General features: G+C 46.6%; 1 protein-coding gene across 2 annotated transcripts; it reads right to left on the bottom strand.

The window, feature by feature from the left end:
• Positions 1-5,349: 5,349 nt before the first annotated feature.
• On the bottom strand, positions 5,350-106,847 carry GRIP2 (glutamate receptor interacting protein 2). 2 transcript variants are annotated; one of them, XM_047781723.1, is made up of 24 exons: positions 106,732-106,847; positions 82,809-82,889; positions 82,424-82,559; positions 81,525-81,670; positions 80,755-80,841; positions 80,211-80,286; positions 78,936-79,081; positions 78,241-78,388; positions 77,963-78,132; positions 76,933-77,058; positions 76,465-76,614; positions 73,847-74,033; positions 73,206-73,351; positions 72,423-72,503; positions 70,212-70,278; positions 69,986-70,131; positions 69,068-69,212; positions 66,101-66,240; positions 65,301-65,480; positions 64,202-64,367; positions 62,573-62,678; positions 9,492-9,635; positions 8,595-8,741; positions 5,350-7,742 (listed from the first exon to the last, which is right to left on the bottom strand). In XM_047781723.1, exons 1-24 carry the CDS (start codon positions 106,784-106,786, stop codon positions 7,584-7,586), a joined length of 3,135 nt encoding a protein of 1,044 aa, XP_047637679.1. In that variant the 5' UTR covers positions 106,787-106,847; the 3' UTR covers positions 5,350-7,583. The 2 variants fall into 2 exon arrangements, with proteins under 2 accessions (XP_047637679.1, XP_047637690.1); XM_047781734.1 differs by lacking the exon at positions 106,732-106,847 and adding an exon at positions 90,717-90,951.
• Between the last annotated feature and the right edge of the window lie 707 nt (positions 106,848-107,554).

Here is a 107,554-nt window from a genome sequence, read left to right as displayed (position 1 = left end):
CGGCCCGCACCAGGTGCGGTTAGTTAAAAACGCCAGATCCCGGTCTCAGACCTCCGCGACTGAGAGTGCGTGTGCTGCTGGGAGGCAGGTAAGTGACCAGCCGTGGAGAGAAGATGCCACGGACCCTGGGGCCTCAAAAGGGAGGGCAGTCAAGACCGCAGAGGTCAGAGGTTGACGCAGACGTGGTTGGCCTTGGGAATTATGAGCCTGCCCGCTGATACAGATGGGGAAACCGAGGCCAGGAGAGGGACCTGACCTCCCTGGGGTCACAGAGCAGGTCTACGTTTGGGGCAACCTTCCTGCTCGAAGGTGGCCACCTTTGTGAGTGGTTGAGGTCAGGGGGCTTGCAGAGTCTTTTCCCCAACTCCTAGACCAAAAAAACCCTTTCTCCATAATTCATTCCTCCTAAACAAGGCTAAAGTAAAATGGCCCTGCTCAGTCTTTCCGCCCACCCCTCACTCCCCACCTGAGTGTCTTGGCCACACGGCCTCACTCCATCCCTCACCGCTGGGTAAGTTACTTAGCCTCTTTGCTCCTTCCCTCTGATGTTGGCATGATAATACAGTCACCTCCCAGGCTGTTGGGAGGATATATAGGGAAATTTTTTTTAGTTGCCTTTTTAATTGAGGTATAGTTAATTTATAATGTTGTATTCAAGTGTCCAGGAAAGCGATTCAGATATATATATATCCGAATATATATATATACTTTTTCAGATTCTCTTTCATTTATAGGTTATCACAGGATGCTGAGTATAGTTCCCTGTGCTATGCAATAGGTCCTTGTTGTTTACCTGTTTTATATATAGCAGTGTGTGTATGTTAATCCCAAATTCCTAATGTAATCTTCCCCCATCCCGTTTGCTTTGGTAACTGTGATTTTGTTTCCTATGTCCCTGAGTCTGTTTCTGTTTTGTAAATGATTTCATTTGTATCGTTTTTTGTTTGTTTTTTTTTTTTTCAGATTCCTCATATCAGTGATGTCATGTGGTATTTGCCTTTCTCTTTCTGACTTCACTTAGTGTGATAATCTCTAGGTCGATGTTGCTGCAAATAGCATTATTTCATTCCTTTTTGTGGCTGAGTTATATTCCATTGTTTATATGTACCACATTTTCTTTATCCATTCACCTGTTGATGGACATTTAAATTGCTTCTGTGTCTTAGCTATTGTGAATTGTGCTGCAGTGAACATGGGGGGTATATGGATCTTTTCAAATTATGGTTTTCTTTGGATATATGCTCAGGAGTGGGATTGCTGGATCATATGGCAACTGTTTTTAGTTTTTTAAGGAATCTCTATAGTGGCTGCATCAATTTACATTCCCACCAACAGTTTAGGGAGGGTTCCCTTTTCTCCACACCCTTTCCAGCATTTATTATTTGTGGACTTTTTGAGGATGGCCATCCTGATCTCATTGTAGTTTTCATTGTTTTTCTATTAGCGATATTGAGCATCTTTTGATGTGCCTGCCAATCATCTGCATGTCGTCTTTGGAGAAATGACTAAAGTCTTTCGTGCGTGTGTTGATTGGGTTATTTGTTTTTTTGGATATTAATCTGTACGAGCTGTTTATATATTTTGGAAATTAATCCCTTGTTAGTCAAATCATTTGCACATCTTTTCATCTAGTCCATAGTTTATCTTTTTGTTTATGGTTTGCTTTGCTGTATGAAAGATTTTAAGTTTAATTAGGTCACATTTGTTTATTTCTATTGTTCTAGGAGACAGATCCAAAAAGATATTGCTGTGATTCATGTCAAAGAGTGTTCTGCCTATATTTTCCTCTAGGAGTTTTATAGTGTCTGGTCTTACACTTAGGTCTTTAATCCATTTTGAGTTTATTTTTGTGTATGGTGTTCTAATTTCATTCTTTCACATGTAGCTGTCAAGTTTTCCCAGCACCACTTATTGAAGAGACTGTTTTCTCCATTATATATTCTTGCCTCTTGTGTCATAGACTGGTTGACCATAAGTGTGTGGGTTTATTTCCGGGCTTCCTATCTTGTTCCATTCATCATTAATTATATCTATTTTTGAGCCAATGTCATGCTATTTTGATGGTTGTAGCTTTGCAGTAAACTCTGAAGTCAGGGAGCTTGATTGCTCCAGCTCCTTCTTTCTCAATAAAATCTTGGCTATTCAGGATATTTTGTGTTTCCATATAAACAAATTTTAAAAGTTTTTTTCTAGTTCTGTGAAAAATACCATTGGTAATTTGACATGGATTGCATTCAATCTGTGGATTGCCTTGAGGGGGTATGGTCATTTTGACAATATCGATTCTCCCAATCCAAGAATTGATATCTTTCCATCTGTTAGAGGAAATTCTTGCAAAGCACTCAGAATAGCACTTGGCTCGCAGTCAGGCTGTAGGGCCAGGGCTGCCTCTCCATCCTGGTCTTGCCTGCTCACACCTCCCTCCCATTTCTGAGGTGCCTGAGCCTGTCCTGCTTCCAGCACTGGGAAGAGCAGCAGCGCCCTGTGCATGGCTCTGGCCCAGCCACATAGACCCACCTGATGTGGCCCAGCCCTGCTTGCACCCCCTCTGAGACAGCATGCTCACTCCATCCTGCAGAGCTGACAGAGAGAAGCTCTTCCTGTGCCCACACAGAGCCGCCCTGCCCTCTGGGCTCATCCTGCCCTGGAGGCCCTATGGAGACTTAGGGGCATCGTTGGGCCCCTGCCCAGGCTAAAGGGGCTCCATACAGCAGACCCACCACTCACCTGCTGCAGTGGCTTCCCCTCCTCACAGAACAAAATCTGCAGTCGCTACCCAAACCTCACAACTGCCCTGTGACCTCTAGCCCCACACCCCTGCCAGACCTCCTCTCTCTGAGCCCACCAAGCTTATTCCACCCCAGGTCCTTTGCACTCGCTCTGCCCTCTGCCTGGGCACTCTTCCTCCAGGCCTCAGCACAAGTATCCTTTCCAGCCCTCTGAGCTAAGCCCCCCACCCTCTAACCCAGTTCCTCTATCCCGACTCTCTCCTCTCCACTGTGCTTTGTCCCTTCTGGAAAAATCCTATGATTCATTCACTGGTTCACCATCGCCCACAAGAATATAATCCCCCTGCACAGTGACAGGCCCTCGTCTGTCTTATTCATACTGTTTTCCTGGGGCTGCAATGATGCATGATGTGTAGTACTTTTTGAATTAATATATTAATCAAGAGCAGGTGGGCTGTGACAAGATGCAAACAGAAGCTATCTCTTGCCAGTCTGTGATTTTATTTATTTTTAATCAATGTATAGTTGATTTACAATATCGTGTTAGTTTTTGGTCCACAGCAAAGTGATTCACTTATTTTTTAGATTTTCTTATTCTTATATTTTAGGTTATTACCAGATACTGAGTATTGTTTTCTGTGCTATACAGTAGGTCCTTATTTACCTATTTTATGTATAGTAGTGTGTGTATGTATCCCAAACTCCTAACGTATCCCTCCCTTTTCCCCTTTGTAACCATATATTTATTTTGTCTGTTTTCTGTTATTTATAAATGAGTTCATTTGTATCTTTTTTTTTTTTTTAAGATTCCACATGTCAGTGATATCTTATGGTATTTGCCTTTCTCTGACTTCCTTCACGTAATATGATAATCTCTAACTGCATCCATGTTGCTATAAATGGCATTATTTCACTCTTTTTTATGGCTTAGGATTCCATTGTATGTATGTACACATCTTTTTTATCCATTCTTCTGTCGGTGGACATTTAGGTTGCTTCCATGTCTCAGTTATTGTGAATAGTGCTGCAGTGAACATCAGGGTGCATGGATCTTTTCAAATTATGGTTTTCTTCAGATACCCAGGAGTGAGATTGCTGGATCATATGCCCAATCTGTTTAGTTTTTTTTGGAGGAATTTTCATACTGTTTTCCATAGTGGCAACACCAGTTCCCACCAGCAGTGTAGGAAGTTTCCCTTTTCTCCACACCCTCTCCAGCATTTATTCTTTGTAGACTTTTTGAGAATGGCCATCTTGACAGACTATATTTTTGTATCATTGGAACTTTGATTGTATTTCTCTAATAATTAGTGATATTGAGCATCTTTTCATGTGCCTGTTGGCCATTTTTATGTCTTCTTTGGAGAAATGACTACTTAAGTTTTCTGCCCATTTTTTGATTGGGTTGTTTTTTGGATGTTAAATTGTAGGAGATGTTTATATATTTTGGCAATTAATCCCTTGTTAGTCACATCATTTGCAAATCTTTTCTTCCATTCTGCAGATTGTCTTTTTCTTTTGTTTATGGTTTCCTTTGCCATGTAAAAGCTTTTAATTTGATTAGGTTCCATTTGTTTGTTTTTGCTATTATTTCTGTTGCCTTGGGAGACTGACATAAGTATTGCTACAGTTTATGTCAAAGAATGTTTTGCCTATGTTCTCTTCTAGGAGTTTTATAGTGTCATGTCTTATATTTAAGTCTTTAAGTCATTTTGACTGTATTTTTCTCTCTGGTCTGAAGATATGTTTTAAATTCATTGATTTACATGCAGCTGTCTAGCTTCCCCAACACCACTTGCTGAAGAGACTATTTTTTTCTCCCCTGTATATTCTTGCCTTTTTTGTCAAAGATTGTGTATGGTTTATCTTTGGGCTTTTTTCCCTGCCCCACTGATCCATATGTCTGTTTTTGTACCAATACCACACTGCTTTGATTACTATAGTTTTGTAGTATTGTCTGAAATCTAGGAGGGTTATGCCTCCAGCTTTGTTCTTTTTCCTCAGGATTTCCTTAGCAGTACTGGGTCTTTTGTGGTTCATTATAAATTTTAGGTCTATTTGTTCTAGTCCTGTGAAAAATGTCATGGGTAATTTGATAGGGATCACCTTAAATTTGTAGATTGTTTTGGGCTGGAGGCCATGTTTTTTTTGTTTTTTTTTTGTCTTTTGTCTTTTGTTGTTGTTGTTACTATTTCTTGGGCCGCTCCCACGACATATGGAGGTTCCTAGGCTAGGGGTCCAATCGGAGCTGTAGCCACCGGCCTATGCCAGAGCCACAGCAATGCGGGATCCGAGCCGCGTCTGCAACCTACACCACAGCTCACGGCAATGCCGGATCGTTAATCCACTGAGCAAGGGCAGGGACCGAACCCGCAACCTCATGGTTCCTAGTCGGATTCGTTAACCACTGCGCCACGACGGGAACTCCTGGATGGCCATGTTAACAATATTAATTCTTCCAATCCAGGAGCATAGCATAGGATATTTTTCCATTCCTTGGAATCATCTTCAATTTCCTTTATTATGTTTTTTTAAAAGGCAGACACTTCACTCCAGGTGCATTTAAATAATTTTATTTAAAAAAATCATCCCCAAAGCACTCCCATCCCCACCCCCCAAGTCATTGCAACCACTGGTGGGGCAGAGTGAGGGCCCCAAACAGAATCCAAATGGCCTTTGCAATGCTGCTCCCCCCCGCCCCCGGCATGTTGTGCTTCCCGAGAGCCCTAAGAAAACCCCATGTAGAAAAATACTTTACAAGGAATATGCTCTCAACTCAGCCAGAGAAAAATACAGCTTTTACAGGGTGGAAGGGGCATGTTGCAGGGGCTGTACCCAAAATGCATAGGCAGGCTGGACGCTCACCGGGGACAGGTGTTAGGAAACATCACTTCTGGGATGGAAAATCCCCATGAGAAGCTGGGAGGAATATTGCATATGAGAAGGCTGGCCGTGGCCAGGAGATCCACCCACAGGCCTGGTTGCATACATCTGGGGGAACAGCCAAGGCCTCGGCCCGAGGAGGCAGGGAGCGCTGGTCAGGGTCGGGGTAAAGATGCATATTTCTTCTCCTGAAGGCGAGCACACTTTCCTGAGCCAAGAGGCCCAAGGAGTGTGTCCTGTCTAGCCCTGTCACTTGACAGAGGCCCAGAGAGGCAGGGCCACTTGCCTAAGGTCACACAGGTGAATCCACCCTGTCCATGTCTCTGCTATACTGTCCCCTCCTCCCCCAAGCAGAGGGCTCTTGGCTTTTTCTTGGTGCCCCTTGTGACAGGGGGCAGCGCCCTTTCACCCTGGGGCAGACATTTACACAGGAATCCAAGACAGCAGAGGCATTGGGCGGACCAGCCATGGCATAAAGGGAGGGTGCAGAGGGGTAGGGGGTGGGGAATGGGGCAGGGTGCCAAGTGGACCTCAGCAGGCAGAGATGGTTCTGCCTTCTCAGGCTGTCCACCCCTTGCATGTCCAGAGGGGGTCAGTCCAGAGGGGTGTACTCAGCAACTGAGCACTGATCCAGAGGAAAGGAACAGACCTCTCAACTCCCCATCCAGTCCCGCAAATGGAAGAGCATTTTTCCGGGATACAGGGGTGGAGGGGATGCAGGTGGGAATGGGCGCCCCCTGTTTTCCTGAGACCTTGTTAAGAGCTAGACAGGGCAAAGCAAGTCCCCACACTGGGCTGAATCCCGCCTGCCCACCTCCATCCCAGGGGCCACAGCCCAGACCACCAGGTGGAGGCCCATGCCCTTCTCAAAACCAAAAGGGTTTCTGGGCACAGAAAATAAAGACGATTTTAAGGGATGCTGGTGCTTCCAGATTTCAGGTGGGAATCAGCTTCCTTGAATGACCACTTTGGACACTAGCTGCTGGGCGTGAGAGAGAATGGCCTTCCATCTCTCCACCTCTGCTTCTCTCTCCCCCTTTCGCTGATCAGGGCACTGGCGAGGAGCTATACCATCTCACATGTCATATTTCTATGGTTTTCCCATTTTTCACCGTAATGGCACATGAGTGGAAACCCCTGGATCTTTTGTCCCAAAATGACTCCCTCCCACATCGAGGGTCCTGGGCTGAGACAGGGGTTCTCATACGGGTCAGTGACCACATGTCCTACAATAGCAGCAGGTGGGGCCAACAGCCCAGAACCTGACACTGAGCCTGCCCGATGGCCCAGAACTGCAAGCTCAGACCACAGAGGCTTCAAACCTCAAAGGGCCAATGCTTCCTGGGATTCCAGACACCCCCTGCTCCGAGTTGCCGAAGTGGGGATGCTGGCAAGTACTGAATACCAGAATCTGGAGATGGGAAGGGGCTGGGTTCCTACCCTGAGCAGGTCCTTCCTGGCGAGGCCATTGAGATGAAGTAGCCCCCAGTGTAACCCTAAATACTCCCTCAGGAAGAAGGTAAACTGAGCCGGGGTGACCAATCAACAGGATGCCACACCCCTCTGCCCATGACTGCCCAGGGATGTTGACTTCTAGATGCTCTCCTCCTGGGTCAGGGGCTTATCTCCCTGGCAGCTCACTCCAGCTCCACAGCTCTGCTGGGAGAAGGCTCTCCACACCAGACATGCTTTCCAGGAGGCCCTGGGGACCGCCCCTCTACTTCCACCTAAGCGGCCTGTCTTCACCCTCAGTGGGCAGCTCCCCAGGCATCTTGGGGGCCCCACAGAAAAAGACCTCATTGTCACTCCTCCTGGGCCCAGCCCCCCGTTACCAAAGAACTGGAGAGGAAGGTCCGGGCCATGCTCAGAGGCTGCTGGACAGGCAGGTGGATGAGCAGGTGGCCACTTGTCCAGCCTGGCTACAGGTCTTGGAGCCAAGATCGACTGGGGTATCCACACCACGTGCTGACTTCAGAGCATCCGTGCACTGCTGGGGCCTGGCACTCGAGGGGTCCGGCTGCTCTGGGCCAGTGGGTTGCGGCTGATGACCAGCTCTAGGACGTCGCCTGCCTCGGCCAGGAGTGGCACTGTCAGGCAGCAGTCAAAGTCCCGCGTGCGAACGTGGTTGACCTGCACACACACACAGCCAAGGGACAGAGACGGCATCAGGTCAGCCTAAACACAGGGTAAATCTGGAAGGCTCACACACAGGAAAGCACTCTCATTTAACTCCTTCAACCCTTCTGGGCATCCTTCACCAACACGTGCTTCTTGCCAGTTTTTAACAGGCAGACCTCACGCTCAGCCTCCTGCCTAGAGGCGGCTGACATTGTCTTGTGTCTAGGTTTCTTTGTATTTAACCTTGACTTTCTATTTCAAGCAAGGGTTGCATTTTCATTCCTAATGGAGATGAAAAGTTTCCTTTTAAATTTAAGTGGAAAAAACTCCATCAGTTTAGAGATAACTTACATTCAGTAAAGTTAGCACAAATAGGGTGGATATCACACTGAGGGAACAAAAACCTGGGACAAGCTGGGACAGGGATGTCCACAGCTTCTATCTGCCCTCCCACCTCCCAGCTCCCTTGGGTCAGTAAGGTCAGCTGACTTGGTTCTGGCCAATAGGCTGTGAAGGGATGTGACAGGTGTTACTTCTCGGGGAAGGCAGGAAAAAGCCCACCCTTGATTTTTCAGTGTCCTTTCCTCTGCCGTACAGTCTGTGGCATTTACAAGAGTGGGGAGCCTCCCACAGCCTGGATGGAACAAGGCACACACTGGACATACAGTGTAAGTGATAAGTAAATGTTCATGTGTATTAAACCATCGAGATTTAGGGTTGTACGTTATTGCAGTGCAACTCAGCCTAACCTGACCAGTACAACTGTGTGGTCATTCCCTTCTCCCAGATGAGGAAGCTGGGGCTCAGAGAAGGGAGGAAGCCTACCCAAGGCCACTCGTCAGTGTGCCCCCACCCCAGCATTACCTGGAGGACCCTGTCAAAAGGTCGGAGACCCCCGCGTTGGGCTGGCCCATCTGGGCGCACAGTGTGGACATAGACACCCTTCTCCAGAAGGCCGTCTGAGACGCTGAAACCAAAGTCACTCCTTACCGGGTCCTTGTGCAGCGTCACCTGGGAGCAGAAGTGGGAGGAGGCCCTGGAGCTCTGATCTCTGCCCTCAGCCTCCCACAGCTGCCTGGGCCTTGGTCTGGCATCTGATGCCTCCAGAACCCAGCCCCAGCCCACTGGCCCCAAGCTGCTTGCCCACACACATCATTGCCTCAGCATCCTGCCCCGAGCCTTGGCTCCTGGAGTGCCCCCTCTCCTCCACCTCTGCAGACCCTCAGTCTACAGCACTCCGTCACAGCAGAGACCTTGGGGATGGAGTTTCAGCTCTTTCTCAGTCTCTCACTTCCATCCAGGGAAGGTCTCAGCAGGATGGCCATGTGTTCTCGACCACCCCCCAACACTTCCCACCTCCCCATCCTCCCAAGAGCTGGCTGAAGGCAATTGGCCGAGAGGTCTTTTTTATCCTCTGCATTTTGTTTTTCTAGATAGTAACCTACAGATGGCAGAGGTGCTGGCTTCTCATTTAAGGTAGTGATATATATGCATCCCAATATACACATATATAATAAACCTTTGTATTATACACACACACACAGAATAAGTAGGAAAAAAGTGAGTCTACCAATTAAATGATCGCAGGTGTGTGTGTATGTGTGTATCACCCAGATGACTGTAGAAGACCCTTTCTAGTATAAAATCTGTTTTGTGGTGGAGAAGAATGAAGCCTGGAGGGGATGGAGCCCATGTGGAGCCACAGTGAGCCCCCCAGCACCAGGTCACACATCCAGGCCTCTGATGCCCCCCAGCCCTCACCTTGTGCATCTCCAAGGGTGTCGGCAGCAGCAGCTCCTGCATCTCTTCAGAGGAAGCTTGGACCTCCCGGCCCCTCCTCCAAGGCTGGGGGCCAGGTCTGCCCTCGAGGGCCACATTCTGCATGGTGCCCGTCATGATGGATGCCTGTGGGGACAGAGCTGTTTATACAGACGTTTCCCACTCTTTTTTGCAGTCAGCATTTATGAACACTGACTACACGCCCTCCTTCAAGGTCACAATGGGGAAGCAAACCAATGAGGTCTCTGACCTCCTGGGGCTCTCAGGCCAAGGATGAGCAACCAGAATAATCACTGGCGTTGAATTATTGGGACTTACTCTGCACTGGGCTCTGTTTCAAGTGCTTTACACAACTATTTTATGCTCTAAAATATTAAAAGGCCAATAACACCCCCCCCCATTTTACAGATGAGGAAACTGAGGCTTAGATTAATATCCGAACTCAGGGAGAGGGGATCAAGATGGTGGAGGAGGACATGGCACTCACCTTCTCCCACAAACACATAAAAAAAAAAAAAAGGATCTACATGTAGAACAATTGGCACAGAACATCTACTGGACAGTGGTAGAAGACCTCAGACTTCCAAAAAGGGCAAGAAACCATCCATATAACTGGGTAGAACAAAAGGAAAAAAAGAGAAGAGAAAAAAAAGGAATCTGGATGGGACCAGCACTCTGGAGAAGGAGCTGCAAGAGAGGAAAGGAATCCTCACCCTGGGAGGCCACCTAATAGACAGCTAGCTCAGCCAGGATGGAGGGGAACCCCAAAGCCTTGAAGAAAAGCACAGCAGCTGGACTGAGGAGGGCAAAGCAGAGAGATAGTTGCACAGACCATCAGTACCACCACCTGGGACACTACAGCCCGAGACACTCTGGTGGGGGCTGGGCACTGAGTCGGGTTGTGGAGGCCATTTCTGGGGAGAAGACTAGGATTGGCTGTTTAAGAAACATCCTGAGGGAGCTAGGGAGTGTTGTACCATAGTCGAGAAAGTGCAGGAGGAAGCCTTGTCCCACAGGAGAACAAGGCACCACTGCTGGGGAGCATGAGAGGAGGAGGGGCGAGACTGTCATATGAATATCTTTCTCTGCACATCCACAGGCTCTTGGGCAGCAGGGCACCTCTTGCAGAGGCTACAGGGGTGGATGCAAACCCCTCTGGCCATCTTGGACTCCAGAGGTGGGCACAGCCTGCCTCACTAAGTGTCCTGTGAACAGGCACTGCCTGAAGCTCCAATCATTCAGGCATCACTTCCATGGGGGACCATGCAACCAAGCAACACCCACTGCCCTCACCTCCTTGGGAACACAAATGTCCCACCCCTGCCACTGCCAAAGGCACTGGACACTGCCTCCATCTCCCTGAAAGTCACTGCCACTAACCAGCTTGCACAACCACCTCCCCACAGTTCCTCACAAAGCCAAGGGCTTGCTGACCAAGTGCTGTCTAGAGGAACTGCCTGTTTGCACCCACCTCCCTGAAACCATGTGCAGGCCATGCACCTGTGCACCCCCTAGCAAGAGGATAACAGCCTGCACACACTGAGGGAAAAAACAGCAAGCATCCAAACCAATATCAACCCTCATGCCAAAAAAATAGTAAGGTCTCACAAACTACCCAGGGATGCTCCTGCATATAAATAGCCGTCCAAGACTACAGTAGATAATCATTTTCCCTAAACTCACAGAGTAAGAAAAATATAAACTAAGAAGCACAGGAACCATTCCCAGGTAAAAGAACAGGAGAACTCTGCTGAAGGAGCAAACAAATAGACCTCCGCAGTCTAACAGACACCAAGTTCAAAAAGGAAGTAATGAAAATACTGACGGATTTATGAATAGCTATTAGCAGTAATACAGATTGCTTTAAAAAATGAACTACAAAGTATAAGGAGGAGCCAAGGAAAATTAGAAAATTCATTTGCCAAGACAAAAGTTGAATTAAATGCATGGAATGGCAGAAATGAATAATGCAGAGGAATGAATAAGTGACTTGGAAGACAGAATAATGGAAATCACCCCGTTAGACAGAAAACTAAGTGAAAAAAAATGAAAGCAATTTAAGAGATCTATAGGATAATATAAAGTGGGCCAATCAACACATAATAGGAATTCCAGACGGAGAAGAAAAAGAAAAGAGGACTGAAAATGTAATTGAAGAAATTATGCCTGAAAACTCTCCAAATCCAAGAAACCAATATCCAGATATAGGAAGCACAGAGGGTCTCAAATAAGTTGAATCCAAACCTACCCCAAGATATATTAATAGGAAAGAAAGAAGAAGATACAAGATGGAGGAAATCACAATTGGATCTATAGGATAATATAAAGTGGGCCAATCAACACATAATAGGAATTCCAGACGGAGAAGAAAAAGAAAAGAGGACTGAAAATGTAATTGAAGAAATTATGCCTGAAAACTCTCCAAATCCAAGAAACCAATATCCAGATATAGGAAGCACAGAGGGTCTCAAATAAGTTGAATCCAAACCTACCCCAAGATATATTAATAGGAAAGAAAGAAGAAGATACAAGATGGAGGAAATCACAATTGGAAAGTAATCACTTAAATAAGCCAGCCTACATATCAAAAGAAAAAAAAAACCCTATTTGTGAAAGTGATCATAAATACAAGGAAGAGCAAAATGGTAAACATGAAGATTGTAAAAAGGGATGTCAAAAACATAAAATGAGGGGGAGAAGAATATGAAAATCAAAACCTTTTTAGAATGTGTTTGAGCATATAGGACTCAGTCTAAAGCAAGCAGATATAGGAAGGGGTTAACATACTTGAAAAACAGGGCAACATACATAAAAAAAACACAACAGATTCACAAAAAAACAAAAAGGATACAAGCATAAAATAAAAGGAAATCAGCCAGCCCCCCCCAAAAAAGAAAAAGGAACAAAGGAGAAACATAAAATCAACTAGAAAACAACATTTAAAAAGGCAATAAACACATACTTATCAACAATTATTTTAAATGTCAAAGGATTGAACGCTCCAGGCAAAAGACACAGAGTGGTAGACAGGATATAAAAAAAAAATGAGTCTACAATATTCTGCCTAAAAGGGACCCACCATTACATGGGAAAAAGACACACGTAAATTGAAAGTGAGGGGATGAAAAAAGATATTTCATGTGAATGGAAACAACAGGAAAACAGGAGTCACAAAACATATCAGAAAAAACAGACTTTCAAACAAAGGCCATAAATAAAAATGAACATAACACTATTTAATGATAAAGGGACCAATTCAAGAAGAGGGTATTTCACTCATCAACATATATGCCCCTAATATAGTAGTACCAAAATACATAAAACAAATTCTAACAGACATAAAAGATTGGAATGAAATATTAGCAGGAGACTTAACACCCTACTCACATCAATGGAGATTCTCTAGACAGAAAATCAAAAAGGCAACAGAGATCCTAAATGACACACTAGAACAGTTAGACTTAACTGATATTTTCAGGACATTATATCAAAAAACCCCAGAATATACATTTATTTTTCAAATTCACATGGAACATTCTCTAGGAATGACCACATACTGGGGCACAAGACTAGCCTCAACACATTTAAGAGTATAGAAATTATTTCAAGCATCATCTCTGACCACAATGGCATGAAGCTAGAAATTAACCATAGGAAAAGAAATGAGAAAAAATTGACTGCATGATGACCAAAGAATGTTTGGTCATCAAACAAACATTTTGCTTGACCCACTAGCAAACCAATGGGTCAAGAAGGAACTCAGAAAGGAAATTTAAAAACACCTTGAGAGGTGAAAGACTTATATGCTGAGAACTATAAAACATTAGTCAAGGAAATTAAAGAGGATGCAAATAAATGGAAAAATATTCCATGCGCCTGGGTTGGAAAAATTAATATTGTAAAAATGGCCATACCATCCAAAGCAACCTACATATTCAATGCAATCCCTATCAAATTACCCATGATATTTTTCACAGAACTAGAACAATCCAAAAATTTATATGGAACCATAAAAGACCCAGAATTGCCAAAGCAATCCTGAGGGGGAAAAATCAAGCAGGAGGCAAAACTCTCCCAGACTTCAGGCAATATTACAAAGCCACAGTATTCAAGACAGTGTGGTACTGGTACCAAAACAAAAATACAAACCACTGGAACAGAATAGAGAACCCAGAAATAAACCCAGACACCTGTGGTAAATTAATCCTTGACAAAGGAGGCAAGAATATAAAATGGGAAAAAGACGGTCTTTCAGCAAGTGGTGCTTGGAAAACTGGACAGCTACATGTAAATCAATAAAACTGGAACACACCCTAAGACTTTTGAGTTTTAAGTCTTTCAACTCAAAACAGCTTAAAGACTTAAACATACACAAGACACCATCAAACTCCTAGAAGAGAACATAGGCAAAACATTCTCTGACATGAACCTTACAAATGTTTTCTTAGGTCAATCTCCCAAAGCAACAGAAATAAAGGCAAAAGTAAACCGTTGGGACCTAATCAAACTGACAAGCTTTTGCACAGCAGAGGAAAGGAGATATATATGACAACCGATGCAATAGAAAATAGCTTCAAATAATGCAACAAACAAGGGCTTAATCTCCAAAATATACAAACAACTTATACAACTCAGCAAAAAACCCAATAACCCAACTGAAAAATGGCCTGAATAGACATTTCTCCAAAGAAGATATACAGATGACCAACAGTCACATGAAAAAATACTCAACATCACTGATTATTAGAGAGATGCAAATCAAAGCTACATTGAGATACCACTTCATTCCAGTCAGAATGGCTATCATTAATAAGTCCACAAATAACAAATGCTGGAGAGGGTGTGGAGAAAAGGGAACCCTGCTATGATGTTTGTGGGATATAAATTGGTACAACCACTATGGAAAACAGTGTGGAGGTACCTCAGAAGACTAAATATAGAACTACCAGAGAGAGGATTAAGATGGTAGAATAGAAGGACTGACGCTCAACTTCTTTCCTAAAAACAAAATTCACAACTAAAAGCCGAGCAATCTCCAACCAAATGGATTGGAAACCTTAAAAAAAGATACCCTACTCCAGAAGAAAGAGGAGGCCACATCAAGAGGTAGGAGGGGCAATTTTGCAACATAAACAACCCCATACCTCCCGGGTGGGAAGCTCCACAGACTGAAAACTAACTGGTTCAAGAGACTCACCTACAGGAGTGAGAGTTCTGAGCCCCACATCAAACCCTCATGTGCTGGGATCTGGGACTGGGAGAAGAAGCCCTTGGAGTATCTGGCATTGAAGGCTACTGGGGCTTGTGTGCAGGACCTCCAAAGGACTGGGAGAAACGGATACCCCATTCTTAAAAGGTGCACACAGACTTTCACATGCACTGGGTCCCAGGGCAGAGCCAGGTCTCCATAGAAATCTGGGTCAAACCTGACTGCAGTTCTTGGAGGACATCCTGGGAAAACAGGGGTGAATGTGGCTTGTTGTGAGGGAGGGAAATTGAAGGCAAAACTCTTGGGATTATTCAGCAGCTGCCTTTCTTGGGAGGTGGCCATTTTGGGAAAATCTAGACCCACCCATCAGTCAGTGCTGAGAAGCCCCAGGGCAAACAACAATCCAGGTGGGATCACAGCCCTGCCCCTCAGTAAACAGGCTACCTAAAGACCCCTCAGGCACACAGCTGCCTCTAATCCCATCCAGAGACTAAGCCACACCCACCAAAGGGATTAGAATCAGCTCCACCTACCAGTGGGCAGGCATCAGCCCCCCCATCAGGAAGCCTACAGCAAGCTCCCATAGCACAAGGGGGGCAGACACCAGAAGTAAGAGAGGCTGCAACTCTATTATCTATAAAAAGGTCACCGCCCAAAAACCTATAAAAATGAAAAGACAGAGAACTATACTCAGATGATGGAGAAAGGAAAAACCCCACAAAATCAGCTAAGTGATGAGGAGATTCTTAGCCTCCAGGAAAAAGACTTTAGATTGTTGATGCTGAAGATGATGCAAGACATTGGAAATAAACTGGAGGCAAAGATGGATAACTTACAGGAAACACTGACCAAAGAGATACAAGATATAAAACTTACACAAGAAGAGATGCAAAATACAATAACTGAAATAAAAAATTCACTAGAAGCAGCTAACAGCACAATACAGGAGGCAGAAGAACGAATAAGCGAGGTGGAGGACAGATTAGTGGGAATTATGGATGCAGAACAGAAAAGAGAAAAAAGATTGAAATGAAGAGAGTCTCAGAGAACTCTGGGACAATGTTAAATGCACCAACATCCATATTACAGGGGTGCCAGAAGGAGAAGAGAGAGAGAAGGGGACAGAAAAAATATTCCAAGAAAAAACAGCCAAAAATTTCCCTAACATGGAAAGGAACCACTCACTCAAATCCAGGAAGCATAACGAGTACCATATAAAATAAACCCAAGGAGGAATACACTGACACATATTAATCAAAACTAACCAAAATTAAAGACAAAGAAAATCTTGAAAGCAGCTAGGGAAAAGAAACAAATAACACACAAGGGAACCCCGAAAAGGTTATCAGCAGATTTTCCAACAGAAACTCTGCAGGCCAGAAGGGAGTGGCATGATATACTTAACATGATGAAAGGGAAAAACCTCCAACCGAGATTACCCAGCAAGGCTCTCATTCAGATTTGAAGGAGACATCAAAACCTTCACAGGTAAGCAAAAGTTGAGAGAATTCAGCAACACTAAACCAGCCTTACAACAAATACTAAAGGAACTTCTCTAGGAAGAAAAGAAAAGACAGCAACAGAAAACAAAAATGCCACAAATGACAACGCTCACCAGTAAAGGTATATATACAGTAGAGATTTGAAATCATCCATGCACAATTATACCACCAAAATCAGAAATCATGAGAAGAGGTAGGTACAAATGGAGGACACTGGAGATGAACTTGCAATTAAGAGACCAACAACTTAAAACAATCTCATATACATATAGACTCATATCAAAACTTCAGAATAACTGCAAACCAAAAAATCTACAGCTGATACACAAACAAGGAATCTCTGAAGAAGAAATATATCTCATAGTAAATAAGTGCATAATCCACCATGAAGGGGGTCATTTGACATCATTCTTGGAATGCTGAAGTCTTCTTAGAACTGATTCTGATTTCCTCTCCATCAAAGAATTTATGATAACTATAATTAAATAATACAGTTCTACAATTGTATTATTAATACCCATTTCTCTCCATGGTACAATGTAAGGTCTATAATGTCTTGTTTACCACATCACCTAGAATGGTGTAATGCCTATATTGAAGAATCAATAAGATGTAACAAATTGTGAGGACATATTTATATAGTTACACTGTTTTTTAACCAATTTATGCATTTTATATTTTACTTATTTTCAGAGGGTGTATTATTTTTGTTATTTTTACCAGTTAAGTTATTCTTTTTATTATGCTATATAAAATATTTAATGGTATATAAGGCTTTCTTCTTTATAAATTTTAGTTGCATAATATACATAATTTTAACATAATGCTGATTTTTAAAGAAAAAATGGAATGTAATAGATAATACTAAATAGTAAAGATGAAAGCCATACAAAATGGGATAAAGTATAGAATAAATTTCCTATTTTTCTCAGCATATTTTCCATTCCACTTCTCCAGAGGGAGTCACAATCTGTTTCTTAAGATCCATGATATAATAATCTGTGCAAATGTAATTGTGTTTAAATATATGTATTTTATTCTGTAAAAAAAATGATTACCCATCTAAAAAAAAAAAAGAACTACCATATCATCCTGCAGTCCCACTCTTGGGCATATATCTGGACAAAACTTTCCTTGAAAAAGACACATGAACCCATATGTTCATTGCAACACTATTCAAGACATGGAAACACCCTAAATGCCCATCAACAGATGAATGGATTAAGAAGATGTGGTATATACACACAATGGAATACTACTCAGCCATAAAAAGGAACAAAATAATGCCATTTGCAGCAACATGGATGGAACTAGAGACTCTCATACTAAGTGAGGCCATCAGAAAGAGAAAGACAAATACCATATGATATCACTTATGGCCTTCTCTGGAATCTAATATATGACACAAATGAAACTTTCCACAGAAAAGAAAATCGTGGACTTGGAGAAGAGACTTGTGGTTGCCAAGGGGGAGGGAGTGGGATGGACTGGGAATCTGGGGTTAATAGATGCAATCTATTGCATTTGGAATGGATAAGCAATGAGATCCTGCTATATAGCCCTGGGAACCATATCTAGTTACTTGTGATGGAACATGATGGAGGATAATGTGAGAAAAAGAATGTATAGGTATGTGTGTGACTGGGTCACTTTGCTGTATAGGAGAAAACTGACAGAACACTGTAAACCAACTATAATAGAAAAAAATCACTATATATAAAAATATACCTTGGGACAAATGATAATGAAAATATAACCACATGAAATCTATGGGATGCTGCAAAAATAGTTCTAGGAGGGAAGTTTATAGCAATACAGGTGGAAGGAGGGAGGGATCTCAAATCAACAACCTAACCTACCACCTAAAAGAATAGAAAAAGAATAAACAAAACCTAAAGTCAGCAGAAGGAGGGAAATCATAAAAATCAGAGAGGAAATCAATAATATAGAGACTAAGAAATAATAGAAAAAAATTGATAAAATCAAGAGCTAGTTTTTGAAAGGGTAAACAAAGTTAATAAGCCTCTGGCCAGGCTCACCAAGAAAAACAGAGAACCCGAATGAACAAAATAAGAAATGAAAAAGGAGAAATCTCAGTTGATACTGCATAAAGACAAAAAAAAAACACAAGAAACACTATGAACAATTATATGCTAACAAATTTGAAAACCTAGAACAGACAACTTTCTAAAAAATTACAGCCTACTCAACCTGAACCAAGAAGAAATAGGTAATCTAATAGAACAGTCACTAGAAATGGAATTGAATATGTAAAACAAAACAAAAACCTCCCTAAAAATAAAAGTCCAGGACCAGATGGGCATCACAGTTGAATTCTATCAAACATACAAAGAAGAACTTATCCTGTACTTTTAAATTTTTTCCAAAAGGTTGAAGAGGAAAGAAGAATCCCAAAGACATTTTATGAAGCCACCATCACCCTAATACCAAAACCAGACAAAAATACTATAAAAAAAAGTCATAGGAGGAAAGGACAAGATGGCGGAGGAGTAGGGGGACACGCTCGCCCTCTCCCACAAACACAACAAAAAAAGCACATCTACAGAATAAATGATTCGCACAGAACAGCAACCAATTGCTGGCAGAGGAACCTAAACTCCAATAACGGCAAGAAGTTTGTGACATTACTGGGCAGAACGGGAGAAAATAGGAGAGTGAGAGAAGGTGAATCCGAACGGGACAGGCGCTCCCGAAAGGGAACTGAGAAGGAGAAAGGGATCCTGCACCCTGGAAAGTCACCTACACGGGGGAAAGATCAAACGAACCAGAAGAATCTCCAGATGCAGAGAAGAGTGTAGCAGTAAGTTGGAGTATGGAAAAGCCAATCAAGAACCGAACAGACCACCTGAACTACGGGCAGTCACCAAAAATTGAGACGCCTGGGTGGGGGCTGGGCACCGAATCCTCGGCTCCAGAGGTTAGTCCCCAGGAAAGGACCGGGGGACGCCTGGGTGGGGGCTGGGCACCGAGACCTCGCCTCCAAAGGTTAGTCCCCAAGAAAGGGCTGGGGGACGCCTGGGTGGGGGCTGGGCACCGAGACCTCGGCTCCAGAGGTTACTCCCCGGGAAAGGGACGGGGGACGCCTGGGTGAGGGCTGGGCACGGAGACCTCAGCTCCAGAGGTTAGTCCCCCAGAACAGGCTGGGGGGGCAGGACGGAGCGGAAACTGCTTGGGAGGTCTAGAAACCATTTGATGGGGCAGAGACTACCTGGGAGACTAGAAAACAAACCTGTCGCAGAGGAAGGGAGCAATACTCTAGGGGCAGGGAAGTGGAAAGCCACATCAGAGGGAACCTGGGAGAAGAGCCTGGTCTGCGCCCGGGCTGGGGAGGGGAGAGAAGAAGGGGTGGGTCCCCATAGAATACCCCCCACACCACAGCAAGCTTACAGGCCTGCTAGCTAGCTGAAAGCTGTGCTTCCCAGTGCATCCCCTCCCCCCACCCCCTACGCTCTCGCCAAACCTGGGGCTGCCTGCCATCCAGGAGGGCTGGCCTCAACAATTGCCTGAAGCCTACCACCGCAGGGGCTGTCCCTGCACAGGCCTGCTTGCCCTTTGGAGGGGCTACACTTCCGCAGAGCAGCACCAAACACCATCAGCCCCCGAGAAAAGGCCTGCAGCCCAGAAAAGCTAGAACAAGCCTAGCCAGGCTGGGAAGAGATCTGCCTAATTCTGAGACGGTTTTTCTGAGTCGGGCTGCCCCGGGGAGGAGCCTCTTGGATTTCCAGCGGCCCTGCTACCTGCCCAAGCCCCCAGGGGGTGCCAAGCTCTAGAGGATCAGCTGCATAGGACTGCCAGCTCCAGGCAGGACCCCCTGCAGCCCAGAAAAGCTGCAACAAGACTGGCCGAGTCAGAAAAAGATCTCAGACGGTTTTTCTGAGTCAGGCTGCCCCGGGGAGGAGCCTCTAGGGTTTCCAACGGCCCTGCTACCCGCCCAAGCCCCCAGGGGGTGCCCTAGTGGATCAGCTGCATAGGACTGCCAGCTCCAGGCAGGAACACCCTGCAGCCCAGAAAAGCTGCAACAAGCTTGGCCGAGCCAGGAAAAGATCTCAGACAGTCTTTCTGAGTCGGGCTGCTCTGGGGAGGAGCCTCTTGGGTTTCCAGCGGCCCTGCTACCCGCCCAAGCCCCCAGGGGGTGCCCCACTCCCACGGAATAGCTGCTCAGCACCACAAGCCCCCTGGAAAAGCCCCTGCAGCACAGAAAAGCTGCAACAAGCTTGGCCAGACTGTGAAAAGATCCACCTACATTCTCAGGCCGTCCTTCTGAGTTGGGCTGCCCTAGGCAAGAGCCTCTTAGGTTCTCAGTGACCCAGATAGCTGCTCCAGCCCCCAGGGGGTGCTGCACTCCTGAGGAACAGCTGCCCAACACTGCCAACCCCCTGCAAGAACCCCACAGCCTAAAAACACCAGAGCAAGCTCTGCATGACCAAGTGAAATCTGCTACCATCGTGGTGTGGACCTCCCAGTCCTGTCTGCCCTCAGGAAGTCCTCCTTTGCTTCAAAGAAACCCTGTTAGCCCCATCAACACTCCAGAAAAGCCACACTGCCTCAAAAAAGATTGACCAACAACGCCAGCCCTCAGGAAATATTCCACGGCAGTGACACGGCAAACACTGCCTGATAACGGAGAGTACAACTCCCTCAGGAGAAAGAAAACAACAAGAAAGATGAAGAAGCTGAGAAACCACCCCCAGTCAAACCAACAGGAGAACTCACCTAAAACAGTCAACAATGAAACAGATCTCTGCAGTCTGACAGACCTGGAGTTCAAAAGAGAAAGAGTGAAAATACTGAAGGAATTAAGAGAAGATATGAACAGTAATGCAGACTCCCTCAGAAAGGAACTAGAAAATATAAGGAGGAGCCAAGAAAAACTAGAACATTCATTTGCAGAGATGCAAACTGAACTAAGGGCAGTAAAAACCAGAATGAATAATGCAGAAGAACGAATCAGTGATATGGAAGATAGAATAATGGAAATCACCCAATCCGGTCAGCACACAGAAAACCAAATCAAAAAACTGGAAAGCAATATAAGAGACCTATGGGATAATATAAAGCGGGCCAATCTACAAATAATAGGAATTCCAGAAGGAGTAGAAAAAGATAGGGGATGGAAAATATATTTGAAGAAATTATTGATGGAAACTTCCCAAATCTAAAGGATACTGGGTTCAAGATACAAGAAGCACAGAGGGCCCCAAACAAACTGAACCCAAACAGACCCACACCAAAACACATCATAAGAAAAATGGCAAAAGTTAGTGATAAAGAGAGGATCCTAAGGCAGCAAGAGAAAAACAGAATGTTACCTACAAGGGAACCCCCATAAGAATATCAGCTGATTTCTCTACAGAAACACTACAGGCCAGGAGGGAATGGCAAGAGATATTTAAAGTGCTAAAAGGAAAAAATATGCAACCTAGAATACTCTATCCAGCAAGAATATCATTTAAAATAGAAGGGGAAATAAAATTTTTTTCCAACAAACAAAAACTTAAAGAATACTGCAACACAAAACCCAGGTTAAAAGAAATATTGAAAGGGCTTCTCTAAACCAAAAAGAAAGGAAGGAAAGGGAAGAAAAAGGAAAAGAAAAAAAAAAAAAGAAGAGGAAGAACTAGGACTGAGGAAACCGCAATCAGAGAGCAGTCACTCAAATAAGCCAGCATACAGATTTAATCATGAACATGCTTCAAACAAAATAAAATTACAAAGAAAAAAATAAAAAAGAGTCATCAAAACCATAAAACGTGGGCAAGGGATGTTAGGAAATAAATAACCCTTTTTGTTTGTTTGTTTGTTTGTATGTTTCTCCTCTTAATTTTAATATAGTAATGAAGTGTTTGAACTTACAGGACCATCAGGCTAAAACACACAATTATGGGAAGGGGTTAGCATACTTAAAAAACAGGGCAACCACAAGCCAAAACCAAATATTGCAATCGCAAAAAATGAGAGAAAAAAAAAACACTCAAGCAGATAATAACAGGAGACCATCCAACCAAAAAAAAAAGAAAGAAAGGAAGAATGGAGAACCATAGAATCAACTGGAACACGAGGTTCAAAATGGCAATAAATAATCATCTATCAATTATCACCTTAAATGTCAATGGACTGAATGCCCCAATCAAAAGACACAGAGTGGCTGAGTGGATAAAAAGGCAAAAACCTTCAATATGCTGCCTACAAGAAACTCACCTTAGGAAAAAAGATACATATAGATTGAAAGTGAAAGGGTGGGGAAAAATATTTCACGCCAATAGACATGACAGAAAAGCAGGAGTCGCAACACTCATATCAGACAAAATAGACTTTAAAACAAAAGACATAAAGAAAGACAAAGAAGGACACTACTTAATGATTAAGGGATCCATCCAAGGAGAGGATGTAACTATCATCAACGTATATGCCCCAAATATAGGAGCACCCAGATACATACAACAAATATTAACAGACATAAAGGGAGATATTGATGAGAATACAATCATAGTAGGAGACCTTAATACCCCCCTCACATCAATGGACAGATCCTCTAGACAGAAAACCAATAAAGCAACAGAGATCCTAAAGGAAACAATAGAAAAGTTAGACTTCATTGATATCTTCAGGACACTACATCCAAAAAAAGCAGAATACACATTCTTCTCAAATGCTCATGGAACATTCTCAAGAATCGACCACATATTGGGACACAAAGCTAACCTCAATAAATTTAGGAGCATAGAAATTATCTCAAGTATCTTCTCTGACCACAATGCCATGAAATTAGAAATCAACCATGGGAAAAGGAAAGAGAAAAAACCTACTACATGGAGACTAAACATGCTACTGAAAAACCAATGGGTCAATGAGGAAATCAAGAAGGAAATTAAAAACTACCTTGAAACAAATGATAATGAAGACACAACCTCTCAAAATCTATGGGATGCTGCGAAAGCAGTGCTCAGAGGGAAATTTATAGCAATACAGGCCTTTCTCAAAAAAGAAGAAAGATCCCAAATTGACAACTTAACCTTCCACCTAAATGAATTAGAAAAAGAAGAACAAAAAAGTCCTAAAGTCAGCAGAAGGAAGGAAATTATAAAGATCAAAGAAGAAATCCATAAAATAGACACTCAAAAAACAATAGAGAAAATTAATAAAACCAAGCTGGTTCTTTGAAAAGGTAAACAAAATTGACAACCCCCTGGCCAGACTCACCAAAAAGAGGAGAGAAAGAACCCAAATAACCAAAATTATAAGTGAAAAAGGAGAAATCACAACAGATACAGCAGAAATACAAAAAACCAAAAGAGAATACTATGAACAACTATATGGCAACAAGTTTGACAATCTGGAAGAAATGGACAATTTTCTAGAATCCTACAGCCTGCCAAAACTGAATCAAGTAGAAACAGACCAACTGAACAGACCGATCACTAGAAATGAAATTGAAGAGGTCATAAAATCACTCCCTACAAATAAAAGTCCAGGACCAGATGGCTTCACAGGTGAATTCTATCAAACATATAAAGAGGAATTGGTGCCCATCCTCCTTAAACTCTTTCAAAAGGTTGAAGAAGAAGGAATACTCCCAAAGACATTCTATGATGCCACCATCACCCTCATTCCAAAACCAGACAGAGATACCACCAAAAAAGAAAACTATCGCCCAATATCATTGATGAATATAGATGCAAAAATTCTCAACAAATCTTAGCCAACCAAATCCAACAACATACCAAAAAGTTATACACCATGACCAGGTTGGGTTCATCCCAGGTTCACAAGGATGGTTCAACATACGCAAATCAATCAGCATCATACACCACATTAACAAAAAAAAAAAGTCAAAAATCATATGATCATCTCAATAGACGCAGAAAAAGCATTTGACAAAGTCCAACATCCATTCATGATCAAGACCCTCGCCAAAGTGGGTATAGAGGGAACATTCCTGAATATAATCAAAGCCATTTATGAGAAACCCACAGCAAATATAATCCTCAATGGGGAAAAACTGAAAGCCTTCTCACTCAAATCTGGAACAAGACAGGGATGCCCACTCTCACCACTGCTCTTCAACATAGTTTTGGAAGTCCTAGCCACAGCAATTAGACAAACCAAAGAAATAAAAGGCATCCATATAGGAAGAGAAGAGATCAAACTGTCACTGTATGCAGATGACATGATACTATACATAGAAAACCCTGGAGTTCCCGTTATGGCGCAGTGGTTAATGAATCCGACTAGGAACCATGAGGTTGCGGGTTTGGTCCCTGCCCTTGCTCAGTAGGTTAAGGATCCGGCGTTGCCGTGAGCTGTGGTGTAGGTTGCAGACGCGGCTCGGATCCCCCGTTGCTGTGGCTCTGGCGTAGGCTGGAGGCTACAGCTCCGATTCGACCCCTAGCCTGGGAACCTCCATATGCCGCGGGAGCCATGGCCCAAAGAAATAGCAAAAAGACAAAAAAAAAAAAAGAAAAAAAAAAGAAAGAAAACCCTAAGGACTCAACCCCAAAACTACTTGAACTGATTAATAAATTCAGCAAAGTAGCAGGATATAAGATTAACATTCAGAAGTCAGTTGCATTTCTCTATACCAGCAATGAAACATTAGAAAAGGAATACAAAAACACGATACCTTTTAAAATTGCACCTCACAAAATCAAATACCTCGGAATACACCTGACCAAGGAAATAAAGGACCTATATGCCGAGAACTATAAAACTTTAATCAAAGAAATCAAAGAAGATGTAAAGAAATGGAAAGATATTCCATGTTCCTGGACTGGAAAAATCAATATTGTAAAAATGGCCATACTACCCAAAGCAATCTACAGATTCAATGCAATCCCTATCAAATTACCCATGATATTTTTCACAGAACTAGAACAAACAATCCAAACATTTATATGGAACAACAAAAGACCCAGAATCGCCAAAGCAATCCTGAGAAACAAAAACCAAGCAGGAGGCATAACTCTCCCAGACTTCAAGAAATACTACAAAGCCACAGTCATCAAAACAGTGTGGTACTGGTATCAAAACCGACAGACAGACCAATGGAACAGAACAGAGAACCCAGAAATAAACCCTGACACCCATGGTCAATTAATCTTTGACAAGGGAGGCAAGAACATAAAATGGGAAAAAGAACGTCTATTCAGCAAGCATTGCTGGGAAACCTGGACAGCTGCATGCAACGCAATGAAACTAGAACACACCCTCACACCATGCACAAAAATACACTCCAAATGCTGAAAGACTTAAATATACGACAGGACACCATCAAACTCCTAGAAGAAAACATAGGCAAAACACTCTCTGACATCAACATCATGAATATTTTATCAGGTCAGTCCCCCAAAGCAATAGAAATTAGAGCAAAAATAAACCCATGGGATCTCATCAAACTGAAAAGCTTTTGCACAGCAAAGGAAACCCAAAAGAAAACAAAAAGACAACTTACAGAATGGGAGAAAACAGTTTCAAATGATGCAACTGACAAGAGCTTAATTTCTAGAATATATAAACAACTTATACAACCCAACAGCAAAAAAGCCAATCAATCAATGGAAAAATGGGCAAAAGACCTGAATAGACATTTCTCCAAAGAAGATATACAGATGGCCAACAAACACATGAAAAAATGCTCAACGTCGCTGATTATAAGAGAAATGCAAATCAAAACTACCATGAGATATCATCTCACACCAATCAGAATGGCCATCATTAATAAATCCACAAATAACAAGTGCTGGAGGGGCTGTGGAGAAAAGGGAACCCTCCTGCACTGCTGGTGGGAATGTAAACTGGTACAGCCACTATGGAGAACAGTTTGGAGATACCTTAGAAATCTATACAGAGACCTTCCATTTGACCCCGCAATCCCACTCTTGGGCATCTATCCGGACAAAACTCTACTTAAAAGAGACACGTGCACCTGCATGTTCATTACAGCACTATTCACAATAGCCAGGACATGGAAACAACCCAAATGTCCATCGACAGAGGATTGGATTCGGAAGAGGTGGTATATATACACAATGGAATACTACTCAGCCATAAAAAAGAATGACATAATGCCATTTGCAGCAACGTGGTTGGAGCTAGAGAATCTCACACTGAGTGAAATGAGCCAGAAAGACAAAGACAAATACCATATGATATCACTTATAACTGGAATCTAATATCCAGCACAAATGAATCTTTCCACAGAAAAGAAAATCATGGACTTGGAAAAGAGACTTGTGGCTGCCTGATGGGAGGGGGAGGGAGTGGGAGGGATCGGGAGCTTGGGCTTATCAGACACAACTTAGAATAGATTTACAAGGAGATCCTGCTGAATAGCATTGAGAACTTTGTCTAGATACTCATGTTGCAACAGAACAAAGGGTGGGGGAAAAAATGTAATTGTAATGTATACATGTAAGGATAACCTGACCCCCTTGCTGTACAGTGGGAAAATTAAAAAAAATTATTAAAAAAAAGAAAAAAAAGTCATAGGCAAATTCATTGATGAATATGGATGCAAAAATTCTCAAGAAAATTTTAGCTAACCACATCCAACAGCATATAAAAATATCATAAACCATAACCAAGTGGGACTCAACCCAAGTTCACAAGGATGGTTCAACATATACAAATCAAGTAATGTCATACACCACACTAACAAAATAAAATTCAAAAACCACATGACCATCTCAATAGATACAGAAAAAGCATCTGAGAAAATTCAGGATCTATTCATGATAAAAACTCTTACCAGAGTGGGTATAGGGAGAACATATTGCAACATAATAAAAGCCATTTATGACAGACCCACAGCCAATATAAATACTTAGTGGAGAAAATCTTAAAGACTTCCCACAAAAATCTGGAAACAAGACAAGGATACCCACTCTCAACACTTTTATTCAACATAGCATTGGAAGTCCTAGCCATAGTAATCAGACAAAAAATAAAATAAAATAAAGATTATCCATATTGGAAGAGGTAAAATTATCAATACATGTAGATGACATGATATTACACATTGAAAACTCTAAGGACTCCAAAGAAAAACTACTTAAATTTTAAAGAAATTCAGCAGGATACAAGATTAACATTTAGAATTCAGTTGCATATGTGTATACTAACAATGAAATATTTGAAAAAGAACATTAAGAAAATACTTTTTAAAATTGCACCAAAAAAATAAAAAGACCATATCCTTGGCCAGGTCTTGGGAATAGAGCTGACCAAGGAGATGAAAGACTTATATGATGATAACTATAAAACATTAATCAAGGAAATTAAAGAGGATTCAAAGAAATAGAAAGATATCCCATGCTCCTGGGTTGGAAGAATTAATATTCTTAAAATGGCCATTCTGTCAAAAGCAATCTACAAATTTAATGTGATCCCTATCAAATTACCCATTACATTTTTCACAAAACTAGAACAATCCAAAATTTTATATGGAACCACAAAAGACCCAGAATTGCCAAAGCAATCCTGAGGAACAAAAACCAAGCAGGAGGCATACGCTTCCCACTTCAGACTATATTACAAAACTACAGCAATCAAGACAGTGTGGTACTGGTACAAAAACAGACATACAGATCAATGGAACAGAATAGAGAACCCAGAAATAAACCTAAATACCTACATCAATTAATCTTTCACAAAAGAGGCAAGGATATAAAATGGGGGAAAAGACAGTCTCTTTAGCAGTGGTGCTGGCAGAACTGGACAGCAGCCATGTAAATCAATGAAACTAGAACACACACTTACACCATGCACAAAAATAAACTCAAAATGGCTTAAAGACTTAAACATAAGACATGACACCATAAATCTAGAAGAGAGCATAGGCAAAACATTCTCTGACATTAACCATATAAATGTCAGTCTCCCAAGGCAATCAAAATGAAAACAAAAATAAACAAAACGGACCTAATCAATCTTACAAGCTTTTGCACAACAAAGGAAACCATTTAAAAAAATGAAAAGACAACCTACAGAATGGGAGAAAATAGTTGCAAATGATGCAACAGACAAGGGCTTAATCTCCAAAATATACAAACAACTCATACAATTCAACAACAATAAACAATTGAAAAATGGGCAGAAGACCTAAATAGACATTTCTCCAAAGAAGACATATGGATGGCCAGTAGGCACATGAAAAAATGCTCAACATCACTAATTATTAGAGAAATGTAAATCAAAACTACAAGAAGGTGCCACCTCACACCACTCAAAATTACTATCATTAATAAATATACAAATAATAAATGCTGGAGAGGGTGTAGAGAAAAGGGAACATTCCTACACTGTTGTTGGGAATGTAAATTGGTACAACCACTATGGAAAACAGTATGGAGGCTCCTCAGAAAACTAAATATAGAACTACCATATGATCCAGCATTCTCACTCCTGGGCATATATCTGGACAAAACTACAACTTAAAAAAATACAAGTACCTGTATGCTCACAGCAGCACTGTTCACAATAGTCAAGAAATGGAAACAACCTAAATGTCCATCAACAGGTGAATGGAATAAGAAAATGTGGTAAATGGACTACTACTCAGCCATAAAATGGAATGAAATAATGCCATTCACAACAACATAGATGCAACTAGAGATTCTCATACTAAGTGATTCTCATACTAACTGAAGTCAATCAAAGACAAACATCGTATGATATCATTTCTATGTGGAACCTAAAATATGGCACAAATCAACCTAGCTACCAAACAGAAGCACTCACAGACATGGAGAACAGACTTGTGGTTGCCAAAGGGGTAGGGGGAGGGAGTGGGATGGACCGGGAGTTTGGGGTTAGTAGATGCAAACTATTACATTTAGAATGGATAAGTAATGAGGTTGTACTGTATAACACAGGTAATTACATCCAATATGTTGGGATAGACCATGATGGAAGAAAATTTAAGAAAGGGAATGTATGCCTGGGTCACTTTGCTGTATAGAAGAAATTGACACAACATTGTAAATCAACTATAATTACAGAATAAAAATAAAAAAGATCTGAACTCAGAGTCTGGCTCCAGAGCAGAGGGTCTTAACCACTCTACCTTGCTAATCACAGAAACAAAGAAGGTAAAATTATACATGGCAGCAAATGTCACAAAGGCCACGTACATAGAATTTGCGAGACTAGGTCAGTGTGAGGGATCAGAGAAGCTTCCAGAGCTGAGATCTGAAAAATGAGCAAGAAATGGGGATGGAGAAGAGTCTCTTGGAAGAAAAGGGAACAGCATTTACAGAACCCCAGCAATGGGCATATGTGGACAGAGGCCCTGCATTTGGAGGGGGTATATGAGATGGGGCTGGGAGGGCAGAGGCTTCATCCTGTAGCACCCTTTGGGCTAGAATAAGAAACAGTAACTTTATCCCAAGAGCAACAGGGAGACTCTGAAGAATTTAAGAAGACATTGGGATGATGTGATCAGATTTGTGGGAAGGGAAGCTGAGAGGGAGACCCATTAGGGACCATGTAGTTGTCTAAGCAAAAGATGGCTGTGTCCTGGACAGGGATGGGGACAGTGGAGAAAAAGAAGAGTTAGGATATGTCTCAGGTCAATCTACAGATTTGCTGAAGGAGAAGTGGGCAGGGTCATCAATTCTGTGTTCTATTCTGAGAACAGTAAGTTCGTGGTCCTAAGGGAAGTTTATTCACATTTGGACTGGAGAATCCATAGACCAGAGGGGTGGGGGGGCTGGGGTTGGTGGAATGGGAGGATGTGCATCTTACATGCAATATTATACAAAGTCTGATATGACAGAGAATCTGCCTTCCACAAATACTGTAGTAGAATCACAGGGATGGAAAATTGATGTGAAAAACTGGTGTGCAACTGGTGAAGTTTGAAAGCCCCAGCAAAGACATGTGAGGAACTCCTCAGAAATGCCTCATCACCATGGCACCTGTGAGATGCCTATGGGTGTAATCACTGCTGAAAGTAAACACAAGGTGAAATAAGTCCATCTGCCCCAGATATAACAGGGAACTAGAGAAAATACCAATATCAAAAGAAACTTTAAAATTAAACTGCTCATGGGGAATACACGTGGCCCACAACCATCCCACTGCTGCTGAGAGCCCCATGACTGGGTGCTGCCCACTGGCATTTCCCACTGCCCCCACATCCCTAAAAGCATGCGTGGCCTGTGCCCCTGGACACCCCCTATTAAGGTGATAATGGCCTGCACACACTGAGAAAAGGAGACAGCCAGCATCCAAATCAAAAGCAGACATCATGCCAAAAAAATAGTAAACCCACACAAGCTCCACATATAAACAGCCCTCCAAGACTAGAGTAGCTAACTGTTTTCCCTAAACTCATGGAATAAGAGAAATATAAGGAAAATGAAGCAGAGTAACCATTCTGAGTTAAAAGAATAGGAGAATTCCCCTGAAGTATCAAACAATGAAACAGACCTCTGCAGTCTAACACCAAGTTCAAAAAGGAGGTAATGGAGCTCCCGTCGTGGCTCAGTGGTTAACAAATCCGACTAGGAACCATGAGGTTGTGGGTTCGATCCCTGGCCTTACTCAGTGGGTTAAGGATCTGACGTTGTCATGAGCTATGGTGTAGGTCACAGATGCAGCTCATATCCCACATTGCTGTGGCTCTGGTGTAGGCTGGCGGCTACAGTTCCAATTAGGCCCCTAGCCTGGGAACCTCCATATGCCATGGGTGCAGCCCTAAAAAGACCAAAAACAAAACAAAACAAAAACAAACAGAAAGGAGGTAATGAACGTATTGAAGGAATTAAGAAAGGCTATCAACAGAAATGCAGATTGATATAAAAAGGAACTAGAGGAGTTCCTGTCGTGGCGCAGTGGTTAACGAATCCGACTAGGAACCATGAGGTTGCGGGTTCGGTCCCTGCCCTTGCTCAGTGGGTTAACGATCCAGCGTTGCCGTGAGCTGTGGTGTAGGTTGCAGACGCGGCTCGGATCCCGCGTTGCTGTGGCTCTGGCGTAGGCCGGTGGCTACAGCTCCGATTCAACCCCTAGCCTGGGAACCTCCATATGCCGCGGGAGCGGCCCAAGAAATAGCAACAACAACAACAACAACAAAAGACAAAAAAAAAAAAGGAACTAGAAAATATAAGGAGGAGCCAAGAAAAATTAGAAAATTCATTTGCCAAGACAAAAGCTGAGCTAAGGCAATGAACAGCAAAATAAATAATGCAGAGAAAGATGTAAATGACTTCGAAGATATAATAATGGAAATAACCCAATCAGGACAACAGACAGAAAACCAAATTTAAAAAATGAAAACAACATAAGAGATCTATGGGATAATGTAAAGCATGCCAATCTACACATAATAGGGATTCCAGAAAGAAATGAAAGAAGAAAGAGTATTGAAAATGTATTCAAAGAAACTATGGCTGAAAACTTCCCAAATCTATTTTTTTTCTTTCTTTCTTTTTTCTTTCTTTCTTTTTTCTTTTCTTTTCTTTTTTTTTTTTTTAGGGCCACACCTGAGACATAGAGAGTTCCCAGGCTAGGGGTTAAACTGGAGCTGCAGTTGCTGGCCTACACCACAGTCACAGCAATGCCAGATCCGAGCTGCATCAGCAACCTATGCCACAGCTTGCAGCAACACCAGATCCTTAACCCATTGAACAATGGCAGGGGTTGAACCCACATCCTAATGGATATTAGTCAGGTTTTTAACCCACTGAGCCATAATGGAACTCCAACTTCCCAAATCTAAAGAAGGAAACAGATATCCAGATACAGGAAGCACAGAGGTTTCCTAAAATGAACCCAAAGAGACCTATCCAAAGAGATATTATAATAAAAATGGCAAAAGTTAAAGACAATGAGAGGATTCTAAATGCAGCAAGATATAAACAGGTAATTGCAAAAGAGCCCCCCTAAGGCTATCAGCTGATTTCTGTAGAGAAACCCTGCAGGCCAGAAGAGGGTGGCAAGGTATATTCAAAGTTCTGAAAGGGAAAAATCTACAACCTAGAGTACTCCACCCAATGAGATTACCATTTAGAACAGGAGAAATAAAGAATTTCTACAAAAGCATAACTAAAAGAATATAGCAATATTAAACCCATTCTAAAATAAATAGTGAAAAGTCTCCTTTAAAGAGAAAAGCAAAAAAAAAAAAGTAGAATTGAGGAAATCACAATTAGAAAATAACCATTTAACTAAATCAGTGTACAGATAAAAAGGAAAAAAACCTATTTGTGAAAGTGATGATAAACACAATGAATAGAAAAAGGGTAAACATGAAGATATTTTAAAAAGGATATCAAAATCGTAAAATGTGAGCAAGGAGAGTAAAAAAAAAAACATAAACTCTCTTTTAGAATGTGTTTGAGCCTATATGACTATCAGTATAAAGCAAACAGACATAGGAAGGGGTTAACAAACTTGAAAAAGAGAGGAACCACAAATCACAGCAAACAATAAATGCACAAAAATCAAAAAGATGACACAAGCATAAAATAAAAGGAAATCATCAAACCGCAAAAAGAAAATGGAAGGAACAAAGAAGAAACATAGAATCAAACTAGAAAACGAGGTTTTAAACATCAATAAATATATAGTTATCAATAATTACATTAATTGTCAATGGACTGAATGCTTCAATCAAAAGACAGAGAAGAGCATACTGGATTTAAAAACAAAAGCCTACAATATGCTACCTAGAAAAGACCCACCTTGGGGCAAGGAACACACATAAATTAAAAGTGAGGTGATAGAAAAGGGTATATCATGCAAATGGAAATGAAAAGAAAGCTGGACTTGACATATTCATATCAGGCAAAATAGACTTTTTCTTTTTATGGCCACATGTGAGGCATATGTAAGTTCCCAGGCTAGGGGTCAAATAGGAACTGCAGGTGTGTCCTACCCCACAGCCAAAGTAACATCCAATCTAAGCCACAACTGTGATCTGTGCTGTACCTTGTGGCAAAGCTGGATCCCTAACCCACTGAACAAGTGCAGAGATCAAAGTCACATTGTCACAGAGACATCAGGTGCTTAATGCACTGAGACACAATGAGAACTCCATCAGACAAAATATACTTTTAAAAAAAGGCCATGTAGAAAGATAAAGGACATGATTTAATGCTAAAAGGATCAGTTCAAGAAGAGGGTATTACACTGATCAAGGCCCTTAATATAGGAGCACCCAAATACATAAATACTAACAGACATACAAGGAGAAGATGATGGGAATACAATAATAGTAGGAGACTTTTAACACCCCACTCACATCAATGTACAGGTCTTCTAGAAAGAAAAATCAATAAGGTAAAAGAGATTCTAAGTGACACAATAGAAGTTAACAGATATTTTTAAGGACATTACATTAAAAAAGAATCAGAATTTACATTCTTTTCAAGTGTACAAGGAATATTCTCTATGACTGACCACATACTAGGGTAAAAACTAGCCTCAACAAATTTAAGAGTATAGAAATTATTATAAACATCTCTGACCACAATGCCATGGAACTAGAAATAAACCACAGGAAAATAAATAAGGAAAAAAGATGACTACATGGAGACTAAACAAACATGCTACTATAAAACCAATGGGTCAAGGAAGAAATCAAAAAGAAAATAAAAAAATACCTTGAGACAAATCACGATGAAAACAAAACCAGACAAAATCTATGAGATGCTGCAAAGCAGTTCTTAGAGGGAATTTTATGGTGATACAGAACTTCCTCAAAAACCAAAAGTCTCAAGTAAACAATCTAACCTACCACATAAAATAATTAAAAAGAACAAAACCTAAAGTTAGCAGAAGTAAGGAAATAATAAAGATCAGAGAAGAAATAAATGAAAAAGAGACATTAAAAACAATAGAAAAAAATCAATAAATCAAGAGCTGATTCTTTGGAAGGATAAACAAAATTGACAAACCTCTGGCCAAGCTCACCAGAAGAGAAAGAGGATCCAAGTAAACAAAATAAGAAATGAAAAAGGAGAAATCTCAATTAATACTGCAGAAATAAAAAAATGAGAATAATATGAACAATTATATGCCAACAAATTTGACAACTAGAAGAAATGGACAAATTTCTAGAAACATACAACCCACCTAAACTAAATAAGGAAGAAATAAATAATTTGAACATACCAATCCCTAGAAGAAAAATAGAATATGTAATATGAAACTCCCTACAAACAAAAGTTCAGGACCAGATGACTTCAAAGGTGATTTCTACCAAACATACAAAGAAGAACTTTCACCTATCCTTCTTAAATTTGCCCAAAAGATTGAAGAGGGAATACTCCTAAAGACATTCAATAAAGCCACCATCACCATAATACCAAAAGCATACAAAGGTACTACCAAAAAAGAAAATTATAGGTCAATATCTTAGAAGAATATGGATGTAAACATTCTCAACAAAATTTCATCCAACCAAATCCAATAACACATAAAAAAGATCATGCACCGAGACCAAGTGGGATTCATCCCAGGTCACAAGGATGGTTCAACATAAGCAAATCAATCAACATCATACACCACATCAACAAAAAAAAAAGTCAAAAAATAAAAGATCATCTCAATAGATGCAGAAAAATCATTTGACAAAATCCAACATCCATTCATGATAAATACTCTTACCAAAGTGGGTACAGAGGGAACACATTTCGATGTAATAAAAACCATTTATGACAAACTCACAGCCAATATAATACTCAACAGAGAAAAGTTGAAAGACATCCCATGAAAATCTGGAACAAGACAAGGATGTCTACTCTCATAATTTTTATTCAACATATTTAGTGGAAGCCTAGCCACAGCAATCTGACAAGAAAAAGAAACAAAGCATATCTGGATTGGAAGAGAAGAGGTTAAACTGTCACTATATGCACATGACATGATACTATATATAGAAAACCCTAAAGCTGCCACACAAAAACTACTAGATCTGATAAATTCAGTCAAGTAGCAGGATAGAAGATTAATATTTAGAAATAAGTTGCATTTCTTTTTCTTTTTACAGCACACCTACAGCACATGGAGGTTCCTGGGCTAGGGGTTGCGTTGGAGCTGCAGATGTGGTCTATGCCCCAGCTAGTGGCAATTCTCGATCCTTAATCCAGTGAATGAGGCCAAAGATCAAAACCATATCTTTATAGAGACAACATCAGTTCCTTAACCCAGTGAGCCACATTGGGTACTCCATCAGTTACATTTCTGTATACTAACAATGAAATATCAGAAAGGAAATGTTAGAAAAAACTCCTTTAAAAATCACACACACAGAGTTCCTGTCATGGTGCAATAGTTAACAAATCTGACTAGGAACCATGAGGTTGTGGGTTCAATCCCCAGCCTTGCTCAGTGAGTTAAAGATCCAGCGTTGACGTGACAGGATCCCGAGTTGCTGTGGCTCTGGTATAGGCCAGTGAATACAGCTCCGATTAGACCCCTAGCCTGGGAACCTCCATATGCCGCAGGAAGCGGCCTTAGAAAAGGCAACAAGACAAAAAAAAAATCACACACACACACACACACCCCTAGGAATAAACCTGACCAAGGAGATGAAAGACATATGCGAGAACTGTAAAACATTAGTAAAGGATATTAAAGAGGATTCAAAGAAGTGAAAAGATATCCCATGTTCTTGGACTGGAAGAATGAATATTGTTAAAATAGCCATACTACCCAAAGCAATCTAAAGATTTAAGGTAATCTCTATCAAATTACCCATGACATTTTTCACCAAACCAGAATAAGTAATCCAAGAAATTTATATGGAACTATAAAAGACCCAGAATTGCCAAAGCAAATCTGAGGGAAAAAACAAAGCAGGAAGCATAACTCTCCCAGACCTCAAACAATACCACAAAGCCACAGTAATTTAAACAGCATGGAAATGGTACAAAAACAGACATACAGATCAAAGGAAAAGAACAGAGAACCCAGAAATAAACTCACACACCTACAGTCAAATAATCTTCGACCAAGGAGGCAAGAATATACAATGAGTAAAAGACAGTCTCTTCAGCAAGTGATGCTGGGAAAATTGGACAGCTGAATGTAAATCAATGAAGTTAGAATGCCCTCATACCATGCACAAAAATAAACTCAAAATGGCTTAAACATAACACACAACAGCATAAAACCTGTAGAAGAGAACATAGGCAAACCATTCTCTGACATAAATCATAAAAATGTTTTATTAAGTCAGTTCCCTAATGCAATAGAAATAAAAACAAAAATATACAGATAGGACCTAATCAAAGTTACAAGCTTTTGCACAACAAAGGAAACCATTAATTAAATGAAAAGACAACCCACAGAATGGAAGTGTTCGCAAATAATGCATAGGACAAGGGCTTAACCTCCAAAATATAGAAACAACTCATACTACTCAACAACAAAATAACAAATCCAATTGAAAAATGGGCAGAAGACCTAAACAGGCATTTCTCCAAAGAAGTCATATGATGGCCAGTAGGCACATGAAAAGATGCTTAACATCACTAATTATTAGATAAATGCAAATTAAATCTACAATGAGGAGTTCCTGCTGTGGCACAGTGAATTAACAAGGGCCTGGTGTTTTCTCTGCAGTGGTACAGATTCAATCCCTGGCCCAGCACAGTGGGTTAAGGATCTGGCATTGTTGCAGCTGTAGTGTTAAGTCGGAGCTGTGGCATGACTACAGTTCAGTTCAGAGTCAGTCCTTGGCCCAGGAAATTCCCTATGCCACAGATGTGGCTGAAAAAAAAAAATACAATGAGGTACCACCTCACACCAGTCAGCATGGCCATCATTAATAAGTTAACAAATAATAAATACTGGAGAGGGTGTGGAGAAAAGGTAACCCTCCTACACTGTTTTTGGGAATGTAAACTGGTACAACCACTGTGGAAAACAGTATGGAGAGTCCCCAGAAAACTAAATAGAGAACTACCATGTGATCCAACAATCTGGAACTCCTTGACATATATCTGGACAAAACTATAATTCAAAAAGATACATGCAAACAAATGTTCATAGCAGCACTATTCACAATAGCCAAGACATGGAAACAGCCTAAATGTCCATTGACATAAGATGGTTTGGTACATATATACAGTGGAATACTACTCAGCCATAAAAAGAAGGAAATAATGGCATCTGTAGCAACATGGATGCAACTAGAATTTCTCATACTAAGTTAAGTCAGAAAGACAAATACCATAAGATATCACTTACACAGGGAATCTAAAATAGGGCATAAATGAACCTATCTACAAAACAGAAACAGACTCAGACATAGAGAACAGACTTGTGGTTGCCAAGGGGGAGGAGGGGGGAGTTGGATGGACTGGGAGTTTGAGGTTAGTAGTTACATACTGTTACATTTAGGATTGATAAGCAATGAGGTCCTACTGAGCACAGGGAACTAAATCCAATCTTCTAGGAAAGATCATGATGGCAAAGAATATAAAAAACATATATATGTGCATGTGTGTGTATATATATATCCTTTTGCTGTACAGTAGAAATCGGCACACTGTAAATCAACTATTTTTAATAAAAATAAAATGTGTTTAAAATGTGTAGAAACATAAGAAAATGGACAGTAAACATTAAAAAAGAGATTATAAAGATTTGAGAAATTAAAAATATTGAAATATAAATATGCAGAAAATGGATTAAACATGAGAATAAATACAGCCAGGAGAGAATTAGTGAATTGGAAGACAGATTAAAGAAAGCAAATAGAACACAGTGTAAAGAAAATGTGAAAGATGACAGATTGTCTGGAGGGATGACAGATTGCCTGGAGGACACATGTCCAATGCACACCTAACAGAAATGCCAGAAGAAGGTAATAAAGAGGCAATAGTTAAAATAGTTGGAGCTCCAATTTGACTCCTAGCCTGGGAATCCCCATATGCTGTGGATACAGCCTTTAAAAGCAAAAAAAGACTAGGAATTTCCCTGCATAGAAGGAAAAAAATGAGTTTGAGAATGAAAAAACAAAAAGGCTGTAGTAAGAAAAATAAAAACAAAATTACACTGAAACACTTAATAGCAAAATAACTAGCTATCACAGATGAAGAGAAATTCTCAAAGCTGCTGGAAAGAAAAGGAACAACAATGAATTTCAACAATAGTTGCCAGAAGACAATGGAATAATATCTTCCAAGGCTCAGAGGAAAGCTTTAATTTCATACTCAACTGAACTATCTTTCGAGAGTTCAGGTGAAGTAACGACATTTTCAGAACACAAAGCCTAAAGGATTTTATGACATACAGACTCTCACTGAAAGAATATCTTAAAGGAAGAACTCAGAAGGAAAAAAGTGCAATGCAAGAAGCAATTGTGAGCAAAGAAATTGATCAAACATGCTGATAAAGCTAGTAAGTATTGACTAAAATTCCACACTAATTTGGAACAATTCATGAATAAGTTGGGAGGTGTCTTATTCAGAAGGGCAAAAGTATTGATGAGGCTTTGTTCGAAAAGCAAACTTAAGAAAAGATGTTGAATACAAAGAAGAATGTATACCAGTCCTTCTCAAACTCTTCCAAAAGACTGAAAAGGGAGAAACCCTCCCAAAGACATTCTCTGAAGCCACCATCATCCTAATATCAAAACCAAAGATGCTACCAAAAAAAGAAAATTATAGGCCAATATCTTAGAAGAATATGGATGTAAACATTCTCAACAAAATTTATCAAACTCGGAGTTCCCGTCGTGGCGCAGTGGTTAACGAATCCGACTAGGAACCATGAGGTTGCGGGTTCGGTCCCTGCCCTTGCTCAGTGGGTTAACGATCTGGCGTTGCCGTGAGCTGTGGTGTAGGTTGCAGACGCGGCTCGGATCCCGTGTTGCTGTGGCTCTGGCATAGGCCGGTGGCTACAGCTCCGATTCAATCCCCTAGCCTGGGAACCTCCATATGCCGCGGGAGCGGCCCAAGAAATAGCAACAACAACAACAAAAAAAGACAAAAGACAAAAAAAAATTTATCAAACTCAATCCAACAACACATAAAAAGATCATACACCACAACCAGGTGGGGTTCATTCCAGGGTCACAAGGATGGTTCAACATAAGCAAATCAATCAATGTAATATACCACATCAACAAAGAAAAGTCAAAAACCACATGACAATCTCAATAGGTGCAGAAGAAGCATTTGACAAAACCCAACATCCACTTACGGTAAAAACTCTTACCAAAGTAGGTATAGAGGGAACATATCTCAACATAATAAAAGCCATTTATAACAAAACCACAGCCAACATGATACTCAGTGGTGAAAACCTGAAAGCCTTCCTTGCTAAAATCTGAAACAAGACAAAGATGTCCACTTTCACCCCTTTTATTCAACATAGTATTAGAAATACTAGCCACAGCAATCAGACAAGGAAAAGAAATAAGAGGTATCCAAATTGGAAAGGAAGAGGTAAAACTGTCACTATATGGAGATAACATTATACTATATGTAGAAAACCCTAAAGACTCCATACAAAAACTACTAGATATGATAAACAAATTCAGCAAAGTAGCAGGATACAGATTTAATGTTCAGAAATCAGTTACATTTCTTTTTTTAAATATAATGATTTTTATTTTTTCCATTATAGCTGGTTTACAGTGTTCTGTCAATTTTCTACTGTACAGCATAGTGACACAGTTACACATACATATATTCTTTTTTCTCACATCATGCTGCATCATAAGTGACCAGACATAGTTCCCAGTGCTACACAGCAGGATCTCATGCTTATCCATTCCAAAGGCAATAGTCTGGATCTATTAACCCCAAGCACCCCATCCATCCCACTCCCTCTCCTTCCCCTTTGGCAACCACAAATCTATTCTCCAAGTCTATGATTTTCTTTTCTGTGGAAAGGTTCATTTGTGCCTTATATTAGATTTCAGATATAAGTGATATCATATGGTATTTGTCTTTCTCTTTCTGACTTACGTCACTCAGTATGAGAGTCTCTAGTTCCATCCATGTTGCTGCAAATGGCATTATTTCGTTCTTTGTTATGGCTGAGTAGTATTCCATTGTGTATATATACCACATCTTCCTAATCCAATCATCTGTTGATGGACATTTGGGTTGTTTCCATGTCTTGGCTATTGTGAATAGTGCTGCAATGAACATGCAGGTGCATGTGTCTTTTTTAAGGAAAGTTTTGTCCAGATATATGCCCAAGACTGGGACTGCTGGGTCATATGGTAGTTCTATGTACAGTTTTCTAAGGTACCTCCAAACTGTTCTCCATTGTGGTTGTACCAGCTTATATTCCCACCAACAGTGCAGGAGGGTTCTCTTTTCTCTACACCCCCTCCAGAATTTGTTATTTGTGGACTTATTAATGATGGCCATTCTGACTGGTGTGAGGTGGTATCTCATGGTAGTTTTGATTTGAATTTCTCTAATAATAAGAGATGTTGGACATTTTTTCATGTGCTTGTTGGCCATCTGTATATCTTCTTTGGAGAAATGTCTATTCGGGTCTTTTACACTTACATTTCTGTATACTAAAAATGAATTATCAGAAAGGGAATGTAAAAAAAGCAATACCTTTTAAAATCACATTTAAAAAATACTCAGGAATAAACCCAAGCAAGGAGGTGAAAGACTTATATGCTAAGAACTACAAAACATTAATAAAGGAAATTAAAGAGGATTCAAAGAAATGGAAAAATATCCCACGTTCTTGGATTGGAAGAATTAATATTGTTAAAATGGCCATACTACAGAAAGCAATCTACAGATTTAATATGATCTGTATCAAATTACCCATGACATTCTTCACAGAACTACAATAATTGTAAAATTATATGGAACCACAAAAGACCCATAATTGAACATCAATCCTGAGGAAAAAAGCCCAAAGCAGGAGGAATAACTTTATCAGACATCAGAAAATACTACAAAGCTACAGTAATCAAGACAGTGTACAAAAGCAGACAATGGATCAATGGAATAGAATAGGAAGCCCAGAAATAAACCCACACACCTACTGTCAATTAATCTTTTTTTTTTGCTTTTTTTTTTGGGGGGGGTGCACCCATGGCATATGGAAGTTCCCAGGCTAGGGACTGATTTGGAGCTGCAGCTGCCAGCCACAGCCACAGCCATAGGAATGCCAGAGCTGAGCCACACCTGCAACCTACATGATAGCTCATAGCAACACCAGATCCTTAACCCTCTGAGTGGGGCCAGGGAATGAACCCACATCCTCATGGACAGTAGTTGGGTTCACTTCCACTGAACCACAATGGGAATGTCCTCAATTAATCTTTGACAAATGCAAGAATATACAATGGGGAAAAGACAATCTCTTCAGCAAGCAAGTAGTGTTGGAAAAGTTGGACAGCTGCATGTAAATCAATGAAGTTAGAACACACCCTCAACACTAGAAACAAAAACTTAAAATGGCTTAAAGACTTAAATATAAAATATGGCACCATAAAACTCCTAGAAGAGAACATAAGCAAAACATTCTCTGACACAAACTGTACCAATGTTTTCTTAGGTTAGTCTCCCAAGCCAATAGAAATAAAAGCAAAAATAAACAAGTGGGACCTTAACATACTTATAAGCTTTTGCACAGCAAACCATAAACAAATAAAAAGACAAAATACAGACTGGGAGAAAATATTTGGAAACAATGCAACCAACAAGGGCTTAATCTCCAAAATATACAAACAGCTTATAGAACTCAGTAACAAAAAACCAAACAACCCAATTGAAAAATGGGCAGAAGACCTAAACAGACATTTTTCTAAAGAAGACATACAGATGACCAATAGGTACCTGAAAAGATGCTCAGTATTTCTAATTATTACAGAAATGCAAATCAAAACTACAACTAGGTAATACCAGTCAGAATGGTCATCATCAAAAAGTCTACAAATAACGCATGCTGGGGAGGGTGTGGAAGAAAAGGAAACCTTTCTGCACTGTGGTAGGAATATAAATTGGTACAGCCACTATAGAAAACAGTATGGAGGCTCCTCAGAAAGCAAAAAATAGAGCTGCCAAATGACCCAGCAATCCCACTCCTGGGCATATATCCAGTCAAAACCATAATTTGAAAATATGCATGAACTCCTATGTTCATAGCAGCAAATTTACAAAAGCCAAGATATGAAAGCAGCATAAATGCCCATAAATGGATGAATGGATAAAGAAGATGTGGTATGTATATATAATGAAACACTACTCAGCCATAAAAAATAATGAAATAATGCCATCTGCAGCAACATGGATGGACCTAGAGCTTATCATACTAAGCAAAGTCCAAAAAAGAAAGACAAATACCATATGATATTATTTATATGTGGAATATAAAATATGACACAAATCAATTTATCTATGAAACAGAAAAAAACTCACTGACATAGAGAACAGACTGTGTTTCCCAAGAGGGAGAGAGAGTGGGATAGGGAAGGATTGGGAGTTAGAGTGTAGCAGATACAAACTATTATATATAGGATGGATAAACAAAAAGGTCCCACTGTATAGCACAGGGAACTACATTCGATATCCTGTGATAAGCCATAATGGAAAAGAACGTGAAGAAGATATACACACACACACTTACATATATGTATGTGTCATATATACATGCTGTATGGCAGGAATTAACACAACACTGTAGATCAAGCATACCTCACTAAAATTTTAAAAAGTCAAAAAAAAAAATAGTGAAAACTTAATGCAGGGCAATGGGCCTGGTCTTTTCAAAAAGTCAGTGTTGTGATCTGTTCCTACAATGGAGTATTATTCAGCAATTAGAAGGCCATATAGGTAGTGTACTACAACATTAAGTGAAAAAAAAATCCACAGAGAAAAAGTCGTACGTCTCCTCTTACATAAAATATTTGGAATAGGCAAATCCACAGAGACAGGAAGTACACAGTGATTCCCAGGGAATGAGAGGAGCAGAGAAGAATCAGGAGACATGGAGTCTACCTTTCAGATGTTGGGAATGTTCTGGTGATGGCTACACAATACTGTCCATATACTAAAAGCCCCTGGATTGTTAGGGATTGTCCGTAATTCATTTGTTTTACTTTTAATATTCAATTTACACTTTAAAATGGTAAATCTTATGTTATATGAATGTTACCTTGATAAACATTTTAAGTCTGCATCATTAAAAAGGCAATGGACTAAAATGAAGAGAATGAAGAGCTGTTACCATAAGGTGTCAAGCATGGATCAGACTCTAATAAAGAAACTAAGCACAAAGACAGACATATAGATCAGTGGAACAGGATAGAAAGCCCAGAATTAAACCCACCCACCTACAGCCAACTCATGACAAAGGAGGCAAGAATATACAATGGAGAAAGGACAGCTTGTTCAATAAGTGGTGCTGGGAAAACTGGACAGCCACATGGAAAAGAATGAAATTAGAATACTCCCTAACACCATACACAAAAATAAACTCCAAATGGATTAAAGACCTAGATAGAAGACCAGACACTTTAAAACTCTTAGAGGAAAACATAGGCCAAACACTCTCTGACATAAACCACAGCAACATCTTCTCAGATCCACCTCTTGGAGTATGGACAACAAAAACAAAAATAAACAAATGGGACCTAATCAAACTTAAAAGTTTCTGCACAGCAAAGAAAACCCTAAAGAAAACAAAAAGACAACCCACAGAATGGGAGAAAATCTTTGCAAGTGAATTGACTGACAAGGGATTCATCTCCAAAATTTATAAACAACCTCTGCAGCTTCATACCAAAAAAACAAGCCTATCAAAAAATGGGCAGAAGATCTAAACACACAGTTCTCCAAACAGAAGACATACAGATGGCGGAGAAACACATGAATAGATGTTCAACATCACTCATGATTAGAGAAATGCAAATCAAAACCACTCTGAGGTAACACCTTACACCAGCCAGAATGGCCATCATCAAAAAAGTCTACAAACAATAAGTGCTGGAGAGGGTGTGGAGAAAAAGGAACCCTAGTACACTGTTGGTGGGATTGTAAATTGGTGCAACCACTGTGGAAAGCAGTATGGAGATGCCTCAGAAAACTAAACATAGAACTACCATTTGATCCAGCAATCCCACTCCTGGGCATCTACCCAGAGAAAACCACGACTCGCAAAGACACATGTACTCCAGTGTTCACTGCAGCACTATTTGCAATAGCTAAGACGTGGAAACAACCTAAATGTCCATCGACAGAGGAGTGGATCAAGAAGATGTGGTACATATACATAATGGAATATTACTCAGCCATTAAAAAGAACAAAATACCAGCATTTTTTTTGCAACACGGATGGACCTAGAAACTATCATGCTAAGTGAAGTCAGCCATACAATGAGACACCAACATCAAATGCTTTCACTGACATGTGGAATCTAAAAAAAGGACAGACTGAACTTCTTTGCAGAACAGATGCTGACTCACAGACATTGAAAAACTTATGGTCTCTGGAGGAGACAGTTTGGGGGGTGGGGGGAAGTGCTTGGGCTGTGGGATGGAAATCCTGTGAAATCAGATTGTTATGATCATTATACAACTACAGATGTGATAAATTCATTTGAGTAATAAAAAATTAAAAATTAAAAATAAAAAGAAACTAAGTAGAAAGGTTTGGGGTCAACTGTGACAATCTGAATATAATCTTGGCCTTAGAAGAGCTGAAAATTTATTGAAATGGAAAAATGGAATAGCCGACTAAAAAAGCAGATTGCAAAAAAAGCATATGATTACATCATGATCTCATTATCTTACACACATAGACTCATTTAAGCAGTAACAGTGGTGATCTATGGGGATGGAAGTATTGTGTCCTGATATTTTATTTTTGCTTACTTATAAAAATTTTACTTTGCTTTAGATTCCTGTTGTGGTGAAGTGGAAATGAATCCGACTAGTATCCATGAGGATGCAAGTTTGATCCCTGGCCTTGCTGGGTGGGAGATTGATTGCCGTGAGCTATAGTAGGTTGCAGATGTGGCTCAGGTCCCACATTGCTGTGGCTATAATTCAGCCCCTAGCCTGAGAACCTCCATATGCCACGGGTGTGGCCCTAAAAAGAAAAAAAAAATTGTACTTTACTTATCTAATGTGCACCAGACATATGTATGACTTCTGTAATAATAAAAAGCTTTAAATGTAAAAATTGAATGTTAAAAGTAAAATAAATTAATTAAGGAAAATCCCCAAAAGAATAAAATATGGGGGGGGGGGGTCTCTAAATTGGTTGTGGAGAGAGTAGACAGGAATGTAAAATTGATCAATACAAAAAAAGTAAAAACAGATGACCAGAAGAAGCATAGAGAAAAGAAGTAAATAAAGTATGAATTATAGAAATTTGGATAAAGATGGCAGACTAAAAAGACTAGAGCTCACCTTTTCTCATGAGAACAAAATTACAACCAACACCAGAACAACCATCAACAAAATAGACTGGAAACTATCAAAAAAGATATCCAAAAAATGTAATGTATACATGCAAGGATAACTTGATCCCCTTGCTGTACAGTGGGAAAATAAAATAAAATAAAATAAAATAAAAGATATCCTACACCAAAATACAAAGAGGAGGCAACACCAGGATGGTAGGAGGGACAATTACATGATATAAGCAACTCACGCCAGGTGGGCAGTCCATAGACTCAAAAGTAATTATACTGCAGAGGCTCACCCACCAGAGTGAAGGTTCCGAGCCCCATGTCAGGTTCCCATACCTGGGGGTCTGGCATTGGGAGGAGCCCCCAGAGAATTTGACATTGATGGCCAGTGGGGCTTGTGCATAGGAGCTCCAGGGGATGGGAGAAACAGAGGCTGCACTCTTAAAGGGTGCACACAGGCTTTCGTGTGCACTGGGTCCCAGGGCAAAGCAGAGACTCCATAGGAATCTGGGGCAAACCTGCCTGAAGATCTTGGAGGATCTTCTGGGAAAACAGGGGGCGACTGTGGCTTGCTGCGGGGAAGGACATTGGAGGCAAAAGGCTCGAGAATAATCATCAGTGTGAACTCCCCTGGAAGTGGCCATTGTGGAAAAATCTGGCCCCACCCATCTGGGCTGAGAATATTCAAAGGAAAAACAGACAGTCCCTTCAATAAGTAGTGCTGGGAAAACTGGACAGCTACATGCAAAAGAATGAAATCCGAATACACTCTAACACCATACACAGAAATAAACTCACAATGGATTAAAGACCTAAATGTAAGACCAGATATTATAAAACTCTTAGAGCAAAACATAGGGTGAACACTCTGACACAAACTACAGCAGTATCTTCTCAGATCCACCTCTTAGAGTAAAAAAGAAAACTATTATTCAAATAAAGCTAGTAGAATAATATGATTATGGAACAAAATGGAATTGAAGGCAGAAAGCACATAGTAATTGATATATTTATCAATAATAAAAAGAGGAGAAAAAAGATGGCAGCAGGAGAGTAGAATGTAACATCACCTACTCCAACAAATTCATTAAAAATCCATCTATATATGGAACTACTTGCCCAGAAAATTTGCTGAATGCTGGCAAAAGAACCTAGGATTCCAAAAGAGGAAGAAAATCTTCATGAAACTGGGTAGGACAAAAGAAAGAAGAAAAAAAAGGAGAAAAGGAGAAACAAAGCATGTCGGGACCCATCCCCCTGGGAGAGAGCTGGAAAAGGAGGAAAAACAAAGTTCTGCACCCTGAGAAGTCCCCTGAACCAGTGAGGAGACCAGCAGAGACAAAGGAGAAACTTTAGAGTATTGGAGGAGAACACAGCAAAGCAGACTAAAGCAGTTAAAACAGAAAAAGTCGGAGTTCCCGTCGTGGCGCAGTGGTTAATGAATCCGACTAGGAACCATGAGGTTGCAGGTTCGGTCCCTGCCCTTGCTCAGTGGGTTAACGATCCAGCGTTGCTGTGAGCTGTGATGTAGGTTGCAGACGAGGCTCGGATCCCACGTTGCTGTGGCTCTGGCGTAGGCCGGTGGCTACAGCTCCGATTGGATCCCTAGCCTGGGAACCTCCATATGCCGCAGGAGCGGCCCAAGAAATAGCAACAACAACAACAACAACAACAAAAAGACAAAAGACAAAAAAAAAAAAAAACAGAAGAAGTCCTGTAACAGTCAGTGTCATCGCCCTGCATTTAACAACCATAGGTGGGGGTGGACAGAGTCTGGGATCTGAAAATTCTAGCTTTGGAGATCAGACTCCAACAGAAAACTGGGGCTGGCTACCTGGGGAAAAACGGAGATTGGTAGCATGGAGACAGCCTGGAGGGACTGGAGTCTAGAATAACCACATTTGAAGTTGTAAGCTGAGGAATCCTGGTCGGGCTTGAAGGCTAGACACCATTGTCAGGGGGTGCTGGAGAGAAGGGGCAGGATCCAGCAGTACACCGTTACCCCCTAGGAGCGCTCTCAGACTGCAAGACCTGAACTGCCCCAGCTCTAGGATTTACCCTCAAGTAGTGGCTGCTTAGCAGCACTCGTGGAGCAGCCCACAGCCCTTAAGGCTACAGAGAAAGTAGAGCAAGTGGAGGGAACTCGGGAATAGCACAGTCCACACAGCTCCAGCCAGCAGCCAGGCAGGAGAACACCAAAGTGACTGCTGTAACAGCACAGAAGGCTCCGGGCATTTCGGATGGCCCTTTGTGTGGGTAGAGAGCCCAATTTTCCCTAGGGGGAAGAAGGGGGAAACAGCGCAGACAGTCTGGAATTTGGCAGGAGGTCTTGTGAGCTGACAGAGACCTCAGGATTTCCTAGGGGACGGAGAAAGTTACTTCGGAAGCAGCACAGGGGGATTCCAAGACAGGACTTTGGGGCGGGCACAGAGCTGTGATTCGCCTTTGGGGCAGTGAAAAGTATCTTGGAAGCAGCACAAAGAATCCTGGAAATCTGCAAGAGGCTTTCTGGGTGGGTTGAAAGCACTGAAAAGCACTGAACTGGCAAAGCTATTTCAGAAACACTGCCAAAGTTCCTGGGAATCACAAAAGCCCTAATGGGCAGGCGAAGAGCCTCAATCTGCACAGGAGACAGAGAAAGTGAACTTGGAAATAGCACGAAGGATCCTGGGAGTCACAAGAGGTCAGGTGGGCATGTGGAAAGCTCCAAAAGGCCTAGTGAAGGGGCAAAGTGAACCTGGAAACAACACACAGAGCCCAGGAGACAGGAACAACCTGGTGGACTGGCAGAGTGACCTCGGGAAAAGCACAAGCTCTGTGATCCATGCCAACAATCAATCAGGGGACCGCAGAAGCAGAGCATGTTGCACAGCCAGCCAAAGGAAACAAGAGGGGCCCGCTGGTGAAGGTTTTTATAGCACTACAGGGAGCACTCTACCATCAGCCTGGAAGGGGAAGGGACTGCTGGAATGGGGCAGGCCTTACAGCTACAGACAAAGACTTTTTACCAACAGTTAGAGAGCAGCCCCTGCCCCTGGGGCTACAGAGAACAACCCCCAGGCTCGACAAACAAAGGGAGTGACTACAGAGAGGCACCTGCCGCACTCCCACCCAGCTCCAGAGAGCAGTCCCTAGAACCTCCCTGACAAAGACAGGGACAACTACTGACACTGCCAATCATAGGAAACTGTCCTGAGAGCTACCTGGAAGCAGGAGGAGTCACAGGAGCCAGTGGTGATGCCCCACCTCCTGCCATGAAAGCAATCCTGTTAACTGTGAACCACTACCAACATTCACACAGACCCCATTCCCAACAGCCACCTGGCTTCAGGGAAGGTAGTGTAACACCACTGCTCCCATTCCATGCTCTAGGTACACATGAGCCACTAAAACCCCTGCGAACTTCAAGACAAGGCACCAACTGTAGCATCCACATACCTGTCATCAAGGGGACATTAAATATATAAAGCTAGACATTATGAGATGACAAAGAAATAACCTTCAGACAAAGGAACAAGACAAAAACACACAAAAACAATTGAAAGAAGAGGAAATAGATAATCTATCTGAAAAAGAATTCAGAGTGATGATAGTAAAGATGATCCAGAACCTTGGGAAAAAAATGTAGACACAGAGAAGTTATGAGAAATGTTTAACAAAGTGCTAGAGGACATAGAGAACAAGCAAACTAAGATGGATAGCACAATATCTGAAATGAACACACTAGAAGGAATCAACAGCAGGATAATGGAGGTGGAAGAATGAATAAGTGATGTGGAAGACAGAGTAGTAGAGATCAATGCCACAGAAAAAAAAGAAAATAATGAAAAGAACTGAGGAGAGTCTAAGAGATCTTTGGGATAAAACTAAATGTATCAACATTTGCATCACAAGGGTTCCAGAAGGAGAAGAGAGAGAAAAAGGGCCAGAGAAAATATTCGAAGAGATTGTAGCTGAGAATTTCCCTGATAGGGGAAAGGAGGCAACTCAAGTTGAGGAAGCACAGAGAATCCCACAGAGGATAAACCCAGAGAAACACAGTGAGACACATACTAATCAAACTGAAAAATTAAACATTAAGAAAAGATATTAAAAGCAACAAGAGAAAAGAAACAAATACAAAAGAACCCCCATAAGGATATGAGCACAGATCTGATCTTTCAGCACAGACTCTGCAAGCTAGAAGGAAGTAGCAAGATGTATCTAAGGTACTGAAGGGGAGGAACCTAGAATCAAGAATACAGCAGGGATCTCACTCAGATTTGAGGGAGAGATCAAATACTTTTCAGACAAGCAAAAGCTAAAAGAATGCAGCACCTCCAAAACAGCTCTACAGCAACTAAATGAGCTTCTCTAAGCAGAAAAGAAGAAGCCAAAACTAGAAAGTTTCAAAAGAGAAAACTCATTGGTAAAGACAAAGATAATATAAAGGATGGGGTGCTTGGGGTTAACAGATGCACACTATTGCCTTTGGAATGGATTAGCAATGAGATCCTGCTGCATAGCACTGAGAACTATCTCTAGTCACTTATGGTGGAACATGATAATGTAAGAAAAAAGAATGTATACATGTATGTGTAACTGGGTCACTATGCTTGTACAGTAGAAAATTGACAGAACACTGTAAACCAGCTATAATGGAAAAAATAAAAATCATTAAAAAAGATAATATAAAGGTAGAAAATCACTCATTGACAAAAATAATACCAAAACTAGCAGCCATGAAAAGAGAAGAAGACAAATGCAGAACATTGAAAAAGTACTTGAAAATAAGAGAATTGCAACCCAAGACAATTCTGTACCCACAGTGATGGTCACATCCAAATCTAATGGGAACCACAAATGAAAAACTATAATAGACACACAAATAAAAAAGAAAAAACAATCCAAACACAACACTAAAGATAGCCAGCAAATCACAAAAGAAGGGGAAAAAAAGACCCAAAGTAACAATTCAAAGCAATTAACAAAACGGCAATAAATACACACTTATCCATAATTGCACTGAATGTAAATGGACTAAATGCTCCAACTAAAAGACACAGACTGGCTGAGTGGATACAAAAACAAGACCCATATATATGCTGTTTACAAGACCCACCTCAGCCCCAAGGACACAAACAGACTGAAAGTGAGAGGATGGAAGAAGATATTACACGCAAATGTAAATCAAAGCAAAGCAGGAGTAGCAATACAAAATGACATTAAAATAAAGAAAATCACAAGAGACAAAGAAGGACACTACATAATATAATCAAAGGATCAATCCAAGAAGAAGACATAACAATTGTAAATATATAGGAACTTAACATAGAAGCACCTCAATATATAAAGCAACTGCTGAAAGCCATAGAAAGAGAAATCGACAGCAGCATAATAATAGTGGAGGTCTCTAAAACTTCACTGACATCAAGAGACAGAGTATCCAGACAGAGAATCAACAAGAAAACACACAGGTCTTAAACGATACTCTAGACTAGACAGATTTAACTGATATTTATAGAACTTTCCATCCCCAAGTAGCAGAATATACATTCTTCTCAAGTGTACATGGAACATTCTCCAGGATAGATCACATCTTGGGCCACAGATCAGCCCATAAATTTAAGATTGAAATTATCCCATCCATTTTCACCAAACGTAATACTATGAGACTCAAAATCAACTGCAAGAAAAAAACCCACAAACTCCTGGAAGGGAAACAATATGCTACTGAACAACCAATGGATCATTAAAGAAATCAAAGAGGAAATCAAATGATACTTAGAGACAAATAACAATGAAGATATAACAACCCAAAATTTAAGGGACACAGAAAAAGCAGTTATAAGAGGTAAGTTTATAGCAATACAGTTTTACCTCAAGAAAGAAGAAAAAGTTCAAATAAACAACCTAACCTTATACCTAAAACAATTAGAGAGGGAAAAACAGACAAAGGCCAAAATTAGTAGAAGGAAAAAAATCATAAAGATCAGAGCAGAAATAAGAGACATAGAAAACAATTAAGATCAATGAAATCAAAAGTTGCTTCTTTGAAAAAAATCAACAAAATTGATAAACCTTTGGCCAGAGTCATCAAGAAAAAAAGGGACAGGGCTCAAATCAATAAAATTAGAAATGGAAGGAGAAATTACAACTGACTCCACAGAAATACAAAGGATCATAAGATACAACTATAAGCACTATATGCCAATAAAACAGACAACCTAGAAGAAATGGACAGATTATTACAAAGGTACAACCTACCAAGACTAAACCAGGAAGAAACTGAAAATACGAACAGTCCAATCACAAGTACCAAAATTGAAAATATGATTAAAACCTTCCAAAAAACAAAAGCCCAAAACCAGACAAGGACACCACAAAAAAAGAATTACAGACCATTTATTGAGGAGACTATCAATTACAGACCAGTATCACTGATGAACATAGACGCAAAAATCCTCAACAAAAATGGTGCTGGGCAAACTGGAAAGCTACATGTAAAGAATGAAAGTAGAACAGTATCGAATACCACATACAAAAATAAACTCAAAATGGATTGAAGACCTAAATATGAGGCCATATACTATAAAGCTCCTAGAGGAAAACACAGGCAGAACACTCTTTGACATAAATCACAGCAACATCATGTTTGATCCTCCTCCTAGAACAATGAGAATAAAGACACAAATAAACCAATGGGACCTGGGGAAGGGTGGGGAAACAAAATGGCAGCTGTTGAGAAAGAGGTTCAACTCTGTGAAGATTTGGCCACATTAGTGGCAGCAAGTTGGTTTGGGGCAACGGCTGCTGTCAGGGCAGGCTTCCAGTGAGATGGAGTATGAAACAGTTCCAGCCAAGCCCAGTTGGTGAGTTGGAGTCAGTGCTGGTGGCCAGGAGCCCTTATGATAGCATTTAGGAGATGCTAGAAGGCTTTTCCAGACCAGTCAAGGTTCCACTCATGCAGAGCAGTCTGTGTCTTACATGTACACCCAGAGCTGCTGGAATGACCTAGCAATTGGCTAGGTGTGCCTAGAACTACAGAAGGTGTATACTGGGCCAGAAGCAGGCCTTCTCTCTTCCTGTAGACTTACGAGGAGCTGATGACAAAGGCCAGCCAACAGAGCTGAGACTAGACGGGATTAAGATAGTGGAATAGAATGACTGGAACTCAACTTCTCTCCTAAAAACAACAAAATTACAACCAAATGCTAAGCAATCTTCAACTACATGGACTGGAAACTTTCAGATAGATATCCTACTCCAGAAGACGAAGAGAAGGCCACATAGGAGGTAGGAGGGGCAATTACATGATATAAGCAACCCATACCTCCCGGGTGGGAAGCCCCACAGACTGGAAAGTAACTGCTCACAAAGACTCACCTACAGGAGTAAGAGTTCTGAGCCCCACGTCAAGTCCCCACACCTGGGGATCTGGCATTGGGTGAAAGAGCCCCCGGAGCATCTGGCACTGAAGGGCAGCAGGGCTTGTCTGCAGGACCTCCATGGGACTGGGGGAAACAGAAACCCCAATTCTTGAAAGGCACACACAGACTTTCATGTGCACTGGGTCCCAGACAAAGCGAAGTCTCCATAGGAATCTGGGTCAGACCTGACTGCAGTTCTTGGAAGACCTCCGGGGAAAATGGGGTGAATGTGGCTTGTTGTGGAGGACGGGCATTGGAAGAAAAGCTCTTGGGAATATTCATCAGTGTGCATTTCTCAGAGGTGGTCATTTTAGGAAAATCTGGCCCCACCCATCAGTGCTGAGAACCCCCAGGCCAAACAACAATCCAGTTGGGATCACAGCCCCGGACATCAGTAAACAGGCTGCCTAAAGTCCCCTCAGGCACACAGCTGCCTCTAATCTCACACAGAGACAAAGCCCCACCCACCAGAGGGATAGGAATCAGCTCCACCTACCAGTGGGCAGGCATCAGTCCCTCCAATCAGGAAGCCTACAGCAAGCCCCCATACCAACTTCAGCCACAAGGGGAGCAGACACCAGAAGTAAGAGAGGCTGCAACTCTATTACCTATAAAAAGGTCACCACCCAAAAACCTATAATATGAAAAGACAGAGAACTATAACTCAGATAAGGAAGAAAGAAAAAACCCCAGAAAAACAGCTAAGTGATGAGGAGATTCTCAGCATCCAGGAAAAAGACTTTAGACTGTTGTTGATGAAGATGATGCAAGACATTGGAAATAAACTGGAAGCAAAGATGGATAATTTACAGGAAACACTGAAGAAAGAAATCAAGATATAAAACTTAAGCAAGAAGAGATGCAAGATACAATAACTGAAATAAAAAATTCATTAGAGGCAGCCAAGAGCAGAATACAGGAGGCAGAAGAACGAATAAGTGAGGTGGAGGACAGATTAGTGGAAATTACGGATGCAGAACAGAAAAGAGAAAAAAGATCGAAATGAAGAGAGTCTCAGAGAACTCTGGGACAACGTTAAATGCACCAACATCCATATTATAAGGGTGCCAGAAGGAGAAGGGAGAGAGAGAAAAGGACAGAAAAAATATTCTTAAATATAATAGTCGAAAACTTCCCTAACATGGGAAAGGAACCACTCACTCAAATCCAGGAAGCACAACGAGTACCATATAAAATAAACCCAAGGAGGAACACCCTGAGACACACAGTAATCAAATTGATGAAAATTTAAGACAAAGAGAAAGTAATGAAAGCAGCTAGGGAAAAGAAACAAATAATATACACAAGAACCCCGATAAGGTTATTGGCGGATTTTTCAGCAGAATCTCTGCAGGCCAGAAGGGAGTGGCATTATAAACTTAACATGATGAAAGGGAAAAAACCTCCAACCAAGATTACTTTACCCAGCAAGGTTCTCATTCAGATTTGAAGGAGATATCAAAAGCTTTACAGATAAGCAAAAGCTAAGAGAATTCACCACCAGTAAACCAATTTTACAACAAATACTAAAGGAACTTCTCTAGGCAGAAAAGAAAAGGCCACAACCAGAAACAAAAAATACCGCAAATGACAAGGCTCACCAGTAAAGGTACATATACAGTAAAGATACAAAATCATCCATGCACAATTATGTCACTAAATTTTGAAATCATGAGGAGAGGAGGGTACAAAAGGAGGACACTGGAGATGCACTTGCAATTAAGAGACCAACAACTTAAAACCATCTCATATATATATAGACTCATATCACAACTTCAGAATAACTGCAAATCAAAAATCTACAATTGATACACAAACAAATTGAAAAATCAACTCAAATACACCACTAAAGATGAAATCAACTCAAATACAACACTAAAGATAGTCATCAAACTAGAAGAGGAGAGAACAAGAAGGGAAGAAAAAAGAGCAACAAAAACAAGTCCAAAGTAACTAATAAAATGGCAATAAGAACATACATATCAATAATTACCTTAAATATTAATGGACTAAGTGCTCCAACCAAAAGACAGTGACCGGCTGAATGGATACAAAAACAAGATCCATATATATGTTCTCTTCAGAAGACCCACTTCACTTTTAGGGATGGAAGAAAATAGGCCACGCAAATGGGAATCAAAAGACAGCTGGAGTAGCAATACTCATAATAGACAAAATAGACTTTAAAATGAAGAATATTTTAAGGGACAAGGAAAGTCACTACATAATGACCAAAGGATCAATCCAAGAAGAAGATATAACAATTTTAAATATCTACGCACCCAACATAGGTTCACCACAATTTATAAGGCAACTGCTAACAACCTTAAAAGGACCAATTGACAATAACACAGTAACAGTGGGGGACTTTAACACCCCACTTATAGTAGTGGACAGATCAACCAGACAGAAAATCAATAAGGAAACACAGACCCGGAATGAAGCATTAGACCAGATAGACTTAACAGATATTTATAGGACATTCCATCCAAAAGCAACAGAATACACATTCTTCTCAAGTGCACACAGAACATTCTCTAAGATTGACCGCATCCTGGGCTACAAATCAAACCTTGGTAATGTGAAGAAAACTGAAATTATATCAAGCATCTTTTCCAACCACAACACTATACGAATGGAAATCAACAAGAAAAAAACTGCAAAGAAACACAAACAGGTAGAGACTAAACAGCATGCTACTAAACAACCAATGGATCACTGAATAAATCAAATGGGAAATTTAAAAATGCCTAGAAGCAAATGACAACAAAGATACAACACTCCAAAACCTATGGGATGCAGCAAAAACAGTTCTAAGGGAAAAGTTTATAGCAATACAAGCCTACCTCAGGAAACAAGAAAAAGCTCAAATAAAAAAGCTAACTTTACAATTAAAGCAGCTAGAGAGAGAAGAATAGACAAGACCCAAAGTTAGCAGAAGGAAAGAAATCATAAAGATCAGAGCAAAAGTCAGTGAAACAGAAATGAAGAGAACCATAGAAAAGATCAATGACATGAAAAGCTGGTTCTTTGAAAAGATCAACAAAACTGATAAACCCTTAGCCAGACTTATTAAGGAAAAAAAGAGAGATGACTCAAATCAATAAAATTAGAAATGAAAAAAGAAGTAACAATGGACACCACAGAAATACAAAGGATCATAAGAGACTACTATATGCAATTATAAGCCAATAAAACGGAAAACCTAGAAGAAATGGACAAATTCTTAGAAAAGTACAATCTGCCAAGACTAAACCAAAATGAAATAGAAAAGATGAATGGACCAATGACAAGAACTGAAATTGAAACTGTGATTTAAATACTTCCAACACACAAAAGTCCAGGACCTGATGGCTTCACAGGCGAATTCTATCAAACATTTAGAGAAGAGATAGCGCCTATCCTTCTGAAACTATTTCAAAAAATTGCAGAGGAAGGGACAGTCCCAAACTCATTCTATGCAGCCACCATCACCCTGATACCAAAACCAGACAAAGACACCACCAAAAAAGAAAACTACAGGCCAATTTCACTAATGAAGATAGATGCAAAAATCCTCAACAAAATACTGGCAAACTGCATCCCAGAATACATTAAAAGGATTGTACATCATGATCAAGTGGGATTTATCCCAGGGATGCAAGGGTTCTTCAATATTTGCAAATCAATCAGTGTGATACACCACATTAACAAACGGAAGAATAAAAGCCATATGATCCTCTCCATAGATGCAGAAAAAGCTTTCAACAAAATCCAACACTCATTTCTGATAAAAACTCTTCAGAAAGTGGGCATAGAGGGACCCTACCTCAACATAATTAAGGCCATATATGACAAACCCACAATGAACATCATTCTCAATGGTGAAAAGCTGAAAGAATTTCCGCTGAGATCAGGAACAAGACAAGGATGTCCACTCTCACCACTACTATTCAACATAGTTTTGGAAGTCCTAGCCACAGCAATCAGAGAAGTAAAAGAAATAAAAGAATCCAACTTGGAAAGGAAGAAGTAAAACTATCACTATTTGCAGATGACATGATACTATACCTAGAGAATCCTAAAGACTCTATCAGAAAACTGTTAGAGCTCATCCATGAATTTGGCAAAGTTGCAGGATACAAAATTAACACACAGAAATTTACTGCATTTCTATATTCTACAATGAAAGATCAGAAAGAGAAATTAGGAAAGCAATCCCATTTACCATAGCATCCAAAAGAATAAAATACCTAGGAGTAAACCTACCTAAAGAGATAAAAGACCTGTACTCTGAAAACTATAAGACACTGGTGAAAGAAATCAAAGGTGACAGGAATAGATGGAAAGACATACGATGCTCTTGCACTAGAAGAGTCAATATTATCAAAATGACTATTCTACCCAAGGCAATCTACAGATTCAATGCAATCCCTATCAAATTACCAACATTTTTCAAAGAACTCAAACAAAAGATTTTAAAGTTTGTTTGGAAGCACAAAAGACCCAGAATAGCCAGACATCCTGAAAAAGAAAAATGGAGCTGGAGGAATCAGGCTCCCGGACTTCAAACTATACTACAAAGCAACAACCCTGAAAACCATATGGTACTGACACAAAGACAGAAATAGAGATCAGTGGAACAGGATAGAAAGCCCAGAATTAAACCCACCCACCTACAGCCAACTCATCTATGACAAAGGAGGCAAGAATATACAATGGAGAAAGGAGAGCTTGTTCAATAAGTGGTGCTGGGAAAACTGGACAGCCATGTGGAAAAGAATGAAATTAGAACACTCCCTAACACCATACACAAAAATAAACTCCAAATGGATTAAAGACCTAGATAGAAGACCAGACACTTTAAACTCTTAGAGGAATACATAGGTCAAACACTCTCCGACATAAACCACAGAAACATCTTCTCAGATCCACCTCTCAGAGTAATGACAGTAAAAACAAAAATAAACAAATGGGACCTAATCAAACTTAAAAGTTTCTGCACAGCAAAGGAAACCCTAAACAAAACGAAAAGACAGCCCATAGAATGGGAGAAAATCTTTGCAAATTTATCGAATGATGAGGTATTAATCTCCAAAATTTATAAACCACCTATCACTCAATACCAAAAAAACAAACAACCCCATCAAAAAATGGGCAGAAGATCTAAACAGACAGTTCTCCAAACAGAAGACATACAGATGGCCTTTTGGTTTTTTAACACATGAAAAGATGTTCAACATCACTCATGATTAGAGAAATGCAAATCAAAACCACTCTGAGGTGCCACCTTACACCAGCCAGAATGGCCATCATCGAAAAGTCTACAAACAGTAAGTGCTGAAGAGGGTGTGGAGAAAAAGGAACCCTAGTACACTGTTGGTGGTAATGTACATTGGTGCAACCACTGTGGAAAGCAGTATGGAGATTCCTCAGAAAACTAAACATAGAACTACCATTTGATCCAGCAATCCCACTCCTGGGCATCTCTCCAGAGAAAACCAGGACTCAAAAAGACACATGTTCGGAGTTCCCGTCATGGCGCAGTGGTTAACGAATCCGACTAGGAACCATGAGGTTGCGGGTTCGGTCCCTGCCCTTGCTCAGTGGGTTAACGATCCAGCGTTGCTGTGAGCTGTGATGTAGGTTGCAGACGCGGCTCGGATCCCGTGTTGCTGTGGCTCTGGCGTAGGCCGGTGGCTGCAGCTCCGATTGGATCCCTAGCCTGGGAACCTCCATATGCCGCGGGAGCGGCCCAAGAAATAGCAACAACAACAACAACAACAATAACAACAACAACAACAACAAAAGACAAAAAAAAAAAAAAAGACACATGTTCCCCAATGTTCATTGCAGCACTCTTTTCAATAGCCAAGACATGGAAACAACCTAAATGTCCATCAACAGAGGAGTGGATCAAGAAGATGTGGTACATATACACAGTGGAATATTACTCAGCCATTAAAAAGAACGAAATACTGGCATTTTTAGCAACATGGATGGACCTAGAAATTATCATGCTGAGTAAAGTCAGTCAGACAATGAGACATCAACATCAAATGCTTTCACTGACATGTGGAATCTGAAAAAAGGACAGACTGAACTTTGCAGAACAGATACTGACTCACAGACTTTGAAAAACATATGGTTTCCAAGGGAGACAGGTTGGGGGGGTAGGGGAATGCACTGGGGGTCATGGGATGGAAATGCTATAAGATTGGGTTGTGATGATCACTGTACAACTATAAATATAATAAATTCATTGAGTAATATAAACAATTATAAAAATAAAATAAACCAATGGGACCTAATTAAACTCAAAAGCTTTTGCACAGCAAAGGAAACCATTAAAAAAATGAAAAGACAACCTACATAATGGGAGAAATCATTGAAAATGATGCAACAGACAAGGGCCTAATCTCCAAGATATACAAACAACTCATGCAAGTCAACAACAACAAAAAAAAACCAATTGAAAAGTGTGCAGAAGACTTAAATAGACATTTCTCCAAAGAAGACATACAGATGGCCAAGAGGCACATGAAAAAATGCTCAACATCATTAATTACTAGAGAAATGGAAGTCAAAACTACAGTGTGGTACCACCTCACACCAGTCAGAATGGCCATCAGTAACAAGTCAAAAATAACAAATACTGGAGAGGGTGTGGAGAAAAGGGTACACTCCTTCACTGTTGGTAGAAACGTAAATTGGTATAACTACTATGGAAAACAGTATGAAGGTGCCTTAGAAAACTAAATATAGAACTACCATATGACCCAGCAATCCCACTCCTGGGCATATATCCAGACAAAACTTTTACTGAAAAAGATACATGCACCCCTATGTTCACTGCAGCACTATTCACAATAGCCAAGACATGGAAACAACCTAAATGTCCATCAACAGATGAATGAATTAAGAAGGTTGTGGTACATATATACAATGGAATACTACTCAGCCATAAAAAGACAAACTAATGCCATTTGCAGCAACATGGATGGAATAAGAAAGTCTCATACTAAGTGAAGTAAGCCAAAAAGAAAAAGACAAATAACCATGTGATATAACTTATTTGTGGAATCTAAAACATGGATCAGGAGTTCCCATCATGGCACAGCAGAAATGAATCTGACTTGGAACAATGAGGTTGTGGGTTCAATCCCCGGCCTTGCTCAGTGGGCTAAGGATTCAGTGTTGCCGTGAGCTGTGGTGTGGGTCACAGATGTGGCTCGGATCCCACATTGCTGTGGCTGCGGTGTAGACCAGCAGCTGCAGCTCTGATTTGACCCCTAGCCTGGGAACCTCCATATGCCATGGGTCCGGCCCTAAAAAGCAAAATAAATAAATAAATAAATAGATTAAAATAAAATAAGGAACAGATGATCCTATCTAAAAACACAGAAACAGATCATGGCCAAGGAGAGCAGACCTGGGGTTCCCGGGAGGGAAAGGGACGGAGTGAGATGGATGGAATTGGCATTTGGGGGGTTTTTTGGATACAAACTGTTATATTTGGAACGGGACCCTACTGTACAGCACCAGAAAATGTGTGTGATTGGGTTACTTTGCTGTACAACAGAACTTGAAGAAATACTGTAAATCAACTATACTTTAATAAAAATAATAATAAAAAGAAACAATCACCAAGAAGTTATACCAATCATGATTTAGTTTTTTATTTTTTTATTTTGCTTTTTAGGGTCACAACATTTGCTGAATGACATATGGAAGTTCCCAGGCTAGGGGTCAAATAGGAGCTATAGCCGCTGGCCTATGCCACAGCCACAGCAACACCAGATCCGAGCCACTTCTGTGACCCACACCACAGCTCACAGCAACACCAGACCCTCAACCCACTGAGTGAGGCCAGGGATCGAACTCACATCCTTAAGGATCCTAGTTGGGTTCGTTAACCACGGAGCCACAAAGGGAACTCCGCAATCACAAATTTATATACAACTAACAACATAACCTCAAAGGATAGAAAACAAAAATTGACAGAGTATCAAAGAGAAATTGACAGACTTCCAACTATGACAGAAATTTTATCATACTGCTAACAAAAAAAAGTGTATAAAATTTAGTAAAGATACAATTTGAACAACTTTATTTAACATTCTTGGGAGTTCCCACTGTGGCACAGTGGAAACAAATCTGACTAGCATCCATGAGGATGCGGGTTCAACCCCTTGCCTCGCTCAATGGATTGGGGATCTGGTGTTGCCGCAAGCTGTGGTGTTCGGATCTTCTGTTGCTATGGTCGTGTCGTAGGCCAGCAGCTGTAGCTCTGATTCTGCCCCTAGCCTGGGTACTTCCACATGCCACAGGTACAGCCCTAAAGAGCGAAAACAAACAAACAAAAATTCTTGATCTATATAGAACCCTTCATCCAACAAAAGGAAATTCATACTTTTTTGCAAGCATGCATGAAACATTTACGAAAGCCATTCACATCCTTGACCACAGAGAAAGTCTTCACAAACTCCAAAGAATTAATATCAAATTGAACACATTTTCACAACCCAATATGAATTGGTTTTAAAATGTGGATTAAAAAAATAAAACCAAAAATGCAGTTCAAAACCAAAACTCCACTTCTGTATAATTAAAGAATTTCAGTAACAACCACAATAGAAAATTTTTAAATATCTGGAATTAAAGAGATCATAAAAGTACCACAAATTAAAACTTGGGGGATGAAGTCAAGTAAGTGCTTACAGGTAAATCCATAGCTTTAAATGCGTTATGTTAGAAAACAAGAAAGAGTGAAAATTAAGGAGCTAAGAAACCAGGAAAAATATCAGGACTTGAATAAAGCAGCAGGTAGGGACTATTAAAGCTAAACATAAAAATGAGTAAGTTAGAAAACAACAAAACCAAAACCTGGTTCATTGTTGAGCCAGTTAATTGGCAAGACTGATGGGGGTGGGGGGGAAGGCTGAGCCTGACCAACAATTTTCAAATGAAAATGAATCAAAAGCACAGATAAAGAGAAGTGTAAATTACTGATCTCAAAGTATGAAGCAACTTGAGAAGTGATTCAGGGAGACCCTCCCTAGGTCTCCCCAGGCAGCCTGCTCCACCTGTGGGCAATGCTGACCTCACACAAAGCTGCACTCACCTTTCGGCTTCTCTGGCCCCTCAGCTCCCATGTTGCCACTGATGCTGACATCCACAAACTTCCACCGAGGATGCTCACAACCCTTTCCCTGTACTGCACATGCACACACAGCCACCAACACCGCCCCTACGCATCCAAATGTGCACACTCAGATACAGGTGTTGCCAAAACACTCAGCATGAGGGAGTGTGCTCACATGCGTGCATGCACCCATACTCCCAGTGCATACGCAGTGATGCCAAGCATGCTCACATGTACACATTCCCTCACGTGCCACACCACAGTGCTCTCAGTCACACTTGGAAGGTCTATGCACATGTGAAGACACCTTTACAGAGGGTGCCAGGTGACTGTACACGTAGGTGTGACATACGAGCACAATCCCATCAATGTGCTTGCTGCCCACGGGCATATACACCAGTGCATCCAGACACGAGTGCCCCACATAGGCCTGGGGTCGTGGCCGTACCTCCAGCTCCCTCAGCAGCTCTGACTGACCACATGACTCCAGGTCTTCGAGGGCTTCCCCGAACATGCGCCAGAAGCCCTCCTCACGGGCAGGGCCGGGGGCTGGGCTGTAACGTAGGAACCAGAGAGCGTCAACTCCCTGCGGACAGGAGGGCGAGCAGGCAGGCCAGGGCCTGAGGAATCTTCCGGGCTTGGGGCCCTGCGTTGGGCTCAAAGGGCCATAGGGTGGGCAGGCAGGCAAGCAGGCTGGCATCCTCGGTGGCAGTGCTGGGGCCCAGGGGCAGTGGTTGGTGACACAAAATGGGGGGAAGATGCAGTTAGGGGCAACCAGGACTGTCGGTGGCCAGTTAGAACAGGGGCAGATGAGACGGGGTGGAGAGCGGTGACACAGGACGCCTGGGAAGAGAGACAGACGGACAGACAGACGGAGAGACAGACAGAGAGGAGATCCGTGGTGCAGCTGCAGAGAACAGCCCCCAGCCTCACCCAGACACATGACATCGCACAACAGTGATGGGGACAGAGCAGGAGCCAGCAAGGACACAGACGGATGGAGAGGATGGAGAAGTTTGGGCTGGGGAAGGGGCCAGGCCACCCCATAACTTCCATCACAGGATGTCTGTCCCCTTACCAGCTCTAAAATCGAGCCTCATCAGAATGGCAATAAGCCACATTTTTGTACCTCACAGTTCACCAAGTCCTGGCTGTTATCAAGTATACCTGTGGTGTGCAAGGCACTTTTTTAGAAAAGTACACAGGCTTTCCTCTACCACAGGGATGATGGTGCAAAATAGGTGTCTCCTTCCCTTCCCATTTTAGAGATGAGGAGGCTGATGCTGACGGCCATCTGCTCCATTCAAGTCAATTCTACAAAGGTTTTGAGTCAGGCCCTTTACTGAGCACAGGGCTACAGAGGTAAATAAGCTGAGGGCCCGGTTGTTAAGGAGCTAAGGGTCATTCACAGTGTGTGTGAGCATCCACCGGGTGCAAGGCCGAGCTAGGGAGCCATGTAGAAGACCTGATAGCCACTGGGGAACCCGGTAGGCCCAAGTTGGCCAGTGCCACCAAGAGGCTCACCAGGAGCACCATGGGCACCAGAGGAGGGAGGAAGGATGATTTCTGCCTGAGAGTCAGGGAAGCCTCCCGGAAGTTTGACCTGGGCCTAAAGGATGAGCAGGCATTACCTGCCAGGAGAGGGGAGGGAACGGCATTCTAGGCAGAAGGAACTGCCCAATCGAAGCCCAACAGGAATGGGGAATGTTGGAGAACATTCTCCCAGGGGCTGTCTCCACCAGGGGCAGCTGAGTCCACAAAATCCATCATTTCCACAGCCCAGGGCTGGTGCTTGTGGCTGTGACCCAAGGGCCCTGAAGGGAAGGGCCTGGGCTCTGGGAACACAGCAAGCTGCTCCTTAGCTCCGCCCCTGCTGCATCCTTGCCCAGCCCTTCCCCCATCTAGCTGCCCTTTCCCCATCTCACCTCCCAAGATGGTTCTGCTCCCCACTTCCTCTCCTCTCCCAGGAGATGCCCCTCCTCACTCATCCATGCCCCCACCAGCCCAGCACAGGGACCAGCTCCCCTCACCCATCAGCCGAGAGGCCAAGCCTGCTGCTTCCCTTGTCACCACAGACCTAGTTGGTGGCTCCCAGTCCTCCTCCTCCTCGGGGAAGCTCTCGTCAGTGGGGGCTGGGGTATAGCTCGTCCTCCGGGGCTCCGTGGGTGGGGGGCTGCTTCTCAGACGGCTGGACCTCCACTCCTGGGGGGTCATGCCCCGGGCTGCCTGTGTAGTGTAGGAACCTGGCATGTGGAGAGAGAGGGCATCCGTATCCTCTCCGTGCCCTCCCCTTGGCCTCCTTCCTGCCCCATCTCCACCTTGCTAGGTGGCCCTGGAGAGGCCTTTGCCCTCTCTGGGCTGGCCTGACTACCAGGAGTCCCCTAAGAGCTCCTGCCCCAGAACCACCTGGATCTCTTGATTGTCAGCAGAGAGTTAATGCCAGGATCCAGCTCCTCAGGGCCGACCCCTGCCCTACAGAGGGAGGGTCACTATTTTGACCATCCCCCTCTCCCTGGCATGGGGAGCTCTGCAGGTCCTGCCACAGGGGGTGGTGCTGAGAGATGCTGACCTGGTGCTGGAGATGGGGAAGCTGAGACTCAGGGTGGGCAGGTATCCAGCAAGTGACCGCCATGGCTGAGAGCCACCCAAGGCCACTTGGAGCTGTTTCCGGAGCTGGGCCTTGGGAGTCCCTGTGGCTCTGGATCAGAGAGGCCAGAAATCCAGCCACCATATTCAGATGCCCCCCAAGGCCACCCATGGGTCTCAACCTGCATGGGCATGGGAACTGGTGTCCTTGGGGGGTCTTGAAGGATGGGAGCTTTCTGCCCTCCCGGATTCAGTGGGGCGCAATGGACACTGAGTACTTGCTGTGCGTGGGCCCCGGGGTGGGAAGGAAGGAGGCAGAAGTGAGGCCATCTTGATCCCAAGCCTCATGGGTGGGGGGGTTCTGAATGGACAGCTGTGATGCTGTGGATGCTCATCAAAGCCTGGGAAGGCCTGCAATCCATACCCTAGGTGGCGAGGGGACCTCAGAATGGCTAATGGGACCCAACCAGTCAGCCTTCAGGAGGGTCCCCTCAAGGATTGAGCATGAGGAACAAAAGAAGGGTTGGGGAGGGAACAGTCCTACAGAAGCCCAGAGGGCACAGAGTTTACCCAAGGGCCCATGGTGCTACCTGGGCCTCCAAAGCCACCCTCCGTGGTTGAGCTGCCCCAGGACTCCACAGCACTGTCCACACTGGGCACAGCAGGTGATGACCGGGCTGCCAGAAGGCTGCCTTTCAGTGCCTCTGAGGGGTCCTCATCCACATCGCTGGCTTCGCTGAGGTTGCCCGATTTGCGGGGTGGGAAGGGGCCTGGGAGGAAAAGAGTGTGTCACTGCCACCAGCTTCTGGCCTCAAAGACAGAAATGCTTGACCAGCCTCAAGTTGCCCACTTTGATCAGGTTCGGGAATTCACAGGCTCCACCTCCACCCCAAGCCTCCCACTGGTAAGCTGGCACATGAGGTGGAAGGCACACTAATGGCAAACCTACTTCAGAGATGGGAAAACTGAGGCTCTAGGAGGATGCACAACATGCCCAAAGTCTCATGGTAAGCAGCAGTGGAGCCCAGATTAGAAGGAAGGCTCTGAAGCTTGGGCTCTGTCTACTCCCAACCAAAGCATGGGGGATAAATTTAGGGAAACTTAGGAGCATACAAGTTACAGCCACAAGGCACACCAAGCAGGCATTTTAAGAGGCAGGAGGTGATTAAGAGCATCACTCAGGCCCAGAGTGTTCCCAACCAGCTATGACCTCGGGCCCATCACACCCATCCCTCTGAGCCTTGTCTCCTCTTGGCCTCAGTTCCCCTCCCACCTCCATGGGGTGAGCGAGGATTCTGTGAGGCTGGGCACACAAAGCCTGGCTCAGAGACTGAGGGATCTCTCGTCCCAAATGGGCTGGCTGGTCCCTGGGGCAGGGGGCGAGGCTCACGGTCTAGCTGCTTCTTGATCTTCAGGGTGACGGTCTCACCAGCCACCTGCAAGAGGTGGATGGCCTCACTGAGTGGCCGGCCCTTGAGGCTAACACTGTTGATGGCCAGGATACGGTCCCCAACGTGGATCGCACCAGTCCTGAGGAGGAGGCACAGGGTAGAAGATCGAGTTAGACACTCAAGGCCTTGAAGTGGGGATCTACCCTAGAGGAATTCAGGAACCCCAAAGCACAAGCCAGGCTGACCCCAGTTAAATCTACTTGCGAGAAAAAGAAAAAAAAAAAAGCCAGTATGACTGTGGGTTTCATTAATAGAGGTATAAAGTCCAGTATCTGGGAAGGGATTTTCCTGCCTGACTCTAAAGTTAGATTCTGAAAAGGGAAAAGGGTGGGTGAGGGACAGATTAGGAGGATGATTAGGAGATTAATATATTCATACTACTATATATAAAATAGATGTTTAGGAGTTCCTGCTGTGGCTCAGCAGTAACAAACCTGACTAGTACCCATGAGGATGCAGGTTCAATCCCTGGCCTCACTCAGTGGGTTAAGGATCTGGCATTGCCATGAGCTGTGGTGTAAACTGCAGATGCAGCTCAGATCCTGCATGGCTGTGGCTGTGTGTAGACCGACAGCTGCAGCTCTGATTCGACCTCTAGCCTGGGAACTTCCATGCCACAGGAAGCAAACATAAAAAAATAAAATAGATGTTTAGACTGGATAAATAGCTAGGTCCTGCTGTATAGCACAGGAAACTATATCCAATCTCCTGGGATAGACAATGATGGAAAAGAATATTAAAAGGAATGTGTGTATACACACACACACATATATATATGAGTAACTGAGTAACTTTGCCAAACAGCAGAAATTGGTACTACATTATAAATCAATCATACTTCAACAACAAAAAAAATAGATAACCAAAAAGGACCTACTATATAGCACAGGGAACTACATTCAATATTTTGTAATAGCCTGTAATATTTTGTAAAGAATCTGAAAAAGAATACATATATATATGTATATATATATATTTCAAACTAACACAACAATACAAATCAATCATACTTCAATTTAAAAAATTAAAAATAAAGTTAGGTTCTGGAACCCATGTCCAGCATGAGTTTTGAGGCTGGTTTGAATCCCACATACTAGCTGCAAAATACTAGCTATGTGGTCTCAGGCCAGCTTTTTAACTTCTCTGAGTCTCATTTCTCTCATCTGTAAAGGAATGGTGATAATACTTATTTGTCAAATTATAATTGAAGGGTGGATGGGTGAACTGAATTTGTGTTTCCATCCTGCTAAATCCAGGGATAGCCCTTCCCTCTCCCTGGGCCCCAGCCCCTCGCCCCCCCACCCCCAGAGAATGAGCATAATCCCCAGAATCCAGCTGACTTCACAAGGGGGTAAGAGGGCCTGAAAAAGCCAGGCAGCAGCATTGCACTAGCCCAGTGGTTTTCCACCTAGATACTATTAGAATCACCTACAGAGCTTTCTAAAAATTGCCGATGCATGGCCCCTCCCCCAACCAATTAAATAGCATCTATGGGAGTGGGGCCAGGGAAAGTGATGTAAGGAGCAGCCAGGGCCAAGGGTAGGGAGAGAAGTTGCAGCAGGTGCTGAGAATGCACCTGTCCTGGCTAGGGGAGAAGGAGGCAGAAAACTGGGGTGGGGGTGGGTCTTAAACCCCCTACATAGATTTTGCCCCCAGGTAGGAACTTCATGCCCAGCATTGCCCAGCAAACCCTGAGGGCCTGGGGAAGTGACTGAGTCAGCAAACAGTGGAGTCAGGGAGGGAGGCCAGAGCTATGCTGTCTAGTACCACAGCCACCAGCTCCATGTGGCTTCTGCACCCATGAAATGTACCTGACCTGAATTGAGACATGCTGGAAGTGTAGAATACAACCAGATTCTGAAGACATAATATGAAAAGGAGAATGTACAAGTATTTTGCTAATAATTTTTATACTGATTACATGTCAAAATAAATATATATTTAATATTTTGTTTCTTTTTACTTTTCTCATGTGGCTACTAAAAATTTATAAATTTGTGGCTCACATAATATAGCAGTTGGACAGCACCGACCCAGATCAGCCAGGCAAAGGCAGGGGATTGTCTGCTGCACCACTTAGGGCTTGTGCACAGCAGGTACCCAGAAAATGGGGGACTTGACATTCCAGGTCAGGACTGTTCACACGGGCCTCTGCAATCTGCCAAACGTCCAGTAGGGGACGCTCCAGGAGCAAAGACACCCCCCCCCCCACCCACCCCCCCCCCCCCCGCCCCAACAGGTTGATGTCCTGTGGTGCCTCAGCCGCAGAATCCATCCCATCCAGGTGCTTCACCCTACCATGCTGTGGCCCCTCCTGTGCTATGATCTCCTCCAAGGTTCTGTTCTGTTACCAGACCTGGCCAGGCTTCCCCCTTTACAGCCAGCTCCTCTCAGCAGCTGGAGCTCACTGCAAAGCTGTCCAGAGAAAGCTCATCTCTCACACCTTGGGGTAGCCTCCCTGTGACCCTGTGGGGACCAGTCCCACTTGCTTTCCTCTCCCAAACTGGACAGCCTGGGGCACCCCACTCCTCAGCTCTCCCAGCCACCACAGTGTCAGGGATACTTTTCAGGGAAGAGGACAGCAGAGTCCCCAATCCCTCAAGAGAAGCCCCAGGCTGTGCTAGGATCCAGATACCAGGGAAACGGCCCCTATACTACGAGGGCACACAGGAGGTGCTGGAAAAAGGCTCACAATGCTGACTTTCCAGAAACGGGGGCACCTCCAGGTTGTGGGGAGCAGAGGGAGGAGCATATGTTTATCCAGCACTTACCTGAAACCAGGAGGTCTGCCAGGGGCTAGCCCCAGGTCACCCAGATCATTAATATTGGCACAAAGGTCAGAGTCCAGTTTTGTGGATCCCAAAGTCCAGCCCTGCGCCATGTGTCCCCACAGAGCCCTGGCTCACCTCTCAGCCAGACCACGCTTGGTGAGGCCCGAGATGACAATGGGATCAAAAGGCTCCTCTGTTCCCGAGATGGTGATGCCCAGGGGGCCTCCATAGCGCTTCAGCTCCACCGTGTAGCTGATGGCACCCGTGGTCTCCTGCTCATCTGCAAGGGGCACCCAGTCCCTTAGCCACGGATTCACCCATCCCTCCCAACCATGGAGTCACCCTCTCCCCAGCCACAGAGTCACCCATTCCTTCATGTGAGGACTTCAGATGCCACCACCTGAGACCATCTGCCTCCAGAAATGTTTTCTTCCACCCAAACCCCATTTAAGAACAGAAACGTGAAGATAACATTTTAAAATAAAAATTTCACACACCACACAAAACAACACAGATATTGATGATAATATCATCGATGCAAAGAAACCAGATTTCAGTTTTTCTTAAAAAATTAGGAATCTGCCTACCAGTGATGCTCTTTTCCAGGATGGGAGTTGGTGGCTGAATAAGATTCTCTCCAGTGACTACAGTCATCGCCTCTCTCTTCTGCATCATTTCTCCTACTTTCCACCCTGTTCCCTCACTCCATGACCTGCCTGGCCTCAGAATGGGTCTGAGTCCACAGTCACCCACATCCCTCCACCCCCATTCATGGTCCCACCCACTCACCTGCCCACAGCCACTTTGTGCAGGGCCTGTTGGATCCAGGCAGTGGCTCCAACTCCTGCTGAACTCACAAGGGCCTTGGAGAAGCCCGGACCCAGGCCAGCAAGAAATCTGCTGTGGACCCACCCACATCTTCATTCAAGGGCGCTCTGCCAACAGTTCCTGGGAGGTACCCACCACAGTCCCTCCTCAGCTGGAGGGACCCCTGCATGGCAAGCTGGGAACCCTGTGGCTGGAGGGTAGCCTGGAGAGGTGGCGGGCCCTTACCAGAGTTGTCCTCATCCTTCCGGATCTTCAGCTTCACCAGGTCCTCGCACTGCCGCAGGATCTGCACGGCATCCTCCATGGGGCAGTTGTCCAGGCGGATGTTGTCAATGGCCAGCAGCTTGTCACCTGGCTCCAGGGTGCCAGTCCTACAGGAGCAGGGTGGGGACAGGAAGGAGCCCAGCACAAGCAGGAGCAGAACCCACCCCTGGGGCTAGGGCACCCCTACCTGTGCGCCACACTGCCTTTCTTGATGTCCGAGATGACCAGGGGCTCCCCTCGCTTCCTGCTAGCCGCTGGAGGGAAGGAAGCACAAATCCCACCTTTGGTCACCTCAGCCTCAGCGTCCCAGGAGCTGGACATGGACTAGGACCCACATGCCCTGCCCCCATGGATCCCTGGCTGGGTGACTGAGAGCAAATCAGCTCCCCTTCCTGTGTCTCAGTTTCCTCTCTGTAAAATGGGGGCATTGGTAATTAATTAGACAGAGGAGGGAGAACAGCTGCTGTGGCTGCCAGCACATAGCAAAGGCTCAATCCATCAGCACTATTCCCTCAGCACTGCAGACGGTGCTTCCTGAGGGGCTGTGTCTGGCTGGTATCTGCATCCCCACACCTGGCCCAGGGCCAGGCCCCAGACCAGGTGAGCTTCAACAATTAAGTCCACCCCTCACCCCTGGCGCCCCACTGAGGGAATGCTGGTGGCTGCTGACGGCTCACAGCAGGAACCCGCTTGGGAACTGCCTTTGGTAGAGGGGGCAGCCTCCCCCAAGATCATGTCTACACACCCAGTGCCTGGTCCAGGCGGCAGTGCAAAAGCCCGGCTCCCAGCCTCAAGTCAGAACAATTGCCAGCCTCCCCAGCCAAGAGCTCCCCAGGGGTTGGGCGAGCCCTCTACTGGAACCACATCCCAGCCCAACTCCTCCCTCCACCCAGTCCCGGGCCTTCTCCACCCACAGGTGTTGATGCTAAGAGCCCTCTCAATAAACACCCTGCAGGGAACTCCTCACGAGAGAACCAACTTCCCAGGGAACATGATCTAAAACAATGGGTGCCTGAGTTTTCTTGCAGAAAGACTCCATTTGGGCTAACAGGTTCTTCCATGAGTGACCAGGTGTAAGGCGCCCTTCTAGCCCATGTGTTAGGCTTCAAGTCCCCTTCAAGGAGATTAAACTCAAAGCCTCTGGTTGAGGCAAAAATTACCACCCCACCCGTCTCATCCTAATGCCCCCTCCCCCATCCAAGCAACCTGGCCTAATCCTTCCTACTCCCTACAAGAAAAGATAATGTCGCCCACTCCTCACCCTGCCCCTATAGGAACAGTATACACACGCGCAGCCACAGCATCAAGAGATCCTCCAGGGACTTCTCCATAACCTGTTCTCCATGAAAATAAGGTATCCTACCCAAGACCAATCAGATCAAATATGCCCCCATACGAAGACCAATCAACACCCAGCCCCACACATGCGCATGCAGTGGGCCGCACGATGGGCAGGGACGGGAGAAATTAAGTCCCCACAGCATGCGGATATAAGGGAAGCTCAATTGTAAGGTGGGGCCAGTCCCTACTCACAGGGCACCCCCTCTCCCTCTGAGAATGTACTCTCACTTTAATAAGCTTGCTGGAACGCTGGTGCCTAAAATTTGAGCTTGTTTACACTTTGCGCCCTCATCTTTTCAATTCTTTGCTGCGTGTGGGCAAGAACTGAAAGAAACAACACAGCACTAACACATGGAACATCTTTAAAGATGAGACAAAGCTGCCTCTTCCAATTAGGCTTTTAAGAAAATATAAGAAAATTATAAGTCTATTTTGAATGGGTACCTTGTGTGATGTACAACCTGGGCAACTGCACCTGCTGGCCCTGCCCAGTTGTTCCTGAGCTGGAAGCAGCTTTCCCCCCTTGACTGCTTAAACTCCCACCTCCTCTGACTACAGGATCTGAGGCAGGAAAGAGCTATGGCAACAGCCTTTCTGGACAGTTGCCCCTCCAAGGTGTGATGGGGAGACAGCAGGAGATGTAGTCAGAGGACTCTGGCTTCTTTTGCAGGAGATGGGGTCCAGGAAGATTCTGACATTCCCATGCTTGTGTATTCTACCATTTTCTTTTCATTCTGTAGTCTCTCACTTTCATTCCTTTGACAAACATCAATTAAGCACCTGCTGTGTTCCAGGCTTTTTCTGGGCCCTAGAAAACTCATGTATCTGCTGCCTTACAAACCACTTAACCACCCCTGGAGACCCCCATTGTGCAGAATGGGAAACCAAGGCTTCGAGAAGATCGGATCTCACTTGAGGACACACAGCCAGGCATTGCAAGAGGAAGAAAACCAAATCACCCCGTCACACTCTGTTCCAGAGCCTTCCCCAGGCCAGTGCTGTGCTGTTCCCACAGCAGGCGGGCAGGCTCCCGAGGGGGGTTGGGCAGGGGACTCACAGCTGATGGTGATGCCCAGCTCCACTCCGCGCCTCTTGGGTAGCTTCACGTGGAAGGTGCCGCTGCTTGGGATGACGGACTCTGGGTGCAGAGAGAACTGAACCCACATTAGACTCCAGGGAAGAGACTCAAGGAGTCCCCACCCCTCATCCATTCTGGCCAGCGGAAAGGAACCCCCACAAGTCACCGTCCCAACCCCATCCTGCTTCTTCCAAAGAGGAGGAAGGTGAGGCTTGGTGCTGACATGTCTGAGACAAGCACCCACCCTGGATCACCCACCCCAATCAGAGCATAGTTGGGACTGGAGCCCAGAATCTCCTGCTGCTGCTGCTGAGGCCCTGGGGCCAAGGCTAGCCCCTTGGGATCCCACGACTTACTGGGCACCTCCTACATGCTGGGCCTCAGCTGGCGCTTTCACATGCTTTATCTCATGCAATGGTGACAACACCCCCTGTGGTAGAGGGTTCCATGCACTATGTTACAGTGCGGGGGACTGAAGGTGGGGAGGAAGAGTCCTGACCCAAGTCACACAGTGTCCAAATTACGGAACCAAATTCTAACCGAGTGGTTGTTTGGGGATCTTTGCATAAGCCCTGCCCCTCCCCCAGCTCCTGTTCCATTGCAAACCCCTCCATTCAACCCTCACCCAGTACAACTCCTCCCTCCCAGCCAGTGCCTTTCTCCCACATTAGTGCTGGGGCCAGGCCCGGGGTTGGGGGAGCATCTGCAGGAGGCAAGAGCGGGGTAGAGAGAGGCAGGAGGAGGCTGGAGGCACCCACTCACCTGCCACGTCGAACTCCACCTCCAGCACGACCTTGCGGGCCAGCGCCGCGTCCCGCAGCAGCTGGTTGGCTTCCTCCATTGTCCCATCCTCGGTGGCGATGCCGTTGATGGCCAGGACGCGGTCCCCTACCTGCAGCAGCCCACACCTGAACCCAGGCGGCCCGGCAGAGAGAAGAGGCCCCAATGGGAGATGGGAACAAACAGCAGGAGCAGGGCCAGACCCAAACCTGGGCCCCACCCCCAGGGCTGGGGGCAGAACTCAGCTCTGCCCTGTGCCAGCTCAGGCAATTTACCATGGGACTCTGGCTAAGATGTGACCTTGCTGGGCCTCAGTTTCTCTATCTGTCCAACGGAACTGATGCCATGCCTTAGGAGACATGTAGAGAGGACTCTGACTTCAGACAAACCGGGGTTCAAGTTCTGGGTCACTCAAGAGCTGTGTGACCCTGGGCAAGTGAATCAGCTTCTCTAAGCCTCAGATGCCTCATCTACAAAATGGGGCCTGTGATGGGGCTGATATGATGGTGGATGAGATACAGCTGCGCAGCCAGGCTTGTGGTGTGACTTGGTTTCCTTGGCTATCCGTGAGTTCCCCGAATTGGAGAGTGGCAGGCCCAGTAGGGAGGGGGTAGCTGGCTCACCTCTCCGCCGGGCTGTCAGGCTCGATAAAGCGCACAAGGGGTGGGGAGGACAGGGTCTCAGTGGCGAAGATGCCGCCCTGGAGCTGGAGGCCAAAGCCGCTGAGGGGGTCTCCGCAGAGCACGACCTCTGTGGTCTCCGTGTGCACAATCTGGCCACCTGGCCCCACCGTGCTGGAGGCCAGTGACACTGCAGGGGCAGGCAGACACGGCGCTCAGGGGCACAGCCTCCAGGAGGCCTTCCTGCCAGAGCGCATCCACCCTCAGCCCAGGCACCTGGAGTCAGAGGGGCACGTGAGCGGAAGGCCTGACTCGCCCCGAGGCGGGGCCAAGTCATAGCCTATTCTGACCCTGTTTCCTCATCTGAGCAATGGGATCATGAGTCCCACCAAGTAGAGCTGAGGCCAGGCTTAAGGAAGAAGCTCCTGGGCCTGCAGCGTTGCACAACAGAGGTTCTGAGGGTCGGTGATGTTATGTCATGTTATATGTTACATTTCAACTTATTATTACATATTAAATATCACATATTATATTATCAGGAGTTCCAGTCGTGGCTCAGCAGAAACTAATCTGACTAGCATCCATGAGGACGCAGGTTCAATCTCTGGCCTTGCTTAGTGGGTTAAGGATCTGGTGTTGCCATGAGCTGTGGTGTAGGTAGCAGACTTGGCTGAGATCTGGCATTGTTGCGGCTGTGGCATAGACCAGAGGCTACAGCTCCGATTCAACCCCCAGCCTGGGAACCTCCAAATGTCACAGGTGCAGCCCTAAAAAGACAAAAAAAAAAATGTCCTGCTGTTTAGGCTAATATCCATTGTATGATGACACCACATTTTTAAAATCCCCATCCACTGATGGACACGTTGGTTGTTTCCACCTTTTGGATATTATAAATAATGCTATATGAACATTTGTATATGTTTTTGAGTGGATATAACATGTTTTCATTTATCTGGGACACATACTTAGGGTTGGAATTTCTGAGTAGCATAACTGCATTTACCTATTTGATATGTTAATATATTTTGCTTTATATTTCATATATAAAATACATTTGTATTGTTCATGGATAGCGGATATCATTTATTAAAAAATTTTAATTATTGAATTTTATTCTATTAACTATACTATTGTAGCTTTATATATTATTTTCTTATACTATTTTATTTTATATATGTATTATGATATGTATAATATTTTATTGTTGGATGTATTATTATATTTATATTCATTTTTTTTCACTATTTCATCTCCAGTGATAACAATGGTGCTAGAATATTGGAGGTGTTCAAAAAACTTTAACTAATTAATTGTCATCAAGGAAGGGGACAGGTAAGGGGGCCCAAGAGTCTCCATCCTCCATAAGGTCCTGTCTATGAAGAGCATTTCTGAATCTTCCCATCCACACACCCACAGCTTCAGTGGGTGACAAAGGTGTTCATAAAGGTATATTTTATCTGACTTTGAATTGTTTCCCTTTTCACCTTGGCTTCCAGGAAGCTCATAATGATATTTTGCTCCTTTCAGATTCCAGATGACTTATGTTCTCTCTCTTCTCTCACCTGGTTCAATCCCATATGGCCTAGTCTGACTTTACCTTCTTCCTGGAGGCCTCTGCAATTCACACGGGAGGAGTCTGGGAACACTCTCAACATTAACAAAGGAAAGACTCTTCCCAGGAAAGATTTCAAAATTCTGGGCATTCTCATGACTTTTGCTACTTCCACATGCCTCCTGCATTATCATTCATTACTGTTTGTCCTTATATTTATTCATTTAATAAAAATACTTAAATACCTTCATTTCAAAAGGAACTATAATATAGTGATCATAACTAAAGAAAAATGTTTATAAGCAAAAATTAAGTAGAAATATATATCTAGTAAAACTGACTATTACTACCTTCTAGATGGATAGTCTCAGGCCTTTGTGTCTTTGTCTTAGAGAAAATTAACAGCGGTCAGAGAGGTAGTTAAGACAACTTAACACCACACTCAGACTTTCCCTTGAATGGATCAGAGGACTGAAGGTGAGAAAAATAAAATGGAGTTACTGTGAGAACTGTGTACGAATCTGAAAAGGCATCTTTTCCTTAAGACACTTTGCTACCACCTGCTGGGAACTTTTCATAATAAAAATACAAGACAGGAGTTCCTGTCATAGCTCAGTGGTTAACTAACCCGACTAGTAACCATGAGGTTGCAGGTTCGATCCCTGACCTCGCTGAGTGGGATAAGGATCCAGCATTGCCGTGAGCTGTGGTGTGGGTTGCAGATGTGGCTCAGATCCCACATTGCTGTGGCTCTGGTGTAGGCCGGCAGCTACAGCTCCGATTGGACCCCTAGCCTGGGAACCTCCATATGCCTCGGGTGCGGCCCTCAAAAGACAAAAGACAAAAAAAAAATACAAGACAAAATGTACAAAGTAACTGTCACCCCTCAGATGTGCCTTGTGCAGTACACAACCTGCCCAACCATCCGTGGCAGCCTGGTGTACCATGCATGCTATTTGATGCACCCCCACCCCGAGCCCCAGCTCTGTCCAAAATACCCCACACCCTTTGGCAAGTCTCTCTCTCAGGCACACAGACAGTCCAGAGAGGACAAGAGACCACGGCTTACATGAGCTCTTGTGCTCCCTTCTTCGCTGCCTCCTCCGCCCCATTGTGGTCCGGGGGCTCATGGGCTGGGATCCCCGAGGAAGAGTGCTGGGGTTGGTGCAGGGAAAGGCGTGGTTCAGTGTCGGCGAGGAAAAGGGAGATGAGGACAAGGCTGGGGAGATGAGAGCACAGCCCCGTGAGCCCCAGCAGAGCCCCCCAGCCTGCCACAGGGAAACACAGGGCTGCCTTCCCCCCTCCACACACCTGCCATGTGACCTCAGACAAGGCTCTCCCTCTCTGGGTCTCAAAGCTCACAGAGTTTTCACAGACCTGGTGAAACCCAGCTGCAGGACTGCAGGACCGGGGCCCATCTCATCACTAATGTGTCAGGTGAGGCTACGCTGGCCCCCAATTTCTTTGAGTCTATATAAGACAGGCTCAAGCCCTTCTCTAGGAACTGGGGAGAGGAACAGTGGGGAGGGCACTTTACATTGGCTCTGGTCCTGGCCAGCAGGTGTGGCCCAGGTGGATGTCCTGCAGTGGCCGGGCCGAGGGCTGTGGCAGGAGGGCACACAGGGGTCCCAGCGATGTGGCTGCTCGCTCCTCTGTACCTTCACTGAGGCAGAAGAAGAGGAGAGAGAGAGACACGCCATTAGGGGCTGAGCAGCTCTGAATCACCAGGCCCCTGAGCTCCCATATGCAGAGGGAGGAAGGAACAGAAGACCCTGGGTTTCCTGAGCCAGGTTAGGCATTCAGGATTCTTGCTCTGCATCCTGGACATCCTCTGTGTGCCAGGCACTGTGCTCAGGGTTCAGCCACGCAGCAGCCAGAGTGGCAGGGACACAGGAGGGAAAGCTGGCCCAGACTGAGGCCCACAGCTGGGAGATGGTGGTAGAGTAGGGTTTGAACAAGGGAAAATTTGCCGTGGAGCCCAAGAACTGGCCCATCAGCTTTGAGGAGCACAGTTTGCAAATGGTGACCAGTTGTAGCACCGTTGGGGTCTGCCACAGCACCATAGCCTGGGCAGCCTCAGCAGTAGCTGAGCATAGAGGGCACCAGGGTCCTGGCATTTCTGCCCCCACTGGGCTCTCAGGGGCCACCTGGGTCCCTGTTGGTTTCCTCCAGGCTTGCATAGATCTGCATTGCCGTCTGAGATGGCTCCCACTGCCTCCCCCTCCTTCTTATACTGGCCTCATCCCCAGTGAGCTCTTCACTCCATCCTGAGCTGAGCCCGAGATCCAAACTTTGAGTAGCACAGAGCACAGAAAGAACTATCCCCTCCCTTGTTCTAGCTCTTATACTTCTATTAATGCAACCAGTGATGGAACTAGCTTTGGGGGCATCCACCAACAAACTGTCAAGTTGTTTCTCTGCCCCACCTCCCCACCCTTAGCAACTGCACTTGACAGTTCAAACTTCCCTAAAGGAATGGATATTTATTCCAGTAAATTTTAGCCTGCCCAGGGCATTGGTCCATTAACACTCAGGTTTGCGCCCTGAGGTCTTCCCAGGGGACCCACCTGCCTCTGAGGGCTTCAGCGGCCGCCGGCTCTGGGGCGCAGGCAGGATCTCCAGCCTCACTTTCTCTGACACGCTGGCCAGGAGTTTGGTGGCCTCGAGCAGCGAGCAGTGTTCCATGCTGGTGCCATTGATGGACAGGATGTGGTCTCCAGCATGCAAGGCCCCACTCCTGGCCAGGTCAAGAAGCAAAGGGGAAGACTCATCTGGCCAGACAAGCTCTTGGCAGCCCCTCCCCCTGCACCCCTTGTACCATGGCAGCTCCCAGTATGTGCCCCACCTGTCCACCACGCTGGCTGGCTTGATGCGGTCAATGGTGATGACAGGCTTATTCCGGTGGGAGCCGGTGGTGAGTGAGATCCCCAAGGTGGACCCAGGGGTCTTGGTTATTTCCACGATCAAGGGCCCTGAAGCGCTGGCCACTGTGTCTGGTACATGGAAGGAAAGCAGAGTTTGAAATGCAAATATTGAGCACTTTCCTCCATCTTGCTGCACCCACATTACAGACAAGAAAACTGAGGCATGTGGAGGCAAAAGCCTCGTCCAAGATCACACAGCTACTGGGCAGCAGAGGAGGGGCAGGAATTCCTGTCTCGGGCGCTCTGGGCCCAGGGCTTTCCTGGAGAATTCCAGTTTGCTCACATTTATTGAATGCCCGCTGTATGCTGGCACTGAACTGCAGGTTTCACAATGGGCCTTCTCCATCTCTCTCTCTGATTTTTTGCACATTCACTATCTCTGACACACTCTATACTTAATTTATTCTATTGTCTATCACTCCCCTCCAGAATATCAGCCCCATAAGAATAGAGACACCATCTGTACTGCTGTCAGGTGTGTCCTCAGAGCATCAGACAAGACCTGGCAGTGTATTTACTACCCAGAGAGGCTCAGAGAGGCTGTGACGGGCTGCCTCATCCCTCCAGCCCCCAGCCTCTTCCTGCCCCAGTTCCAGCCCTCAGGCCCCCAACTCACCTGGCACAGCCACATCATACTCCACCTGGAACAGTGCCTCATGGCTGCACTGCCGCAGGGTGGCCAGGGCAGTGGCGTGGCTGGCACCATGCAGTGGGATCCCATCAACGCTGAGCAGCCTGTCACCCACCTTCAAGGAGCCCTCCCTGCAGGGAAGGGCCTGGTCAGCCAGCCTGGCCCTGGACAAGGGCGGGAACTGGGAGAGGTGGGGCCCAGAGGACGGGGCAGGGCATGGAGTGGGTGAAGGAGAGAGGACATGGCAGAAGGGAAGGAAGTCCACATGAGTAAAGGGAAGAGGGAGGGTATGCGGAAGCCGCTGAGCAAGTGAAGGAGGCAGTGAGGATGGGGTGGGGTCGGTTCTGACACCTCTCACCCCCTTTAGTGCTTAAATTCACAGTCCCAGCTCAACCCTCAAGTGTCAGGTCAGGGCCCAAACAGGGTCCCAGCCCTGCCAGGACCAGGTAGCATCAGAGGTAGACAGTCTGGAGGCTTCACGCTGCCGACCAGAGCTCCCTGTCCAGGGCCTCCACCCTGGTTCTCAGCAGTGGCTCTGGCCTGGGGACAAACAGGAATTCTACTGGGTCCCAGGGGGGGGCCTGAGGGGGGTTCACCTCAGTTTGGGTCACATCCCGGCTCTGGAATGCCTGTCCCAACAGGTGCCCAAAGCTATTCTGGGAGGTTCTATGAATATCCTGTCCCAAGGACAGCTTTAGATTTCTGACAAGGCCGTTCCAGGCTTTCCTTAAAATGGCCAGGAATCTTGCGCCAGGGAGGTCAGAGGGTCAGGAGCTGGGAACTGGGCGTGTTCCTCTCCACAGTTGCTCCCCCTGGCACTTCCAAACAGGGCCCGGGCAGGGCCAAACTGGCAGCACAGCCAGGACCGGGGAGGCCGCATAACAGGGGACCAGAGGACGCCTGTCTCCTTGCCCCAAATCCCTCGCTGCAGCTCCCAATGGCTACATCATTAGACCCATTCTGCAGACAGGAAAATCAAGGCCAGGGAAGGGACACCAAAGCTCACTCCCCATCCCCCACCCCCTCGAGACAGCAGAGTCTTGGAGAAGAAAGAGCTTGGAGTTGCTCTCATTTGGGGCTTAGCACTGGCTCCACCAACAATTCCGAGTGGCTCTGGGAGAGCAGTCTCCCCTCTCTGGACTTCAGTTTGGCTCATCTGGAGAACGCGTATGATGTCCACTCTGCCTTCCTCACAGGGTCTGGTGCTGGGGGCCAGCAGTGCCGGGCAAGGCTGTAAGGGTCCCTCCAACTCAGGCTCACCTGTCGGCGGGGCCGCCAGGCCGCACATAGGTCAGGACGAGTGGGCGGGACTTGTGCCCATCTTCATGGGTGCCTCCTGGACAGAATCCCACAAAAGGCGGGAATCACCGACCCTCTCCTTCCCTGGTGCCCAGTGGCCCTGACCCAGACCCTGAGCAGGCTCCCTTCATTAAATCTGCGCAAGGACCTTGTCCTTGCTGTGCACAGTCCTTCCCCATGGGACAGCGACTGTAAATCCCACCCAGAGCTGGGACAGAAACCAGGGAACACAGCCAAAGTCCTTTCTCAGTTAAACAGCTTGCTTCCCATCCTAAGATCTCATCCTATTTCCCTTTTTGCCCTGGTTGCTAGGCAGCATCAAACTTCTTTTTCTGGTACAACATCTCCCTCTCACTCCCCCCAATCATGCACACTTTGTTGTGAGGCAACATATATATGAAAGATGTATGTAATGAATACATATAATTCATTAGAGCAAAAGAGAACACACAGAATTGGCATTAGCCTTCCCACCCCTTGACCTAAGGGTGCCTCTTACACTGACCTCTGAGGACAAAGCCAAAGCTGTTGCCCTCCTTGTAGAGGGAGACATCCACTGTCTTTGCAATGATCCCTGGGTTGTTCTCAGGGGCTGGGGAGAAATGGAGGGCTCCTTTGAGTCCTTGAGTCACAGCAGCAAGCCAGCAGATGTCCCCGAAGCTCATTCCAGGAATGCTGCATGACCTGTCACAGACACTGCAGGAAGGGCGAACTCCCTCTGCCTCATTTTACAGCTAGGACGAGTGAGGCTTAGAGGTCCCCTCTTCCCTAAAACCCACTTAGTCTACCACTTAGAGTGGGGAAAGGGCTTGCCCATGCTCCCACAGAGACATTGGCAGAGCTCAGGCTTGTGTCCATGGCTGGCAGGCTCAGGCCAGAGCTGAATTCCAGACAGTCATTCAAATTTCAAGACTTTAGACCAACTTCAAAAATTCAGAGCTAGGCTAAACCCTAGGACACTGTACTGAGAGCAGCACGGGAGGGCAAAGAACAATTTATTCTGCTGATGTTCCTAAAACCTTCACTCAAAAGGAAAAGCATCTGGAAACCAAATATGCAAGATGACAAGGAGTTAGGAACAGGGCCCTGCCACCAACTGGTGACAGCGTACTGCATTTGTGGACAAAGTCCTAGGTGTGGCATGAATGTCTGTAGCCAGTCTCAGGTCCCGCCCACCCTGACTGGCATGGCCCACTACCCAGGTGCTGGCAAGGAGACAGCTTATCCACCCATGACCATGGCAGTGGAGAAAGTTCACGGTTCAAGGGCACCCACCGGGCGGGGGCAGCTCATACTCCACCTCCAGCACCACGCGCTCGCCCACATTCTTGAGCAGAGTGATGATCTCATCATGGCGGAGCCTGGTCAAGTGGATCCCGTTCACTGAGCGAATGTAGTCGCCCACATTCAGCAGGTCACTCCTAGGAACAAGGAGGCCAGGGCACACATGTGGTGACAGGCACCGGCATCCACAGCCACCCTCCTGTTGAATCCTCATGGTCTCTGGATCCCCATTTTACAGATGGGGAAGCTGAGGCTCAGAGGGGTCAGACATTGTCCAGGGTCACACAACACATGAGTAAGAGAGGGTGGATTCCAACCTAGACCTGCCTGCCACCCAGGTCTGGCCTTTCCCTTGAGGCTGGTCTACCCTGTTTCCCTCCTTCTGGAGCATCACCCTCACAGGTACAGCTCTGACTGGCCCCAGAGAGCATATAAAGTGGTCAGATCATTGCCTCCTTTGCTCTTCCCAGGTCTGGGGGCAGTGAAGGAGAGGCTCACTCCTAGGTTTCATGGAACTCCTGGCTCCAGAGAGCTGCAGAGGCAAAATTAAGGGAAAATGCAGGGCAACGTGTTCCACAGTGGCTCACAGGACTGTGCCAGCAGAGTGGCTGCCTCAGCCTGGAGTCCTGGGGGCTTTCCAGAGGCGGCGTGGAGGGGTGAAGAGCAGGCTAGCTGGGGCCAGGCAGAGGGAACGGCGTATGTGGAGGCCTGGGGTTCTGGTGTGAAGGGAAAGAAGGAGTTTGGGCCTAGAATCGCTACCCCCACCAGAGGCCTTTCCAAGCTCACAGGTGCTCCAGGAAAAACTGCCTGATCCCTCTGCCAAAGGCCCGCGTACCTTTTCCACCAGCCCCAGCCCCCTTCCCGCTGCCCCGACCAAGACCTCAGCTCACCTGGCCGCTAGCCCCCCAGGTCTCAGGTTGGAGACCCTGGGCTTGCCGTCCTTGTCGGTGCCCCCTGAGATGGTTAGGCCCAAAGTGCTGCCTTCCTTCTTGGTCAGCTCCACCACGGTGACCCCTCGGAACTCCTCTGCCAACAGAAAGGGAGTAAGCGGCAGCGTGGGGCTTATTCTGGGCCCCCAGCTCCGGGACAAGTGAGGCCAGTACTTGGTAAGCAGTGCACTTGGCTGCATTAGGCTGACTGAGATCATCTCCTTTTTACAGGGGATCAGAGAGGTTAAGTGATGAGTCTAAGGTCACAGAGTGAGTAAGAGGCAGACCCCCACCCAAGCTCTCTGCCTCCAGGACAGAGAAGGGGGAGGGAGAGGAGGCTCGGTACCTGGAATGCTCTGCCTGCGGCACGCCAGGGCCACATCAGCCCCTCCTGCATCCTTGCCTGCTTTGGAGTATGGCCCATCGTCTGCAGGCAAGAAAGAGAGGAAAGGCCCTGAGTTCTGCTGGTGCTTCCAACAGGCAAACCCCTTCTGCCTTGGGAATCTTCCGCTTGGCAGAGGTAGTCTGTTCGAGGGGTTTCTTCCTGCCACCAGCTCCACCGAATCTCTACTGGGGAGTCCCACTGTTTCCCCTCCCAGGGGCAATTCTGCCTCTGCTCTTGAGGCACTTTGTGGCTGTCGCCATGCAGTCAACTACCTCTACAACTACCGTTTCACTTACAGATAAGGAAGCTGAGGCTCAGAGAGGGACAACTCGCACACATGGTCACACAGCCCTTGGCCAAGCAGCCTCTGCAAAGAGCCAGGACCAGACTCCAGACTCCTTGGCCCACCCACCCCATGCTCCAGGCTCCCTTGGCCAGGTCCTTTTTTTCACATCTCTTCTTGGAGTCCTTTCTGAGCCCTGGAGGAGAAGGGTAAGGTCGACCAGCAGACAATCAAGGTGGCCAGCTCTCCCGGGCTGCCTCTCAGGCTGTCCCGCCCCAGACCCCTGTACACCCCCCTTGGCTTCTGCTGCTTCCCCAGGTTACACCTGAGCCTGTGCACACCCTGCATGACCCTCAAGAAGAGCCCTCTGCCCCCAGCCCTGAGGCGCCAGCTGAGTCAAGTGCTATGAGCGTGGGCTTAGAGCTCAGCCATTCACTCAGCTGTGACAAGGCCACTCCCTCCCCAGCCCTCTACAGCAAGCAAGGCCTAACTCATAGGACCTCCCCACTCCTCAGAGGAGAGGGGAGAGCAGGGCTGGAGGAGACTCAGCCCTGGCAGGGGGCAGAAGCCTCTTATCCCATCCCAGCCACTTTTCACAGGGAGGCTCAGATTAGGGTTTAGCCGGGGGTGAGGTCAATCTGGGTCAAGATCAGGACACAGCCTGGCCAAGGTCCAGGCTCAGTTAGAACCAGGAACAGGGTTCAATCCACAGCAGGTTTCTCAACCTTGGCACCACTGACATTGTCTGGATAATTCCACAAGTGGGGGGAGCAAGGTCTCTCCTCTGTGCTGTACCATGTTTAGCGGCATCCCTCCCCTTTAACCACCAGAGGCCAGTAGCGCCCACCCCGGTCATCATAGCCAAAGAGAACTCCAGACCTCTGACATGGCCCCTAGGGGAGCAACACTGTTCTCCACCCCCTCACTGAGAATCACTGCTCTAGAGTTGGGGTGGGGCTCAGGCTGGGTCAATGTCAGGGTCAGCCTGGGAGCTAAGGAAGCCTGAGACCTTTGACCACCTGCAGCTCTAACCATTGAAAAACTGCTTCTCCAGACCAGGGATGGGCCCCCTGCTTGCCAGAAGGTAGCAAACAACAAACTAAAGTGCAGTGAAGCCCAAAGTCATGTCCAGGACCTCTGGACTTGGCTCCCAGCAGCTTTGCCTACCCCCCACCCCTGCCAGCCACTGAGTTCACATCCACAGCCACAGATTCAGGCAACACCCCATTAAGTATAATGCCTCCTATTACAGTTCCCTAATTCACACTCCATTTAGATTCAACAAGACGTTTCTGAGCTAATAAAACTAGGAAGACTGGGTTCTATCAACTGTGAGACAACGAACATTTCTGGTAGTTCATACAGGCAGTTCTAGAACAAAAATCTGTCTTATCCCGGGCAAATCTGATTCCACCACAGGAAACTCCTCCTCTCCCAGGTTGTCCTGGGAAGACCGGAGATAAGCTTGCCAGCTCCAGGTTTAGGGGTCTGGAAAAGGGGCGGAGGGAAGTTATCTCCTGAGGACAGGAAAGGGAAGAATCAAGTTTGCCAAATTCAGAATCAGGATCCCAAAGAATGGAGTGAGGCAGCAGTGGGTTCATGCTGGATTTGGACGCCAAGGATACACGATGCTGGCAGCTGAAGCAGAGGGCCTATTTCCTGGGGTGTCTCAGGGGTTTCTCTTCAATGCTGCCCCTCTGTCCTTCCCTCATCCCAATATTCAAATTTTGCTCTAGCAAATGACATGGTGCCAAATTGGGCTGGAACAGTACACTGGGGACGGCAGATACTCTCATCTTGATCCTGAATAGCCCCAACTCCCCTACAACTCCTTCTACAATTTTTTGCTGACTTTGGGCTCAGCTATTGGGCAGGCCTGGCAATGGGATGCAAACCAAGACTCATGCTTGGTGCAGACACAGAGTCAATAGGCAATAAGCAAGGTCTTGAGAGACTTCTCTAGAGACGGCACATGCATTTTAAGGCATGGATTGATGAACTCTCGTGGAGGCTGAGGCCACTCAGAATGGCTGATGGCTAGATAAGAGGCTTCTGGATACCTAAGACCCCTTACCATATTCAGAAAAGCCCCCAGAAGGAGTGCTACAGTGTTTGCCAATGCCACTGCAGAGGGGACACAGTACCCCACTTTGACAAACATTCTCAGGTCAGGGGGAAATTGAGGCAGCATTCAAACCAAGAATCAAGGCAGGGCCAGAATTACCAGTGGACTGTGTGTCTTGGGTCTCTATTTCTCCATTTGTCCAACAGGGGTGGCTTCCCCCACCCACCCCTGATTGCTGGCTACAGCCACCCCAGGCTTAAGAATTTGAGGGAATTATTTTATTTATAGAAAACCCTATGAGGGTTCAGACCCCAGTCCTCCTCCCTCAGAGAACAGGCCCGCTCTCTTCCATTCGCTCTCTTTTTTGTTCTGGGACCTGGTAATTATATGCTTAGAGATGAAGGCTTTTCAAAAACATCTTTCCCACCAATTTTCAGCTGGAAACATGCATGGAAAAAAAAAAAAACAGAGATATTTTTATCCGAGTGTTTTTTTTCCCTGTCTCCTCCTTCCAGCAATGGGCAATTATAAGCTTTTGCCTTCAGTCAATCTGTCCTGTAAGAACTCGCTTCAGAGGGAAATTCATTTCCGCAGCAATGCCAGCCGGTCCGGCAAACACAGCAAAGGCGGGCTCGGCCAGCCGGGTGAGCAGAAGAGAAAGGGGCTGTGCAAAGACGGTACACCTGGTCCCTGGCCCCCAAGCTGCAGCCCGGGTGGGTGGGTTTCTTGTGGGTTTCATTCCTCTTGAGAGCATGGCTAATTTGTCTTCATTATCTCCGTTTCTCTGGGGCCACAGGGAGCAACTATTGAGCTTTGACAAAGGGTAAAGGAAGTCAGCCCCTGGCCAGGCTGCCTTTGCCAGGGTCCCGCCTAAGTAGGAGGGGGAGGCAGGGAGTGCTGGGAAGGGCTGTAGATGGGGCAAGTTGGGGCTGGGGAGGGTGAGCGAAGCATTCAGCATCTGAGAGAGAACACTGGGGAAACCAACGCCCACCTGGGAGCCCAACTTGGGCCAAACAGGAAATGGCTGCTAGAGAGCATGCCTCCAGCAGGGCCAGCCCGACCATGTGCTGATGGGGAGAAGGGGGCCCACAGTCGTCCCCAGTCCAACCACAACCATACACAGTGTCCCATCGCTGCTTGCACCCCACCAAGCAATTGGCCCATACCGCCGGTTCAGCCCCGAGTCAGAAGGCACTGCTGGCCAGATGGAAGGGAAGGACGGACTTTGGACCCTAAATCTGTGTCCAGGACAAGTCACATCTCCTCCCCGAGTCTCTGAACACTGGGTGCAGGTGCCCACCTCACTGGGTGCAGGGAGGAATGGGTGGAGTCATGTGGTACACAAGCTATAACACATGGACATTCTCTCCCTGGCCCCGCTTACGCTCCTTCTTAGAAGGTTTTCCTTATTAACGATGGAAACAACTCTCCTCCTGATTAAGGGCTGGGTGCTGTGCTAGGTGCTTCGTAAGCTTTATCTCATTTAACTCTCATCACCTTCTGAGGTGGGATGATCGCTACTGCCATTTCACAGATGGAGAGGTGGAGGCTCAGAGAAGTTAGGTGACTTTCCACAGGATGGAGCAGGGTCAGGATTTGAACCTGGGCCATGCTCTAAGAAATGTTAAACTACTACCACATTATCCTCATGATAATCCTATGTGGTGGGTACCATTATCATCCCCACATTCTAGACTAGGAAGCTGAGGCACAGAGAGGTTAAGGGAACTGCCTAGGGTCACACAGCTCCTAAGTGGCAGAGCCATGGGCCTCTTCTTGCCTCCTCCCCAACCCCAAGACAGCCTGGAGGGCTAAAGTTCCCTTGGGTGCCCCTAACTGATGATGATGGAATGAGCCCCCTCTGGCATCGCACGTTGGACAAGGCAGGCAGTGGGATGGAGAGGCATAGAGGCCAGCTGCAGGCTGAACTTGGAGTGACAGTCCCAACCCCGGCAGTCTCTCCAGAAGCCAGCCTGGAGGGAATTATGTGGAGAGCGGCCAGCCACAGGGGGACCCTCACTCTGCGAGGGAAACAGGAAGAAATACATCAAAAGATTTAAAAAGCAGATGCCTACTTCACTTGGTGCCAAGGATTGAGAAAAAAAAAAAAAACCTGACAAAGGGGTACGGGTGTTGGGCCCTCGCTGTACCAGGCACTCCAAGCACTTGCCAGGCACTAACTCTTCCAAAAGCAACAGGTGGGAGGCTCACGGACAATCCCATTTTACAGACCACGAGCCTGAAGCCCGGAGAGGCCACTCAGCCAGGGCACTGCAGAGCAAGTCCCCAATAGACCACATCCCTGATGCTCAGCTCTGCTAGCTCCCTCCAAACACTAGGGCACCCAGGAGGCAGCACCAGCCCCCAGGAGGCCCAGGTTAGGGCCAAGCACCCACAGGCTGGCCATGACCCAGAGAGGTTGCCAGCCCTACAATCCCCCTTCCACAAGGTATGGGGCCCCCGGCCCTGGGCCCTGAGCCCACGCTCGGGCTGACAGCCCCCTCCATGGGGTCACAATGGTCCCACCATCATGTGTGATGGGGGCACGGGCTCAAGTCAAGGGCTTGGCCTTCTGGGTCTGTGTTCTCCCACCACACTTTGAAATCCACCATATCAAAGAGCCTGACTCCAAAACTGGGTCACCAACAGAGCAGCAAAGCCTCAGTTCACCAGGCGGCAAATAAAAGCAAAAGTTCTCCTACAACTAACAACCCCCCCAGCTCCCCTGACCTCACCTCCTAACACCCTCTCCTGCACCAGCTCCACCCCAATGCACCAGGCTCCTCGCCATCCTACAAGCTCACGATGGAGCCTTTGCACCAGCTGTTACCTCTGCCCAGAAGACTCCTCCCAGACATCCATGAAACTCCCTTCCTCATCTCCTTAAGGAAGTGGTGGAAACATCACCTTCTCAGGGACACCTTCCCCCATCAGCCTGTTTGAACTTATACCTGCAAACCCACCTCCAGCACCTTCCTTCCCTGACAGACCTCACTTTTTTTTAACATATTGATCTTATTTACTATCTGCCTCCCCCCACACACTATGATGTCAGCCCTAGGGGCTGGGCTTTTGTCTGTCTGTTCTCAAGGTGTCTGGCAGAGAGTCTGGCATATAGTAAATGCTCAGTAAATCATTTGAAATTCAATTCCCACTCCCAGGTTAGGAGAATGGGATCAAAAAGGCAGAGTGAATTGTTCAAGATCATAACATCAGGAAGAGGCAGGTGTAAACCCATACCTCTCTGGGTCTGGAAGCCGTGGCTTCTGAGTCCTGGGGTTTCCCCAATGGAAACTCAGGAGCAGGAGGTCAGGCCTGCCCAAAGACCTAGGTGGCTCTGGTGAGGACCCCCAGAGAGGTGGGCAACCCAGGCCATGGCAGAGGGACCCTCTCCCACCTACCCTGACACACACACACTCTGCCTGAGCCTTCCCAGGCCCTGGGAACAAAGACCCCTTTGTGGCTGGGAGTCAGAGGAGAGTGAACACTGGGGTGAGGGTGGGGGGGTTTCCTGCCCAAACCAATAGGCATTACAGCTTACTGTGCGCCCCAGCCCTGGCCACGTCCCTTCCTGCAGGGGCTCAGGGACAGTGAGGTGAACAAGGCCATTCCCTGTCTAGGCATGGACAGGGTACAGACCTGAGAAAAGACTCCTGCAAGCAGCATCCAACTGAGAGGAGACGGCCCTGGGCAGTGTGCCCTGCAGGCCCCAAGCCCCTGGCTGGCTCTCCCTGAGGAGCACTGCGCTTGCCCTGACTCCTCAGGGCCTCAGCCTGCTCTGCGAAATGGGTGCATGGAGTGGCCACCTGTTGGCTGCCCTTGTCCCCATGCTCCAGGGAGGCCATGTGACCAGAGGCCCAGTGGGTGGTCAGGGTGGGCATGTGATCCAAGATGGGCCAATGAGAACTGGACCTGGGAGACTCAAAGGTACTAGGGACCCTCTGGGCACCTCAAGGAGAGGAGTCTGCCTGGAAATAAAGCTCACCTGAAGAGAAGCAGAGACCCACAGAAACCTAATCATGTTAACTGTGCACCTGGATCCCACTGTGCCTGAAGCTTCAACTCTGGACTTTAAAAAAAAAAAAAAAGCCTCAGTGCGGATACCAATTGATAACTGAGGCAGCTGTGATCATGAGGCTCTGTGACCTAGGGAGGAGACTAGGATGGGAGCTGCAGCAGTGAGGATGGGATCAAGGAAGTCATCAGAGAGATGATAAAAGGACTTGAATACCAGGAAAGAAGCTGGGATCAGATCTGCACTTTAGCAATGTCCCTCCCAGGGCAGCACGGGGAGTTGGGGTGAGGGCCAAGAGGCCAGGCAGGCGATGCTGGGGCCTGAGCCTGGGTGGAGGCCGAAGGCCCTTGAGGAAGGGGAAGTGCCCAGGGTAAGGTCTCCAGGTCACTGCATCCCTGTGGCTAACCACTGCAGGACGAGATGACCCCACTCCTGGGCCTTTCATTGAGAGGACAGATGTCCCCAGGCCAGGAAGGTGGTGTGGTCACCAGCAGGGAGCAGGGTGGACCGCCTGGGGTCAAATCCCAGCTTTGCTATTGCCCTGGACAAGTCACCTAACACCTCTGTGCCTCACTTTCCCCAACTGTAAAATGGGGAGAACTCCTAGTATTGTGAGGATTAAATGAAAAAGTGCACAGAGATACTGTGAACAGAGCCTGGCACAGAGTAAGACCTCAACAGCTGTCCGCTACTATCATTATTTGCATTATTATTGTCTGGAGGCCTGGGAGCAACCCTGTCTCTGGTCCCTACCAGAGGAGGGAGGTGGGAGCCTGAGTTCACAGGCCCTTGAAGCAGGAAGAGGGGAGTCCAGCTATAAAAGGCCCCTGGGTGCAAATCCTGGCTCGGCCACTGTGGGCCTTGGGCAGCCACTGGCCTCTCTGAGCCTCAGCTTCCTCATCTGTGCACTGGGACCACAGTTCCTACTTTTGGAGCTGTTGCAAGGAGGTAACATCAGGAGTAGGTAGAATGGGACAGCACAGCCATGGCAGCCCCAGGACACCCAGCAAAGGGTGAGCTAGTCTGCCCCAGAGCCCCTCCCAGGGTCCCAGCCCTGGATCCACCCAGGAATGCAGCAGCTGACAGACACCTGTCCCCTGCATCCCCAGAGCCTGGGGCTCACTGACCAGATGCTTCCTGCCATGGGCCCTGTGCAGGAGCTCCCCAATGGCACCCTGGCCAGGAGCTCATGCCCACAGCTCCCACAGAGGTAGGACGTGCCTCCCTGGGGCCCACCTGAGGCAGGAGGGCTACCCTCTGGCTGGGCTGTGCAGGACAGCCCAGCGGACTGTCTCTGGCTGCAGGACTGCAGGCCACCACCAGGGTCGGACAAACAGCCTCTCACCTGCCCACTGGCCAGGTGTCCCATCCTACACCCCTCACAGCTCTGGCTCTGGGGAGTGGCAGTCCCAAGCTTTGCCATCCCAGGCCCCTCTCTGGCACCAGTACCAGAGGGATCAGGAGATTCAGCTTTGTCACTCTGCCTACTGTCCCCCTGTTACTCACCCGCCTCTCCAGGGGTCTCCCGGCTGAGCCCACACAGCATGTCTGCTATTGTCTCCCCAGTGCCACTGACTCCCTCGGGAGCCACGCTGCTCTGGTCCCTCCCTCGTCCTCCCCAGGGAGGGGCTGTGGGAGGGGAGCTCACAGCTCCCACTGGCTGGGCATGAGTCCACCCACTGCAGCGGGCGGCTCTCTGCTTAAAGGGGACACTGCTGTTGTCATGGCTGGCTCCTGGATGGGGTTCAACACCCTCACCCCCAGCCTGAGTCTGGGTAGGGGTCTTTGAAGATGGCACACCTGAGGCCTCTGCCAGGGTCCTCAGACTGACGCCTGGGGCCAGCTCTGCCTCCAGCTCGCCCTGGGACTTTGGTAAGTGATTGCCTCCCACCCCTACTCAGTTTTTCCACCTGGAAAGGGGGAACAGTGCCTTCCAAACTTTGTTTTTCTTTTAAACTAGCAGACTCCAAAAGAATCTTGCACAGAATTCCCAGGACCCAAGCCAGATAAAACGCAGCTGTTGAACGATGCTGGAGGGTACCTGCAAGTCTCAGTTTAGAAACCCTTGTGCTCGGATCCCCCTGGGGCCCTCCCACTGAGTCCCAGCAACTTCTCCCAGGCCTCAGTCTCCTTTGCTGCCAGGTGGGACTTGGGGAAGATCAGCCCAACAGCCTGTTACACAGAGCACCCACAGCATTGGGAGAAGACAGCAAGCTGCACATCCCGGCTTGATGGGCAGGGGCAGCTGGTCACAAGTCCAGCCCCAGCTGGGCCTCAGCCTGGCACATGCCTAGATTCCTCCACATAGCTCAGAAGGACCCTGATGGACACCCAGGGTCCCTCGTCCAGCTCTCCAGGCACCCCTGCTCTCTGTCCCACCAGTGTGTGGTGGCACCAAGGCCAGACATTGTAGAGGTGCTAGGGAGAGGGGGGTTGAGAGTGACACAGGGGGTGTCAACTGCCTCTACAACTAACTACATGTTGCATCCAGATAAAAGCAGCAGAGGACGAGACAGACACCGTCCTGGCCCCCAGGAGTTCTCAGATGCGTGGGAACAAGCAGGGCTCAAGTTCACCTGTGTCCTGCAGTGAATGCAGAAGTGTAACCCTGTGATCAGGGACCGAGGGCTTCTTCTGGGTTCCCTCCCCAACAGGGATGCCCACAATAGGAGGCAGCCCACAATTCCTGGGCTACCCACACCAGCTCCTGCCAGCCCAACACAACTGGCACCTTCAGAACAATCTAGGTTCTAAGTATGGGGTGGGGTCACTTGCACCCCTGTCTCCATAGGTCATGTTCCTCACTTGTTGCCCACCTCCCAAGGGTACCTTCCTTTTTGGGTGACTTCAGGTATGTCCCAGGGGCAGGGTCCCTTGCGCCAGCAGTGAGGCCAAAGGTCAGAGTGAGATGCCAAGGTCAGCTGTGGGAAGGATGGTGAGCTTTGGGTCGGGGGTATTGAATTGCCAGGCGTTTGCTGCGAGAATCAGGCCAGGCAGGAGAGGGGTTGCAAGCAGGCTCTCAGTGTTGCCTTGGTGGCCTGAAATGGTCATGCCCAGGCTTTTGATAAAGACCCTGAAGATCCCCAGGGCACTGAGAATCACCCTGGGGCAGCCGCAGCTCCACACCATACAGGAAGGGACATGGCTCTTAACAGATGCTTGCCCTCTTTTCCCCCCAACTTACGGCCCCTTGTGGGGGACAGGGGGGGGCCCTGTGGTACACAGTCCTTTGGAGTTACATCTACCCCCCTTACAAGAAAATATTTGCTCTCCACACAGATGCATTTAAATGAGCGCTTAAGATGGAAGATCCGCAACCTTGCCTTGTTTCTGCCTCTCTCGCTGCTCTTTTGGAATTTACTTTTGTGGACGAGAAGCTCCTGGAAAGGTCATGCCATGGGTTATGGGAGCACTTCCATGCAGGGTTTCTCTAAGCACCTGCTGTGCCAGGCACTGGGGACCGAGGCACCAGGAGACAAGCAGGATGGCACCTTCCCTCTACCCTCTGTCCCTGTCAGCCCACCAAGCACATTTTCATTTCATTTTATATGAAAAGAGGTTTAGAAGCAACTGGTGGTCTGTTCTGGAACAAGGTAGTATTTAAATATTAGGCACACTAACCAACAGAGCTTGGAGAGCTTCTGAGTTGGTGAACACATAGAGGTGCTGTGAAGGTGGTGCTGCTCATTCGTAGCTGGTTTGTCTGAAGTACCAGAGGCTTGGAACTCAGGATGAATGTCTGAAGTGGGGCAGTCTTGTGGGTCTGAGCCTTTAACCTGCGGGGTCTGACTTAACTCCTAGTAGTTAGTGTCAGAATTGAATTGACTTGTGGGACACCCAGTTGCTGTCCATAGGGAATCGAAGAATTGCTTAGTTTGGAAAACCACACATTTGGCGTCAGAAGTGTTATGAATAAAAACAGTTCATGAACAGAAGAGGCTGCTAGCATCACAAAATAGCAACCAGTCACTGTGGTACTTCCTGGTGGAAGAATAATCAAATCTGAAAGTAGTCAAGCCTTCAGATCCAATGACATATACAGAAAAGAGAGGAACACGTGGAATTACACCAGAGGGATGCAATCAGAAAATCCAAACTGGGAGACAACAGACCAAACAACAAACAATTTGCAGGATTTAAAAAAAAAAAATTGAGTTAGAGGGGAAACCTTTGGATTAAAAGAGCCTTAAAAGATGTATTGCTCTCATCACATTGTACACCTCAAACTTACACAATGTTATAGGTCAATTATATCTCAGTAAAGCAGAAAGTAAAAGACATATTGATCAATTGTAAAAACAAATAAATAAATAAAATAAAAATAAATACTAGGCACAGAGAGATTAACTCATTTGCTCAAGGTCACCCAGCTGAAAAGGTGGAGCCAGGTTCACACCTAAGAGGCCTGTTCTTAAAGGCACTGCTCTGTGCCTTCGAGGATTTCAAAGGCTTGGAAAGGGACCCGGGAGTGCAGATGAGGGGCAGTTAGCTCGTCGGGGGTCCACCGAGACAGGGTTTTGAGCCTGACTTTGAGGGATGAGAGGGAAGGTGCCATGTACACAGTCCCATGTGACAACTGAGGAGGAGGACGGGCAGGAGATGCAGGTGGAGCCAGGCCATGGAGAGCCTCCTGAAGTCACGCTCCTCCAAGTGTGGTCCAAGGCCCAGCAGCCTCAGGATCACAGGCATCATTGGGAGCTCCTCAGTAATGCGGACTCTCAGACTCCACCTGGGCCTGCTGAACCAAAAGCTGCATTTTAACCTGCTCCCCAGGGGATGCGCACAAAGCGTAAGAAGTGCTGTATTGAGGAGTTCCCGTTGTAGCACAGCTTAAATGAATCAGACTAGTATCCATGAGGATGCCAGTTCAATCCCTGGCCTTGATCGGTGGGTTAAGGATCCAGCGTTTCCATGAGCCATGGTGTAGGTTGCAGATGTGGCTCGAATCCCAAGTGGCTGTGGTGTAGGCCAGCAGCTGCAGCTCCAACTCGACCCCTAGCCTGGAAACTTCCATATGCTGCAGATGCGGCCCTAAAAAAAAGAAAAGAAGTGCTGTATTATGAATTTGGCTTTCATCCTACAGGCAAAGGCAAAGGGAGATGTGGACAGTTGTAGAGCGAGGGTAGGAGGCCCTCAGACTCGGAGCTCCTTGGAAGGAGAAGGGAGGACGGCCTGGGAATGAGCAGCAGGACCCCTTCCGGGAGCTCAGAGTAGGCGAAGCTGCTGCTAGGCCCTACCCAAAGACCACCCCTCTCATCCACCATGGCCACACCTCAAGGAAGCAGAGTCAAAGGGGGACAGATGGCTGGACATGCACCGTGGCTAGAAGCCATGTCTCCTAGAAGTTCAGGCCGCCAGTGGCTCCTGGTCACAGAGTTTTGAATGTTCCTTATTTCCAATGCTCTGGATGACCCACCTGGGGGATCCTGGGGATGATGGCAGGGCTGCTGACCGAGGCCAGGACAGACCCTGACGCCACCACATCCTCAGATTTTGTAAGACAATTGGAGGAGTGAGTGCTGTGTGACCTGGGGCATACATCCAGACCTCTCTGGGCCTCAGCCTCTTCTGCTACACAATGGGAATAATAAAAGCACCTCCAGGGCTGGGGAGTCCACATACTTCATCAGAAAGCATTTATCTATCCACTTTCCCACCAAGAGTGGATACAGGCCAGAGAGGCAGAACCCCAAGGTTCCTGAGAACACAGGTCAGATGCACCCAGGTTCAAAGCCTGGCTCTGCCATCCAAGAACCTTGTGACTCTGGGCAAGTCATTTCTTTTAAAACCTCTGCCTCTCTACTGTGAGGAGACTTTGGAAAGCCCACTCAGCACATACCCTGGACTTCTTCCCACACTGGCCAGCCCTGCAAGGTCCTCTCAGCATCTCTTTTTTTTTTCTTTTCCTCTGAGCAAGTCCTAATGGGGGGCCCCCTGGCACCACAGCTGATGGGCCATCCTCACTGCAGGACCTTGGCATCCCTGGCCCAGCCCACCTGGGGCAGTGACCCCCCACAAGTAGGAATGGACCCCACGCTGCACAGACGGGAAAACCGAGACCCAGAGAGAGCGGCATCTGAGGTCCCCCCTGGCCCCCGTCCCCACCGAGCACAGCAGGGCTGGGACCCAGCCTCTCAGGCACCTCTCAGGGATGCCCATCATAACCATAGCCAAAGGACAGTGTCCTGAGCTGCCAGGGGCCCTGAATGGCAGCAGGAAATGAAGTCTGGGTGGGAAGGAGGCAGAGATGGAGACTCGGGGACAAGAGATAAACCTTTATTGCCATTCCATTGCTTCTCCCTCCCTCCTCATCCACCCCGGGGATCAGGCCAGGCCAGTCACTTCCCTCTCCTGGCTGTCAGACATTCCCACAAGGGGGGGGCATGATCATCCCCGGCCTGACAGATGTAGATGCCAAGATCAGTCTGTGATCCCACCTGCCACAGGGAGGGCCACTACATGACCCCTCTTAGGAGGCACTGTTTGGCTGTGGCCCCACTCCCCCAGCCCCAATGCCCATCACCTGATCTCAGGGCAGCCCAGGCAGAGTGGCAGGGCCCACTTCACCGGGTAGCACCTGTCAGTTTCCAGCACCCTCACCATAGCACGCTTCCAGCCCTGGAGGGCAAGTGGGCAGGCAAGGCCACGGGGTCTCAGGCGGCAGCAAGAGCAAAGCACGACGGGCTGTGTGCAGAAACCAGGGAAGAGCAAGCCTCAAGGAGTGAGAGGAGCCACAGGAGGCGGTTCTGCACATGGAAGCCATGCTGGGCCACAGTTTCAGCGTTTTCCACATATTTACTCATTTCACCCCCACCACACCCCCACTTCGGAGATGAGGAAAGAGGGGCCTAGAGGTGGGGAGTAAGCTGGGATTCAAACCCAGGCCCTGCTGATGCCACCTATACAAACACCCTACCCACAGCCCCCTGGGAAATGCACACTCACACATACAGGAAGAAAGAGGGACTGGGGGGACCCCAAGCTGTTGCTCCTGGGGGTTTTCTCTAAATCCTCTGATGAGGGAGGGCCAAGGGGCCACTGGCCCAGGCCTGGCCACAGATGGGGCAGCTCTTTGGGGCCTCCTCTTGGCCTCCATGCTTCTGATACCTGTAAGGGCTTCCCTCCTAGAGGAGAAATATGGAGCCATAGCTGAGCAGGGGGCCTCTCCGAGCCTCAGGCTCCTTTTCTTAATAACGAAGTTGTCCGTCCTCACAGGGATTTGTGAGAAACTCAGTGAATAAACAACACACCTGGAAAACCAGAGTATAGGGCCTGTGAAGGTGGTTAGTGTGAGCACCCCCAACCCCTCTCAGTCACTCAGTCACCCCAAAGCACCAGCCACCTGCCAGAAACTAAGCTGGGCCTGAGGTTTCCAAGTGGGCAAAGGAGATGGAGCACCTGCCTCTCAGGCTGCTGTTCTAGGGGAGGGACAGAAATCAAAGGAGGAAAACCTGCAAATACAGGTAAGGCATCGGGACGAAGCAGAAGGATGAGGGGGGTGAGGACAACGAGGCGGGGTCAGGGAGCCTCTCCAGGGAGGTGGCTCCAGGCAGGGACAGGATGGGAAGGAACCAAGGGCGGCTGCAGAAGGAAGTCTCCTGGCAACTGTGGGTGTTCTGGGAGTAGGAGAGGAGTTAGGATCCTGCTCCAGGTGCAGCGAGGGGAGAAGCTGGAAGTTTCAAGTTGGTCCTGCATGTTCTGATCTGTTTCCAAGTGGCATTGGAGGGAATGGGCTGCAAGGATCTGGATGGCGTGGAGGTGGGGGGATGGGATGGGCCAGGCACCCCGGGGGCTGGAAACCTGGAAGCCAACTGCCTCTGTGCCTCAGGCCAGTCCCTTCCTGCTCTGAGCCCATTTCCCTTTGATGCCAACGGCCAGCCTTACAAGTCCAGGGACCTGTGGGGGGTAGAGGTCAGAAGCATTGAGCCAGGACACAACGTGAGGTAAAACACGAAGAAAAAGAAAAGGGGGCACAACGATGAAAAGGCCCGGCACAGAGCGCGAAGGAAACAGTTAATGCAGGACCACTGACTCGCTGGTGAGCACGTGAAGGGAAACGATGCCTTGCTGCTAACCTCAGGGCAGCAAACACAGAAATGCAGGTGAGATCAGAATGGTGAGCATCGGGGAGATAGAGAGGCAGGGGTGCTGCTAGGGGAAACCCAGGCAGCGTGGAGAGACCCAGCAAGCTCCCTCCTGGAAGCCAAGGGCAGGCCCTAGGAGACCTACACCACAGTCTTGGCAATGCCAGAACCTTAACCCACTGAGCGAGGCCAGGGATCGAACCTGTAACTTCATGGTTCCTAGTTGGATTCGTTTCTGCTGTGCCACAACAGGAACTCCGCTTCAGTGCTTGTGAAGGGGAATGGAAACATAGCTGGGGAAGGGGAAGGGTAACACTCTGTCCACACCCCATGGAGGACACGCACCTAGAAGCAGAGCCACGTGGACGGGTTTAGAAACATAGTGTGGAGGGGGAAAGGAAAGGAGACGGAGGAGGAGAAGGGGGGACAGAGTGAGGAAGAGGGGAGCCAGGGCAGCAAGTGCATGATCAAGAGAATGAGATACACCTGCAACATCATTTATATAAATGGAAAACATACAGAAAGCACTGCATGTGCTGCAAAAGCACAGGCACTGCAAAGACCTACTTCACAAAGTGACAGTTTCAAGGGAGGTAACTGGGAGTGGGGACAGGGCATGAGGGAGGAAAAATTAAAATAGTCAAGAGCAGGTACCAAGATGGCCCAGGACCCTGAGTGCTATGAACTGAGGAATTTAGTTCAAGCCCCGGGGTCTGGGATTAAAAATAAAGAATAAATAGGTGGCCCGAATGGCATGTTAAGAAGTTGAAGCAGAGTTCATGTCCTGGCACAGCAGAAATGAATCCGACTAGGAACCATGAAGTTGCAGGTTGGATCCCTGGCCTCGCTCAGTGGGTTAAGGATCTGGCATTGCCAAGAGTTGTGGTGTAGGTCACAGATGCAGCTCAGATCTGGCGTTGCTGTGGCTGTGGTGTAGGCTGGCAGCTGTAGCTCCAATTCAACCCCTGGTCTGGGAACCTCCATATGCTGCAGGAGTGGCCTTAAAAAAGGCGAAGAAAAAAAAAAGTCGTCGAAGCTCTCTCCTAAAGATACTGGGGAGCCATAGAAGGGCTGAGAGGGAGAGAAGAATGAAGTCAGCCAAGGTCTTTAGAAAACTAACGGAACTGGGTGCTGAGAGAGCCCCTGGGTGGGGGCGGGGGCCTCAGCAGACCTCAGTCAACCTCCTCCCCACAAGGGCCACCCCAATTCTGGCCACCTGTCCTCTTGCTGCCTGAGCAAAAACAGGAAATAAAGGGGAGGCTGTCAGGGCTCAGCCCCATCATGCGTCCTCATCACAGGGTGTCAGGACACCAAGGCTGTCTCTCCTCAAACTCCACACGTCCAGCCCTGGAGAGAACCTTGGGCTGGGAGTCAAGAGACTTGGGTTCGAGGCCCAGATACTGCTCACACAGGACCAACTCTGTGCTGAGAACATCGCATGATGTAGATGCAGAACATCAGTGTCTCTCACAGGACTATACTCAGAGGATCCACTGCAAGTCCACACACAGCAAAGGGGGCCAAAGAGTCAAGGTCACTCCAAGAGGAGTCAGGGAAAGCTGCCTAGTGGTGGTGTCTGAGCTAAGCCTTGAGGGACACAGGAGTCAAACCCTCAAAGATGAGGCAGGAAGGGCATTTTAGGCAGAGGGGCAGCCTGGGCCAATGGTGGGAGGGGAAAGGTATGCGGGTTGGTAGGGAGAGGAACCAGCCTGCATGGCTGGGGTCAAAGGTGGGCTAGCAGGTGGGCTAGACAGGCAAAGGGTGTGGATCCTGACAGACTGAGACTTGGGGTAGAGAATACACTGAATGGGGTGTCCCAGCACTGTGGCCACTGTGTGGATGACACTTAAGGAGGGGTGGGCTCTCCCAAGACCTCAGTGGGATGCTGGCAGGGGACACAGGACACCCAGTGCAACCACAGGATGCAGCTGTCAGGAGCAGGACAGGAGTGGAGCACAGAGGACAGCGCCGCCCCCTTGCGGCTGGAGATGAGGCTTTGGGAGGGGCCGGAGCAGCCCTCATCCTGTGCCCTCAGCATCCAAGTGATGCCAGAGGCTGGCCCATTTCAGCCTGTGGCCAACACTGTCCCTGGACTGCCCCATCCACCTCTAGGCCAAGCAGCACCCTCTGTAAACGCTAGAGAAAGGGCATTTACACATGGTTTTATCACTTTATTAAGTCCAGTGTCTCACAGAGTCTTTCAAGGGCCCTTGGGGGGGGGGGGGCACTGCTCCTCCTGGTTTACAGAGGGGAAACAACCCAGAGGAAGGAGGGACTTGGCCAAGGGCCCCATTGAGGATGGGCCGAGGGTCCGATCATCAGAAAAAGATGCTCCATTCTTGGGTCCCTTACACAGGCTCTTCCTTCTGCCTGGAACCCCCCTTCCCTCTTCATCCTTAGACCGCAGCCTAAATGCCACCTCCACCATGAAGCCCACTCTGATCATGCCAGCTGGTCTCCTTTACCCTTCAATACATCTGCTCAACAGTTCTTTTCTGCTAAAGAGGGGACCCTCGACTGTCTTGCTCTGATTTTGACCCTATGCCAGCGGCCAGGCCTCAAACATGGTAAGCTCTAAATAAGTGTTTGCTGAATGAATGAACGAGAAATAAATGATGACTAAACATAACCTCTGGATTGCTATATCATAAAGAAATGGATAAGTAACTCTCTTAACACTTCAGTCTGATGCAGGAATTCTTTCTGCTGTCTGGTAGAGCTTGCATACCTCCACAAACAGGGAGCTCACCACCTCCTGAGCAGCCCACCCTATTCCTGAAATCATAAGGATGAAAGTTACTCTGTTACCTTGAGCTAGAGCCTGCCTCCCTGTGGCTCTCCAAGCCCCTGCCTCAGGACCACCCTGAAGAGACTCAGGGGGTGGTCTGGACCTGGCAGGAGAGGCCACAGCGCAGAGTCTGAATGTGGCTTTGGGGGGGACCCACCAGCTCCCCTCCCACTTCGAGGGCCTCTCCTGGGCCTGGACTCTTTAAGCTCCTCTGAATGTCAGTGCACTTCTCACCTCCAGTGGCATTTGCTTCGGGCCCTTGATGCTGCCACAGTCGCCTGTTTTACAGAGAGGAAACCAGAGTACAGAGGATCAGGAGACAGCAAATAGGTGTCTGACTACAGAACCTTAATTCCAGCCCAGTAGTGGCACAAGTTCAAAGGGGCTTTGTGTGACAGTCTTATTCCGTGGTTTCCAGCTGGACTATTTGAAAGAGACCCTAGAGTTGCAGACTCAGTGGTGGTGGAAGCTCAGGCAGGGAGAAAATTTGGGAAGGTCCATCCAAAGAGCCCACACAGCCCAGGTGAGAATATACCAGTGAGATCTGGGCAGCAGGATCCACTGGTGGGGGTGGGGGTTCAGGGGCTGCAAGGTGGGGGTGGGCCCTGGCAGAGGGCACTGATTTGAGGACAAGGCTTGACCTTGAGGTTTCTGGGCCAGCACCTGCTACCTGCCAGCTGAGGCATTCCATGCAACCCTTCCATGGCCCCCTCAGCACCATTTAGGAAGAAACCTTGGGAGGTGGCCGCCTGGTATCCAACCCCCCACAATTGCAGCCTCATCTCCCTGCATTCTCCCCTCCCCTGAGCCCATTTCCTGTGCACCCCCCACCAAGACCTCACACTCCCATTCCCCTGGGAATGCAATGGCCCAAATCCCTCCTCTGCCAGGCCAAAGCCTGCCAGTCCCCCAGGGCTGCCCCATGGTCACTTTCTGGGGCATCCTCCAGCTGGTTGATGCCCCATATGGGTCTCCAAAGCCCTCGGGCATCTCTCAGTCCCACTGTCAACCCACCAGATGTCCCCCGCTTCCTCTCCCCAGATGAGCCAGTGTGATGAACATTCCAGTCTGTCCCTCCTATCCTGCACAACCCCTCCTCCAGCAGCAGCTTGGGGCCTAAGAGGGGGACCCTGGGTTCGGGTCCCCTCTCCACCTCTGACTGTCTAGGTGACCTTGAGCAAAACTGGCCTCGACCTTCTCATGTGTAAAATGGGGTTACAAGTGTAAGCTGGGGCAGGCAGAGGACCTGTAGGTTCTGGGGGCTGCTTCAGCTCCAACCTTGCCAACCTGGGACCTCCACACCTCAGACGCCGGCTTGGGCTCCAAACCACCTGGGCTGTGTCCAAACCTCACACAAACCTCCCTTGACAGACCCTTCTGCCAACGGGGCACCAAGATGCAGTGAGGGGCAGGGTCCATCCCCAAGGTCATCTGCAGGGACCCCAGCCGCCCCAGTTGTGAAGCTGTAAGAGGTTGCAGAAATTAAGTGCCCGCCCCTCTGCCCACACAACTGCTTATGAGTCATCGTCACCTTGGCCAAGACAGTAAAATGTGGGGGCTAGAGAGACAAGGTCAGCCCAAGGAGAGCAAGCAGGCGGATGGGGAGGGGGTGAGGAGGCTTCTGGCCCCAGTAGAACAGAGTGGGGCACAGAGGGGAAACCGAGGCCAGGAGGAGCAGGGGACCCCTTTAGGACCACGGAGAGTGGGGCCAGCCTCAGTCTCCTGTTTCATGGACATTCCTTCTGTTTCATCAAGCTGTCTCCCCAGGGAGGAGACAGGGCAGGCAGCCTTCACAATTATCTGGCAATTAAGATAGGCAGAAGATCCTGCCAAATGGAACATTCAAGCCATCATCAGAGACTACGTGGGGATGTTAGCCCATCACTTCAGCACTGGTTCTGGTGGGTGACACAGCTGCTCAGCCTGCAGGGGGAACCCTGGAGGACCCCATCACTGTCTGCAGGGCTGTCCTAGGGTGGGGGAGCACCGGGAGGGCAGTGAACCTTGGGAGAGCCTGGGGAAGACAGACCAGTAGCTATGCGCTAGGAATGAGGGGGGCAGGGAGGGGGCCGGTGGGGAGTGGGCTGCTCCTGGCAAGGAGGCCAGTTAACTGACTATGGAGAAACACTCCAGTGGTGACACATTTGGGTTGGGACTTTCTTTCTTGGCTGTGTGACCATGAAAATTGGAAAGTCACTTCCTCTTTGAGCCTGAGTTTCCTCACCTGCAAAATGGGGTGACTTAGTTCACGGCTCACAGGACTCTGGTGAGGATGAGAAAGTACATGTGAGGTACTGAGCATGCTCCCCCCGCCCCCACAAACAACAAGTGCTCAATAAAAGCTTGAGGAACAAAGAATAAGACCAGAGATTCACTTCAGGCTGCTAGGATTCCAGGAACTATTCCAGGCCTGACAGTTTAATCCCTGGCTCCCTGAGAAAAGAGAAGTCCAGGGTCTCCAGATATTGTAGCTGATCTGAACTTCTGGGGACCCCAGCCTGGAGGAGGGTGGAAGCTGGGAGGGGGTGCTGTCTGAGCACTGGAGAGGGGGCTCATTTCCACATTGAGAGTCACATGTGAGACCCCAAAGCAGCTGTCGCAGTGTAAGAAACGCCGGGAACCGGATGTGGAGGCAAGAGGCAGACAGAGGAAAGTCTCATCACGGAGGGGAAGGAAGGAGTGAATAATTCATCACAGATGTGCGCCTCGGAGGGGGCGCAGCAGCCAGAGCTCACGCTCCAGGCCCCGCTCAGCCGCCCCGCTGGGGGGGATTACTATCTTTAACGACCTCATCATCCCTCAAGTGCCATGGCTCCTCCAGGACTGCAGGGGCCAGAGCAGAGGCCCCCACCCCTGTATACCCTCTGCTCCAGACCTGCAGGCCTGGGGACACCCAACATGCCCACACCCCAGGACCTCTGCACTGGCTGTGGCCTCTGCTGGCCACATTCTTCCCCTGGAGAGCTCCCTGGCTCCATCAGGGCTTTGTTCTAACATCGCCTTCTCAGTGTGGCCTTCCCCGAACACCCCATTTAAAGCTGTACCCCCACTGACACTCCCATCCCTCTCCCAGCCTTTTCTTCCTTCATGCATGTGTCACCACCATGTATGTCCCTTAATTTGTCTTGTTCCTTGGCTGTCCCTCCTCCTGGAATGTCAGCTCCACAAGGGCAGAGGTTTTTGTCAGTCTTGGTCCCTGATGCACCCCCAGGGCCTAGAACAGTAGCTGGGACATGATAGGCGCTCAGTGGATACCCAGTGAATGAGTGGATGGCACAGGGCATTTTCCTACCTCAACTCATCAACTCTGCACCCAGCAGCCCTAGCTGGTCACCTCTCACCTGGACCCTCGCCCAGCCCCTTCCTGCCTCCTCACCTGCAGTCTGCAGAGTAGCAGAGCCTGTTCTAATACCCAGAGCTGTCCTCCACTCTCTGCTGCTCAAGGACTTTCCATGGCTCTTTCAAACCTCCAGGCATCTATACACGCTGCTCCTTTTGCCTAAAACCTCTCTTCCTCCCCCAGCTACCTGGAAAACTCCTACTCATCCTTAAAGACCCCACTCTGGGAACATCCCCTGACCTCTCACAAGCAAAATAAATCGCTTCCTTCTCTTGTCCGCACAACCACCCCCTCAACCTTCACTGATGCCCTGACATCATCTACACATCATTTCTCCCCAGGTCTGAGTCCTCTGGGTCAGGAGATACAAGTGACCCCCTTCTGGGGCCCTGACACCAGCCGCTTTAAAAGTATCACCTCGGTTGTCCTCGCAAGCATTCACTGAGGAAGGGTCCCATGTTAGCTCCATTTCACAGATGGGAAAACAGAGGCCCAGAGTGGTGAAGGCACGCACCCTGGTTGCACACACCTGGCAGGTGGCTCCAGGACCTGCATATCCTGCCTCCCTTGCATCAGCACCTATCACAGTGAATCTTTCACTCTCTAAATTGAATGCAACCATTTTAAGCCTCCAGAGACCCAAGCTTGGCCCAGGGTCCAGCACTTGGGTGTTAGAGTCAGGCCAGCCCTGCAGGCTCCTCCCCTTCCCAGGTCCCTGCCTCCCACTGTCCAGATGCAGAAACAAAGGCCACTGTCAGGACTGAGGTGGGCAGGGTGGGCAGAGACCATCCAGAAGGGCAGAGGCGCGTCCATCACTGTGCGCACAGGAGCTCCCTCAGCCTCTCAGGCTGTGGCTGAAATTGGGGGGCCAGCCAGGTCTGAATCCCTACTTTTCCCAGTCCCAGCCCTGGGAGGGAGCATTGCTCCTGGATTTAAGCAAAGCTTCAAATCCCAGTCTGGGGGGCACAGACAACACCTTCAGGGTGTGCAGGCGGCTGTGCGGCCCAGGAACTCCCCCTTAAGCCATCTCAGGGTGGGAACTCGGGGGTCTTATTCAGAAAAGAGGGGAAATAGGAAGGTCTATTAAAAACTGTGGGCTGGAAGTGGAACGACATGTCCTCACCCATTAAAAAAAATACTTCGGAAAAGAAGAAACACCTCCCCTCCCCCCAGTCTCTTGAATCCCTCTTCTGGGTGGTTCCTTTTTTTTTTTTTTTTATGGCCACACCCACAGCATGCAGAAGTTCCTGGGCCAGGGATTGAATCCGTACCACAGGAGCAACCCAAGCCACTGCAGTGATGACGCCATATCCTTAAACTTCTGTGCCACCAGGGAACTCCCCCTTTTAAATGGACATGCAGGCTCATAGTACAGCCAATGGAGCCTGTGTCTCCTTTCAAGCTCCCCGAGGAGTGGAGAGAGGTGACAGCACCTGGCTCCCATCAGCTCAGTGTGCCCTCAGACCATCAGGGTGGGCTCCCTTCTGCTTTCTTGGCTTCTTTCCTGTTAGGGGCTTGCTGGTCCCAGACACAACCACCCTAGCATTCGTGATGTGTGTGTTTATGGGAGGGGAGGAAGCTGGGCCCCTGATGGGAAGATGATATTCGAAATGACCAGTAGACAGGTGTCTACTGTGTGGCAGGCCCTGCTCCAATCTTCTCACATCATCACTGCAATCTCAGGAGGGTGGATCTTCTTGGGTACATTTTACTGATGAGGAAACCAAGGTTCTGAGTGAGCCACACAGAAGTAAGAGCCAGGGGCACGACTTGAATCCAGTCTGTCGGGGACAATACAGGCACACGTTGCTTCTCTGAGAGATAGAACCTGATCCACAACATGTAGCTGGCTAATCTCGAGATCCTGGGGACACTCCAATCGGGAGCCGGTCAGGATGTCTATCTATCTCCCCAGGCTGGCATGGCACAACTGCCTTGGCGGGGGAGGTGGCTTTTCTCTTGGGAACAGTCCCAGCACAAGGCCTCTGGAAAGCCCCAAGGAAAATCCCATTGCTGATGATCTCCAGGCACTGGCTTCTCTGTCCCCATGGAAGGAGCTTCCAGGGACCTCAGGAATGTCAGACTACCAGCTGCCCATGGCCAATGCAGGGCTTAGAGCCCTCTGTCATCCACTGTGTGACCACGGGCAAGTTACTTAACCTCTCTGTGCCTCGGTTTCCCACTGTGTACATTCAGGATAAGGCTAGAGCCAACCTTGCAGGCTGTTACAAAGGAATTAATGAGCTGATGCACCGCCTGATACAGTGCTGCTGAATTAATGTCAGTCAGTGTTGTTCTTGTGAAAGGTATGATTCTTGGTTCTGCGGCCCGAACCACAGACCAGAAAACCACCCCTCCCCCATCCCATGTTGCCAATGAGACAGCAGCACAGGGAGGCCACAGGGAGACCTGGGGTAACATAGCCTGGGGGGCCTGACTCCAAACCCTGAACACTCCTCCCCACTCACTCCCACCATAGCCTCGCCCCCTCCCGGAGCCTCCTCCTGGGGCCTGAGCACAGGGAAGGGCCCTGCACACCATGGGTCTCAGCCTCACCTGGGTCCAAGTCCTGCATTTCCTTGTGGCCCCCCTGCCCAACATTACACCCCACCACAACCCCTTACCCTGCACGCACACGTGCACACACACACACCCCTCCACTGGCCCAGCTCCATCCAGACAGCCCCTGAACCAGGAGGAAAGGAAAGGCCACCAGGGACAATGGCACAGAAAGGAGGTGGTGGCACAGAAAAGTAGAGAGCAAGGGAAACAGTCACAGAGAGAGACTGTGAGAGGATGTAGAGAGGGACAGAGACAGAAAGAGCAAGACAGAGGAAGAGGACAAGGAGCAGCAGAGGTCAGGTCAGAGAGAACCGAAGATGGGGGAGGAGAGAGGGAGAAAAAGAGGAGGTAGGGGGGAGGGAGGGACAGGGGAGGGAGAGAGAGAGAGATGGAGGGAGGCACAACGAGAGAGGGATGGAAGGAGCGAGAGAAATCGAGGGAGAGCGCCAGACAAAGAAACAGATGTGGAAAGAAAGAGTTAGAGAGACTCAGACAAAGATGGAGAGAGTGGAGAGATGGGGAAAGTGGCAGGACGCCTGGGCAGAGGAAGGAATCACATGCACAGATCCAGAGACAAGACCCAGGACTGAGAGGGATGCAGGCAGCAGAGAGACCCAAAAGCGCCAGAAAGATGGGGTCGAGGAGGAGCAAGGGGTAACATGGCCTGGAGGGGAAGCCCAGAATCCCCAGGGCCCCTCGGCCTCCGCCCTCCATCCACCCAGGTGGCCCAGCCCTGGGGCCCCTTACCTTTGGGCCGCCGCCTCACCACGCCCAGCCGCCACTTGAGTGACACTGCCAGCATTGCTGCCTGCCCTCCGAAGCCAATGTCCCCGTGCAGAGCAGAGCCAGGCACCGCTCCACACTCCTCGTGCAGCTAGCGCTAACTGGCAGAGGCTGGGCGCTCCCTGCCTCCGCCCTCCCCAGTTGCTAAAATAGATAATCCTCCCTGGAGCCAAGCCGCCGTGGCGGCAAGGCCCTTCCTCCCCCACAGCTCCAGCCTAGGGAGATCGGTTCCTGGGTGGATGGGACCCTGGGGCAAACCTCCATCCCCAAATCCTGTCCTTTTCCCAAAGTGTTCACCTTGTCACCCCTTCTTCTGCCAAAACCTACCAACCACCTTCCCTCCTCCGTAGGCTCAAGACCCCAGGCCTTAGCACTACTGCTCTCCCCCAGTGCCCCTCCTCTCTGGCTTGGCTCCTTGAACTTCTCAGCACAGGTACAGGGAGGTTTGCTGGCCTTCAGAGATGCCTGCTCGCTGGAGTCCTTACCTTCTGGGTCTCACTCGCGCTTTTCATACTAGATTGAGATCATCTACCCACCTCCGGGACTGGAAGCCCCTGCAGACAAGGACGGAATCCACTCATCCTGTGTCCCTGAGGTCAGCACAGGCACCTGATGGGGTCAGTAGCATAGAATGCTGAGACGGCAGCCCAGCTACTTCACCCCAACCCACTACACTCACCCTCATTTTTAACACAGAATAATGAGTGAGTCCACCCAACTGCCTGGGACACATGTGAGTCTTCCAGGGATCCAGCAAGAGCTCAATAAATGTAGGTGGTATCTCTTC

The sequence above is a fragment of the Phacochoerus africanus genome, chromosome 1 (genome assembly GCF_016906955.1).
Source record: "Phacochoerus africanus isolate WHEZ1 chromosome 1, ROS_Pafr_v1, whole genome shotgun sequence".
Lineage (NCBI taxonomy): Eukaryota > Metazoa > Chordata > Mammalia > Artiodactyla > Suidae > Phacochoerus > Phacochoerus africanus.
This window is presented reverse-complemented; position numbering and strand designations above follow the sequence as displayed.

Coding starts and splice junctions, on each gene's coding strand:
- GRIP2 (XM_047781723.1), bottom strand. CDS start 106,786: ATGCTGGCAGTGTCACTCAAGTGGCGGCTGGGCGTGGTGAGGCGGCGG. Junction 73,352..73,846: donor CCTGACAGCCCGGCGGAGAG/GTGAGCCAGCTA, acceptor GCCTGGGTTCAG/GTGTGGGCTGCTGCAGGTAG. Junction 65,481..66,100: donor GATCAAGAAGCAGCTAGACC/GTGAGCCTCGCC, acceptor TTTTCCTCCCAG/GCCCCTTCCCACCCCGCAAA.